The 144,179-nt window shown below is 40.2% G+C and overlaps 1 protein-coding gene across 3 annotated transcripts; it reads right to left on the bottom strand.

The window, feature by feature from the left end:
- Nucleotides 1–18,505: 18,505 nt before the first annotated feature.
- LOC104235975 (isoamylase 3, chloroplastic) lies at nucleotides 18,506–103,710 on the bottom strand. Of its 3 annotated transcripts, none has more exons than XM_070162290.1 (24): nucleotides 103,184–103,683; nucleotides 103,036–103,093; nucleotides 102,837–102,908; nucleotides 101,295–101,452; nucleotides 82,178–82,250; nucleotides 74,499–74,735; nucleotides 74,115–74,219; nucleotides 73,363–73,467; nucleotides 72,426–72,560; nucleotides 72,215–72,301; nucleotides 63,195–63,252; nucleotides 61,438–61,501; nucleotides 60,338–60,437; nucleotides 58,885–58,985; nucleotides 57,581–57,632; nucleotides 48,320–48,382; nucleotides 46,363–46,452; nucleotides 44,798–44,870; nucleotides 34,546–34,625; nucleotides 33,804–33,908; nucleotides 33,601–33,699; nucleotides 21,862–21,923; nucleotides 21,339–21,447; nucleotides 18,506–19,177 (listed from the first exon to the last, which is right to left on the bottom strand). In XM_070162290.1, exons 1-24 carry the CDS (start codon nucleotides 103,285–103,287, stop codon nucleotides 19,064–19,066), a joined length of 2,304 nt encoding a protein of 767 aa, XP_070018391.1. In that variant the 5' UTR covers nucleotides 103,288–103,683; the 3' UTR covers nucleotides 18,506–19,063. The 3 variants fall into 3 exon arrangements, 2 of the variants coding, with proteins under 2 accessions (XP_070018391.1, XP_070018392.1); XM_070162291.1 differs by having other exon boundaries at nucleotides 18,509–19,182; nucleotides 103,184–103,702; XR_011403427.1 differs by lacking the exon at nucleotides 18,506–19,177 and adding an exon at nucleotides 33,399–33,484 and having other exon boundaries at nucleotides 21,377–21,447; nucleotides 103,184–103,710.
- Between the last annotated feature and the right edge of the window lie 40,469 nt (nucleotides 103,711–144,179).

Genomic DNA, 144,179 nt, shown 5'->3' on the forward strand with positions numbered 1-144,179 from the left:
CTAGCGATCACGTAGGAGGTTTTGTAGTAGGGGTTGTTTTATGCAATGCGATCACATAGTTGGTGTTCAATTATGTAGAAGGACTGGCCGGGGGTGGATTGTGATTCCCGATCACGTGGTCACTCTTGATATCATGTAACTGTGAGTCTGACAGTGCTTTGTGATTGTAGGAGTAGTTTCGCAATCCCCAATAGTATTTTGGCTCTAGGGGTATTTTAAGTCCATAATTTTGGGATTCACACATTTTAACAGTTTTGAGTATTGGAGAATGAGAGGAGGAGATTTTGAAGAGGAACTTCACTACGATCTTGAGGGTAAGTAATTCCTACTTGATTTTGATCATATATCTTGATTCCTCATGGATTTCTACACCTAAAACTTAGAATTTTAAAGTGAAATTTGGGGTTTTGTCTACGACTTAAGAGAGTATTTTGAAGTTTTTAGTACCAATTTTGACTCGAATTTGGAATCGTGTGATTATGATTTAATGGGATCTAGTCCTAGACTCGGTTTAACTTTTGTTGACTTTTTGAAAATTGATTAAAGACTGAAGCTTTACTATTTGGAATTGGTTTTTATGACTTTTTTGACCTTTGAGTATTATTTTGCTGGATTTGAGCCATTTGGACGTGAATCCCAAAGGAAAAGCAATAATGAATTGTTGAGGTTGTTCTGAGAAGAGATAAGTATCTTGGTTAACCCCGACTTGAGGAAATTCAATTGTAAATGGTTTTATGTGCTATGTGTTTGGTGTGTTGGGGGTGATGTTTGTGTATGGTAACGCGAGTGTACGTATTCCAAGGTTATAACATGTTGGGGTTGAAATTAGACTATTCATGCTTTGTCTTCTTTAATGTATCTTTCTCTAATGAATTAATTCATCATGATATGGCTTGATTATCTACCTTCTTGTTAAAGATCATTTTGAGGCCTTATAATGATGTTTGACATGTTTATGTCAAATACATACTTATCTTTCACGTACTATAACATTATTTTTCTTTGTCATGCTCACATATATATACTTGTTATTGATATTGATATACTTAGCGAGGAAGAGATATTTTGCATGATTAGGCGTTTCCATGTGGCGAGAATGAGTGATACTAGCATGATCGGTGTTTCTGTGTGACTTGCCTTCATACTTGTACAATGGGTATTTCTGTATGGTGAGGATGAGCAATATTTGCACAATGGTTATGTAACGAGCCGGCCGGTCATTTTGTGTATTTGAGCCTTGTTCCCCTATTTATTATTTTACATATTCTTCTTTGTCGTTTTGTAACTTTCAGGGATGGTTGATTGGCTTAAGGAAGGTTTTGGAATGAATTGGAACACTTAGATCTAAGGTTCCAACTTAAGTTATAATAGTTGACCGAGGTTTCACTTTTGGGTAAACAACCTCGATGGTGTTATTATGGTTTCAATAAGTTTGTATGGTGATTCTGGACTTAGGCGTATGTCCGGATTTGAATTTGGAGATTTCTAGGTGGATTTGGCTATACTTGGCAAAAGTTAAAAATTTAAAGGTTTGGAAGGTTCATAGGTTTGACCAGAGGTTGACTTTGAGGCTATTAGTGTTGTATTCTTTTTTTGGGAGTTAGAATAGGTTCGTAATGTCATTTGGGACTTGTATGCAAAAATTTGGGTTAATTACAAGTTGGTTAGACGTGGTTCAACATGAGTTTTGAATGTTGGAAGTGGATTAGCTCATTAAGCTTGAATTGAGGTGCAATTGTGATTTTGATATTATTTTGTGTGATTTGAGGCCTCGAGTAGGTCCGCGATATGTTTTAGGAGTGGTTGGTATTATTGGACGATGTCCTGGGGTGATCGAGGGTGTTTCAGACGAGTCTCAAATCATTTTTGAGGTGTGAAGGCAGTCTGGTTCTATTGTCTTTGCAACTATGGTTTGGACTGGAAGTGAGAGTCTACAGAAGTGAATATGAGGATGTAGAAGCGAAGGATGGCCGGCCAGGAGAGGTTTTTAGAAGTGGCGCTGTTTGCACATCTGCAGGATCGCAGATGCAAAGTGAAGTGCACAGAAGTGCAGTCAAGCATTTTTGGGATTTTGCATAAGCGGAGCTTTAGCTGCATGCGCGAGGGTACGGGAGTTTAAGTGAAACTTGCAGAAGCAATTATTTTTTGCAGAAGCGGCTGGCATATCACAGGTTGGCAATAAATATTTTGTCGAGGGTTAGCTTAATTTTATCATATTTTGAGATTGGGAGATCGGATTGGGGTGATTTTGAGGCAATTTTTACCACTTGGATTGGGATAAGGCTTCTTGACTTGGATTTGATTTTTATTTCACAATTCCATCTTTGATTTTTTGTCTTTTGGTTAATGAAATCTAAGAGGAGAAATGGGGGGTTTTATACACAAGGTGATGGGTGGGTACACGGGTTGTTTGTAGTATTTGACCGATTTAGGCTACTTAGACTCTTTCCTTGCTTTAATTGAATTGTCTTATCATGTTCTAAATTTTCACAGTTAATCTATTCTTACTAGTGTTAGTCTATCCTTACATGCCTTAAAGGACTTTATTAACACTTGTTCTACATCCTACTTGATAATTTGCTCTTATACATTAGTTGAACTTGATGCCTATTTTATTGTTACATGTTGTCTCTATTGTTGATTATCATTATTGAAGTCATTGTATATGTTATCTCATTCATTGCTGCTGATCATTATTTGAAGTCATTGTTACATGTTATCTCTTTCATTGTTATTATTCTTATTTGAAGTCATCGGTATATGTTACTTCTTCCATTGTGAGTTATTGTTATTTAGTATTGTGGTTACACATTATATTTCTCATTACTTAGTTATTGGTGTTTAAGTTATGAAAGTCGTTATCACATTGAGGCGAAGATTTTAATTGTTGAAATATTTTTCTTATTAAGAAAATTTACATTCATTGTTATTGTTGATATTCTTGAACACATTGTGGCTGAGCCATGAGCTATTGTTGTGGGAACATTGATATTATTGATTATTGGCAAGTTGTAACATATGGGCACTTGTGGTGTGAGTTGCTATTGTGATGTGATATTGATACGCATGCAGCAATATGAGGATATGGGTTAATGTACATGTGGCAGCATAAGGTGGGACTTATTTGCATGTTGCTTGTAAGAAAATTACGTGAAGCCATACGGCGTCATAAGGTGTGTTAAATTGCATGTATCTATTTCGGGAAATATATTTTCAAAACTATTTAAATGTAAGGCTCACGCGGTGGTATAAGGAAAGGTTGTGATTGAAATTGAGAAATGTGAATACGAGGCGGTACCTCGGTTGTGATTCTTGTAATGTACGAGGCGGTACCTTGGTTGCGATTCTTATTGTAAATGAGGCGGTACCTCATTGTGATTCTTTTGTTTATCTCAAGTTGCAAAGAGTTATTTGGTGGGAACACTTCTTTTTTTTCCTTTCTCTATCAATTATTGTCCGTATATGATCATTGTGGTTCTTTTCAATTGCTTCCTTTATGTTATCTCTATGATTTCAATCCTTTCATTAGTCTATGTTATTAACTTGTTTCATATTACTTATTTCTCTGTTTTCCATTACTTCTTGTTATTACATTTTCATTCTATTTATTTTGTCCTAGTAGGTGTCTTGACCTGGCTTCGTCACTACTCTACCGAGGATAGGCTTGATACTTATAGGGTAAGAGTAAAATCACAAAGGGTGATGACATTCCATTTATTTTATGGTATTACATGGTGAGGACGAGAGTAAAAGCATGAAGGGTGATGCTATTCCATCTTTTTGATTCTCGGATTGATGTTTTACTTGGTTACATTGTGTCTTATTTCGAAAGATGTTAGTTGGTAACTTCGTTCTTGTCGTTCTTATGATATTTCCCCTTTTGTCATAGCCTTGTCACTACCTCGTCGAGGTTAGGCTCGACACTTACGGAGTATATTGGATCAGTTGTACTCATGCTACATTTCAGCAATTCTTCTACAGATACTAGTGTTGGTCCCAGCAGCGTCTAGTGGTGTTGTGCTCGGATCCAGCAACATTCGGACACTTGAGGTATAGTTGCACAACGTTTGCATCCCTAAATCCCCCTTTTTCTCCATCTTACAATTTACCTAGTCTCAGAAGTGTACTTTGTTTCAAACCATATGTGTAGTACTCTAGTTGCTCATGTCAATGTGACTCCAAATTTTCAGAGATGTTTGGATATCGTCATATGTATTTATTTATTCCACTTTAGACTATTTCGGCTTATCTTCATTAATGTTTTATTTGGAACTAGTAAAAATTGGTTAAATAATCTAGCTAATGTTGGATTGTTTAGCAAGTGAAATGTTAGGCGCCATCACAATCCCGAGGGTGGGATTACGGGTCATGAGAAGTTGGTATCGGAGCACTAGGTTGCTTAGGTCTCACGAGTCATGAGCAAGTTTAGTTGAGTCTAGAGGATTGGTAGAGAGAAGTTTGTACTTATATATCTTCTAGAGGCTATGGGGGTTTAGGAAAATTTCACTTCTTTCTTTCCCTATAATGCAATTTTATTCTATCATTGATGTTTGAATTATTCCATTCTTATTATCTCGCAGATGGTGAGAACACACACAGCATCTACAGCAGCTCCTGCCCCTTGCTCCAGCTACTAGGGGTAGAGGTCGGGGCCAAGGTTGAGCCAGAGGCCAAGGTAGGGGTAGAGCTCAAACTAGAGCTCGTGCAACAACACCCACTATGGAGCCTCAGATTGATCATGAGGAGGATATCCCAGCTCAAATTGCACTAGTCGAACCCGCTCATGTCTTGGAGGGATTTATAGCCACTTCTATGCTTCAGGATGCTCTAGTTTGCTTGGTGAACCTTATGGAGAGTGTGGCCCAGACCGGTGCATTTTTGGTAACACCAATCGTTTCTCAGGATGGAGAAGGAGCACATACTCTTTCTACTAACACTCTGGAGCTGATGGCTCCCATATATTAGACTCCGGCAGTTCTACCAGTTGGGATAGTTTTGCCAATTTATGCTACACATACTGTGGAGAGGCCCATGATGTCTTATGAGGGATTGATGAGGTTGGATAAGTTTATAAAGCTCTTCCCTATTCACTTCAGTGGTGCACCTTCTAAGGACCCATAGAATTATTTGGATCGTTGCTACGAGGTGTTGTGCAACATGGATATTGTTGTGTCCAATAGAGTAGACTTTTGTAGTGTTTTAGATGACCGATTATGCCAAGCGGTGGTGGTAGGATTATGGGCGGCTAGATCAGCAGGTTCGCCACCACTCACTTTGGATCAGTTTACGCAGCTTTTTCTAGAGAAGTTTATTCCTTTCACTCCGAGAGAGGAGTACCGTAGGCAGTTCGAGTGCCTTCATGAGGGTATCATCAGTGTTACCTAGTATGAGACCCGATTTGTGGAGCTAGCTTGCCATAAAATTATCTTAATCCCTACTGGGAGGGAGAGAGTGAGGAGATTCATTAATGGACTTACATTCAGCATCATGCTACACAAACTTAGTAGCAACCTCTCCTGAGAGTATCTTTTCTTTGACAAAGTCTTAGTCAATATCAATATGTTTAATCTCTCATGGAACACCAGATTTGATGCAAATGAAGGGCGGCTTAATTATCTCACACAAGTTCCATCTGGTTGATTTTAACTCCTTGAGCAATTGTTTGATCCAAACTAGCTCACACATTTCCATAGTCATTGCTCGATGTGCTACTAATGCGCTAGACCGAGTAACTACATTCTATTTCTTGATCTTCCAAGACACCAAATTGCATCATATAAAATACAATATCCAAACATATAATGTCTAATAGAAGGTGATCCTGTCCAATCAGCATCTAAGTATCCAATGATTTGTTCATGACCTCGATCCCCAAACAATAACCCTTTGCATAGAGCCGATTGTTTAGACCGAAGTATGTGGACAACTGTATCCCAATGACTATCACAAGGAGAATCTATAAACTAACTTACGACACTCATAGGAAAAGAAATGTCGGGCCTATTCACTGTGAGATAATTTAATTTACCATCTAGCTACCTATATCTTGCAGGATCTCTATGCGGCTCCCCTTGTCCTGGCAGAAGTTTAGAATTCGGATCCATTGGAGTGTCAACAAGTCTGCTACCCATCATTCTTGTCTCCTCAAGAATGTCTAAAGTTAATTTTCTTTATGAAATAACAATACCTAAGCTAGACTAAGCAACCTCAATACCTAGAAAGTACTTCAATCTGCCTAGATCCTTAGTTTGGAAGTGCTGGAAGAGATGGTGCTTCAGATTGATAATACCATCCTGATCATTACCATTAATAAAAATATCGTGAACATGGACCACTAGATAAATACAGAGACCTGAAGCAGGATACTAATAAAGCACAGAGTGATCAGCTTCATTACGAGTCATGCCAAACTCTTGGATAACTATGCTGAACTTACCAAACCAGGCTGGATGAGACTGCTTTAGACCATAAAGTGAACGGCGCAAGCGACATATAAGGCCATAAGACTCCCCCCGAGCAAAAAAACTAGGTGGTTGCTCTATATAAACTTCATTCTCAAGGTCACCATGAAGAAAAGCATTTTTAATATCGAGCTGATAGAGAGGCCAATGGCGAACAACAACCATGGATAGAAAAAGGTGGACTGATACTATTTTAGCCACAGGAGAGAAAGTATCACTCTAATCGAGCCCAAATATCTCAGTATATCTTTTGGCAACAAGATGGGCCTTAAGTCGATCAGCCTGGTCATCCAGACTAACTTTGAGTTCATAAAACCAATGACAACCAATAATAGATTTACTAGAAATAAGAGAAATATGCTCCCAAGTACCACTCATATGTAAATCATGCATCTCGTCAATCATAGCCTATCGCCATCCTGGGTGAGACAACGCTTCATCTATAGACTTAGGGATGGAAATAGAGGACAAAGTAGATATAAAAGCATAAGGGGGATGACATACGATGATAACTTAAACCAACATAATGGAGATTAGGATTAAGTGTGGTCCGTATACCTTTCCGAAGTGCTATCAGTGTACTAGGAAGAGACAAGTTCGCAGTAAGAGCATGGTCAGGTGCAGGACAAGAGTCAACTAGGCCTGATGCTTGGTGCTGACGACGATGATAAGTCAAGAGTGATGTTCCTTTAGCTGGGGACCTAGGAGGAGCAACACTAGACTTCTCAATGGTTGGTATGGGTAAGACTTTTGTGACTGAAGATGGAGGAGGAGCTATAGTAAACTCCTCAAAGATTGGTATAGGTAAGACCTCAGATATATCATGGTGGTCAGAAGAGGTAAAGAAAGTTTTAGACTCAAAAATTTGACGTCAGCTGACATAAGGTACCTACGAAGATTAGATAAGTAACAATGATATCCCTTCTAAACACAAGAATAACCAAGGAATAAATGCTTGAGAGCACGAGGAGCTAACTTATCTTTAATAAGGGCTAAGTTATGAATGAAACATGTGCTCCCAAAAACACTAAAGGTGACTGGGAAAACAATAATGAATACGGAATCTGATTCTAGATAGGAGATGAAGGCTTCTGATTAATCAAATAACATGCTGTGAGAATTGCATCGCCCCAAAAACTTAATGAAACATAAGATTCAATGAGAAGTGTGTGATCAGTCTTAGTAAGGTGCATATTCTTTCTCTCTGCAACACCATTTTACTAAGGGGTATAAGGACAAGATGTTTAACGAATAATTCCTTGAGAAGTCATAAATTGCTGAAACTGAGAGGATAAATATTCTAAGGCATTATCACTGGGAAAAGTGGGAATAGAAACACCAAATTGATTTTTGATTTTAGCACAAAAATTCTGGAACATAGAAAACAACTCAGAGCAGTCTTTCATTAAAACAATCCAAGTACATTTTGAATAATCATCAATAAAACTAAAAAAATAATAAATCCCAAGGTTGAAATGACTCTACTAGATCCTATATATCAGAATAAACTAAAGAGAAAATAGACTCTGCATGACTCTCAACACTATGCGGAAAGGAGGCTCGGGTATGTTTTCTAAGCTGACACGACGCACAATCTAATGTAGACAAATTAGGCAAACTAGGCACCATCTTCTGAAACTTAGATAAACTCGGATGTCCTAAACGTCTATAAATTAGGTATGTAAGATTTGTAACTAGACATGTTGTTGAGGTATTGAGTGAGTTAAGATAGTAAATACCTTTTGATTCACTCTATGTGCCAATTGTCTGTCCTGTACAACGATCCTACATAATAAAAGAATTATTAATAAAATATATACTACAATGGAGGGTACGATTCAAATGACTAACATATACAAGATAAAAAGGACAGCCAGGGACATAAAGAATGGAATCTAGAGTGGCATAATATAGGGGATTATCTTGTCCAACTCCTTTTTGCTCTATTTTGATACCCATAAGCTAAAGTAACAGTGGGAAGAGTGTGAATATACAATATTCGATAAAAGTGATTTATTATCAGAGATATGATCAGAAACGCCTGAGTCCATGACCCATGGTCAAGAGTACTAGACTGGGAAACACAAGCAAAAGAATTATCAGCAACAGAAGTATCAGTCTGAGCAACCGAGGCTACTCGTGGAGATGTTTGCTTACTTGCTCAATACTGAACAAACTCATTATATTTCCCTTCAGATAAAGAAAATCCCTAGTTACATGTAGTCTCGGTCTGGACAACATAAGCATTTTTGGGTGGATAACCATGTTAAGAATGGCATACTTCACGAGTATGTCCAAGTTTATGAAAATAAGAACACTTGGGTCTAGATCTACCAAAACGACCTCCTCCTCGTCTATTCCCTATAGAATGAGATGATTGATTGTCCTCTGTCTAGGATGCGAGAGTAGAGGAGTCAAGTGTCTGTGATAAGATCACTTGATTACTTGGTGCTGTAGCAAGGGGAAGTAATCGAGAGAATAATTCATCAATTGTGGAGACAGTCGGACTAGCCAAAATCTGGTCGCGTACTAAATCAAGATCATTAGGAATTCCAGCGATAGTATGAACTAGAAACATCTTCTGTTGCAGCTTTTGTTGATTTTCAACACTAGCAGAAATTGGCATCAACTTCTCAAATTCCTTCATGACTGCATGTACTTGTCCCAAGTAAGTAGACATATTTAATTCTTGTTTATTTAAAATTGTCATCTGCAATATCATATCATAGAAACGAGCTATGTCATTAGTCTATAAAGTGCGAGCCTTTTCCCAAACAAAATAACATGTCTGGAAAGGACGAAACAAGGGCATCAACTTGAAATCAACATATCGCCACGGAATACTACATAACCAAGCATCGAACTTCTCCCAAAATACTTTGGCCTTTTCATATCCTTCACTAGTTTTAATTAAATGATATTGAACACCTTGACCTTTACACCACAACTCGACAAACAAAAGCCAAGCTAAGTAGTTTGAATTCCCCATTAAAGGTTCTGAGGTAATCATAACACCGAAACTGCCAAAACCCGTATTTTTAGACCCAAAAACATCAACTCCCATAGACATCATTGGATTGAAGAGAGGTCTATAAAATTATCACCAAACAACAGAAAGAATCAATTGAAACTCACTGAACTAGACGGAGGAGACACTGGACTTGCTAGAAAAAATTACTGCAGCAACCGAAAATTCAGTGTAGTCGTCGAAGAAATCTCCAAGTGCTCAGAATAAAAAGAAAATAGTATGGGCATGGTCGGAATTACTAGATGATAAGACTGTCCTAAAGAAACTTTTCAAAAAATGGTCGGAATAATGGTCACGTGCCCACGACATCAGAAGTTCTGGAGGCGCGTGAGAGCACGTGGTTAGGGTCCCGTCGATGTAGTTTTCTGGGGTTTGGTCGCTTGAAAATTTTGCACCTGTTGGTGGTGTTATTTTTTGTAAAAAATCCACCGGAGAAGGGATGACGCAAAAAAACAACCTGAAATTCACCAAAAAAAAAGGCATGGTGACTGTCACAGACTCGTTGGTTACCGCACAAGGGGGATTTCTCACTAGTTGCTCTGATACCATGTGACAAAGTACAGAAAAATATATTACTCATGTATGTTAACTATAATACAAGTATCTCTATGTATAACTACACTACTCCTACACTACTCCTATTTCATGTAGGACTATGGTCATTTACATAAATAAGGGTGGCAAATAGGCACGTCGGGTCAGATATTGGGGGGTCAAAAATAGGTAATGCAAAAAATGGATAAAATATCTGTCCTAACCCATATTTAATACGAATAGAAAATGGGTTAACCGGCGGATAATACAGATGTCCATATTATCCATGACTTCTTGAATATGATCAATTTTGAGAAAATTCCTAGTCTCTCAAACTTGAGGAACCCCTAATTTGAGGTTTTACAAATATAAAAGTTAAACTCATTAGTTGTCCACTGGTTATCTATTTCTAAATAGATAATATGGTTCTTATCCATATTTGACCTGTTTTTAAAAAATTCATTATCCAATCCATTTTTTAAAGGATAATATGGGTGGATAACTATTTTCTTTTAAGCATTTTACCACCAATATACATAACAAAAAACTAACTAACAATAATAATGTTGTTGTGTGCGACCAGATCCAATTATATTATTATTGCGGCATGCAACCCGATTCACACATAATACCATTGCGGCGTGCAGCCCAATTCATACTATATCATCAATAATTAATATATGTTCACAAGGACCTTTATGCCCAAATTCCCAACTTTTCACGATATTCAACTCTATAACTAAGGACGATGCTTGTGATATAATAAGGGCGCACTAGGATACAATAATAAAACAAGTGGATAAATGTTAATACGAATAAGAGATGGTTATGGCTAGACACATATTCCAACTTTCATAATAGTTCAATTTGCTTATTTAACATTTTAAGTTTGATCATGACATCAATACGAGAAAAGAAGCAAAACCCAATAAATAATACATCAAGTAGGACAATTATATGACTATGGCTAAATAGAAAGCCCAACACCGTGAAAGAAATCTTGAGGAGCTAAATGGAACTTTTAGCCTATGATCAACTCTAGCATGGCTTCTAGTCATGACTAAAATTCATCACTTAGTAATAGAATCAAAGAAACATGAATAAACAATTTATAAAGTCCAAATAAGGCATATCATAAGCCTAACTTTGTCCGTAGTGTCATAACCCAGCTATGGATATACGCTCGTCACCTTGCATATACATGACACCTAAATCATGCAACAAATAGAAAGTAGATCACATATGGTGACAATTCCTTCTTACAAGGATAGACAAGAGACTTACCTCCAGTTCGTAACAACCTCAACCTTCCAAATAGCTTTTCCTCTCAATCGACTTCCAAACGACTTGAACCTAGTCAAATACAACTAAATAACATCGAACAAAGACATAGGAATCAATTACAACCAATAAAGCTTCAATCTTTAATCAAATCCCTAAAGTCAACAAAAGTCAACCGGGGCCCACATGGTGAAACCTTGAGTCAAGGGGTAGACCCCGATTACCCTAACCCCACAAGTCCGAATATATTATTAGATTCAAAAATAGGGACTAAATCAACCCTCAAATCTCCAAATTACTCTCTCTTAAATTTTAGACAAAAACCCCAAATTTCTCTTCAAACTTCCATGATTCAAGTGTATGAATCTATGGGGAATCAAGATATATAATCAAAATCAAGTGAAAATCACTTGCCCTCAAAGTAGTAGTGAGGGTCTCTTCCAAAACCGCCTTTTCTCAAGCTCTAAAACTCAACATATTGAAAAATGAGCAAAACCCTAGAAATATAACTCCCATCATGAATCTTGGTACATGCGCTTACTAAGCCGTAGATGCGATGTCGCTTCCGCGACAAAACAGGCGCTTCTGCGCAACTCCAGCCCAAAGGTAAACCTCACATCTTCGATGGAACCTCTGCAGAAGCAAACACGCAGGTGCATCAATAACCTCACATCTACAACCTTCCTCCAGCCTAGCCAACAAGCGCATATTTGACCTTTCTCTCGCAAATGCGGTTTCCCAAGTGTGATCATTTCTCTGCATGTGTGATCTATCAGGTATTAGCAATGCCAAATCATCCTAAAATTGTCTGAAACCATCCTAGAACACATCCACGCCCCCATATAGCCATACCAAAAATTCCTATAACCTTATCCAAATGCGAAAATTCCATAAATAATATCAAAACCAAGAATCGACGATCAAAATCCATCTCTTAACTTCCAAACTCTCCAACTTTGCCAAACACGTCTGAATCACACTTAGACATTTCATATTATAACCAAACTTTAAACACAAGTTCCATTCAACCAAACGAACCTATCCAAGGTCTCGGAACACCAATGGGAGCCTAATAACACCAAAGTCAACTATTAGTCAAACCTACAAACTCTCCAATTCTTCAAATTGTAAGTTTTCGAAAATAGATCCAAAACCTTCTAGGAACATCCAAAACCAAATATGAACATAAATCCAAGTCCAAAATCACCATAAAAATATGTTGAAACCATCAAATTACCAATCCAAGGTCTTTTTCTCAAAATTCAAACATCGATCAATTTTTACAACTTAAGCTTCCAAAGATGAAACTAAGAGTTTCAGCTCACTCTCAAGCCTTTACAAGACAAATTACAAAACATCACAAGAAACTTCGGGGAGAATAAAATAGGAGAACGGGACTCAAATACACAAAATGACTGATTGGGTCATTACAGACGTGCAACCCGATCCAACGTAATATTGTTGTGGCATACAACCCCATCTAAACGTATCAATCCACATGGGAACACCCATTGAGCAAGAATTATCTTACTCATCAAACACATGGGTATCAACAATAAGCATGTAAAGTGCATAAACATAACCATGGGGAGACGGATAACATAAAATACCGCAGAAAAGGTAAGCAAGACTAAGGTGCAATAAACAAATTCAAGAGTCATCTTCTCATATATCACCATAAGACCTAAACAGGGCCACAACATGCATGAGTATCACAACTCATCATATTATAAGAGAGCAACACACAAAACAAATCAGGGCATGAATAAGACCAACTCTACCCAATGACAAACCCATAGAAAATGTTGCATTGTGTAAGAAAATCCAGTTCAGTGTAAAATACACATTCTTATTAGGTGTACGAATAGTCCCCCAAACCAATTCAAACTATTCCGAAATACGTAAATAGTCTTCCAAAGGTCCAAAGTGACCCATTCTAACTCTCACTCATGAATACACAAGAGATCACTAAACCACTGGCCTCAACTGCGAATATATACATGAAACCTGTTATCAACCTGATTATCAACTACACCACTCATGATCAACTATAACCTTGCGGAACCTAATACATAGAATACACAAATACTTGAGCCTTTGAGTTGTTACTCAACTTGTTCATCATTCCAGCACATAAAATAGTTCGAACAACCTATCGAACCATACTCCTCAAACCAACAATTCCTAGAAAGATACATCACTACACCTAAGCAGATCACAACACCCCAAATACCATAATCCTCATGCTCGAACAAGCACACATCTTCTCATTTCACCCATCGAGGACACATGCAATCTGACCATAACAAAGAAGATAGTATCACCTCTAGAAAGGCAATCTGTAAACTCCAAAAGTACAAGACTCCTCATCCCAATGAAAATGCCTACTCAAAAACAACTCTAAAGTCATACCTGCAAGCATCTCCAAAACGTGCATTATCCACAGGTCCTCCAGAGCAACTAAAATCTAAACCTCGATTGCTGACCATCACCCAATTGCCATAGCGCTTAGTCAAAGTATTCACAGACCTCATATGTAGGTACCCTTTACAACACATTCCCTTTCTTTTTGATGCAAAAATCTGTACTACCATGTCCCATAAGCAACTCAAAGCAAATACGCTATATCTGATCCAATCCGTCTACTTGAAGACAAATCGTTACTTTGCAAGGCAATCCAAACCTTACACGACTCACTACATCCTTCGTGATAGTCCTCAAACTTTTAGAATCTGCTTACACAATAATTCACAATCGAAAATGAATCTCTCCAAGCTAAACAAGTCACGCAGACTGCCAAACACAGATTTCCTACCACAAAAGTGACTACAATGGCCCATCATACCAAAGAAATTGATTATTTCTATTACCATGTTGATCCAATGTTGATCTAACTTCTTTAGATTACCTTTGATCTGCCTTCATAGGGTCTCTCTTCTTTCGAATGTACTGTGGTATTTAAGAAAAACTTATACCAATTGATCCCAAAATGAAACTACAACATCCTAAGATCCGTAAGCCACTATATTCCCTTTCATGTACCCATAAGTACATCAAATCCAAATGTCTGATTTAAAGAGCCCTTCAATGAATCTGAAGTTGTTCCTGTCATCTCTATAATGCTACAACGTAGAACCAATAATGATGTAAAAATACTCCAAGCACAATCCAAGGCAAATTTCAAATCTTTAGCCATACAACGGAATCTGGCAAATACTTAAGTATCACATCCCGAAACATAACCCACTAGAACCGTTCTCGGGAGTCATACATTCTACGCTAGAACCTTATGCATAGCCAATACATGCCGAACGACTTGTGCTGTATTAGCACATAAATATATCGAAGAAGCAACCTTATCCTTAGGCAACCGAGTAAATCTTTACCTTTGCATAATATATCCACAAAGAATATCAAACCTGAGTCATTCCATAATCTCCATATATCAATAGTGTATAGTACATCATGTATCCAGCAAATTCCTTGCCTAAAATCATCCTCGATGTCACCCTTCTCAAATCATAGGTAATGCACAAGCGTATAGTCAAGGAATCACAACAACGCAAGCCTATATGACCCGATCATCGATGGTAGTCTCGCCCACTTGGATCGAAGCCATAATCACATCATCCAATAATCCATTATACTTTTCCTCCATAACTATCACGATCTCATACTGTTACTCAGTTGAATTCCTCATAAACTCATGTAGCATTAATCATAACACTTCCCCAGTTATTTGTCCAAATGCATACTCGTCTATGTGGAAGTTGTGCCAACTCCCTCGAGCGATTTGAACTCTCGTTGTAGTACATACATTCCATCGGGTGGAAGTAAAACTCTTAATAGGAACCTCATAAGAAATGATACAACCTCAAGTTTTCTCACATGAGAAAACCCACTTGTAGCCTCCATTCAATATCTTCTATAACCTTACCATGGTTACAACCTCTAAGTGACCAATTCATCTTCCCGATTCTACACTAGTCAATAAGATATAAAAATTCATTTCATTCCACTAATGAACAACTGAAAGGTCCATCAACACACACCAAATCTCAAGACTGTATTGCAGATCAAGATTATAATCAAATATTCATATTCACTTTGCATCTCAAGCAAATCTTTCCCATCACATCCAAACTATCTAAAGTCACATAATACTCATCACATAGCTATCCTGCCACTCACCGAGCCATCAATCCCACCACTAGGGATGCTACCGAATGTAAGAGTCCCAAAATAACATACTCACACAATGAATCTGTGAAGCCAAAGCTGCAGCCTAAACCTGGCGTAAAGTCCTTTAGATTGCCCTACCTTCACAACACAAAAAACTATCTCGCACCTCATCCATGACATCACAAGCCATCGATGCACAACTGATATCAAGTACTCAACAATGAATACAATCGAATAGAGAGAAATCAATGATTAGACTTCAAGCTGAGTCAAGGTCACACGATAAAAAAAGAAAAAAAAATTGAAGTTTCCTAGATGTCATGTAGCCTCTAGAAGAGAAGTATAGACGTTATCATACTAATCCGCACGACTCTACTAGACATTTCATCATGACTTGTATAACTTATGAACCTATAGTTTTGATACCTACTTGTCACGACCCAATATGCCACCAAGTTGTGACGGCACCTAACCCAACCTACTAGGTAAACCATTCTAACATATACACAATTGAAATCGAGAATCATCAAATATATTAATATAAGAACACGAAAATCAATACACCTATTCCAAGAACTGGCAAAACAAGTTGTGTGCCACTAAGATTTTAGATTTACAACGCTAGTAGGAAGAAAATACAACATCAATTTGAATATACATAAACAAAAGTACAATCCTAATCTACCATGAACAAAAGGGTAGCTTGCCACTGGAACGCTGGAACATCTCCAATGCTAGCCTCCGTCATCCACAACAACTCAACTCTAAAATCTGCACACAAGGTGCAAAGGTATAGTATGAGTACAACTGACCCCATGTACTTGTAACGATCGGCCTTTGACCCTCGTTTCCCTATTTGATACTTTGCGTATATGTGTTTGTTGTTTTGTGACTTAAAAAAATGGTTGGTTTGATTTTGGGAAGGTTTGAGAGTAATTTGGAACACTTGATTCCAATTTAGAAGGTTAAGTTGCTAGCGTTAACCTGAGTTTGACTCCGAACGCCCTCGAGCTGGTGATTTTATGGGTCCAACATGTTCTTATGGCGATTTCGAAATTAGGGATATGTTCGAATTTGGATTTGGAGGTTCCTAGAAGGTTTTGGCTCTTTTTGCCGAAAATTAGCAATTTGAAGATTTGGAGAGTTCATAAATTTGACCAGGAGTTGACTTTGATGTTATCGGCTTCCTATTGGTGTTCCGAGACTTGGTTAGGTTCGTTTTAGGGGTGTTCATCGGTCGGTATGGTACTGTATTTAGATATTTCGATTCGGTATTTTTGGTATTCGATTTCTTAAAATCCTATACCAATACCGTACCTAACTAAATTCGTTATGGTTTGGTTTTACTCCTTTCGATTTCGGTTTATTCGGTTCGGTAACTTCAGTTTATTCGGTTTGAATACTAACTAGTGTATTCTTAATTAAAGTACTCAAAAATATAAAACTGCAAATGTTTGTTGACAAAAAATTTGTCCAAAACTAGCAAATATCGACCCAAATAGAGAAAATTGTACATAAAAGAATATTTGTTCATTAGAAATGTCTTGTTACATGTTTAGAGTTAATTGATGCACTTAGAGAATAAAGGAAAGTAAAATTTTAGATTTTTTATATTTATGTTATAATTGATAATATGTGTTTTTGTAATATAATATATATTTCGGTACGGTATCGGTATTTCGGTAATTTATTTTAAAATACCAAATACCATACCTAATACCAATTTTTAAAAAACCATAAACCAAATACCATACCAAATACCAAAATACAATATACGAAATACAAAAATTTTCGGTTTCAGTACGGTAATTCGGTATTTACCAAATTATGCATAGCCCTAGTTCGTTTAGTGGATTGGAACTTGCGTGCGAAGTTTGGTTGGCATCCGGAATGCTTAAGCATGATTCAAATATGTTTGGCGAATTTAGAAAGTTTGAAAGTTAAGAGATGAATTTCAATCGTTAATTCTTGGTTTTGATGTTAATTGTGTTGTTTTGATCACTTGGATAAGTTAAGATAAGGTATTAGGATTCATTTTGTATGGTTAGATGGGGGCTCGAGGGCTCATGTGTGTTTCAAGATGATTTAGCATCACTTTGGATGTTGTTGGCATTGCTAGTGCTGGTGTGCCGCACCTGCGATTCCTGGTGCACAGGTGCGATGTCTCACATGCGAAGATTCTATGCAGAGAAGTGAAGGAAGGCTTGGTCCTGTAGTTGGTTGCATCTGCGAGGTGGTTTGCGTAGCTGCGTAAATTTATCGTGCACTTACAAAGAGTGGGCTGCCTAAGAGTGTACACATCTGCGAAAGGTGTGAAGGTAGGACACACCTGCATCTCTGCAGATGCAATGATGTATCATAGGTGCGAGGGAAGGCTGATAGGGGTAGCTCGCAAAAACAAGGATTTTTCGCAAATACGATCTCGCTAGTACAAGATTTTTAGCCACAAATGCGAAGATGCTTGGGCAGACCACTGAAGAGATTTATTTCCGAAATTGACCTATTCTCTCATGTTTTGATCCCTAGACTTCGAGCGGTGGAGATTTTGAAGAGCAAATGCACTATCACATTGGAGGTAAAGAATTCACTTGGATTTGGCTTGATATTGTGATTCCTTATTAAATTCAACTCCTAAAACTTGAAATTTCAATGTGAAAATTGGAGTTTGTCTACAATTTAAGAGGTTGAATTTTGGAGATTTGATGGTCGATTTGAACTTGATTTTGAAATCTAATTACATATTTAGAGTCGTAAGGATATGGGTAGTCAAAATCTACTCTGACTCGTGTTTTGACCATGTGAACCAAAATTAATTTTTGTGACTTATGGAGATTTGATTAAAGATTGAAGCTTTATATTTTTCAATTTTCTTTGAACACCCCTAGAAGCTACAATCTGGTAACGTGAAACCAACTGTAATGTCATGTTTTACCTTATTTCCAGAGTTTTAGATAGGCCTTAGACTAAGTATTCCTGATACATAAAAATAATGAAATGGAAAGGGAGAAAAGGATGCACATACCCAAGTTCTCTTTTTATCCTCCAAATTCTCTTTTTATCCTCTCTGGAATAAGCTTGCTGGGTTAATAGAAATGAACTTTCTAAGGAAACATTTACATATAAATTTGTCTCCTTTAAAGAGAAAACATGATGAAGGCACTTTACAGAACCTTTGCCTATTTAAAAATTCCTTGCGACCCACCAGTATGTTACCGCCTCTCAGAGACAGGGATGGCCAAAGCATGTGTCAGCAGATGAATATGTTGATTCTGCAAGCCAAAACAACAGCCTGCCTTAATATGTTACGTCCTGCGCATTCCTCATAACCAAGATCCGTCTCTAACAACCTGGACAAATGGTCCCCATTTATCTGGTTACTGCGGGTTGTTTATACATGTTAATAACAGCCTGAACAAACTGGTCGCTTATCGCAACTTTCTTCATGAATTTCTGCTTCTAACAGATTACATCTATAGGCTAACTGTATGCTTATATTAGCGCCTGAATTCCGATTTAACCACCCAATCAAGAAAGTGATAACCCAGGGCAGAATATCTTAAGCAGCATAATCTAATAATTATTGCTTTGCTTCCAGAAGAATAGCAGAATATGGTGCAACATTATAAGTTCCACTGATACCAGCAATGCCTTCAGTAACGAAATCATCAGGGGATTTCAGATTAGTGTCCACCTGCACTAAAAACCTTATCAGTTTGTACGAAATTTGAAGAGGTAACACCTTTAGTTTCCGTGCTACTTGAGAAAGTAAAGATCAAGACAACACCACCAAAACAAATACTAGCTACATTGAACAGACATGCAAATGAACCTTCCTTCTCATAAAAAATTGGAACTTACAACAGAGCGAACAAAATAATGTAAAATAAATGGAAGATTGTCTGGAGATAGTTCCAAATGGCTGTTGTTTCGCAGATTCGGCAGAATGAAACTTTACGAAGAAAGGATATCATGTCATAGATCGTTTATTAGTTTCCGATTCATCCAAGGTAAAATATGCCTGGGATGCAGTATCTACTGCGTATTTTCCTTTTCATGCTTTTATATCTTCTGAAGTGAAATATCCTGTATTTTAGCGTGCATATTCTGAAAAGGATATGGTAGTGTCAAAATAAGTTTTCAGAAAAAGGAACACAATCTTTGTATGATTGACAGGAGCCTGAAAATTTTAGGGAGGAAAAAGAATAAGATGGTAAGTTTACTTATTTAACTATTATAGTGAATCAGGCATCGCGTTACGCCCATGCCCACGCCCTGTACTGTAGCACAAGTTTGGAAACACTCCGTGAGCCAGTAAGCCCTTTATTTGTTATAGTTGTGATTGTTTCTTGCTGTATTCTTCAGATAACAAAATAGGATGGTTAGTATTTTTATTTATTTAGTATAATAATGCAAGGGGAAGGCGACATGGTATATTCGCCGGTGCCCTCTACCCCAGCACTAGTTTAGGAACACTTCGTGAATGGGATAAGCCCTTTATTTATTATAACAACAATTGCTACTTGTATTCTTCTGATGACACAACTAACACAAGCAATACTATAATGTAGTAACCAAATGGTAGTTTTCCCCTAATTTTCATATCTTCATATCGTTTTAACAAACTGCAAGACATTATCTCATATTAGCATAACCACTGGTATTGTATCCCTATTCAACATAGTATTACATCTGTATTCAACATCATACTGGTACCGCAGCCATGCTACGTATATGACTGCTATTATTTCACATGCTATACAGTGTATTTCATATATGACATTGTATATGACTGTATGCCGTACAGTGTTTGTGTTTTCTTCTATACAAAGAAGTAGCTTGTTATATTCCATTGACAGGCTTCAATGAGATTGTAATACTGAAAAATATGGATTAAAATCATTTTGTTGGGCTAAACCAGCCCAAAGATACTTTAATATGGTGTGATACTATCCACTTTGGGTCAAGCCCGCACAATTTTCCCCAAAAGACTCCCCTACACCTTATATATAGATTACCAATCTTTTCAACTACTAATGTGGGACTTTGCTTGCACACCCAACAATCTCCCCCTCAAACTAAGTTCCACGTGGTCAATACCATGATCCATCAATTTCCAAGATTCACTATGTGTCACCCACATTATTAGAGTGTTTATGGCAATCAAAGCCCGCTACTAGTTTCTTCTTGTCTGTGTGTTTCTCTAAGCTCGTTATTGGAAGTAAATCAAGCCCCACACGATTACTCTGCCACAGGCATACTCGTCCCGCCGAACCGGGACTCTGATACCAATTGTTGGGTCAAAGCTCACACGGTTTCCTCCAAAAGACCTCACATCACACAATTAAAAGATTCTACACATTATATGTAGGCTTCCAATCTTTTCAGCTACAAATGTCGGACTTTGTTTGCACACCCAACACTTTTTATAAATTAGAGAATAGTTAGTCTGTTCTACTTGCAATCCCCCCCCCCCCCAAAATGAAGTTCCACTTAAAGTTACATAGAAAAGGAAATCAGTGTATCCATACTCCACTACTCTAATCACAAACTAAGGACATAACTATATCCAATTCAGTGGCACAATCATGATGGATTGTTCACATTCTGGAAAGAGCAAGATGTTAAACTTCAATTCGGACAAAACGAAGCGTTCAATGGGAAATGAGATAGGAAAATGGGGAAGTAATACAACGCTTGCCAGCTTGGACCCATAAATTGCAAATTGGTAGGTACAATTCTATATTCCAAAAGAATAAACAAATATAGAGCAGTAGCAGAATTCAGAGGCTGTCTCGTATTTTGTTTTGGATGTATATGCAAAAAGCGTTCCTTAACTAACAGGAATAGCTTACCACTCGGTGCCAGCGTCTATTTTGTGGAGGTGAAGGTATTTCTGCTTTGACAAAAAAGTGGTGCGCATTAAATGCTAAGTAAATATCTCCTCCATTCCCATCGTGGAGCCTACATTGTACAAAGAGAACCCACGATGCCAATTCAGTTGTGCGAAAACAATAGATCATAAATTTTTTATATTGACAAACTAAATCCTGGTTGAAAAACTGAAATCAGCTGCAAGTGAAAACTGAGAGAAGAAAAACTAGAGAAAAATCAGTGCTAAAGAAATAGAGTTCATGAAAGCAGTTTAAAAAGGACTGGTCATCATTGTCATACATCATCAGCATGTGAGTGAATTCAAAATGCAGAAACAGAGAGGTGATTGGCTACAATCCAACTGTCTTACTGAGAAGAAGAGCTCAAAGCATGAGAAAAACCAACGGAACAATCTACATTTTAAATAAAGAACTATATTTGAGCCCATCCATCATCTAAATATGGAGATTATTGTCAGTTTGTCAATAGGGATTAGTTTCTTACGTAAATGCAAGGAATCTACTCTCTTCATTGTACCAGTTGTCCTCAAGCCAGGTAATCTCGTTCTGCAAAGGAATTTTTGCTGAGCCATCAGAATAGTCGAATTGAGACGGCAACAATGAAGAGTTAATTTCAGAAAACACTATGTACTACAATGGAACTGCACCTATCTTTATTTAGTGATTTCAAGCTAATTTCATTATTTCACCCGGGAAAAAAAAGAATGATAACAGGCACCAAAAGATTCAAATAGCTAGAAATATCTCAAACACCTTGAAGAGAACCATCAGTACTTGAGGGGTCCAACATTGATTAATTCTTCCGAACATGTGAAAAGGGAACAGCCTATAAAAGGACTTGTGGATCATAGATGCGATAACCTAAACTAACTATATGTCATGTGAGGAAACACCATGTAAGTATGTTCCTCAGAGAGGACCCAAAAAGACTGACCTTTAGATTAGTTTCAGTACCCTCAGGTTATGTCCCACCAACTCCAACCACGAATCAGAAGGTCTAAATAGACATTTGTATCATTTTGATCACATACACGTGATCATTACTTCACAGGCACTCTTTCTGTGATGACCCAAAAAGTCATCACTTGCTTTTAAATTGAATTCTGTGTTCCGAGGCCTTGAAAACCTCATTTAGCGTCACCTCGATTTGCGTGCTCAGTCCAGGCGCGTAGCCGGAAAGCCTAAATATGAAAATCTATGAAAAATGATAAGTTTTGACTATAAAATGAGTTAAATTGACTTCGGTCAACGTTTTGGGTAAACGGGCCCGGACCCGTGATGTGACGGTCCCGGAGGGTCCGTAGGAAAATATGGGACTTGGGCGTATGCCTGGAATAGAATTCCGAGGTCCCAAGCTCGAGAAATGAATTTTTAAAAAAAATTATTTTCTAAAATTGTTTAAAGGAATTTGAAATGAATTTTGATTAGAACATGTTGGTATCGGGCCCGTATTTTGGTTCCGACGCCCGGCACAAGTCTTACATGTGATTTAAGATAACTCTGTGAAGTTTGGTAAGAAATGGATGTCATTTGACGTGATTCGGACCTAAATTGCAAAATTTGATGTTTTAAGAAGTTTGAAATAATTCGTTGATTTTGAGGTTTAATTCGATGTTAATGATGTTAATTTGGCGATTTAATTGCACGGATAAGTTCATATGGTGTTTTCGAGTTAGTACATATGTTTGGTTTGGAGCCCCGAGGGCTCGGGTGAGTTTCGGAAGGTTTTAAACTCTTAAAAAGTTGTAGGTTTTCAGCTGTTGGTATTCTGATATTTCCTTCTTCGCGTTCGCGGGAGGACACTCGCGAACGCGATATGTTAATTATGCTAAAGGAAATTCATTCTACGCGAACGCATAACCCAGGTCGCGAACGCGAGGCGTTAGGGGGTTTTCCCTTCGCGAATGCGGGCCTGGTAACGCGAACGCGAAGGCTAATTGAGCCTGGGCAGGGGTAGGGGATTAAACCTACGCGAACGCGACCACATGGACGCGAACGCGAAGGCTCGAGGGGTCATTTCTCCGCGAACGCGAGCCGTATTCTGCGAACGCGAAAGCCTAGCAGGCCTAACCCATCGCGAACGCGATGGACCTGTCGCGAACGCGATAAGTAATTTCGCCCAGTTATTTTAAGTTCCAAAAACAAAACACATTACGGGATTTTCATTATTTTTCACAAACTTCATCTTCTCCACACCTCTTGGGCGATTTTTGAAGAACTTCTTCACCATAACCTCTTGGGTAAGTAATCTTTAACTTGTTTTCTTCCATTTTTATCAACACCCACTAGATTTCTAGGCCTAAAACATGTAATTAAGGGTAGAAAATTAGGGATTTGGGTAGAGTTAGGGCTTTTTGATTATTTGGGAATTTGACCTCGTTTCGGGGTCGGATTTGAAAACAAATTATATATTCGGGCTCGTGACTGAATGGGTAATCGAGTTTTGGTCCGAACCTCGTGTTTTAACCAAGCGGGCCCGGGGTCAATTTTTGACTTTTTGGGAAGAATGATTAGAAAGCTATAATTAAGCATTAAAATTGAATTGTTTCGCGTTTATTGATGTTATGAAGTCGATTATGTATAGATACAATTTATTTGGAGCCGAATTCGAAAGGAAAGGAGGTGTTTGAGGCTTGAGTTGGCCGTGGAAGTTCGAGGTAAGTGTTTGGTCTAACCTTAGCTTGAGGGATTAGGAGTTGAGTCTTATTTGCTATGTGGTAATTGTTGAGTACGACGTATAGGCATGGTGACGAATATATATACGTTGGTGTCTAGCATGCCCGTGAGTCTTTACATTGTGATTATCATGACTTTGTTGTATCTTTCATGCCTTAGTGGTGGTTTCTAATTGTTGTATAAAGTTTGTGGAAGGATTTGTGACCTATGAACATTGAGGAGCGTTGGCTCAAGTTGTATAACGAATTGTGAAAGTATAAGTGATAATTGAATCTCTAGAGCATTGGCTCGAGTTGTGAAGTGAATTGTGAAGTAAAAGTTAGAGAGAGAAGAGATCATTATGTTGTCACCCTTTCCGGGCTATTGTTGATTTATTTGTTATCTCCCTTGCCGGGATGTTGATGTTATTGATGTTGTTCCTTTGCTGGGATTCTTACTGCAAATTTCATTTATTCCCTTGCCCTATTGTTTGTGATTGTTGTTTGGGTGAGGAAGAGAGTTAAAGCACGAAGGATGATGCCGTGCATTGTTTTTGTGAGGAAAGAGTGTAAAGCACGAAGAATGATGTCGTACCGCACGATGTACCATTCCGTGCCTATTATATTGATTTCATGGTGAGAAAAGAGTGTAAAGCACGAAGGGTGATGCTGTGCCGCACGATGTACCATTCCGTGCCTATTGTATTGATTCTTATGGTGAGGACGAGAGTAAAAACACGAAGGGTGATGTCGTGCACTGGTCCTTGATTTTCCCTGATTCTTGCTGATAATTGAGTTATGTTGTCCTTTATGTTTACTTACTAATTTTCTGTTGTTACTTGATTTTATTTCGAGGTTATAGATTCCCTTACCCTATTTGCCTTGTGATTGTTGTTTGGGTGAGGAAGAGCGTAAAACACGAAGGGTGATGCAGTGTATTGTTTTGGTGAGAGAGAGTAAAAGCACGAATGGTGATGCCGTGCACTTGTTTTTGATTTCCTAATTTTTATTGATAACTGTGTTACGGTTTCTCTACACTAAATTGTTGGTTTCCTGTTGATACTTGTTGTACCCCGCAGCATGATTTCCCCTTCTTATTTTCAATTGAACTATGGTGGACCTCATACTTATTGGTTGCTCTTCTGTTACTATTCGATGTTTCCCCGCAGCATGTTTTCCCCCTCCCATACTTGACTGTATATGACCGTTTCTTTCTGTACTTCTTTTCTGCTGTATATAGTTAAATTGCACTTGGTAGTCTGGTCCTAGCCTCGTCACTACTTCGCCGAGGTTAGGCTAGGCACGTACCAGCACATGGGGTCGGTTGTGCCGATACTACACTCTGCACTCTTTTGTGCAGACCCCAATGTTGTAGACTTCGGACCGCAGTGAGATTGCTGATTCTTGCTGATCAGGCGACTCGAGGTAGTCCTGCAGGCCTTCGCGTCTCCTTCTATTTACTATTCCTGTTTCTTTCATGTATTTCCAGAGAGAGTGTTGTATTTATTTCTTTCAGACTTTTAATTGTAGTATTCTTAGACCGCTTGTGAAACTGTGACACCAGTTCTGGGTAACCGATACTCAAACAGTTGTATTGGATTCATGTTCAGCTAGCTTATTGCTTTTTCTTCCGGTTATGTTAAATTCCGCTGTTTGAATGTTATTACTTCGTAATTGTTAATGAATATAAAATGGGTAAAAAAAGGTTAATTGTTCACATAATTGGCTTACTTAGCTCACATTAGTAGGCGTCATCACGACTCTCGAGGATGGGAAATCCGGGTGGTGACAAGTTGGCATCAGAGCTCTAGGTTACATAGGTCTCACAATTCACAGACAAACTTAGTAAAGTCTGAGGGATCGGTACGGAGACGTCTGTATTTATCCCCCAGAGGCTACAGAGTTAGGAAAAACTTCACATCTATTATTTCCTGTCGTGTGATTTTGTTCTCTCAATGCTAAATTGAAACCTCTACTATTGTCCTTTCGCGAATGGCGAGGTCACGTACCGCCTCATCAGCCGAACAGCAGCACAGACCGGTGGTAGATCAGCTACGTCTTCGGAGGCTTTGTGGAGATTGGATAAGTTTCACCAAGCTCTTCACTACTACTTTCAGCGATGCATCTTCTGAGGATCCCCAAGATTATCTAGGCCGCTATCATGAGGCTCTCAGGAACATGGGGGTTGTGGAGACCAATGGGGTTGAATTTTGCTACTTTTTGCTTGTCTGGATCCGCCAAGACCTGTTGGAGGGATTATTGATTGGCTATACCAGTTAGGTCATCAGCTTTGACTTGAGAACAGTTCACGCAGCTATTTCTGGAGGAGTTTCTCCACATCACTCAGAGAGAGGTCTATCGGAGGCAGTTTGAGCGTCTCCAGCAAGGTTCTATGACTGTTACTTAGTACGAGATCAGATTCATCGACTTGGCTCGTCATGCTCTTATCATACTTCCCATTGTGAGAGATAGTGAGAAGGTTCATTGAGGGACTCGTCCAGCCCGCTCAGTTAGCTGGAGGTGGAGGTAGAGGTATTAGAGGTGGAGGTAGAGATGCTAGAGGTGGAGGTAAAGGTATTAGAGGTGGAGGTAAAGGTACTGCTCTGGTTTGTGGTAGAGAAGCTTCGGTTTTATTTTGCACCGTATCTGGTCATGCCTAATGATTCATTGAGTGCTCCTATTTATGTGTCTACACCGGTGGGTGATTCTATTGTGGTAGATCGAGTCCATCGCTCTTGTATAGTTGTGATTGGGGGTCTTGAGACTCGTGTAGATTTGTTGCTTCTGGATATGGTCGATTTCGATGTTATATTGGGGATGGACTGGTTATCACCTTACCACGCGATCTTGGACTGTCATGCCAAGACTGTGACCTTAGCTTTACCGGGTTTGCCTCGTTTAGAGTGGAGAGGGGCTCCTGGTCATTCTACCCGTAGTGTTATCTCTTATGTGAAGGCTCGACGTATGGTCAAGAAGGGGTGTTTGGCCTATTTGGCATATGTTCGTGATTCTAGTGCTGAGGTTCCTTTTATTGATTCTATGCCCGTTGTTCGTGAGTTTCCTGAGGTATTCCCTCCAGACTTGCCAGGTATGCCACCCGACAGGGATATTGATTTCTGCATTGATTTGGCTCCGGGCACTCAGCCCATTTCTATTCTGCTGTATCGTATGGCCCCGCCTGAGTTGAAAGAGTGGAAGGAGCAGTTGCAGGACTTGCTTGAGAAGGGTTTTGTTAGGCCGAGTGTCTCGCCTTGGGGTGCGCCGGTGTTGTTTGTTAAGAAGGACGAATCGATGAGAATGTGTATTGATTACCGGCAGTTGAACAAGGTTACAATCCATTGCCGAGGATTGATGATTTGTTTGATCAGCTTCAGGGTGCCAAGGTATTTTCGAAGATTGACTTGAGATCTGGCTACCATCAGTTGAGGATTAGGGCATCCGATGTCCCTAAGACAGCTTTCCGCACTCGGTACGAGCATTATGAGTTCTTGGTGATGTCATCCGGGTTGACAAATGCCCCAGCAACTTTTATGGATTTGATGAACCGAGTGTTCATGCCTTACTTGAATTCGTTCGTGATAGTCTTCATTGATGATATTTTGATCTACTCCCGCAACTGGGAGGAGCACGAGCAACATCTTAGAGTGGTTCTTGAGACTCTGAGGGACAGTCAGTTGTATGCCAAGTTTTCGAAGTGTGAGTTCTTGTTGAGTTCAGTTGCATTCCTGGGTCATGTTGTATTAGTAAAGGTATTCAGGTTGATCTGAAGAAGATCGAGACAGTCAAGAACAGGCCTAGACCAGCATCAGCTACAAAGATTCGGAGTTTCTTGGGATTGGCAGGCTACTATCGTCGGTTCGTGGAGGGGTTTTCATCTATCGCAGCCCCGATGACCAGGTTGACCCAGAAGGGTACCCAGTTAAGATGGTCGGATGAGTGTGAGGCGAGCTTTCAGAAGCTCAAGACAGCTCTGACTATGGCACCGGTGTTGGTATTGCCCACAAGTTCAGGGCCTTATACAGTCTATTGTGATGCATCTCATATTGGACTTGGTGCAGTGTTGATATAGGATGGCAAGGTCATTGCCTATGCTTCGCGGCAATTGAAGATTCATGAGAAGAACTATCCGGTTCATGATTTGGAGTTGGCAGCCATTGTTCACGCGTTGAAGATTCGGAGGCATTATCTGTACGACGTGGAATGTGAGGTGTTCACGGATCACAAGAGTCTGCAGTATTTGTTCAAGCAAAAAGAGTTGAATTTGAGGCAGAGAAGGTGGTTGGAGTTGTTCAAAGACTATGATATCACCATCTTATATCATCTGGGAAAGGCCAATGTGGTGGCCGATGCTTTGAGTAGGAAGTCAGCCAGTATGGGCAGTCTTGCTTATATTCCGGTCGGTGAAAGACCGCTTGCTTTGGATGTTCAGGCCTTGACCAATCAGTTCGTGAGGTTGGATGTTTCTGAGCCTAGTCGTGTGTTAGCTTGCACGGTCGCTCGTTCTTCTTTATTGGAGCGTATCCGTGATCGGCAGTATGATGATCCCCATTTGTGTGTCCTTAGAGACACGGTGCAGCGCGGAGGTGCCAAGCAGGTTACCTTAGATGATGATAGAGTTTTGAGATTGCAGGGTCGAGTTTGTGTGCCAAATGTGGATGGGCTTCGGGAGTTGATTTTAGAGGAGGCCCTTAGCTCCCGGTACTCTATTCATCCGGGCGCCGCGAAGATGTATCAGGATTTGCGTTAGCATTATTGGTGGCGGAGAATGAAGAAGGATATTGTTGCATATGTGGCTTGGTGTTTGAATTGTCAGCAGGTTAAGTACGAGCATCAGAGGCCCGGTGGTTTATTTCAGCAGATTGAGATTCCTGAGTGGTAGTGGGAGCGTATCACTATGGACTTCGTTGTTGGACTCCCACGGACTCAAAGGAAGTTCGATGCAGTGTGAGTTTTTGTTGATAGGCTGACCAAGTCAGTGCATTTCATTCATGTGACAGTCTCCTATTCTTCCGAGAGGCTAGCTGAGATCTATATCCGGGAGATTGTTCGCCTTCATGGTGTGCCCGTATCTATCATTTCGGATCGAGGTACGCAGTTTACCTCATATTTCTAGAAAGTAGTTCAGCAAGAGTTGGGCACGCGGGTTGAGTTGAGCACAGCGTTTCATCCTCAGACGGACGGGCAGTCCAAGCGGACTATTCAGATTTTGGAGGATATGCTCCGAGCTTGTGTCATTGACTTTGGAGGCTCGTGAGATCAGTTTTTGCCTTTAGCAGAGTTTGCCTACAACAACAGCTACCAGTCGAGTATTCAGATGGCTCTTTATGAGGCTTTGTATGGTAGGCGGTGTCGGTCTCCGGTTGGATGGTTTGAGCGGGGAGAGGCTCATTTATTAGGTACGGATGTAGTTTAGGATGTATTGGACAAGGTTAGGATTATTCGGGATAGGCTTCGTACAGCTCAGTCCAGGCAAAAGAGTTATGCCGACCACAGGGTTCGAGATTTGGCTTTCATGGTCGATGAGCGGGTATTGCTTCGAGTGTCGCCTATGAAGGGCGTGATGAGATTGGGGAAGAAGGGCAAGCTTAGCCCTAGGTTCATTGGCCTGTTTGAGATTCTTGATCGAGTGGGAGAGGTAGCTTATAGACTTGCATTGCCGCCGAGCTTATCAGCCGTGCGTCCAGTGTTTCATGTGTCCATGCTTCGAAACTATCACGGCGATCCATCCCACGTGTTAGATTTCAGCATTGTCCAGTTGGACAAGGACTTGTCTTATGAGGAGGAGCCGGTAGCCATTCTAGACCGACAGGTTCGTCAGTTGAGATCGAAGAGTTTTCCTTCTGTTTGTGTTCAGTGAAGAAGTCAGCCCCCCTGAGGCATCGACCTGGGAGTCCGAGTCCGATATGCGGAGCTGTTATCCCCATCTTTTCCCTGACTCAAGTACTTCCTTCTTATGTCCGTTCGAGGACGAACGGTTGTTTTAGAGGTGGAGAATGTGATGACCAAAAAGGTCATCACTTGCTTTTAAATTGAATTCTGTGTTCCGAGGCCTTGAAAACCTCATTTAGCGTCACCTCGATTTGAGTGCGCAGTCCGGGCGTGTAGCTGGAAAGCCTAAATATGAAAATCTATGAAAAATAATAAGTTTTGACTATAAAATGAGTTAATTTAATTTCGGTCAACGTTTTGGGTAAACGAACCCAGACTCGTGATGTGACGGTCCCGGAGGGTCCGTAGGAAAATATGGGACTTGGTTGTATGCCCGGAATCGAATTCCGAGGTCTCAATCCCGAGAAATAAATTTTTAAAGAAAATTATTTTCTGAAATTGTTTAAAGGAATTTGAAATGAATTTTGATTAGAACATGTTGGTATCGGGCCCATATTTTGGTTTCGGCGCCCCGTACAGGTCTTATATGTGATTTAAGATAACTCTGTGAAGTTTGGTAAGAAATGGATGTCATTTGACGTGAATCGGACCTAAATTGCAAAATTTGATGTTTTAAGAAGTTTGAAATAATTCATTGATTTTGAGGTTTAATTCGATGTAAATGATGTTAATTTGGCGATTTGATCGCACGGATAAGTTCATATGGTGTTTTCGAGTTAGTACGTATTTTGGTTTGGAGCCCCGAGGGCTCGGGTGAGTTTCGGAAGGTTTTAAACTCTTAAAGAGTTGTAGGTTTTCAGCTGTTGGTATTCTGATATTTCCTTCTTCGCGTTCGCGGGAGGACCCTCGCGAACGCGATGTGTTAATTATGCTTAAGGAAATTCCTTCTACGCGAACGCGTAACCCAGGTCGCGAACGCGAGGCGTTGGGGGGTCTTCCCTTCGCGAAGGCGGGCCTGGTAACGCGAACGCAAAGGCTAATTGAGCCTTGGCAGGAGGTGGGGCATTAAACCTACGCGAACGCGACCACATGGACGCGAACGCGAAGGCTCGAGGGGTCATTTCTCTGCGAACGCGAGCCATCTTCCGCGAACGCGAAGGCTTAGCAGGCCTAACCCATCGCGAACGCGATGGACCTGTCGCGAACGCGATGAGTAATTTCACCCAGTTATTTTAAGTTCCAAAAACAGAACACATTACGGGATTTTCATTATTTTTCACAAACTTCATCTTCTCCACACCTCTTGGGCGATTTTTGAAGAACTTCTTCACCATAACCTCATGGGTATGTAATTTTAAACTTGTTTTCTTCCATTTTTATCAACACCCACTAGATTTCTAGGCCTAAAACATGTGATTAAGGGTAGAAAATTAGGGATTTAGGTAGAGTTAGGGCTTTTTGATTATTTGGGTATTTGACCTCGTTTTGGGGTTGGATTTGAAAACAAACTATATATTCGGGCTCGTGGCTGAATGGGTGATCGAATTTTGGTCCGAACCTCGTGTTTTGACCAAGCGGGCCCGGGGTCAATTTTTGACTTTTTGGGAAGAATGATTAGAAAGCTATAATTAAGCATTAGAATTGAATTGTTTCGCGTTTATTGATGTTATGAAGTCGATTATGTATAGATACAATTTATTTGGAGCCGAATTCGAAAGGAAAGGAGGTGTTTGAGGCTTGAGTTGGCCGTGGAAGTTCGAGGTAAGTGTTTGGTCTAACCTTAGCTTGAGGGATTAGGAGTTGAGTCTTATTTGCTATGTGATAATTGTTGAGTACGACGTATAGGCATGGTGACGAATATATATACGTTGGTGTCTAGCATGCCCGTGAGTCTTTACATTGTGATTATCATGACTTCGTTGTATCTTTCATGCCTTAGTGGTGGTTTCTAATTGTTGTATAAAGTTTGTGGAAGGATTTGTGACCTATGAACATTGAGGAGCGTTGGCTCAAGTTGTATAACGAATTGGGAAAGTATAAGTGATAATTGAACCTCTAGAGCATTGGCTCGAGTTGTGAAGTGAATTGTGAAGTATAAGTGAGAAAGAGAAGAGATCATTATGTTGTCACCCTTTCCGGGCTATTGTTGATTTATTTGTTATCTCCCTTGCCGGGATGTTGATGTTACTGATGTTGTTCCTTTGCCGGGATTCTTACTGCAAATTTCATTTATTCCCTTGCCCTATTGTTTGTGATTGTTGTTTGGGTGAGGAAGAGAGTTAAAGCACGAAGGGTGATGCCGTGCATTGTTTTGTGAGGAAAGAGTGTAAAGCACGAAGAGTGATGTCGTACCGCACGATGTACCATTCCGTGCCTATTATATTGATTTCATGGTGAGGAAAGAGTGTAAAGCACGAAGGGTGATGCTGTGTCGTACGATGTACCATCCGTGCCTATTGTATTGATTCTTATGGTGAGGACGAGAGTAAAAGCACGAAGGGTGATGCCGTGTACTTGTCCTTGATTTTCGCTGATTCTTGCTGATAATTGAGTTATGTTGTCCTTTACGTTTATTTACTGATTTTCTGTTGTTACTTGATTTTATTTCAAGGTTATAGATTCTCTTACCCTATTTGCCTTGTGATTGTTGTTTGGGTGAGGAAGAGCGTAAAGCACGAAGGGTGATGCCGTGTATTGTTTTAGCGAGAGAGTGTTAAAGCACGAAGGGTGATGCCGTGTATTGTTTTGGTGAGAGAGAGTAAAAGCACGAAGGGTGATGCCGTGCACTTGTCTTTGAATTCCTAATTTTTATTGATAATTGTGTTACGGTTTCTCTACACTAAATTGCTAGTTTCCTGTTGATACTTGTTGTACCCCACAACATGATTTCCCCTTCCTATTTTCAATTGAACTGTGGTGGATCTCATACTTATTGGTTGCTCTTCTGTTACTATTCGATGTTTTCCCCCTCCCATACTTGACTGTATATGATTGTTTCTTTCTGTACTTCGTTTCTGTTGTATATAGTTAAATTGCACATGTTTATTTGGTAGTCTGGTCCTAGCCTCCTACTTCGCCGAGTTTAGTCTAGGCACTTACCAGCACATGGGGTCGGTTGTGCTGATACTACACTCTGCACTCTTTTGGGCAGACCCCAGTGTTGTAGACTTCGGACCGCAGTGGGATTGCTGATTCTTGCTCATCAGGCGACTCGAGGTAGTCCTGCAGGCGTCCGCAGGCCTTGGCGTATCCTTCTATCTACTATTCCTGTTTCTTTCATGCATTTCCAGAGACAGTGTTGTATTTATTTCTTTCAGACCTTTAATTGTAGTATTCTTAGACTGTCTGTGAAACTGTGACACCAGTTCTGGGTAGTCGAGACTCAAACAGTTGTATTGGATTCATGTTCAGCTAGCTTATTGCTTTTTCATCCGCTTATGTTAAATTCCGCTATTTAAATGTTATTACTTCGCAATTGTTAATGAATATAAAATGGGTAAAAAAAAAAGTTAATTGTTCACATAATTGGCTTGCCTACCTCACATTAGTAGGCGCCATTACGACTCTCGAGGGTGGGAAATCCGGGCCGTGACACTTTCATTAGCTTTTTCTGTTGCATTCATACTTAAAAACAAAGAATATTGCCACAAATGAAATTACACATAGAATTAATTTTAATTCTCTCAGTAGTACAATTGCCATTAAAGTTAAATCGGACACCAGGTAGACAACATTATTACCTTGTCAAGGAAATTTTCTTTTTCAAAAACACTGTGTGACTGTCGAAACTTTATCATCTTGGAGAAGAACCTGAAGTGATCATTCTTCTTTGCTTCCAACTGGATTGACAAAGTTCATTGGGTTACATTCAATAAAGGAAAGAAGTTATTACTTGCAATAACAGGAAAGAAGTAACAGCGATGGAGATAACATAATATCATACTTGCCCCCACTGGAAACTGTTGATAGCTGTATCATGTCCATAACTGTTATTATTTCCACGGCGGGTATGCCCATATTCATCCCCCATTAGCATCATTGGTGTTCCCTTTATAGCAAGTACAAGAATTTAGAAAGGTAAACTTGCAAAAACATAATAAGGTTAGGACATCTAATACATATATAACACTATTAACAAGAAAACTACTGAATCTAGGGAATAATTAAGGAAAGGTAAGAGTAGGTAATAGATTAAGGAATTTAAACGCCCCATACAATCTCCGAAGCCTCAAAAACAAAAAATGCAACCAAAATTAGAACAGCAATAAAGTAAATTGAAATATTAGATTTGGAATCATAGTCTGTCAAAATAACCCTTTTTATGAGGATTTGAGAAACCAATACTTCAACCAAAACTAGCCGAAACAAACATCGAAACATGACATTTGCTATCGCACTATGTCAAAAGTGTGGCCCTAAAATTATATGGCAGTGTTTTATTTCTTGTTGAACAATGTAGGACAAATTCTGTAACAAATAAACTCAATAGTAACAAAAAAAATAATAAACACTACGCCTTAATCCCAAACAAGTTGGGGTCGGCTTTACGAATCCTTATTTCTCCATTTAACATCAACTCATGTAAAAAGAAATTGTGGAACCAATGGAAAGCTACTGACTCATTCACAATATCTGCAAGAAAAGAAATGCACATGCTGTTAACTGAGCAGATGAGCATCACACACCTGTGAAATCATCAGTGCCAAATGAAAATTTTTCATTTGCCGCGAACGCAATGCGAAAATATTATCATCTGAAGTTTCACCTGGAAGACGATACAACAAGATGATAGCCTTTGTGATAGGATTTGAAACAATAACATCAATTACGAAAGAAATCTCCGTTTGGGAACTGTTCCAATTAGTAGGTGTAAGTTGCAATCAGATTAAATCTTGTACTTGCCTCAGTTTCAGAAATCTAGTACATACTGTCCACCAATAATACCCAGTCGTAAAAAGGGGGAAAGGGGGGGGGGGAATAAATCAAGGGCTCCTGATATGAGTCTGTCAAAGAAGTCTGAAGACAATAACAGTCAAGTAAATCCTAAAAGGAATACACTACACAAATAAATATCAAAGGCAAGTAATGGCTCGGTATACAAGTGGACAAAGCTAGTTTTACTAAAGCCAAAAATTAGTATGCTTCGCTGTCAAGGCATTATTATCTATTTTTAAGGATTGAATTCTTCACTTCATCATATTATACCATTCTATTTTTTGAGTCGACACTCTTTTTTGCTGCTGTATCCAGCTAGGTTGTTCCCACAAGCATCTACCTTAGATACAGTATTCACTTCATTCTTGGAGGACAGGGATAACAATTTGGTAGATTTAAAACTCATCATTTTACTAGTGTGAGCAAAAACGTCATATTCATGCTCTCACTTATTTTTTGCCACATCACTGCTGGCTACTACATAATAATCCGTTGTCTTTTTTCTAACTTGAACCAATAGAAGAAAGAAAAAGTGGAAGCCAAGATACAACAAATGATATCTCATTGCAATGTAATTTGGATTAGTTTCCAAACAACAAAAAACTCCGCAGACCTTTATTACTCCCTCTATCCCAATTTATGTGACACATTTTTCTTTTTAGTCAGTCCCAAAAAGAATGGCAACTTTTTGTATTTAGTAACAATTTAACTTTAAAATGTTAATTTCACTCTTAATGAGATAATTTTTAGCCACACAAATATCTATGAATTATTTTTTTTTTTTGATAAGGTCACAAATATCTATGTTATTTTAGACCACAAGTTTTAAAAGTCTTTATTTGTTTCTTAAACTTTGTGCCCAGTCAAACAACAACAACAACAATAACATACCCAGTGTAATCCCACAAAGTGGGGTCGGGGAGAGTAGTATATACGCAGAGCTTACCCCTACCTTTGTGGGATAGAGAGGCTGTTTCCAATTGACCCTCGGCTCAAGGAAAGCACCAGTATCAAAATAATGAAAAGAAATACGATAACATAGAAGTTATAGAAGAAGCAGTAGCACCAACAAAGTAATAGGATGACCGAAGCGAAAGAAACATCACGTAGTACTCCCTCTGTTTCAATTTAAATGAGGTAGTTTGATTTAGCACGGAGTTTAAGGAAAAAAAATACTTTTGAAACTTGTGGTCTTAAAAGCTTAAGGGGTAAAAGCTTTGTGGGATCATGACATTTATATGCTTAAAAAAGCTTCTCATTAAGGGTAAAATGGGTAAAATGAAGAGTTTAAAGTTAAATTATTTCCAATTGAAGATATGTGTCATTCTTTTTGGAACCAACTAATAAGGAAAGTGTGACATTTAAATTGAAACAGGGGGAGTAATAAAAATCTAAGAGTACAAAATACGGGAATACATACTAGTACTACCGGTATAGGAAGGAAGACGCTCGGGGTACCTACTAACCTCTTACCCTAATACTCGACCTTAACACCCTCTTATCAAGGGTCATAAAACTCCGCCACATAAATTGGGACGGAGGGAGTAATATTTAATATGCAATAGCCCACAAGTCTAAGATTCCATATAAAATTTAATTACATAATTAATAATGACAATGTGAAAATAAATTTAGAAAAACAAAACATGTAGGGTGTAATAGCTTGAGGATGGAATAAACTTTACATTTTCAGCATCTATCATTGGAAGAAAAATATTGCTAAAATCTTGGACTCCAGAGTATATGATTCCTTAAGGAAAGACTAAAAGTTTAACGCATGGTCATATTTTTGTGATTGTACCAAACAAGATAAAAGAAAATAACTCTCCATCCGTCCAAAAAAGGATGATACTTTTTGGAATTAGAGATTCAAATGAGTTGTTCTTTGACCACAATTTTTTCATATACCTTTTAAATATTTTGAATTGATAATTATTGTGACTTATAGTACTTTTTATGTAGTTTTCAAATATATAAATCTTATTTTAAAAAAAATCAGAGATTCTACGTCCGAATTCATGGTCAAAGTTAAGAAGTTTGACTCTCGAAATCGAAAAGTATCATTTTTTTGGGGACAAAGGGAGTAGCCTGATATGATAATATAAATGTGAAAAAACAAAAAGTTTTATGGTCAATTTGAATAGCCATATCTAATTACCAGGCTATGTAATGACTTGTTTGCTTGTTAGAACGTAATTACAGTATAATTCTCACTGTCATGTTTTGTTGGACAAGTGTAATTACAAAGTTAATTAATTCTTTTTTCAAATTAACATGTGGATAAGTTTTATTGTGTGAAAAACATATATATTAATAAGGAATATCTAATATTAATTTATTATATGTGGTATTAAAAATAGGGAATATGAGAGATAATAGTCTTTTACTTTCTTTTTTTTTTTTAAGGAAGAGAGATAATTTATATTAAAGTATGTGAGAAGGCACGGAAGAAAATATGATATATTGATGTTGTGTGTTCAATACAATACAAGAGGTCCTTATTTATAGCTATACTATACAAGGACATACTACTCTCATTCCAATGTGGGACAAAACTATATTATGTACATATCTAACACTCCCCCTCAAGCCGGTGCATACACATCATATGTACCGAGCTTGTTACACATGTAACTACTACGAGAACCGGTAAGAGACTTAGTGAAAATATCTGCTAGTTGATCATTCGACTTTACAAACTTTGTAATAATATCTCCTGAAAGTATTTTTTCTCTGACAAAGTGACAGTCGATCTCAATGTGTTTAGTCCTCTCATGGAACGCCGGATTTGATGTAATATGAAGAGCAGCTTGGTTATCACACACTAGTTCCATCCTACTGATTTCTCCGAACTTTAACTTCTTGAGCAACTTCTTGACCCAAACTAACTCACACGTTGCCATAGCCATGGCCCGATATTCCGCTTCGGCACTAGATCGAGCAACTACATTTTGTTTCTTGCTCTTCCACGAGACCAAATTACCTCCTACTAGAACACAATATCCAGATATAGATCGTCTATCAGAAGGTGATCCTACCCAATCAGCATCTGTGTACCCAACAATCTGCTCGTGGCCTCGATCCTCAAATAGTAATCCTTTGCCTGGAGCTGACTTTATATACCGAAGAATACGAACAACTGCATCCCAGTGACTATCACATGGAGAATCCATAAACTGACTTACAACACTCACCGGAAAAGAAATGTCAGGTCTAGTCACTTTGAGGTAATTCAATTTTCCAACCAACCTCCTATATCTCGTAGGGTCTTTAAGAGGCTCCCCTATCCAGGCAGAAGCTTAGCATTCGGATCCATAGGAGAGTCAATAGGTCTGCAACCCATCATTCCAGTCTCCTCAAGAATGTCTAAGGCATACTTCCGCTGTGAAATAACAATACCTAAGCTAGACTGAGCGACCTCAATACCTAGAAAATACTTCAGTCTGTCCAGATCCTTAGTTTGGAAGTGTTGAAAGAGATGTTGCTTCAGATTAGTAATATCATCCTGATCGTTGCCAGTAATAACAATATCATCAACATAAACCACCAGATAAATACATAGATTCGGAGCAGAATGCTGATAAAACACAGAGTGATCAGCCTCACTACGAGTCATGCCGAATTCCTGAATAATTGTGCTGAACTTACCAAACCAGGCTCGAGGGGACTGTTTCAAACCATATAGTGACCTGCGCAATCTGCATACACAACCACTAAACTCCCCTTGAGCAACAAAACCAGGTGGTTGCTCCATATAAACTTCCTCGTCAAGATCACCGTGGAGAAAAGCATTCTTAATGTCTAACTGATAAAGAGGCCAATGACGTACAGCAGCCATGGACAAAAAAAGACGAACAGATGCTACTTTAGCCACGAGAGAGAAAGTATCACTATAATCAAGCCCAAAAATCTGAGTATATCCTTTTGCAACAAGACGAGCCATAAGCCGATCAACCTGGCCATCCGGGCCGACCTTGACTGCATAAACTCAACGACAACCAACAGTAGACTTACCTACAAGAAGAGGAGCAAGCTCCCAAGTGCCACTCGCATGTAAAGCAGACATCTCCTCAATCATAGTCTGTCGCCATCCAGGATGAGATAGTGCCTCACCTGTAGACTTAGGAATAGAAACAGTGGACAAAGAAGATATAAAAGCATAATGAGGTGACGACAGACGATGATAACTTAGACCAACATAGTGGGGATTAGGATTAAGTATGGACCGTACACCTTTGCGGAGTGCAATTGGTTGACTAAGAGGAGACAAGTCCGCAGTAGGTGCAGAACCTGATGCAGGACGTGAATCACCTGGGCCTGATGCTGGATGTGGACGACGATGATAAGTCAAGAGTGGCGGAGCTGTAGAAGGTTGAACTGGATTATGTGGAGGAATTGGACCTATAGGTGGTGGAACTAGAGCTATAGATGGTGGAACGAGAGCTATAGGTGGTGGAGCTGGAGATGTAGAGGAAGATGGATGGGAGATAGTGACTGAATCTCCAAAAGAAGAGAATGGTAGTACCTCAGAAATATCTAAGTGATTACCTGGACCTGTGAAGTATGATTGGGTTTCAAAGAAGGTAACATTAGCGGACATAAGGTACCGCTGGAGGTCAGGAGAATAGCATCAATACCCCTTTTGCGTTCTCGAGAAACCAAGAATGCGCACTTAAGAGCACGGGGAGCTAACTTATCTGTTCCTGGAGCAAGGTTATGGATAAAACAAGTGCTTCCAAAGACACGGGGTGGAAGAGAGAACAAAGATAAGTGGGGAAACATAACAGAGAATGGAACTTGGTTCTGGATAGCTGAAGATGGCATGCGATTAGTAAGATAGCAAGATGTAAGAACTGCATCCCCCAAAAACGCAACGGAGCATGAGATTGTATGAGTAGGGTACGAGCAGTTTCAATAAGATGTCAATTCTTTCTTTCAGCTACCCCATTTTGTTGAGATGTGTACGGACAAGATGTTTGATAAATAATCCCATGAGATTTCATAAACTGCTGAAATGCGAAAGACAAATACTCTCGGGCATTATCACTACGAAAAGAACTGAATCTAAAGGTAAGGAAGGAATTGGGCTTGCTTGGCCTATTGCAGTTGCCATGGTTTGAGACTCATTGGCCATTGTGACTCTTGGAAGAGATTGAGAATACGAAATAGTAGTGAAAAGAGATTTGTTACCAGAAATATGATTCGATGCACCTGAATCAATGACCCAAGACTCAGAGGATGAAGATTGAGAGACACAAGTCACGCTATTACTTGTTTGAACAACGGAAGCTATCTCAGAAGATGTTTGCTTACCTGCTTTGTACTGAAGAAACTCAAAATAATCCACTAAATAAACCATCCGACTATTCGAAGTATCGGTTCCCATGTCGCTACAATTAATAGTAGTAGGGTTAACTTGAAATAGTGAAAATTAGTAACTCCTTTAGGAAAACTGAAGAAATCGTTGAGAAAACACTATTTACAGTAGGAAAACAGAACACTGTTCTGCGCCGGAAACACTGTTCATGCCAGAAATACTGTAGCTCTCGGAATATTACTGTAGCAGCCGGAAAAATTCAAAGTGGTCGGAATGAAATAAAAACAGTAGGGGTAGGATCGAAATTACCAGACGACACAACTATTTTGAAGAAACTTTTTCAAAAAATGGCCGGAAGTCCACTTCTGAAATCACTGTTCACGCCGGAAAAATATAAAAGCGGTCGGAATTTGGTGTAACCTGGATGGGTAGGCTCGGAATTGCAAGGGGAACAATCTGTCCCGAAGAATCGTCGCCAAAAAATGGCCGCAAGGTGGCCCACGCGACGTCAGAATTTCGCCGGAAAATTTTCTTCCGACCGCTACACTACCGCCGGAGATTTTCACTGGGTTTTGGTCGCCAGACAGTGACTACTCTTGTGGTAGTGTTGGATTTTGCACAACACTAACCGAGACAAAGCAGACGCAAAACAACTTTGAAAAGTCGCCGGAAAAAAAGGTTCCAGTGACTGATTTCACTTCCCGGAATCGCTGGAATTTATGCACAGTGATAAATCTCTCATGATAGCTCTGATACCATGTGAGAAGGCACAGAAGAAAATATGATATATTGATATTGTGTGTTCAATACAATACAGGAGGTCCTTATTTATAGCTATACTATACAAGAACATACTACTCTCATTCCAATATGGGACAAAACTACATTATGTACATATCTAACAAAGTACAAAGTAGTAGGTCTTTTAACCACCACATCCAATGAGAATAAGTAGATGATAAATTTTTGTGAAAGGAGTAATAATGCAAGAACTGGTTTTGTTCAGTAAATAAAAGGTCCTAATTTTGGATAAGGATGTCTACTGTAAAAAAAATCATATTTTGCAAAATCAAATCAATTAATATAACTAATGATACTCTAAGATAATATATGTGATGACCCAAAGGGCCATCACCTGTTTTTAATTGAATTTTGTGCCTCCGAGGCCCTAGAAACCTCATTCAGAGTAGCCTCGATTTGCGTGCGCAGTCCGGGCGCATAGCCGGAAAGCTTAAATATGAAATTCTGTGAAAAATGTTAAGTCTTGACTTTAAAATGAGTTAATTTGACTTCGGTCAACCTTTTGGGTAAACGGACCCAGATCCTAAAATCAACGGTCCCGGAGGGTCCGTAGGAAAATATGGGTCTTGGGCTATGCCCGGAATCGAATTCCGAGGTCCCAAGCCTGAGAAATGAATTTTTGAAGTGAAATTGTTTTTTTCTAAATTGTTTAAGGAAATTTGAAATGAAAACTGATTAGAAAGCAATGGTATCGGGCCCGTATTTTGGTTCCGACGCCCGGTACAGGTATTATATATGACTTGAGTCATTCCTGTGAAATTTGGTTGAAAAACGGACGTCGTTTGACATGATCCGGACTTTAATTGAGAAATTTGATGTTTAAAAGAGTTTTGAGAAATTTTATTGATCTCGAGGTTTAATTCAATGCTCGTGATGTTATTTCCGTAATTTGATTACACGAATGTGTCCGTAGGATGTTTTTGAGGTTGTGTGTATACTCGGGTGAGTTTCGGGTAGGTTCGGGATGTTTTAGACTTAAAACCAGAAGTTGCAAGTCTCTGAACCCGCCAGTGCGGTCCGCACAAAAACATGTGCGACCGCGGAAGGGGGCCAGTGCGGTCCACGGTCGATTTCGTGCGGTGCGCGGTGGAGGCCTGTGCGGTCCGCGGTGGAGGCCTGTGTGGTCCGCCGTCGGTTTCATGCGGTGCGCGGTGGAGGCCTGTGCGGCCGCAGTCCATTTCGTGCGGTTCGCACAGGGCACTGGACCGCAGTACCTTAGGAAGGCTTGTGCGGCCGCAGTCCATTTTGTGCGGTCCGCACAGGGGGTCTGAGAGGGGTATAAATAGACGGGATTTTCAGTCATTTTTTATTTTTCAAAACCCCAAAAACATAAGAGGCTATTTTTCAAACAACTTTTCTACTCCAAATCAATTGTAAGTCATTTTTAACTAGTTTTCTTCAATCATTAACATCTTTTAACATGATTTCAACTTCAAATCAATGATTTTCATGGGGGAAATTAGGTGTTTTAGGTAGAACCTAAGTTTTTAATTAGGGATTTGGACCTCGATTTGAGATCCGATTTCAAAACAAATTATATATTTGAGTTCGTGGGGGAATGGGTAATCGGGTTTTGATTCGAACCTCGGGTTTTGACCACGTGGGCCCGGGGGCGATTTTAACTTTTTGGGTAAAACTTTGGAAAACTCATTTTCATGCATTCAAAAATTGATTCATTTAGCGTTTATTGATGTAATTAAGTAAATTGTGGCTACATACGAGCGAATTGGCGGTGGAATCAAAGGGTAAAGCTATAATTGAACCTTGAGTTGTGTTCGTGGCATTGAGGTAAGTGTTTGATCTAACCTTAGCTTGAGGGATTAGGAGTTGTGTCCTATTTGCTATTTGCTTCTTGTCGAGTACGACGTATAGGCATGGTGACGAGTATCTATACGTTGGTGTCAAGCATGACCGTGAGTCTTATATTGTGATTTTCATGATTTCGTTGTATTATTCATGCCTTGGTGAAGATTTCTAATTGTTGTATAAAGTTTGTGGAAAGAATTGTGACCTATGCACATTGAGGAGCGTTGGCTCATGTTGTATAGCAAAATTGTGAAATGAGTTGTGAAAGTGTAAGTGATAATCGAACCTCTAGAGCATTGGCTCGAGTTGTGAAGTGAATTGTGAAGTAAAATTGAGAAAGAGAAGAGATCATTATGTTGCCACCCTTGCCGGGCTATTGTTGATTTATTTGTTGTTCCCTTGCCAGGATTTAATTGTTTAAGTGTTGTTCCCTTGCCGAGATTTAATTGTTTAACTGTTGTTCCCTTGCCGGAATCTCCATTACTATTTTGTTTATTCCCTTGCCCCTTTGCTTGTGATTGTTGTTTGGGCGAGGAAGAGTGTTAAAGCACGAAGGGTGATGCCGTGCATTGTTTGTTATTGTAAGGAAAGAGTGTAAAGCACGAAGGGTGATGACATGCCGCACGACGTACCATTCCGTGCCGATTCTATTGATTATATGGTAAGGAAAGAGAGTAAAAGCACGAAGGGTGATGCCGTGCACATTTTGATTATATGATTGTTTTGGGAGGACGAGAATAAAAGCACGAAGGGTGATGTCGTGCACATTTTATTATATAACTGCTTTGGTGAGGCTGAGAGTAAAAGCACGAAGGGTGATGCCGTGCAATTGTTGATTTCTGCTTCCTTGTTGATATTCTAGCTATGTTGTTTCTTTCCTTACTTGATGCCTTTTTATTCTGAACTATTATCTTCCCCACAGCATGTTTCCCCCTCCCACATTGACTGGTTATTTTGCTGTACTTCTTTTCCGCTGTACATATATTTGAACTGCACAGGTTTATTTGGTAGTCTGGTCCTAGCCTCGCCACTACTTCGCCGAGGTTAGGCTAGACACTTACCAGCACATGGGGTCGGTTGTGTTGATACTACACTCTGCACTGTGTGCAGATCCAGGAGCAGCTTTCGGACAGTAGTTGGAGGGCTTCCTTCAGTCCACTCGGAGACCCAAGGTAGACCTGCAGGCGTCCGCAGGCCCTGGCGTCTCCCTTTATCTCTATTTCCAGTTTCATTTCCTTTTGTTCAGAAACAGTGTACTGTATTTCTTCAGACCTTGTATGTAGTAACTCTTAGACAGTCTGTGACACTGTGACACCAGGGTTTGGGGTGTTTGAGGTTTTTAAGAGTTGTAATAGACGTAGTCTTAAGATATATAATTGTTGACTTCCGCTTATTTATTAAAAATTTCGCTTTTATCATATTATCGACTTGTGTTTGTTAAAAAGAAGCAAAAATGAAAGTGTAGCAAGTAGTTAAGGTTTGGCTTGCCTAGCTCCCATTAGTAGGTGCCATCACGACTTCCGAGGGTGGGAAATTCGGGCCGTGACAATATAATACATATTAAGCAGTTATTATTTAACATAATAATGTATATCAATAATACTTGTCAGAGTAGCTATTTAACCACTTTCAATAACCTGAGTCACTATAGTGAAAGTGCCACGAGCATGGGGCTAGAGACAGGACTGGTCAATTTTGCTAATTAGAACAAAGTTTCTGAATGAGAAAAATGCAGTGAAAGGTGGAGGACAGTTAAAAATGAAAGAGGTATGAGTTTTAAGACAAAAATATTTGAAAAGAAGGGGAAGAGTTTGGAACCTTGTAATTACATCATGTAATTACACTCAATTTTTTACCCCTCCTTGAGAATTGGAGAGTGTAATCACTCCCTCTCAGTTACACCAAATTTCCTACTAACCAAGTATTTACTAGGCCAAACAAACAGGTCAAACTGTGTAATTATACCCAATTACACTCAAATCCAATTCCCTTGTGGCTTTCCATACAGGTTCTTAGTTTACACAAACAAAACAGGAAGAAAGGAAAGAATAAATAAGTGGGTTCAACCTCATCTTTACCTTCAACTCCACAATTCCAACTGAAATTATCATTGCATCCGTCATTGCCACCTTCGCCATTAGCATCATTATGCTGTAATTTTAACCATCCGAATCCATATGATGTACTAGTTTTCATATTTTCAACAGACTAGGGTCATATATACCCCTCTATTTTCAAATTTGTTTATATTTTTTCTCTGTTAAACTATTCGACTATATATACCCCTACCATTATACTTTTGAACAAAAATACCCTTAATCCGTCAAACGATCCGGACCCAGCCCTAAAATAGACATGTGGAGAGTTAAAACACGCAATTAATTTGCCCAAAACCCACCCGACCCATCCTAGAATCCTGTTCTAAACTCTCACCTTTCTAGAGAACTCCTAATGAAAATTTGAGAAGCCTCGCATCATATCCTTATTGACTTCTGAAGTACATGTATTTCTCGTTTGACCATTAATAAGAAACTTCAATTACTTATATCATTCTCTACCTTAATCATGGTGGATAAAGAACTGTTCACCCTTTAGAAATTGCCAAATGAATCCCTTCGTTCAAAGTTGCCACGGAAGGTTGTCAATGAAGAGGTTTTTTTTTTGATAGAAACCTTTGAGTCGGCGAGGTTTATGTTGGCAGAAAAATTTTCTGGGTTTTGTTTGAGCTTAGCTTCCATTAATTTTTAGAAATTCTGATGGAGTAAAACAATTCACAAACTTAATTAAAAGGATAATTTTTGCTCAATTTGATAAAAGATGCGACAATGCGAAGTCCAATTTTTGCATACTTTCCACGAAGGAAATGCTTTGGCAAATCATCTTGCTAATAGAGTTTTTGAGATTGGAAGGGGATTCTATGCACTAATTTACTGAACTTACATCAAAGGGAAGAGCTTAATTTAGAAAAGAGCCAATGTCGATATTTGCAAATTAAACCTATGAAATCGAGAAGATGAAGATAATGGTGGTAACTATACTGGTTACTGTGATGGCAATGGCATTGGTCTCATGGTGCCTGTTGGGACTACAGATGGTAGTGCTATTAGCATTGGAGACATGGTGTTTCATGAAGGAAAATTCCAGATTAGGTGAGCTTTGGTAGGAGGACAAGTTTGATGATCACGGTCCAACGAGTGTTTGAGATTAGATGAGCTTTGGTTAGTGCAATTCCAAGGGGTCGTAATGTGGTAAAACTGCCTCCTTTTTGTATTCTTGGAGGTAGTTTTGGAATTTTTGCAGCGAGTTCTACAGGGGAAAATGGAGGACATTGGGGCTTGAAAGAGGAGATGGTTTAGAATAGGATTCTAGGATGGGTCGGGTAATGGGTTTGGGCAAATTAATCGGGTATTTTAAAATGTGTAACAGCTCTCCACCTGTGTATTTTAGGGCTGGGACTGGATCCTTTAACAGATGAAGGGTATTTTTTGTTCAACAGTATAATAGTAGGGGTATATATAGTCGAATAGTATGACGAAAGACAAATACAAACAATATTTGAAAGTAGAGCGATATATATATGACCTTTCCGTTTCAACAATAAAAGCCATTAAAGAAGAATAAAAATATCAAACTAAACATATACCTTACTATTGTATGAAACAAGATCATACAAGGTAAAGCCATCATGTGCAATCACGAAGTTGACACTGTGATACGGCTTTCGCTTGTTCACCTATGTAAAGCAAAAACATAATATATCAACTCAGTGAAGTTGAGGCAGCATAAAAAGAATTCCAAAAGTTAGGTTGGCATAGAAATTTGCTCAAGTTTTTTGATGAAAAATTCAAATGATCTACATGAAAGATATACCTAGCAAACCTTACAATAGAATTGTTTGCATGACAGATGCATAAGCCAAATATAAGGCATTCCTTTGTTACAATTTTCTTTTTATTTTTCATTTTATTTTGAGAGAGAAGTCACTCCTAGTTCTAGGTGTCAAACGGGCTGGGCTGGCCCGGTTCCGGACCGGCCCTGACCGGTTTTAGACCGGACCGGACCGGCCTGGTGGTAAGGGGGTCGGGCTGGGTTGGGACGGAAACCGGCCTGTGCCGGGGAAAATTTCTCTACCCTATAGGCTCTGATACTATATCAAACATCAGAGAATTAGCTAGAAATGAGCTCAAGCTGAGCTCCAATGGAGATTCCCTAGAAGCTTCTAGATGCGTTCGCAGCAGTTGAACAAGAGAGATGAAGGAGATGGGAAAATGACTTCATCTATTAACGTTCTCAGATAGAGCAATATATACACAAGCCAAAGAAAAATAATAAGAATGAGGTAGAGTGAGCTGGCAGGTAACTGCCACTAACGACCTATACAGCTGGCAACTACCAAACGTACTAACTAACTAACTAATAATTAATTCATCTCTTACCAGCCCCTAGGGCTTGGTTTCACGACTATTTGCCCAAGTTTTGTGAACATAATTCGGGCTAGAATGGTGTTAGAAAAGTAGGCAAGGGTGATGACTTAGAGCTCAAAAAAGCAAGCTAACAAAGTAATATAAGAGGCTGTTAACAGTGAATTAAATAGTAACTTAGACGTGAAAGAAAGATAAATGGTCCAAGATCCCGCGTTACAATTCCATAGGAATAACCACCCGCCTTGGCACTGTAGAGAAACAAAAGCTTCAATAAAAGTCATAGAAGAACAAATCCTGATACTCCAGTGTCAAACTAAAAAGCAAATAGCTATTTCTAGGATGCCTGCAACCTATTTTTATTACAGTTATGACCAAATGATACAGACACAAATGTTGCCTCCATCGCAAAACAACTAGGGATCCATCAAAAAAGGGGGACCATTACATAAAGATCACTACACAATTCCTGCAAAGTCCATTGCAGAATGAGGAAAAAAAACATAGTACAGTGCCTTGACAACAAAATTTAATTTTTAAAAAAAACTAAAACTTGATTTAGATTATAGAGTTAAATAGATATCACAAATCCAAATCTAAAACTTCTGAACATGATTCAGTCTTTTATTTCATGAACGGGAAGTTATCTTCTTTTTCCACTTACTTCCGGTAAAAGACAATCTTTTCTTAAACAAACATGGTTAGAATTAGCAAGATTTCTTCTAAACTATGGAAGAAAAAGATACATATAAACTTGGTACTTTTTTCCCAATGAAATCAGCTTAAATGAGATTGGTAATAAATTAAGACAAACTGTGATACTACTGATACATTCTGTTACTAACGGCAATTTCATGTATTATGAAATGATCATGTTAATATCGAGGAGATGAAAAAGAACAGAAACATAAATTATACTTTTAGAATGGCTCAATAGACCAAAAGGATCAAATAGAATCTAGCCATCTGCACTTGACCGATCAGATACTTTACTAAACCAATCCATTCAAATAGGAATCTACTGGTGAAAGCTACTTGCTACTGCATAGAATTGAAAGTTGCTCAAATATAATGAATCAAGTAAAAGAAGAAACATAACTAAGGAGGCAGAGGAAACGGAATAGTGTGATAAATATTCTCTAGCTGTCAAAGCATGATTCTGGAAGCTGTAGCTCTTACTCTGTATAGATCCGCTGAACCAGCGACACGGGTTGCGAAATTTCCTTTCATGCCAGCATCGCCCTGTTTAATTTTATCAGGATAACGTATATTCAAGGAAATTTTCAATTAAACATAAACATTATAATCAAAGAAAATACTTGTACAGAACCAAAAGGCTGAAACAGCTAAATGAGGTATGGAAATAACACACTTCCTCTCTTAATTTTCGGTTAATCCGATAATATCTACATTCTCACAACTTCTTGGGGACAGCTTCACATAATAAATAAACATCATCTCAGAATTGAGTCATTAGATATTGAAAATGCTAGTGTAATTCAAAAATCGAAGTGAATATATGCCAAAGCTAGAACTTGGTGAATAAAACTCTTTAACTTTTTTTAAACACTTAAGATATGTTAGGAGTCAGATGTCCAACCACATGGAGAAAAAAGCCTTTATTTTAAGGGAAAACATGGCAAATCCAATTACCCTTATCCTTTTATACAACGACACCATTTGGACTAGAAGATATCAATTACTAATGTGACGGGAAGTGCCTCATATTCAAATATACATCTCTGGAAATTCCATAAGTGCCCCAGACTATGCATAGGCACGTACTTGTTGAGGACCTGAGCATTACAGTGTAAATGTACCAAATGTTGTTTTTCCAGCTGCTTTCTTTGGATAGGGGGCACAATAGGATGGCACAAACAGTGCGAATTGGTATCATTGTAAAATCCTATATGGTGCTTTTAACAATTGAAAACTCGAAAAGAAATAGATACACCAATTAACTAAAGTTCCAGTTAACTATGAAAAATTGAACAGGGATTAAATAAAAGATGATATCTCCAGTAGAGTGAATTTGCTCTCATTACTACTTCTTGCCACCATCTGTTTACAACATCATTACAAAATTTAACAAGCAAATTGTAAATTTTGAGAAGAAGAAAAGCTTCTTATATTTCTGTGTATGTTTACATCCCATAAGTAAGGGAATTTATACAAAACTCCTAATGATAATAACGGAAATAAAATAAATCTATACAATCAATCCAGCTATCAAATCAAATCGAATAAAATCAGATCTCCTAAATATAACCAAATCTCCTGAAATCATGCTAATCAACACTCCTAACTAAGAAGTGGAATGTCATCAATTGACTATGAAGATTACTGAGAGAACTAGAGCCTATTCTGCTAAGAATCTATCTTATGCAAGAAAATTACAAGTTATAAACTCTCTATTATTTTCACTAAACAATTTCTTGGGGGCAGTATTCATCCTCCCACAGAGTGTGTAAAATGAAGTCGACAGAAAATGCAGGGAGTTTCTATGGTGAAGTACAGCAGAACAGAAGAAGATTTCTCTAGTTGCCTAGGAGAAAATTTGTAAACGAAAAGCACAAGGGGGTTTGAATGTTAAAGGATGTAGGAACTGGAATATAGTAGCTGTGGGGAAATTGGTATGGATGGAGAAAGCAGATAACCTATGGGTGAAGTGGGTGCATGGTATATATATGAACAATGGTATAAATTTTTGAGAGCATCACGCACCAGTAGACAGTAGCTGGTACTGGAGAAGGCTCAACAAGCTATAGCTGGGGATGACAAGTTGGTACCACAATGGGAAGTATTGCCTAACGGCTACTGGGCACTACTCTATTACAAAAGGGTATTTGAAACTAATAGGAGATGCTCCTAAGTTACAAGCAACTGGTTTAGTATGGAGCAGGGTAATGCTCCCAAAACACAGGTTCATAGTGTGGCTTGCTATGCAGGGGAGGCTTATGACAAAAGATAGACTACGAGATATGGGAATTCACTGCGACAATACAACATGTGGGATGTGCGATGATGGCAGTATTGAAACTGCAGTGCGCTTATACCATGATTGTACCTGGTATGTGCAGCTATGGACAATGGTAATGCAATGGATTGGACTCAACATACAACTTCCGAAGGTGGCAGCTACCATGCATAACATCAATAGGAAACATTGGAGAATCTTTAAGAAGAAGATCATTGCAGCGATATATTAAGCGGGAATCTATCAACTATGGAAAGCACGAAACTGGAGACGATTCAGAGGACATAATGTAAATAATAGTTTAGTTTGGCAGCAAATACAAAGTTAATAAGGGAAAGAATTGATATGTTGAGGGAAACTAAGGAAGCAAGGAAAACTAGAGTTCTAATGGATAGGATATGTAGCTAGTAGTTGAGTTTTGTTTTGTTTGAGAGAGTGATCGAGGCTCAATTACTGGTTCTATAACAATATTGAGTGCTCTTTATGTGTAAACTGATGGTTAGTTGTCGGGTAATATATTCACATCTTATTGCCAAAAAAAACACTCCTAAATCAAATCTCCTTGAATCCTGCTAATCGACACTACCCCTCAAGTTGATGCAAAGATGTCGCACATGCCCAACTTGCAACTCAAAGTATGGAAAGTTCGCTTGTTGGACCTTTGGTAAACACATCAGCTAGCTGTTCTTTCGATGGCTCATGAAACAAACTCAAGACACCAACTGTAACTTTTTCTTTGATGAAGTGTCGATCAATTTCCACATGCTTTGTTCGGTCATGCTAGACTGGATTATGAGCTATACTGATGACAGCCTTATTGTCACAGTATAAAGAAAGTTTTCCTTTTTCAAACAGTCCCAATTCCTGTAGTAGTTTTTGTAGCCAAAGCAACTCGCAAACACCCCGGGCCATAGCTCTATATTCTGCCTCCGTACTTGATCTAGCAACTACACTTTGCTTATTGCTTCTCCAACTAACCAAGTTTCCTCCTACGAGCGTACAATAACCGGATGTTGATCTTCTGAATCTAGAGATCCAGCCCAATCCGTGTCTGTAAAGGCTTCTATTTGGAGGTGATCATGTTTGGAGACAAGTAGACCTTTCCCTGGAGCACACTTCAGATACCACAAAATGTGAAAAACAACTTGCATATGAGGATCTCGGGATCATGCATGAACTCACTTACCAGGCTAACTGAATAGGCTATGTCTGGCCTAGTGTGGGAGAGATAAATGAGTCTTCCAACCAACCTCTGATAACTCTCCTTATCAACCAACTCTCCAACTCCGATTTGTAACTTGTGATTGCTTTCAATGGTCGATTCTGCACGTTTGCGACCTGTCATACCGATTTCTTTCAAGAGATCCAAAATATACTTCCTTTGAGAAATAAAGATTCCTCTTTTGGATCTAACAACCTCAATTCCCAAGAAGTACTGCAATTTTCCTAGATCCTTGATCTCAAATTTATGTGCCAACAATTTCTTCAATCGGTCCATCTCCTATTTGTCATCTCCTATCATTACTATGTCATCAACATAAACTATGAAAAGAGTGAGTTTACCCATTTGAGCGACCCCATTTTGTGCACTAGTGTACGGACAACTAATCTGATGGACTATCCCATTGGACTCCAAATAAGCACCAAATCTCTTATCCATGTATTCTGTTAAGTCCCACATCGACAATGAAGGGGATGGGTGGTTTCCTTATATGGAGTTGGGCAATCCTCAACTCTTGAGCTAGCTTTTGGGGTTGAGTTAGGCCCAAGGTCCATTTAACATGGTATTAGAGCAGGACCCATCCCAATTTTCCGATGTTGGGCCCCATGATTGTCCACACTCCAGATGTCCAATCATGGGCGTGAAAAGGGGGTGTTGAGTCCAACATCGACAATGAAGGAGATAGGTGGTCTACTTATATGGAGTTAGGCAATCCTCACCTCTTGACCTAGCTTTTGGGGTTGAGTTAGGCCCAAGGTCCATTTAACATATTCGCTGCCATTATCAGTTATCAAGATTTTTATTTTGGTATCAGACTGAGTACAAATCATCTTATGAAATGATTGAAAACAAGAGAAAACTTCATTTTTGGCTTGTAACAAAAATATACCCAAGTCATCCATGCGCAACAATCAATGAGAGTAACAAACCATCGACTACCAGGCAAAGAAACGCGGTGGTTAGGACCCCATACATCATAATGAATATTCATAAACGGAGTTGTGCTTCTATTATCACTCACATGATACGAGTTTCTAGTATGCTTGGCATATTCACACGCATCATAGAACAAAGATTCAAATCGAGTCCTTGAAATCAAATCGGGATATAACTTCTTCAAAACAAAGAATGATGGGTGTCCTAACCGTCTATGCCGTTGTATTATTTCTTGGTTGACATCCTTACTTTCCCCAAAAAAGGCTTGATAAGAGTTTTGGATTTCATCTAATATATACAAGTCATCACGCAATCTACCACTGCCAGTCTTTTTCCCTGTTTGAAGATTCTGAAAAATACAATGATCGGGAAAGAACTCGATTTTACAATTTAGAGCTTTAGTGATGGCACTAACAGGTAAAAGATTGGCAGGGAACTCGGGGACATGGAGCACGAATGATAGTTTAATATTAGGAGTACAAACGACATACTGTTCCAGAGATAGGTGTTAAAGAACCATTGGCTATTTTAACATTATCTCCTTTGGGACACGGAGAATAGTTTTGAATGCCTTTAGAAGAGCCTGTCATGTGTCTATTTGCGCCAGAATTAACAATCCAAGAATTAAGGTGAGCAGCAAAGGCGGTATATGATTGCACATGATTGGATGTGGCAACATTAGCGGAGCCAAGTTTGGCTAGGAGGCGACGGAGAACCTGAATTTCATCCCAAGACAAGATTTCTCAAGAAACCGTCTCCTTGAATGTCTCCATATTTCTGCCCAATCAAAAGGAAATCTGAAAAAAATTGCTCAAAAATAATCTGCCTCGGTGGAAACTAAATCTGTCTCGGTATAACAGATAGTGGAATCCCCACCCACAGCTGCGATGAACAGTAGTAACGCAACAGTTCACCGGCCATAACTCCATATTCCGGCAGTGGAAATTCACCAAATTGGTCGCAAAAGAACCCCCTTCTCATTGCGAACAATCCCCAGTTAGCTTCATCCCCAAATCAATAGCCAATTTTTCCAGTTTTCATTTCACGTTTACTGTAGAACGCAGAAATTTTTATTAAATTCATCTGCTTTTTCACGTCAATGGAGTTTTGAAGAACTTCATGGCTGTTGCGACCTCTCCCCAGCCTTTGGCTGTGGGAGAGGCAATCCAAAACAATCAAGAATCAGATCTTAATCATAATACCAAGCAGTCTTATGCCTCGCATCTACTGTCAAAACAATCTGCCGCAAAATCGTCAAAACTGGAGCTCCAGTAACGTTTGAACATGGTGAACCTACTGTGGAATTCACCATTGAAGAGGTGAATGCTTTCACAATGGAAGAAGGTTTACATCAAGCTGTAATCCTCAAATTTTCGTATGGGAAACCTGATCTACAGGAACTACGACAGATTATTTCCAAACAATTTGATGTCAAAGGCTACTATAATATTGGACAACTGGAATATCGACATATACTGATTAGGTTTGATTTGTTTGAAGATTTTGTTCAAGCTCTGTCAAGATCGACAGGTTATATTAAGGCGAAGGGTGACGAGTTCTTTTTTAGAACATTCCCATGGACAATAGGCTTTAATCCGCGTGAAGAAACATCGAGGGCAGTCGTATGGATCTCTTTACCTGACTTGCCTGCAAATTTCTTTGCAAAAAAGGTCGTTAATGTCCATCGCTTCAGCAGTTGGAAAGCCTTTAGCAGTGGACAAAGCAACGCAAGATCGAACGTGACCAAGTACGGCAAGGGTTAAGGTCGTGCTCGATTTACTGGACAAGCATCCAAAGAGAATTAAGATTCATATTGTGGATAAGAATTCTGGGAAAGTTGTTGAGCATTATCAGGAGATAGTATATGATAATCTTCCAAAATATTGTACCTGTTGTAAGCATCAAGGGCACGATGAAAGATCATGCCGTTGGAAGACTGTGAAAAATAAGGAAGATGTAGTTGTTGCGACTGAAAATGAAGGTCTGGGCAATCTGGACAAATTGCAAGGTGATGCCAGGGATTTTCGTAATGCAAAAAGGGCTGGGCAGCTGGAAGATGAAGCAGCAAAAGCAAGTTTGGTTGAGCAACAGATTTCACAAATTGAAGGAAGAAAACAAATTGTGAACAAAAACAATGAAGTGGTAATGAATCGAGCAGCGGTGGATAACAATGCAGGTGAAGTCTCAAAGCTTGATAAGGGTCCACATCCTCCCTCTCGAGATGTGCCTGCTAGGATATCTTTGGCAAGGATTTCCAATGCTGTTAATCCAATTGTGCAAGCGTATGACGAGCTTGCTAGTGCTGCAGCTATTTTGTCAACTGGTGTAAGTTTAAAGGGTGTTGTTGCTCGGGCTGAGGAAGATGCTACAGGTTCAAAAAGTGATCATGCTGTGATTGATACACAAGTAGTTGATCGAGATGCTGATGTCCCTGATGCTACAGCTTTTCATAAGGAGTAGGGATTTGAGCAGGGGACTCAGGCTCAGGCAACTGGTGTAGCTGAAGTTGCTTCAAAACCTACTGATGCTGTACAAGATACAAAGGAAGCTGGGCAGCATATTATTAAGGATAACTGGACAGCGGTTTCCAGCAAAAAAGGCACTCCAAACAGCAAAATAATGATGCAGGTTGAGCAGAATTCCACAAAATTTTCATATCCTTTCAATGCTCTAGCCAACGTGAATGACTATCATGAGAAGATTGATAACACAACAACCTTAATTGATGGTTCTTTTAACCAGCAAATAATACCAATTTCAAGCAGTAAAAAGGGAGGCCGAACCAGCAATATTTTGGCTAAGTTTTCCGGAGATCGACAAAATGCTATAAATAGCAACGTGGCAGAAGTGTCAAAGGGCGAGCTACTACCCAGGTCCACCACTCCCACGATTCTTGTTTCCAGTCCACAAGTGCAGAAAATTATCAAAGAATCACAAAAGAATCACAGATTGAAATGATGATGTATGCCAATCCTATATTCAAGCAACCGTTGGTAACCTTGAATACATCGGCATATGACATTCCATCTCAATCAGTGGAGTCGTTTGGGGATGTTGAAGGTGAATCTGGGCAGCTCATGTTGTCAACGGGGAATAATAACGAGGTGATACAGTCAAATCTGAGGTTGATGGCTATCAAATCCAAGCTTTGGCAAGAGCAGCGTGAGGATGACAATGAAGAGGATTAGGGCGATGGTTTCGCTGGTTATTCATCAGAAGAAGCTGATAAGGAGGTTGATCATAATAGTGCTGGGGAAGATAGTGATTCAATGGCTATGAAAAAACATGGTCAAGTACGAGCAGCAAGTGCCAAGAGTAATCTGAACCTCAATGCTCCTGCATTTGTTCCCAAAAGTTACTCAAATTCTGGTATGCAAAATGCAGCTACAGGAGCACCTACAGTTACTGTGCAGCAGCAGAAAATTGATCCCAACTCCTCAAATACTAATCCTACAGGTGATCGAACTACAACAGTGCAACCAAAAAATGGGCAGCTCCAAGGTGTGATAACCAGTACACACGCAACAACACCTACAACGAAGGTTAGTCCAGCAGCTAGTCCTAAAGGTGATCGAGAAGTCACAGCAGTGCAATCTGGACAGAATCAAATTGTTACAACTATCCCAGTTATTTCAGAGGAGGAGAGAAAGCTTTTGGATGCAATGGTGAGTTCTACATCGTTAAATCCTGTAAATCCAAATGCCTATAGCACTGGTCCTGTGAGTAAGAGCAGGAATAAGCTAAAAAAAACAGAACAACATCAAAGCAAGGCAATGGTGACAAATACAAAGGGACAATCTGCATTGGTGACACTAGACATCGTCCAAAATGCTCCACAATCTGTGAATGTGGGGAGAAAATTTTTGAAGAAGGAGAGGAAAATGCAATGATACAACAATGCAGAGCAGAGGCCACAAGAAAAGGAGATTTATCACCTATGACTAGCGGCAAAGGTAAGAAGACTCATACAAGGAAAAATAGTTGTGACGACAAGGTTAGTGATTTTTTAAATGTTAGGCAACCTCCAATGAGAGTTGCCAAACAAAAGCAGGCTGCCCCAACTACATCAACGAGGTCCAACCGTTCAAAAAAGAAATGCTGATTTTTGAATACATTTTGAACACGGTTGAGGAAAACAACAAAGAATTACAAATTGAAGATTTTACAAGTTTGGAAAAGAAGGGACAAGAATTTAATTCCTACTACATTCTATTTTATCATTTTATAAGTATACTCATTTGTAATATCATCACAGAGTATGTTATAAACTCTGTGATGATCATTGAATATTTGGTCCGTTCAAGTTCTAATTTTTTACATGCTTGTTAGTAGGTGAGGCCTTTTCTTTGCCTCAATAGGATTAGTAAGGTAAGGTTTAGCCCGGTTTGTGTTGCCTTGGTCCTATGCCTTTGGAAAAATATCGACACGGCTATGAGATTATATGCCCTCGTGAGACTTTGCCGGCAGCTACACCATGAATCCTCTACATGAGGCTGCCATCATAAGGCAATGTGAGGCGCAGAGGAGTGATTATATAGCCAAGGCATATGGGTAACAATACCGGTGCTATTGTCCCCCTTATTTGTACTTTTCCTAATTGTTGTATTTTTCTAAAAAAAAAAAAAAAAAAAAAAAAAATCTCGGTCTCGGGCGAACCTTAGCTCTGGTGAACGGAAAAATTAGAACTGGTAGGGATAGGCTCGGAATGCTCCAGCGACCCTAATATAAAAGAAAATTCCAAAAACAAAACTGACCAGAAGAACTTTGTGTTGCACACAGCCACCAAGAGAGAGAAAACTCGATCTATTTGATAAAAACGAAACCCTAGTGGTGTGACGGAGAAAACTCACCTCAAAAAGACAGCAATGGCTCTGATATCATGTAGATTTTGAGAAGAAGAAAAGACTTCGTATATTTCTTTGTATTTTACATCCCATGAGCAAGGGAATTTATACAAAGCTCTTAATGCTAATAAAGGAAATAAAATAAATCTATACAATCAATCCATCTATCAAATCAGATCTCCTAAATATAATCAAATTTCCTGAAATCATGCTAATCAACACTCCTAAATCAAATCTCCTTGAATCATGCTAATCAACACAAACTGAGCTTCAAAAACTAGAAGCCTATCAATTTATGTGTAATCATGGATATATGCAATTTAAACCTCTTTATATCAGGAGAAAACATTTAGTCACTTTTCTGTTTTTTCCTGGTACTTCACCAGTTATATAATGGAAAAGTTTGCGATGACAAACTTAATTCAATGAAATTTTCAATTCAGATTGTCTCCTAGAGTCACCTTTATAAATCTCCTAATGTCATCACGATACTTCCCGTTCCACTCAGCCCACCTGCATACATGTTTATCAAGATAAGTATCATGCTATGAAACTTCGCCATAGAATGGAACATACATGTTTATCAAAAACTAATTAAGCTGAAACATCTGTTAGCTGCCAAGAATGGAAATTTGCAAGGACAGAATGGCTATCAGAAAAGGAAAGGTAAAGGTACCAGATCCTACTGCAAATAATTGTGACAAGTCAGGCCATATTCGAGACACTTGTTGGAAACTATACGGTTGACCACCATGCAAGAATAACAAATAACAACAACAACCATTATATGTTTCATGTGACTAGTAGAGATACAAAGCACCAACAAACAGACTCTATTACTTTGACCAGAGCAGATTGATTACCTAGAGTATCAAGCTATAGCACAACAATCACTTTTATCCAGCACCTCACAACAATACATATGAGCTACGAACGACCGATGACCTCTATTAGGGGATTCTTTTCTCCTGTTGTTAAAACATTTCACAATTGGGGCACCTTGCTGGCCCTATAAAAAGCTCATCTTAATAAAACAATCATAAAAGGTGTCAAAAGATGATAAAAAGGTGGCATCCTATAAAATATGGAGGGCTATTATTACAATGTAACAGCCTCATTTCATCATCTCTAAAGTAATAATTTTGACAAGTGAGGCTTGCTCAGTTGGTAAAAGCACCTCCACCTACGACCGTTAGGTCCTGGGTTCGAGTCACCATGGAGGGGAAGTGTGGAAACACTATAGATCCTCCTAATTTGGGAGGGGTTAAAAAAGAAAAAAAAAGTAATAATGTTTCACTTACAAAGAATTTGGGATAGGATCAGTCAATTCTACTTAGGTCCAATGAATTGTGATATGACTTCATTTTAAAATTTCAACTATTAGGAGGGGCATCATATTTACTTATTTATTAGCTCTGCAATACGCTTCCTCACGTACAGACTCAATTCTTTTATTACTCCTTTTTTTTCTTTTTGCCAAGCACGTGAAAAGCCTTTCTGATAATAGGTGATGGTATGATGATCTAAAAACCTCTGCCTGCTCTCGCACCCTGTAGATTGTATAACCACTTCAAGGTGTAAGTTGTCAGAGAGCCGACATATTTATTTATTTATTTATTTTAGGCCTTCCACCACCTCAATGACTAAATCCAACCACACTAACCTAGTTTTCACATTCACACAATCTGATGCAATAGATGATTTTTCCTCTTTCTCAACAATAGGATAAATCAATAATATAAAACAATGTTCTTGTAGATGTTACCGGTCCCAGTTTGGAAACTTTCCAACAAGATAAAGGCCTCCACAATCCCATGGCTCAGCAATAATTTTGCACCTCGACAGTACACTATCTTTGGCAATGGCCTGCAGCATTAAAGAAAATTATCTGGGAAGTACAAAAGGTGATGATTATTACTGCTCTACAATCAAGAAAGAGGAAATCGAAAACATCCTCCTCAAGCCAGAACCTATAAACGGGGACTAATATGGCTCTCAATCAACTTAAATCATTTTCGTGTGGAGAGCTTTTTTGTAAAAGTAGTACTCAGGTAAATTCCAAGTTACAAATGAAAATTATCTTTGCATCACAATATTTTTTTTTTCTTGATAGTTGGCATTGCACTAAATTGTTTTATGAACTTTTAATCTTTGAACACTAATGTATACATAAAACTATGGGCATCTAAGAAAAGATGACAGAATTACTGTTCAATGCTATTGTCGGTTCACTTATAGTTTAACTCTTCCAAGTCAAACATTTGTTGACAGAAAGGATATTTATGAACCTTTAACTCTCATAGATTAACAGGAACACGGTGCCATTAGCTTAACATGCCTACACACATGCTAAATCACTCATTAAAATCTGAGGTAAGAATGAGCATAATATCGTGAATGTAGCAAGAAATCCTGCTCAATCAGGAAAAACTCTGTCATGTAATGGCTTTTTAAACAGTCATTTTGGTGTGATTGATCTAACACTCATTTCAAGAATTTCAAGTTCTTTATCTTAAAAAGACCCACAAAATAAGTCTACGATCTCAGTAGCAAATACTCCCTCCATTTCAATTTATGTGATACACTTTTCTTATTAGTCCATTTCAATAAAATAGAATTTAACCTTGAACTTTTATTTTACCCTTAATGAGAAGTTTTTATAGCCACATAAATATTATGACCCCGCAAAGTTTTTACCCTTTAAGCTTTTAAGACCATAAGTACCAAAACTCATTTTTTTCATAAACTCCATGCTGAGTCAAACTACGTTACATAAATGAAGCAGAGGGAGTAAAAAAGATTCATTATTTCAAGAACAAATATCTGCCTGCATTAACGTATTATTATTAATAATTAATATTGCATCACTTCATTCAAGTATGTAGCATCTCGTTCATTCACAAGCAAGAATGCACCATATCATCATATTTCAGCCTTCTCTGCATTTATCAGTCATCCTTTTTTAAACACATGAAAAGTTGGAGCTGAGTGTGTTAAAGATGAAATTCTAAGTCAAATAAAATCAAAGAGACAAGAAAGAAGATAAAACAACAAGGAAAACAATCCTAGGTGATGATAGAGAAGGGTTGAGGTGAACATGAAAATTGCGAACGGCAGTGGAATATTAGTCACTTCACTATCAACTTATTATGTTGCTTTCCGTCGCACAGAATTCCTTTTTGATGCACCATTATGAAAAAGGTATATAAATGCTTCACCTTCACAAGGGGGGGAGCATTAATGGGAGTACCATCTGTCCCTCGGCAAAGAACACTAGCAAGATCAAAGCGAAATCCATCGACATGATACTCGGTGACCCTTTAGTTGTTCCAGCACAAGGTAGAAGTGAATATCCAATGGGAAAAAGGTTAGTTAATTTAATTGAGAATCCAACCAATTCATCCTGGGTAAAATGCAAAAAATGTTCATTCTGTCTGTAATAACTTCAATTAGGTATTCACATTCCAGATATGAACAAGCATATGGAGAGACCGTTGAAAACAGAGGAGGAAAAGAGAAGGATAAGCCTGGACAAAGTATTCCATTCAACAAATCAATCCAATAGGAGCCAACATAGTGAATTTTGTGAACATATCAGCATTCCAAGAAACTTCTAAGCATTTAAGAAAGCATATATTCAACCATGTCAACTGACCAACCTGCAAAACTGCTTACACCATTGTGTGTACATAACCAAGTAAAGAGTTGGTTAAGTGTTCAAGGCTATGTCATAACAGATCCAGAAACTTGCCCCATATCGACTTCCAGATTATAGATGCTCTAGTAAATAACTGAAGAAAAAAGATATATGGGATAGAAGAAAAACAAACCAACCATTGAAATATGTTTCTATCTGACTATCTCTAAGATTCACTAATTATTCGACTGCTAGTGGGTCTCTTTGTATGTGTCATCTGGAAAGAGGTTCCACTGGTTATTATTTTCATCAAAAGAAAAAATAAAAAATAAAAAGAGGACTCAATGAACATAGTTTGCTAGACACTAAGTATTTCACATGGGAACGTACAATTCTTGTGGAACCATCACAAAAACCCTTGGGAATACGGCAAATCGGACAGTAGAGATGTCAGTGACACACTTTATGCACATTGAACAAGTACATAGAATTTTGACATTTGCAAGTACCTTTCATGTGTTGGGCAAAAACCTGAAGACAAAAATCGCATACCTTCGGGAAAAGCTTAGTTTAGTTGTGACTAAAATAATGATATATTGATACCAATTAGTGAGTAATTAACTGTAAAAATACAGCTAACTCCAAAGCAGACAGCCAGAAAGTGAAAGGAAATGAATGTACCAGTGTCTTAAGCTTTCAAGTATAAGTTCCATGACTACAGGGTGGTTGCAGTTAAAAGTATTTCCTGGAAAGACGAAAGTATTGCATCTCAGTGCTCTTATGAAGGCAAAAGAAAGAAAATGCAATAAGAGAATCATGTGCAACTCTATGCATCAGAACTTCAATCACTCTAATAAATCTAGGAATCTCAGAATAGCAACAGATGAGCATGAAGTAAAATGAACATTAGTAGTTAGACCTTTACATCTTTTTCCTTCCTAGGTTCAACTCTATAACTATCCCTTTTGAAAAGGGAAGAACAATGTGAAATCTTAAGAAGAGCTCAACAATGAGAAAACTAAGTTTTTTGGTTGGTGGAATGGGAACAAAACACCACTGTAGCTTAACCCGAAATGCAATTGTCTAAAGGTAGTTTGTACTATAATCTAAGAAGTCTTCATCACGAGAAAAGCCTTCTTAAGTTTAGAGGACTTTCGAGTAAATTATTTATGAGAAATATTTACAATGTTTTTTATGTAGTAAAGTACAACAACAACAAACCCAGTATAATCCCACAAGTGGGGTCTAAGGAGCGAAGATAGTATGCAGACCTTACCCACTGTAGGGAGGTTGTTTTCAATAGACTCTCGGCACAAGGAAAAATGAGAAAAGAGCAGTAACAACAAGAAATAATGAGAATAAAATAAAAGAAAATAAGGCGAACGAAACAACACGAAGATAGAAATCTACAATATTAGAATACAAGACTGCTACTAATAACACTGGAAATGTCCGGAAACCCGCACCACTACCTATTAACCTACAACCTTAATCTTCAACCTTCACACCTTCCTATTAAAAGTCATGTCCTCGGTCAGTTGAAGCAAAACCATATCTTGCCTAATCACCTCTCCCCAACAATTTTTTGGTCTACCTCTACCTCTTCTAAGACCCCCTACTGACAACCTCTCATACCTCCTTACCGGGGCATCTGCACTTCTGTTCTTCACATGCCCAAACCATCCAAGTCTCGCTTACCGCTTTTTGCCCTCCATGCGAGCCACTCCTACCTTGGCCTGAATGTCCTCATTTTTAATCTTATCAATCCTAGTATGCACGCATATCCATCTCAACCTCCTCATTTCTGATACTTTTATTTTCTGGATATTGACTAGCCAACACTCTGCCTCATACAACATAGTCGGTCTCACTACTACTATATAGAACTTACCTTTAAGCTTAGGAGGCACATTCTTATCGCATAAGACACCGGATGCGAGCCTCCATTTTACCTACCTCGCACCAATACGATGGTAACATCCTCATCAATCTCTCCATTACCTTGGATTTAGACCCCAGGTACTTGAAACTATCTTTCTTGGGGATGATTTGTGTATCAAGCCTCACATCGGTTAATTCTTCACTGGTCCCATCACTGAACTTTTTATGCAGTAAAGTAAAGAGTACTAATAGAATTTCTGAAATACATTTTTTTTGTTGACTGATATTTGTCTACACCTAGTTGAGTAAATCAAAAACCACAAAGGGTAATAATCTTGACTACTTTTACCTATCAAATAAATAATTTAGACTACGTTTGTATCATGTTACATTATGACATTCCCAAAATTGATACCTAGGAAACTATGCTTCATGTTAAATTGTTAACAATCACAGATGACCAATGAAAATGCGGAAGACAGGATTATAGAGATATGCTCAAAACAACCCTGCAGACTTTCCTTCTATTTAAGTCGTAAAGTGTATGTTCGAATTACCACATCCAGAGAAGTTCAGCAGCTGACCATTATTGTTCAAATCCACCATGTAATAAACCTGCAAATTGTCAGGGAAAGGAATATCGTTTAAGAGGGTGGGGAGAGAGAAGAAGCTTTTGTAAAAAAGGAAAAAAAGAAACTGATATTCAGGCTATCCGACATAAATAGTTTAATTTAGAACTTAATAAAGTAAACCTGGTCTCATCTGGTTTTGCAGGAGACAATGCATTATAGAGAAAAACACAATGAGTTAAATCCACCTACAATGGGTCTGATGCAACTCTTACTGAGAAGGTTTATAGGAGAGGAAGGGAGAAAAACACAATGAGTTAAATGCATCCCCAAGAAAGATAATATTAAACAATCATCCGTGCTCCAACTCCCTGAGTTCCTTGCCAATCTTTTGTCTGTTAGTGCTATCACCAAAGCTCTAAACTGTAAAATCGGGTTCTTTCCCAATTATTGTATTTTTCAGGATCTTCAAACAGGGAAAAAGACTGGCAGTGGTAGATTGCATGATGACTTGTATATATTAGATAGAATTCAAAACTCTTGTCAAGCCTTTTTTTGGAGACAATAAGGATGTCAACCAAGAAATAATACAACGGCACCGAGGGTTATGACACCCATCATTCTTTGTTTTGAAGAAGTTATATCTCGATTTGTTTTCAAGGACTCAATTTGAATCTTTGTTTTGTGATGCATGTGAATATGCCAAGCATACTAGAAACTTTTATCCTGTGAGTGATAATAGAAGCACAACTCCATTTATGACTATTCATTCTGATGTATGGGGTCCTACCTAAATTGTTTCTTTGTCTGGTAGTCGACTTGTTACTTTCATTGATTGCTACGCTAGGATGACTTGGGTATATTTGTTAAAAACCAAAAGTGACGTTTTCTCTTGTTTTCAGTCATTTCATAAGATGATTGGTACTCAGTTTGATGCCAAAATAAAAATCTTGAGAACTGACAATGGTAGCGAATACATGGATAAAAGATTTGGTGCTTATTTGGAGTCCAATGGGATAGTCCATCAGAGTAGTTGTCCTACCACTGGTGCACAAAACGGGGTTTCTGAAAGAAAAAATAGGCATTTGTTAGAAGTAGCAAAACCTCTTATATTCACCATGCATTTACGAAAACCTTACAGGGGATGCTATTCTAGTGGCTGCCTATCTTATCAATAGAATGCCACTTAAAACCCTCGATTTTCAAAGTCATCTATAAGCTTTAAAGGATAAGAATGAATATGTTGTTCCTCCAAAGGTGTTTGAGTGTGTTTGCTTTGTCCACACTAGGAATTTTGGGAAACTAGATCCTAGAGCTATAAAGTGTGTTTTATTGGGTATTCTCAAACACAGAAAGGTTACAAATGTTATCATCCTCCCTAAAGAAGATCTTTTGTTAGCATAGATGTTACCTTTCGAGAATTTGAGCCCTCAATATTACCTCATCACCTCTTTAAGGGGAGAGCAGTAAGGAGGAAGAGGTGATTCTACCTAGTTACATTATTGGACATCTTGATGATATCATCACAAGATGAGGTGAAATTGGAGAAAGAATTCAAGGGGAGACAATTGGGCATTTGGATAGTCCTGATTTGAAAACTTACTCAAGGAGAAATAAAGCAAAAGAAGCCATCATGCAATCTACCGAAGCTGAACCTTCTTCTACTTGTGAGTTATCTATATTTCTGAATGAGTTAGATGTGCCTATTACTCACAGAGAAGGAGTTGGATCTTGCACCAGCAAACAACCTTTATCTACTTTTGTCTCCTATAATTCTTTGTATCCCTCATATAGAGCCTTTGCCTTGTCTATTTCTTCTGTGTCTATTCCCTAGAATTGGAGGAAAACTTTTGTAGATCCTAAATGGAAGCAAGCTATGATTAAAGAAATGAAGGCCTTGTCAAAAAATGAGACTTGAGAACTTGTCCACTAGACAAAAAGTTGGTTGGCTGCAAATAGGTCTTCATGTGAAGCACAAAACTGATGGCTCGATTGAAAGATTCAAAGCAAGATTGGTGGCTAAGGGATTCACTCGAACTTATGGAGTGGATTATCAAGAGACATTTACCCTTGTTGCAAAAATGAACACTATCAGGATTCTTTCATCTTGTGCAGTTAATCTTGATTGGGACTTACAACAGTTTGATGTGAAGAATACACATTCTTCACAGAGACTTAGAAGAAGAGGTATATATAGAGATTCCTCCTGGATTTGATACTAAACAAAGTCAACGAAAGGTGTGCAGACTGAAGAAAGCCCTGTACGAACTGAAGCAATCCCATAGAGCTTGGTTGACAGATTTTGCAAAGCAATAATCTCCTTCGGCTACCAACAAAGCAATATTGATCATACTCTCTTCATAATACATCAAAAGGGTAAACTCACTCTTCTCATAGTTTGTGTTGATCACATAGTAATGACAGAAGATGATAAAGACAAATGACTCGATTGAACATTGAAGAAGTTATTGGCACAAGAATTTGAGATCAGGGATCTAGGAAAATTGCAGTATTTCCTGGGAATTGAGGTTGCTAGATCAAAAAGAGGAATCTTAATTTCTCAAAGTAAAGTATATTTTGGATCTCTTGAAAGAAACTGGTATGACAGGTTGCAAACTAGCAGAATCGCCCATTGAAAGTAATCACAAGCTACACAGGAGTTGGAAAGCCAGTTGATTAGGAGAGGTATCAGAGGTTGGTTGGTAGACTAATTTATCTCTCATACTAGACCTGACAGCTGACATAGCCTATTCAGTCAGCTTGGTGAGTCAGTTCATACATGATCCCGAGATCCTCATATGCAAGTTGTCTTACACATTTTGCGGTATCTGAAGTCTGCTCCAGGCAAAAGTCTGCTTTTATCCAAGCATGGTCACCTTCAGGTAGAAACCTATACAGATGTGGATTAGGCTGGATCTTTAGATGATAGAAGATCTACATCCGGTTATCGTACACTCGTATGAGGGAATTTGGTGCTTGGAGAAGCAAGAAGCAACGTGTAGTTGCTAGATCAACTGCGGAAGCAGAATATAGAGTTATGGCCCAAGGTGTGTGTGAACTTCTTTGGTTACTAAAGTTACTAGAGGAATTGAGACTCACTTAAAAGTGGAAACTTTCCTTATATTGTGAGAACAAGGCTACCATCAGCATAGCTCATAATCCAGTCTAGCATGACTAAACAAAGCATGTTGAAATTGATCAACACTTCATCAAAGAAAAAGTTATGAGTGGTATCTTGAGCTCGTTTCGTGTGTCACTAGAAAAGCAGCTAGCTGATATGTTTATCAAGGGTCTCAACAAACGAACTTTTCGTACACTGGTTTGCAAGTTGGGCATGTGCGACATCTTTACAGCAACTTGAGGGAGAGTGTTGATTGCCTTAATTATTAGGAAAGATTCGATTATGTTTGCTAGAGATAGCTATGTAATTATCCCACATTGGAATAGGAGTAGTATCCCCTTTGTATAGAGTAGTTATAAATAACACCTCTTGTATTGCATCACATACAAGATATCAATATATATCATATTTTCTCCCGTGCCTTCTCACATGGTATCAGAGCTATCGTGAGAGATTTATCGTTGTGCATAAATTCCAGCGATTCCGGGAAGTAAAATCAGTCACCGGAACCCTTTTTTCCGGCGACTTTCAAAGTTGTTTTGCGTCTGCTTTGTCTCGGTCAGTATTGTGCACAAAATCCAACACTACCACAAGAGCAGTCACTGTCCAGCGACCAAATCCCAGTGAAAATCTCCGGCGGTACTGTAGCTGTCCAAAGAAAATTTTCCGGCGAAGTTCCAACGTTGCGTGGGCCACCTTCCGGCCATTTTTTGGCGACGACTCTTCAGGACAGATTGTTTCCCTTGCAATTCCGAGCCTACCCATCTAGGTTACACCAAATTCCGACCACTTTTTTATTTTTCCGGCGTGAATAGTGATTTCAAAAAAAAGGGTGGACTTCCGGCCATTTTTTGAAAAAGTTCCTTCAGAACAGTTTGGTCTTCTGGTAATTCCGATCCTACCCCTACTGTTTTTATTTCATTCCGACCACTTTGAATATTTTCCGGCTGCAACAGTAACTTTCCAACTGCTACAGTAGTTTCCTATTCTGGTTCAGTATTCCTTACTCTATTTTCAGTGGATTACAGTTGATTATTTCTCTTATTTGGTAATAATTTACAAGATGTCTTTGGGAATTGATGTTTTTGGGTCTAAAAGCATGTGTTCTGGAAACTCTAATGTTATGATTACCTCGGAACCTTTAATGGGAGGTTCAAACTACTTAGCTTGGGCTTCATCTGTCGAGTTGTGGTGTAAAGGTCAAGGTGTGCAAGATCATCTGATTAAACAGTCTAGCGAAGGAGATGAAAAGGCGATAGCGCTTTGGGCAAAAATTGATGCTCAATTATGTAGCATCTTGTGGCGTTCTATTGATTCTAAGTTGATGCCTTTGTTTCGGCCATTCCAGACATGTTATTTGGTTTGGGCAAAGGCTCGTACGTTATACACTAATGATATATCTCGCTTCTATGATGTGATATCACGGATGACAAACTTAAAGAAGCAAGAATTAGATATGTCTACTTACTTGGGTCAGGTACAGGCAGTCATGGAGGAATTTGAGACATTGATGCCAGTTTCTGCTAGTGTGTCAAAACAACAAGAGCAGCGACAGAAAATGTTTCTAGTTCTTACACTCGCTGGACTTCCTCATGATCTTGATTCAGTACGAGACCAGATTTTGGCGAGTCCGACTGTCCCTACAGTTGATGAATTATTCTCTCGATTACTTCGCCTTGCTGCAGCACCAAGTCACCCAGTGATTTCATCACAGATACTTGATTCCTTTGTTCTTGCATCTCAGACAGTGGATGTTCGGGCATCTCAAGCTATGGAGAATAGACGAGGAGGCGGTCGTTTTGGGAGATCTAGACCCAAGTGTTCTTATTGTCACAAACTTGAACACACTCGCGAAATGTGTTATTCCTTAAATGGTCGTCCACCCAAAAATGCCTACGTTGCTCAGAGCGAGACTACAGGTAACCAGGGCTTTTCTGTATCTAAAGAAGAATATAATGAGCTCCTTCAGTATCGAGCAAGTAAGCAAACATCTCCACAAGTAGCCTCAGTTGCCCAGACTGACACTCCTATTGCTGGTAATTCTTTTGCTTGTGTTTCCCAGTCTAGTACTCTTGGACCATGGGTCATGGACTCAGGCGCTTCTGATCATATCTCTGGTAATAAATCACTTTTGTCGAATATTGTATATTCACAGTCTCTTCCTACTGTTACTTTAGCCAATGGATGTCAAACTAAGGCACAAGGAGTTGGACAAGCCAACCCATTGTCTTCTATCACCCTAGATTCCGTTCTTTATGTTCCTGGTTGTCCTTTTAGTCTTGCATCTGTTAGTCGTTTGACTCGTGCCCTCAATTGTGGTATATATTTTATTGATGATTCTTTTATTATGCAGGACCGCAGTACGGGACGGACAATTGGTACAGGTCGTGAATCAGAAGGTCTTTACTACCTTAACTCGCTCAGTCCTTCCACAACATGTCTAGTTACAGATCCTCCAGATCTAATCCACAGACGTTTAGGACATCCGAGTTTATCCAAACTTCAAAAGATGGTGCCTAGTTTATCCAGTTTGTCTAGATTAGATTGTGAGTCGTGTCAGCTTGGGAAACATACCCGAGCTTCCTTTACGCGTAGTGTTGAGAGTCATGCAGAGTCTGTTTTCTCCTTGGTTCATTCTGATATATGGGGTCCTAGTAGAGTCAGTTCAACCTTGGGATTTCGTTATTTTGTTAGCTTTATTGATGATTACTCAAGATGTACTTGGCTTTTCTTAATGAAAGATCGTTCTGAGTTATTCTCTATATTCCAGAGTTTTTGTGCTGAAATCAAAAACCAATTTGGTGTCTCTATCCGCATTTTTCGCAGTGATAATGCCTTAGAATATGTATCTTCTCAGTTTCAGCAGTTTATGTCTTCTCATGGAATTATTCATCAGACATCTTGTCCTTATACCCCTCAGCAAAATGGGGTTGCAGAAAGAAAGAATAGGCACCTTATTGAGACTGCTCGCACACTTCTAATTGAGTCTCGTGTTCCGCTGCGTTTTTGGGGCGATGCAGTTCTCACAGCTTGTTATTTGATTAATAGGATGCCTTCATCTCCCATCAAGGGTCAGATTCCACATTCAATATTGTTTCCCCAGTCAGCCTTATACCCTCTTCCACCTCGGGTTTTTGGGAGCACATGTTTTGTTCATAACTTAGCCCCGGGGAAAGATAAGTTAGCTCCTCGTGCTCTCAAGTGTGTCTTCCTTGGTTATTCTCGTGTTCAGAAGGGATATCGTTGTTATTCACCTGATCTTCATAGGTACCTTATGTCAGCTGACGTCACATTTTTCGAGTCTAAACCTTTCTTCACAACTGATGTCACTTCTGCTGACCACCATGACATATCTGAGGTCTTACCTATACCGACTTTTGAGGAGTTTAGTAATCCTCCTCCACCTTCAACCACAGAGGTTTCACCCATACCAACTTTTGAGGAGTCCAGTGTTATCCCTCCTAGTTCCCCAGCCACAGGAACACCACTCTTGACTTATCATCGTCGTTCGCGCCCTACATCAGGCCCATCTGGTTCTCGTCCTGCACCTGACACGGCTCCTACTGCGGATCCTGCTCCTAGTACACCGATTGCACTTCGAAAAGGTATACGGACCACACTAAACCCTAATCCTCATTATGTTGGTTTGAGTTATCATCGTCTGTCATCTCCCCATTATGCTTTTATATCTTCATTGTCCTCGGTTTCCATCCCTAAGTCTACAGGTGAAGCATTGTCTCATCCAGGATGGCGACAGGCTATGAGTGACGAGATGTCTGCTTTACATACAAGTGGTACATGGGAGCTTGTTCCTCTTCCTTCAGGTAAATCTACCGTTGGTTGTCGTTGGGTTTATGCAGTCAAAGTTGGTCCCGATGGCCAGATTGATCGACTTAAGGCACGTCTTGTTGCCAAAGGATACACTCAAATATTTGGGCTAGATTACAGTGATACCTTCTCTCCAGTGGCTAAAGTGGCATCAGTTCGCCTTTTTCTATCCATGGCTGCAGTTCGTCATTGGCCCCTCTATCAGTTGGACATTAAGAATGCCTTTCTTCATGGTGATCTTGAGGATGAGGTTTATATGGAGCAACCACCTGGTTTTATTGCTCAGGGGGAGTCTCGTGGCCTTGTATGTCGCTTGCGTCGGTCACTTTATGGTCTAAAGCAGTCTCCTCGAGCCTGGTTTGGTAAGTTCAGCACGGTTATCCAGGAGTTTGGCATGACTCGTAGTGAAGCTGATCACTCTGTGTTTTATTGCCACTCTGCTTCAAGTCTATGTATTTATCTGGTAGTCTATGTTGATGATATTGTTATTACGGGCAATGATCAGGATGGTATTACTAATCTGAAGCAGCATCTCTTCCAGCACTTTCAAACTAAGGATCTAGGCAGATTGAAGTACTTTCTAGGTATTGAGGTTGCTCAATCTAGCTCAGGTATTGTTATTTCTCAAAGGAAATATGTGTTAGACATTCTTGAGGAAACAGGGATGACAGGTTGCAGACCTGTTGACACGCCGATGGATCCGAATTCTAAACTTCTGCCTGGACAGGGGGAGTCGCTTAGCGATCCTGCAAGCTATAGGCGGCTGGTTGGTAAATTAAATTATCTCACAGTGACTAGGCCCGACATTTCTTATCTTGTGAATGTTGTAAGTCAGTTTATGAATTCTCCCTGTGATAGTCAGTGGGATGCAGTTGTCCGCATTATCCAGTATATAAAATTGGCTCCAGGTAAAGGATTACTCTTTGAGGATCGAGGTCATGAGCAGATCGTTGGGTACTCGGATGCTGATTGGGCAGGATCACCTTCTGATAGACGTTCTACGTCTGGATATTGTGTTTTAGTAGGAGGAAATTTGGTGTCCTGGAAAAGTAAGAAACAGAATGTAGTTGCTCGGTCTAGTGCAGAAGCAGAATACCGAGCAATGGCTATGGCAACATGTGAACTAGTCTGGACCAAACAATTGCTCAAGGAGTTGAAATTTGGTGAAATCAGTCGGATGGAACTTGTGTGCGATAATCAAGCTGCACTTCATATTGCATCAAATCCGGTGTTTCATGAGAGAACTAAACACATTGAGATTGATTGTCACTTCGTCAGAGAAAAGATACTCTCAGGAGATATTACTACGAAGTTTGTGAGATCGAATGACCAACTTGCAGATATTTTCACCAAGTCCCTCACTAGTCCTCGCATTGATTATATATGTAACAAGCTCGGTACATGTGATTTATATGCTCCGGCTTGAGGGGAGTGTTAGAGATAGCTATGTAATTGTCCCACATTGGAATAGGAGTAGTATCCCCTTTGTATAGAGTAGCTATAAATAGCACCTCTTGTATTGCATCACATACAAGATATCAATATATATCATATTTTCTCCCATGCCTTCTCACAATGTTGATTGGCTTAATTATTAGGAAAGATTTGATTCAGATTGAGATTTGATTTTATTCTGATTGATTGTAAATTGATTGTAATTTGTTTCATTTCCTAAGATAGTCGTAGGACCTAGTGTATAAATATCTTTGCTTAGAGATGTAAGAAACATACATAAATACAAGAAGCCTTTTCTTATTCTTAAAATCTACACAAATTCCATAATCCAAGGCTACTCGAGTTGACCAGTTCTGTAAAGTTACAAAAAAAAACTATTCTTGCAAAACAGTTAATGCATCTATCAACACACTTCTCAAACATGATGATGACAATTACTGAAACCGTTATCTATTAACAGACACAATAACCCCATGAACCTACTAGCAAAACGAATGTAGATGTTGCCCTAAGCACAGTAATTTGCTGAGGTACATTACATGCAATGAAAATCTCATTCATAACTTTATTGACCAAGACCTATTACATTGGATAGTTCCTTTACCTTGTTGTCTATTCCACGGAATGAGGTGGTATACGGGTTTTTGTCATCAGCTTCATTAGTGTGATTATAAACAACATCTAAAATGACCTGTAGCATGAAGAGCCGTGAGAAAGAGAAACCAATATCTTTAAATAGACAGTTGAAAAGGTAGAGGAGACATTATGGGTATGTGTAGCAAGCTCTTTAAAGACCAAGCTAATACAAGGCGAACCTCAATTCCAGCATCATGCAAGGCCTTGACCATTTGTTTGAACTCCCGAGAAGCACTGACGGGTCCCCCAGCACAACTTGCATATCGACTCATTGGAGCAAAAAAGTTTATTGTTGAGTAACCCCACGTGTTGATCTAAAGTTAACATGAGTTCAAAAGTATTCAGACAAACCAAGAGCATTCTGCCCCTTTAATTAGCCATAGTAGTCAATGAAGAATTTGAAAACATGCACATCGAATAGATACTCACAGCATCTTTTCATCAAGTTTCCAGCAATGAAGGTAGCATACAACAAAGTAGATGGGAAGAAGAAAAAGGATTATCGAAATAAAGTATTCTTAAGTCAACAATTGAACTTTGCACTTTGACTTGGCACAGTTATTATGGTCTAATCTTGGGCATTATGAGTTTGATGGGGACAGAAAGGGTAAACGGTTGCTCACTTGCTGCTAATACCTCAAATAAATGATAAAATTGATGCAGTTGCTTCTAACATATATAGTAAAAGTTGTTCATCTTATTTCAATCAGCCACTTGAAGAGTCTCTTGGTCACATTTGAAAGAATCTGCATTCTAGTGAATCATTGCTCAATAAAAGAGGAATACTAATTCTCCTTTACCATTCAAAGCATTGGTATTTTACTGATGCGCTATGCCATAACAATGACAGAGTTGTGAACATCAGATCAGAGGAAGCACAACGTGCATGCTCACATACAAAAACAATACGAGGATTTATCATGAATTTTCAAATTTTATACTGGCTGCCAAGCTACCTCAATCCTCCTCCTTTATCCGGGCTTGGGACCAGCAATGTGAGCAAGCTCACACAGGCAACAGGTATGAAAGAATAATCAACATAAAGTAGCTTCAGAATAGAGAAATCACTAGAAAAGAATAAGTCAAGGACAGTTATAAAGCATAAAGTAAGTTTACCAGGTGATCTCTCGGATTAGGTCGCCTTTGAAACTCCAGTTCATCAAACTCAAAGACAGGCATTAATTCTACTGCATTAACACCAAGCTCCAGAAGATGTGGTATCTACACTTATAGATGAATGAATGTCAGATACCCAAAGGAATAAAATAAGTTTAAATTTTCTGTAAGTGACTAGTAGCCTGTTTGGCCAAACCTCTCAAAATCCAAAAGTACTTTTTTTTAAATAAAAAAAATACTTTTTTTTCAAGGTTGAAGTGTTTGGCCAAGCTTTTAGAAGAAAAAAAAAGTGCCTCTGAGGAGAAGCATAAGCAGTTTTGGAGAAGCCAAAACAAGTAGCTTCTCCCCAAAATCGCTTTTTTGAAAAGCACTTTTGTAAAAAAATACATTTAGAACTACTTTTTAAAAGCTTGGTCAAACACTAATTGTTGCTCAGAAGTGCTTTTCAAATTAATTAGCCAAACATAAACTGCTTCTTATCAAAAGTACTTTTGAGAAAAACACTTTTGAAAAAAAACACTTCTCAAGTAAGTTGATTTTTGAAGCTTGGCCAAACAGGCTACAATACATGGTGAAAGAATCAAAGACATCCAACATAAGAAAAAGGACCAAAGAACATAACAACAATTTTAACATTGAAACTTTAACTCGTAGTATAACTTGTGGTACTGCTATTAAGGCAGATAAACCAAACTTTAACAACCAATCAAATGTTTGGTAAAAGTAAACAAACTCGTAGAAATTGAAAGTACCTTTTCAATCACACCAAGGTAGCTTCCCCGTTGATCTGGATCCAAACCACTTGATTCATCAGCAGTAAAAGCACGGACATTCATCTCATATATAACAAGATCTTTCTGCCAAAAGAAAAAGGATATGCATTAAGAGTAAATGTATAGCAGATCTAAAGCATACAGCTCAATCTACCAAAGAAGCAACAACATTACTAAAGGAGAAAAAGCTGAAACTCCTCTTACTAGAAATAACAAGAACAAGTGACAGAAAATCTGAGAACTTAATAATGACAGTTCTGTCATCTTAGTCATAGCTCATAAGTGAATTAGCAAGATACAAGAAAATTATCTTTTGATTTGCACAAGTCAAGAAAGTCATTCAAGTAATTCTTCTCAACCTACCTCGGGTATACATGGAAGCTTGTAACTTTCTCCCCAGTCAAAAGGCAAGGTATTGAAATCGTAAGTTCCAAAAAAACTACATATTTTGTTGCTAACATCTCCAAAAGCTCGCCGGCCTTCAATTAGTTTCGCGTAAGGATCAATCAAAACAATGCTATTGTCAAATCGATGCCCTTCATGCCAACTTTGAGGACCATCAATGCGATAACCATAGAGGACGTCGCCACGAGGCAATTCCTGCAGATAATGGAGAAAAGAAGATACAATGAGAAAAGGTAACAGAAAGGACAATAATAGCATAAGTCAATACTAACGATTAACAACATAGCAGCATAAACTGTGACTAAAATAGAAACCGCGAAAAGGCCGGCTGATATATCCCCTCAGTACAAGGTTCCTATAGTACAAAAACCTGTGAGACTATTGATTCATTCAAGTTCATTGAGAATATGAAATTGATAGGAAGACATTTGAGAACATGAAATTGATAGAAACTAGTGAATTTTAAACTTGAAGATACTTAAGGATTTGAACGAGTTCGAAGTCCAATATAAGCAAAAATACTAGTGAAGTAATTGGAAAAGAAAAATAGAAAGATCATAACTGAGGAGATTTATGTGGTAAGGAGCAAAGTTGTGTATAAAAAAGGCGCAAGAGAAATGGATGAGATGGTGACACGAGTAGATAACTTTGCAGTTATCCTGATAGTTTACATTACTTCTCTTTCACCCTCATTTGTTCCCTTCAATTTAATTCTTTCATATTAGCAAGATCTGTAACTCCTTTTCATCTATCTGAAGTGAACTTTCCTCCAGCATGGAATGAAAGTTTGAGTTGTGTCCGTGATTTCCTAAGCTGGGATCTTCTCAGTAAAAGTTGGAATGGTCGACAAAGAATATAATACGTGGAAAACATGCCAGGTCAAGGTCAAAGCACAGTACCATTCACCCTCCAAATATATGCGAGGCTATTTGACTTTCTAGGACAACATAAAAACTCTTCAGATAAGATTTGACATTGACTTAATTTGAAAGTTAATCTAAGAGAATAAAAGAACTACAGGATGTTAGATAGTTATGTATAAATAGTCCTAGTCCTACATGTAGTAGGAGTAGAATGTCCTAGTCCCATATGTAGTAGGAGTAAAATATGTTTTAGTCTCATATGTAGTAGGAGTATAATATGTATATATATAAGGCTCATTGTATCATTGTTAAAAAATAGATTTTTCTCTCATGCATTCTCACATGGTATCAGAGCTTCAGTGAGAAAATTATCGATGTGCGTCATTCCAGCGACATCCGAGAAGAAAGATCTCATCGCCATGCAATTTTCCGACAACTTCGTCTTGTTCTCAGGGTTCATCACTACTACAGTGGTACTGTGCATATACTAGTACTACCATCAAATTCGAAAACCTTGTGCGACCAAATCCCACAAATCCCAGTCCCTTCAGAACAAAAAAGTCAGTCACCGTGCGTCTTTTCGGTTGACAACTCAAGATTGATTTGCATTATCTCTTCATCGGTAAGTCTTGTGCGAAAACCAACACTACTATCTTGTTCGAAAAAGTCGGGCGACAAAACCCCAGTCAATCGCTCCAGCAGAAAGTACCTCACGTGCCTCCAGGACTAGGTTTCTGGTGAGCGCGTCTAACACACGCGCTGGTGCGTGGAGCACTTTCCAGCCAAAAATTTCAAAAATTTCTTTAGGACAGTTGTTTCATGTGGTGATTCTAAGTCCCTAGTACAATTTCCTACAAATTCCAAGAATTTGGAATTTTCCGGCGAGCTACATTAACTTTTCCGGCGCGTGTAAGCCAATCCTGCCACATTTTGACAAAACTTTTTCAGGACAACTTACTCGTCCAGTGATTCCAAGCCTACCCATATAAATTATAACAAATTCTCACAACTTTTATTTTTTCCAGCATGAATAGCAATCGTGAACAGTAATTTCCAAAAAAGTTTCTGATTTCTAGTAGTATTTTAGAACCTATTTTGTAGTGTGGAATTTGGCTTAGTCTCACTATTTTCAAATTTTTCCGATGACTTTTCGGTCAACTTCTGCTTATCAGCAACCACCTGGTTTTGTTGTTCGGGGAAAGGGGGGGTCTAGTGGCCTTGTATGATCAGCTTGCAGATATTTTCACCAAGTCCCTTACTAGTCCTCGTATTAGTTACATAAGTAACAAGCTCGGTACATATGATTTGCATGCACTGGCTTAAGGGGGAGTGTTAGATAGTTATGCGTAAATACTCCTAGTCACATATGTAGTAGGAGTAGAATGTCCTAGTCCCATATGTAGTAGGAGTAGAATGTCCTAGTAGGAATAGAATATGTCCTAGTCTCATATGTAACAGGCGTATAATATGTATTATATATAGGCAACATTGTATCATTATTAAAATAGATTTTTCTCTCATGCATTCTCACACAGGAAAATAAAATCATACTCAAATTATCATGGCCAAATATTTGGTGAAAGTTCAGAAGTCTAAACTCAATATGTTTATGAAGGTGTTGGTTTATGTTTAGTCAACAATGGCATGCCAATTGGAAGAGTTGGTGGAAAGAGTTGGTGTGGATGCTAGGAGGAAGCTTCCTCTTTGATGTCACCCATGACATCAAGAGGAGGTAGTTTGATGTCACCAATGACATCAAGAGGAGGTATTTACCTCTATAAATAGATGCACTCCTTCATTTGTAGAAAGCATCCCAAAAATAATGCAACACATTGTAGTGAGTAGAGAGTTAAAGAGAGAAATTCTCTTAAGTGTAATTGGGAACTCTCCCCTTCCTTTGTTAATATTAAAAAGGCAACTGTTCTCTGGTGGACGTAGGATTATTTTGATCCGAACCACGTTAAATCTTGTGTTCTTTCTTTTACGTTTCCGCTAACAATTGGTATCAGAGCAACAGGATTCTTTAACGATCCAAGGAGGAAGAACAAGCAAAGATGAGTTCCATGAAGTTTGAAATTGATAGATTCAGTGGACGCAACAACTTCAATATCTGGAAGATCCAGATGATGGCGTTACTGCGGAGGGAAGGTTCAATCCATGCTATTGACGGAAAGTATCCTAAGGATATATCAACTCCCGACAAGGAGAAGATTGAAGGGGATGCATTGAGTGCAATCCAACTATCCCTTGCACCTAACGTGCTTTGTGAAGTGAGTACGGGTACCGAAGAGACGGCCAAACAGTTATGGGAAAAGCTAGAAGGGCTATACCAAGACCGATCAGTGACAACAAGGATGTTGTTACAACGGCGTCTTCACACATTTAAGATGGGGTCAGGTACTTCGTTACAAGATCATTTAGATGCGTTCAATAAACTTGTCATGGACTTACAGATTGCAGGAATTAAAAAGGAGGAGGAGACGCTTGCATGTGCTTTGCTATTTTCATTGACTTCAGGATATCGTGATATTGAGAATTCAATGATGTATAGCAAGGAGCCTATCAAGCTTGAGCAAGTGCGGCAGGCACTTAACTCTAGTGATGTGCGGAGGCACATTGAAGGAGATAGAGATGACCAGGCAAGTGGGCTCTTTTGTAAGAGGCCGGACTAGCCAACAGGGAAAGAGCAAATCAAAGCACAGATCAAAGTCTCGTGTGAACAAGAAGAATACAGAGTGTTGGGGTTGTGGCAAGAAGGGGCACTTTGAACGAGACTGCCCAATGTCAAAGTCCAAGGAAAAGGCGAGTGCATCCACAGTTGAACAGGTACATGATTTTGATAATGATTATGTACTAACAACATCGTGTAATAATAATAGTAGTTATGGAAACAAATGGGTGTTAGACTCTGCTTGCACTCTGCATATGACGTTCCGAAAAGACTGGTTTAGCAGCTATGAGAAAAGTGGAGGAACCGTAGTAATGGGCAATAATGCAACTTGTGCAATAGTTGGCATTGGCTCAGTTCGGGTTCGCTGCCATGATGGAGTCGTGAGGACTATTACACAAGTCCGTCATGTTCCTGATCTGAAGAAGAATTTGATCTCCCTGAGTACTCTGGATGAACAAGGCTACAGGTACATGAGCGAAGCAGGAACTATAAAGGTGACTAAAGGTTCTTTAGTCATGCTGAAAGGCAAGCTGGAGAACGGCCTTTACACATTGGCCGGAAGCACCATTGTTGGCTCTGCAAATGCATCTACAGTGCAGTTATCTAATGATGACAAGGCAAGACTATGGCACATGAGACTGGGTCATATGAGCGCACGTGGACTGGAGATGTTGAGCAATCGTAAACTTTTGGAAGGTGAGAAGATCAGCACGCTTGACTTCTGTGAGCACTGCGTTCTAGGTAAGCAAAAGAAGGTCAGCTTCAGCACTGGCAAACACAAGACAAGAGGAGTGCTAGACTACATCCATTCAGATTTATGGGGTCCCTCTAAACTTCCATCGAAGGGCAAAAAGAGGTATCTTCTCACTTTTATTGATGATTTCTCACGAAAGGTTTGGGTGCATTTTTTGAAGGCAAAAAGTGATGCTTTTGAAGCATTTAAAGAGTGGAAGATTTTGGTTGAAAATCAAATGGAGCGGAAAATCAAGTATCTTCGCACAGACAATGGCTTGGAGTTTTGCAATGAAGAGTTTAATGAATTCTGCAAGGTTCATGGGATCTCAAGACATAGGACTGTCAGGCATACCCCACAGCAGAATGGAGTTGCCGAGAGAATGAACAGAACTCTTCTTGAAAAGGCTCGTTGTATGCTCTTACAAGCCAAAATGTCCAAAGTATTTTGGGCTGAAGCAGTTCACACTGCTGCTCATATTGTCAATCGATCTCCAGCATCGGCAATTGACTTTAAGACTCCGAATGAGGTATGGTCAGGTGAACCCTCTAACTATTCATACTTACGAGTATTTGGGTGTCCAGCTTATTATCACGTTAATGAAGGAAAGCTTGAACCAAGGGCTAAGAAGGCCATATTCGTAGGGTATGTGGATGGAGTAAAAGGGTACAAACTTTGGTGTTTGTCTTTACTCAAATTTATAGTTAGTAGAGATGTCACCTTTGATGAATCCTCTATACTTGATCCCCGTAAAGTTTCCGTGGAGTTTTCAGGAAACAAGAACGACGAGCAGGTAGAGCTTCCGGTGGAGCTTGCCAAGGAAAAGGATCAAGAGACTCAGGTTAAAGATGAGTCAGAAGATGTAGACCTTGAAGAACTTGTTGTCAATGAACCATACACAATTGCAAAGGGGAGGGAGAAGAGGCAGACACGAGAACCGGAACGCCTTATAGATCAAGCAAACTTGATTGCATATGCGTTCGTAGCTGCACAAGAAGAGATTAAGGATCTGGAGCCCTCCTCGTATATTGAAGCAACTTCTTGCAAGGATGTTGTACAATGGCGGTTAGCCATGACTGAAGAGATGGAGTCTCTTCACAAGAATCAGACATGGGTCTTAGTGAAAAGACAAAAGGGGAAGAGGACAGTTGGATGCAAGTGGGTCTACCGAAAGAAAGAGGGAATTCCTGAAGTGGAAGATGCTAGGTTCAAGGCGAGATTGGTTGCAAAAGGATTCAGTCAGAAGGAGGGAATTGACTACAATGAGATTTTCTCTCCAGTCGTGAAGCATAGCTCAATTCGCGTGCTACTAGCATTGGTTGCCCAATTTGACTTGGAGCTTCAACAGCTTGATGTCAAAACTGCTTTCTTACACGGTGATCTAGAAGAGACAATCTATATGGATCAGCCTGAAGGTTTCCTAGCTGAGGGAAAAGAAGATCACGTATGCCAACTAAAGAAGTCTTTGTATGGTTTGAAGCAATCCCCTAGACAGTGGTACAAGAGGTTTGATGCATTCATGACTACACATGAATTCTCAAGGAGTGCATTTGATAGCTGTGTGTATCACAAGAAGATGTCTGGTAACTCAATGATTTATTTACTGTTGTATGTTGATGATATGCTTATTGCTGCTAACAACATTACAGAGATAAATGCTTTGAAGAAACTGTTGAGTAAGGAATTTGACATGAAGGATTTAGGAGCTGCAAAGAAAATCCTTGGTATGGAGATTTCAAGAGAAGACGGTGTTGTACATCTTTCTCAGAAGAGGTATATTGAAAGGGTTCTCAAGAGATTCAATATGCATACGTGCAAGCCTGTAAGTACACCATTAGCTCCTCATTTTAAACTTTCAGAGTTACAAATGCCTCAGTCCGAGGATGAGGTGGAGCATATGTCAAAGATTCCTTATGCCAGTGCAGTTGGTAGCATTATGTATGCTATGGTATGCACACGTCCAGATATTGCTCAATCTGTAAGTGTGGTAAGTAGATACATGTCCAGCCCAGGAAAGAGGCATTGGGAAGCTGTCAAGTGGATATTGAGATATCTCAAAGGAGCTTCTGGTGTTGGTCTGACCTTTCGAAAAAGTGGTGGAGGTATTTCAATTCTCGGTTATGTAGATTCTGACTATGCAGGAGATCTTGACAGAAGAAGGTCCACAACTGGATACATCTTTACCCTCGTTGGCAGTGCCGTTAGTTGGAAGTCGACTCTGCAGTCGATTGCCGCTTTGTCTACGACAGAAGCAGAATACATGGCAGCAGCGGAGGCGGTGAAGGAAGCTATCTGGTTGAAAGGTTTAGTAGCGGAATTGAGTTTGGTTCAGCTGGAATCAACTCTTAGATGTGATAGTCAGAGTGCTATTCATCTAATGAAAAATCAGAGATTTCATGAGCGCACTAAACACATTGATGTCAGATTTCATTTTATTCGAGATGTTGTTGAAGAGGGAACTATCAAGGTCGTGAAGGTTATCACAGACGATAATGCTGCAGATATGTTGACCAAGATAGTCCCACTCGCTAAGTTTGCACACTGCAAGGACTTGGCGGGGGTGTGCATCAACTGATGCAACTCCGAAGAGAACAGTTGTTAGGTGGAGGTGGTATGTTCAACAATGGTTTGATTCTTCTTGTTTCTTACAACGGGGTTGCCCAGTAAGCTTAGAAGTTTTGGCCAGAGTTGTTCACACGCACGCTCGAAACGCAAACCAAGGTGGAGATTGAAGGTGTTGGTTTATGTTTAGTCAACAATGGCATGCCAATTGGAAGAGTTGGTGGAAAGAGTTGGTGTGGATGCTAGGAGGAAGCTTCCTCCTTTGATGTCACCCATGACATCAAGAGGAGGTAGTTTGATGTCACCAATGACATCAAGAGGAGGTCTTTACCTCTATAAATAGATGCACTCCTTCATTTGTAGAAACCATCCCAAAAATAATACAACACATTGTAGTGAGTAGAGAGTTAAGAGAGAAATTCTCTTAAGTGTAATTGGGAACTCTCCCCTTCCTTTGTTAATATTAAAAAGGCAACTGTTCTCTGGTGGACGTAGGATTATTTTGATCCGAACCACGTTAAATCTTGTGTTCTTTCTTTTACGTTTCCGCTAACAGTTTACTTTACATTGAAACTATGGACCCATTAGAATACTAATCAAACAACAAGATCAATCATTTGACACTGCCCAAAATAGGGAGCAGGTTACTAAGGTGACTAAACTAGCGCAGGTTACCAGGTTACAAGGGAGTAGAAAGTGGACAACCAACATGATGTGACTAAACTACGCTATTACAGGCCAGAATGTAATCTTCGATGGTGACTGAGTGAATATGTAATGAAGGTACATAAAACAGTTAAGTTACTACCTTAATGCATATGTGCCATATGTTCACCGTGCGATTCTTCTGTGGGTCCAGCGCTAATTCAATCATTCCATCACTGTCAGGCATTCCAAAGAAGTACATTGGCTCAGCATGCTTTAAGCAGATATACATATGAGAAGAGAAAATCTGAGTATGACTCCACCAGGGCATATTGTTTTGGCCTTGGCAAGATGCTTGAATGGGTAGTTTCAAACTAGTTCACTGTCTTTGTAAGTGTAGATACTTTATCCTAAGTGTAACACGTCATTTGGACATTTATTACACAGTAAATGTATAATGGAATCTCAAGGTGATACGATGTCAACTACAACATAAGAAAATATCACGCTGGCTTCACCAGAAAACACAACAGCACTTCATTAACATGCTTCTAAGTTGAGACTCGTGCAGGAATATCCACTTTGGATTTTAAAGAGAAGGTCCAAAAACATATTTATTCTGATACACACGGTCCTCCATCTCTAAGATGGAAGTGCTGTACATATTGTTTACAATGTCTATAAGTTGCTTCACACTTGCTGTAATGCCCCACCCCCACCCCCCCTGTTGGTATAATTACAAGGGGAAAATAGTAAAAGGAAACATTTATTTTTCTCTAGTGATATATGTAGATGACAGAGTCATTATTCATTCAGTTAAAGAAACATGGTCACTTTCAGATTAAGTATTCAAGTATCTAAAATCAAGAGATGATACTGTAATTTCACAAATGAAGTATGCACTAGATATTTTAAATTGGATGGTAGGCTAGAAATATGAGTTTTTGGCTACTTTGCACCTATTATTTGCTACACTTTAATTGTGGTTGAGCTAAAATATGGATAATTTTATACTCATTACGTGTTTTATGTTGTGTAGGCCGTGATTCTGAGCTAAGACAAGTCTTTGGAGCAAAACTAAGTAAAATAGGACTTTGAAGTCTGAGTAGGAGTTCAAGGATTAAGCCGGGATCGAGTTCGAGCGCCAAGGACCGAGCATAGGCATACATAAGAAAAAATGAAAAAACAAATTCAAAAAAATGAAATAAGGCTGTCACATCGTGCTAGCCAAAATGTGGCACCTAGTGGCTATGCAATTTTGCAGCAGAAGGCAAAAAAACTTAAGTTTTTGAAGTTGGCCATTGACACAAAGTGAGGGATGACGTGAGCTATGAGGTGGCTGCCAATTCCTTTGTTGTCAGGCAGCAAATTTTCACTTTAATTGAACCTTATGGATAAGTCCCAATAACGCGACGCGCACTGCATCGCGCTAGGCAGCGAAGAAGTGCATTATTTCGCTCAGTTATCCTAATTCGGCTCAGAGAGGTTATTTTGGTTCAGAGCCGCTCATACTCGGTATAAATACACTTTAAACACGATTTTTTAAAGGGATTCAACCTAGGAGAGTTTTTGAGAGCTACTATGGCTCGAATACACAAGATTTCATCACTTTACTTGCAAACAATAAATGCAAAACCGGAGCTTGTATTGTAAAGTTGTCTTTGATATTTTCTATGTTCTTAAACTTCTTTAGGATGAATTTCTCCATATCTATGGAGTAGTTCTTCCCTAGAGTTTTGACGGATATGGAGTTTTGATTGATATTTGAGGATTCAACTCTTGTTTAATTGCATGAATTCGTTAATAGAGCTTTGAATTGTTTGCAACTTTATTTACCGGCTTATTTATTGGAAAAAGGAATATTTTGATGATTATCTTTGCATTATTTTATTTGGTTTGATTTAGTGATTCTTGTATGTAATCGAGAGAGCTTTTTGAATTGTTGATTAAACCAAGTTAGGAGAATATTCGAGAGACGTTTTCCTAAAGATTAGTCCATTAATGTGTTCCTGTATATCTTCATAGTGCTTCATATTAGTTTATCTCGTAGAGTTCAGATTTAATCGAGAGAGGAATCTTGACCTTACGTTTAAACTAATCATCGAGTTAATTCGTGAGAATCATTAGAACATTAGAAGTGAATTTAAACAGAGTTAAATCTCGAATGACTATCTTGCACCTATCCTGTCATAGCCCTTATTTCTCATATTGATAGCAACCCGTTAAGAGCAACTCTCTCATTCTCTATGATCAAGTCTACTTAGTCGTAATCTAGTTTAGTTCATTAATCATAGTTGTTAATCACTCCAAATCAAAGTGTTACTCATCTTGAATAGCAAATAAGCCAGAACTTACTCGAACATTGTTTAAATCCAATCCTTGTAGAGACGATATTTTACTATACTATTTTTGACTAGCGAGCTTCAGTTTTACACGTCGGTTTTGTGCTCGTCAAATTTTGGCACCACTGCCGAGGATTGGCAATCAATAGTGTTCTAAATAGTTTTTGGTAGTTTTTATTTTTTTATTTTTTTTAGCCAACTTGTCTTCAAGATTTCTTTTGTATTACTTGACAAATGCTAGGGAGAAAGCTTGAAGAAAATATTTCTAATATTAACTCTTATTATTATGAAGATGGAGTACAACCAACCTAAGAAACGGTTGCAGCGTTAGCAGTTGAACATTATCATAAGTCTGCTATTTGTTTTAAATATAGTGAAAATCATTTATGGGTTGATTGTCAAACAGGTAAGTATTCCTTATATTGTTCATCTTTTGAAAAGTCTCGCTCTGTTTCTAGTCCTTACAAGTATGAGGTTTCATATGGGCACAATCTTTAACTCTGGATGGAATGGGTAGCCTGGTTATGACTCGAATGAAAGTGAAGTGAGACAACCACCTCTAGAGGAAAATGGCCGTTTAGAAGAGCTTGTGTATAAGTTTATGAATAGTGTGGAAAAGAGACTTATACAAAATGATGAAGCCATTAAGAACCTAAAGCAACAATTGAGTCAAATAGCAAGTATACTTTCAGAAAGCTCATTGTATTGTGAAGGTGAATATATGGAGGAGATACCCCGTGAGAATGAGCCTACCCAAGAGGGTGATCATTTACATAGATAACTTTCCACTCTGCAAGAAGACTCTAATTGAATTAAGATGATTGAAGATAAGGTTTTGGTTGATTGTAAAGCAATAAAAGAAGAGTTCAAACCCCCATCCATCTCATTTACAGGTTGTACTAGAAGAGAATGAGAAACAAATGGTCTTGGACATCCCGGAGGAATATTCTCATGAAATTTTTTCTTTGTTTTCTTATTCTAAGATTGAAAATGTGGATTTTATTTTCGGGAATTTACCGACAGACGCATAGAGTTCCTGTAAAAGAATGCAGGAATAAGTTGAGGATCATCATGAAAGAACAAATCACCGCTCAAAATGAGACCAAGAAAGAAAGAAAAAAGTGGGTCTTGCAGATTTCCTCAGAGGAATTGGGCCTAATGAGCTCGATAAAGAATCCCAAGAAGCGAAAACGAGGAATAAATTAAGAATTAGGGGTTAAGTTCATAAGTTCTCAAAAACGAAAAAAATTCAGGGGAGTTTCCTTTACTTCTTATTTGTGTGTCATGTAGACATTCCACAATTTATAGTGTGGGATGGGGGTGTAAATATGTGTAGTGTATTTTTTCCCCCTTATCTTTGTGTGTTTTTCGTCATTCTTTAAAAAAAAAGATTTACGCTTTTTCCAATGATGGATCTCCTAGACGGTTTTCTTGAAGGATTAAAGTAAAAATAAGAAGAAAAAAATCAAACAAATATAAAAATCCAAAAATGTCTTATGTTTTTTTACAGGCAGTATAACAATTCCTCCTTGATTTTTCTTTGTGTCGCGGTTCTTTTCTAAGGTATTTGCTTGAACCGGCTTTAGTTATTTTTTTTTTGTAGGAATAAAGAATCTTGTGTTTTAGTGCTAATTGGAGAGAATCTTTCTTGACTTTGTTGTGCCTTAATACGGTAAGTGCCTCAGTTGTGACACCTAGGCTCATGTTAAGATATGTAACAATTCCTAAACTTTCTTTTTTAACTCTTATTGCTGTGAAGATGGAGTACAACCAGCCTAAGAAACGGTTGCAAAGTTAGCATTTGAACATTATTATGTCTGCTATTTGTTTAAAATATAGTGGAAATCCTATGGGTTGACTGTCAAGCAAGTAAGTATTCCTCCTATTGTTCATATTTTTAAAAGTCTCACTCTATCCTTACAAGTATGAGGTTTCATATGGGCACAATCTTAACCGTAGTATTAGGGCTATTTTTGTATTTTTTTATTCATGGTTCTTTATTATTACATGATGTGTCATTCGCGCGAACAGAGAAAGTTATAAGGAAGCTAAGAAGGTGGCGGAGTTAGCGGTCACGGAAGCTAAGAATGCAGTATTTGGTCGCCTGTACGAAGAACTGGGGGACAAAGGCGGGGACAAGAAGTTGTTCCGGCTGGCCAAGGGGAGAGAGAGGACGGCTCGTGATCTAGACCAAGTGAGGTGCATCAAGGGCGAGGAAGGTCGTGTGTTGATGGAAGACGCTCAGATAAACCGGAGGTGGCAGAGGTACTTTCATAAGCTGCTGAATGACGAAGGGGACAGAGACATTGTGTTTGAAGAATTGGAACACTCTAAGAGTCACCGAGATTTTAGCTGTTCTAGGCACATTAAGGTCGGGGAGGTTGTAGGGCTATGCGTAAGATGAGCGGGGCAAAGCGACCGGACCAGACAAAATTCCGGTAAACTTTTGAAGGTATGTGGATAGAGCAGGATTGGAGTGGCTAATTGGGTTGTTTAATGTTATTTTCAGGACGAAGGAGATGCCAGAAGAACGGAGGTGGAGTATGATGATACCGCTATACAAGAACAAAGGCGATATCCAGAACTGTAACAATTATAGGAGCATCAAGTTACTAAGTCATACCATGAAAGTATGGGAGAGGGTAGTGGAAGCGAGGGTAAGGAGGTTGGTGTCGATATCTGATAACCAGTTTGGGTTCATGCCTGGTCTTTCTACCACGGAAGCTATCCATCTTATTCAGAGATTGGTTGAACCGTACAGGGAGAGGAAGAAGGATTTGCACATAGTGTTTATTGACCTAGAAAAAGCATATGACAAGGTCCCTAGGGAAGTTCTTTGGAGATTCCTGAAGGTGAAAGGTGTTCTGGTGGCTTATATTAGGGTGATTAAGGACATGTATGATAGAGCTAAGACTCGGTTTAGGACAGTGGGGGGCGACTCGGAGCATTTTCCTGTTGTTATAGGGTTACACCAAGGATCTGCGCTCAACCCATTCTTATTTGCTCTGGCGATACACGCACTGACACACCATATTCAAGGGGAGGTGCCATGGTGTATGTTATTCGCTAGATGATATAGTTCTGATTGATGAGACGCGAGGCGTAGTTAACGAGAGGTTGAAGGTTTGGAGACGGACCCTTGAGTCTAAAGGTTTCAAGCTGAGCAGGACAAAGACAAAATACGTGGAGTACAAGTTTGGCATGTCGGGAGAAGCAGACATGGACGTGAGGCTTGCCTTTCAAGTCATCCCTAAGAAAGGGAGCTTCAAGTACTTGGGGTCGATTATCCGGGGGATGGGGAGATTGACGAGAATGTCACGTACCGTACAGGGGTGGGGTGGATGAAATGGAGGCTAGCATCTGCATCTTGTGTGACAGGAAGGCACCTCTGAAACTGAAAGGAAAGTTCTATAGAGTGGTGGTTAGGCCGTCCATGTTGTATGGTGCAGAGTGTTGGCCAGTAAAGAATTCTCACATCCAGAAGATTAAAGTTGCAGAGATGAGGATGCTGAGATGGATGTGCAGGCACACTAGGCTGAATAAGATTAGGAATGAAGATATCCGGGTGAAGTTGGGTGTGGCTCCCATGGAGGACAAGATGCGGGATAGTTAATAACCAACACTCCCCTTCTCAAGTTGGAGCATATAAATCATATGCGTCAAGTTGTTACAAATGTATTGTCTTTGCCGTCTTTTGAGAGCCTTTGCAAAGATGTCTTGTTAATTGTTCATTTGAGCTAACTGATTCTGTAACACTTTATCGGAAAGAACTATTCTGAAACAAAGTGAAAATCCATTTTAAATGACTAGTTCTTTTGAGAAAATGGCTTATTACAACGTAGTCCATTTCTTTAACGTCCACAAACTTCAATTCTCTAAATAATTGTTTTACCCATATGAGATCACACATTGCTACTGTCAGGGCTGGATATTCAACTAATACACTGGATCGAATAACAATGTTCTGCTTCTCACTTTAACATGATACAGGATTCCCACCAACAAAAGCAATATCCAAATTTAGATCATCCATCAATTGGTGAACAGACCTAGGCCCACTCTGCATCATCTGATAGTTTCATTTGTCTTCATACAACAATCCCTACAAACTTGGTGCTTTCTTTGATATATCTTAAAATTCGTAGAATTACATCCCAATGGCGTATATATCGAGCCCACGAATCGACTTACTACATCCAGTAACAGAAATATTTGGTCTAGTAGTACTAGATAGTTTAATTTTCCAACTAGCATTTGGTACCTTTTAGGATCTGAACATGGCTAGCCTAATCCAGTACCAATCTACAAAGACCTGTGGGACCAACATATTGCAGTCCATCAATACCAATTCTTTTGAGAATATCTACTGCATACTTCCAAAAAACAATACTGTCTTGCAACTGCGCGACCTCAATGCATTTAATTTACATTCCCTTCTTGTATCTTTAGAACTACATGCTACGTGCATAACTTATTTTTCTCTACGAAGATATGTTTCGCCCATTTACATTCTGTAAACTGATGTGACCTTTTATAACCACACTCATTTAACCCCCTCTACATCATCGCATCTCAACCTTTTAATGATCTGAAGTCTTACCTGAGCAACCTCTTGGCATTCTTATTAGTATCTCCCAGTACAATATTTTCCAACAGCACCACTGCTCTTGCCTTATCACTGACATCAGTTCCACCTGACTAGGTTAAGATGACATTTCCTATGTCAGGCTCTTCACTTGTTATGGACATGTCTCCTCCATATCTCTTTTGATGGCTTTAAGAAAATGTATTTGATCACCTTTCTATCTCGTTCTGTTTATAATTTTTATTTTCATTTATCTTCAGCACACCATGTCATTATCGCCCTTGTCCATTATCTCTATCCCTATATCAACAAGTACCTTCTCCTATCCATCATATCAGATTATGCTAGAAAGGTCTGTTTCACATCCCAGTGGTACTTAAGCTTGCTCCACTAGCTCTCCAACTCTATTGTTGAATTTCATTCGATGTACATGATTAATGTTGGTCCAAACTATTGTAGGTTTAAGGAACATCTAGTCCAAATATATAAGCATATATTTGGCCTTGACTATGATTGTACTTTCTCTTGTACGCGCAATTATCATCCGGCATCTGTTGTCATTTATGGTTGTCATCGTTATTCGCATGTTCATCACTTGAATAGGATGAGGTCTATGTTATCGGATGTCCGGGATCTTGTCTGCCGATTACGTCGATCACAATATATTCTGATACAAAAGTAAGTTTGTTTACCGTGAAAACGGTAACAACATTTAAATTTGTAAATGGGATTCTAAAAATACGTGATCTATTTTTATGCTAATTGTTAGAGCAAATGATGCTAAGGCCGGTCGATGGAGGACCTCGGGGTCGATACCTGGGGTCGATCTCGAGCTATAGGGGGTAGTCGCGAATGGGATAACAGTTAAGATATGATTAACCAAGGCTCCTTATGGCCAATACCAAGCAATAAAGGAAGAACAAGTAAGAAAGCGATAAATGTTAAAGCGGCCTCGAGCTTGAGCGAACGAACAAGTTAGAGAGAAGAGAGAGATATTATTGCACTTGAGTAGAATAGTTGGACCTACATCAGCCCTTTACAAAGTGACATGGATTCCCCTTATATAGGAGAGGGGATACAATATAGTACAGAGTGCATTAAATACAAAGATACGGGGATGAGACGGCTAGGCACGGTGCTAGTGTTTGCTGATTCTAGCTGCTCGCCTCGGGGATCCCGTCCTTCGAACCTTCGTTGGGTCGCGGACAAATTCCCCAGCGATTCCTATAAATGCACCGGTTGCTAGATACTTCCCATTTTCACCCCACTTACAAGCCCGCGAGTCAGAATTTTGTATTTGACACTCTTTCATCTTTTCATAGAAGGATTTTTACCATTGACATGGCTAGGACTTCTAGGACGGTTCCCCGACGGACCGACATTGCATCGCCGTCCCGATCACCTAAGGAAGAAACCAGATTGCTTCCCACTTTGGAACAATGTACCCCGCCTGATCTCGACACGTCAAGGGATTTCGATGTCGATACTACCTCATCTACGCCGGGCAGGTGTGAGCACGTGTCCCGATACGTTAGCGTAGTGACCGATATTAGCAAGGTGAGGGAGGACTGCCGATGGAGCAAGGCAGTGGAGGTGGAGATTCCCGGTCCCAACGATAATATTACTGACTTCAAGGCTGGCTTCCTTTATGTATACTCTTACCCATTTACCCTGGGCCCTGATAAATCCGTCGAGTCTCCTCCCCTGGAGATCGACCCGGTTATTCTTGACTTCTGCGACCGATACCAGGTGACACTTTGTCAGATCTACCCTTCTTTTTGGAGGATAGTGTTGATGCTTAGACATTTCACCGAAGGAGTTGAAGGTGAGGTTTTTACCCTTAATCATATGATCGGAATGTACAGCCCTCGACTGTATCGAGGCCTAATCAAGCTTCGCCATCGGTCTAAAAAATCATTTTTCACGAGCGTCGATAAGGGAAAGGACTGAGGATGGATGAGCAGGTTTATCCAAGTAAGGACCTCGGATATCATCTCAGCCCAAAGGATGCCCTTTCCGGAGAGGTGGAACGCTCGACGTAAGCGATTTTCCCTTTAGCCGCTTTTCGACTACTCTTCCGTTTGACATAATAATCTCTTTGTGCTTTCTTCAGCCGCTGCTTGGCATCCGGAGGTGGTCCCAGATTTGTTGGGATGGATCGGGCGATTGAGCGAGAAATTCCCGTACCGCATTCGGTCTTAGACCGGCCTGGCTAAGAAGCGTTGGGTGGCCAAGAATCATGGTGAGGTTCCTTTACCGCCTATGCTTTGCATTTTGTTTTTCCTTCTAAGCCCTTAGCGAAAGCGTATCGCGGTTATTGTGATGGCGCAGGTCTTGGCGAGAATATGCAGATGAGGCCGCCCCCTAATGGTGAAGTAGGGGCCTTAGAGCCTGGCGCAAGCAAGAAGAGGAAAAGCAGGGCAGTTGTTGTCCGTCCTGCGGCAAAGAAAACCAGGTCACTCGAGCGTCGAGCCACTGTCGGGACTGCTGCTCTACCCTCAGGGTCGAATCTTGATACCGAAGGAGAGGACGATAATGGAAGTCCGTTAAGGAAGAGAACAAGGTCAAGTGCGAGAGACTTGCAGGCGCCCCGGTCGGAGGCTGTTGAGTCCGGAACGGCTGGCTCTGGTCGGGCTCGTGGGCCGGGGGTCCTTGAAGAGGACGTTGATGTAGCTTCGAATCGCGCAGCCGGATTTGATGCGGCTTCTACTAGGGGGACCGTTGGTGTCGATCCTGAGGGATCGGAGCTCGGGGCCTTCCAGGAACGTGGGTTGCCACTTGGAGAAATCGGCGAACTGAACGACTTCATTTCGAACTTTCCGGTTTCATCAGGGGAACTGTGGGATGCCCACGGGATGATCGACACCACTGCTGACTCCTCCCAAGGGGGAGACTTTATTGCCAACATTTTCGATGGCGTTATCGACAGAGCTGATCTCAATATTCCTGGCGTCGTTAAAGCGGCGGAGAAGTCCATGCAGCAGGTGTTAGTCATTCCTTGCGCATTTCTTTCGTCCTCAGGCATCATTCGTCGTGTTTCTAACTTTTTCGTTGTGCCGCAGTGTAAGGAGATGTACAACCATGCCATCCTCCGGCTTCGCGGGGAGCTTTCTTTTCATGAAAAGGAGCGTAAGAAAGTTATTTCGAAGCTGCAGGATTCGGAGGCTCGCGCGGCCTGGGGAGATAAAGAGTTGGGAGAGCTTCAGGCCGCTTTGGAGACGGCGCTCCGGGAGAAGGCCCTTGCATTTCAGGTATTTTGCTTGCTCGTACCCGACTTTTTACCGCGTATTCACACACATTCCGTATTCGTATATTCATTGACTTGCCCTTCTCCCGTAGGTCGAGCAGAGTGGCTCGCAGATTAATCAGTTGAATGCGGAGATCTCCGGGCTGAGACAGTGAAACGAAATAGTGGCCAGGGAATTGGTGACATCCCGGGATCTTCTCACTGATACTCGCAGGGAGATTGTTGTTTTGGCCGCAGCTAAGTCCGAGGCCGAACGAGATGCTGCTACTTATCGAGAGGATGCGGCCACAGCGCATATAATGGCTCGTGACATATCCATGGCAGCTGAGCAGAAACTAATTCGAGCTATCGAGCATGCCAAAGCGGAGGCGCAGAGAGAGATCCTGGAGAAACTCGGGGCCAGAGGCATCGACCTGTCAGCTGATCTTAAGGAGGCCCGTGCAGTGGAGGAAAGATTGGCGCTTTTGATTGCCCCCGATAAGGGCGAAGACAATAGTGACGAGGAGCAGTCTCCGAGTCTCCCTTTTTTTTTGTATGCCTTCCCTTTTGCTTTGTATGTTGCCCCCGGGGAAATGGACAGTGTAAAGATGTTTTTTCTTTTTGTCAATGTATAAAAGGAGCTTTCATTCTGTCAGCCCTTCTCCTTGCCTTTTTGCTTTTGCATTCCGGCATCGGTCCTTCAGGGCCTTCTATATGGACAAACCGGGGCCCTGAAACTGGCCATGTCCCGTGGTTGAGTCGACAGCTCCTCTCGAACCGATGTTTATGACGTCGGGGGTCTCCCGAGGTCCCGCAATTTTCTGAGACATGTGGGAGCCGGAGTGATTCCGCCAGTACGCTTCTCCTACTTCCCTAGGAGAGGGTGACGTTAACGCGGCCAGAATTAATTGGCCTTCTTGGGTAAGCGGGCAGTTGTCGCTTTGCCTCTATATATTTGCTCATCTGTCTCTTAAGTGGCGATTTTGCAGTTCTTGATAAGCCTATCTCCTTTGCAGAGCCTGGCGCTTTGTGCATTGTCCTTCCGCTTCCCTGTTTCAGAGAATTTTTGCCTGGATCCTCATCTTCTCCCCCCTATTCTGTCGTAGTCGTGGCCACTGCTTCGACGCCTGATCATCGGTCGGAGGGGAGTTTTCTCCTGTGCTCCACATTCGGACAGTACCAGCGGCTCACCTCCGATGGCGGGAGAGCGACGCTCGAGGTGCCCTGCCTCGAGGAAGGCTGTCACACCGGGGAAACCTCCCAATGTTCCGAGCCATCAAGAGCATGTGTCGAGGATTATTTCATCGGTGAGGGAGGAAAACCTCGAGATGATCAGAAAAGAATGTGGATGGGGGAAGGCGCGATTTTGCAAGTACCTTCCCCCGAGGAGAGTGTCATGACATATGTTGAGGGATTCTTGAGTGTGTATATTCATGTTCTTGCGCCGGGTTCCCCGGACCGGGTCGTGCTTGATTTCTGTAGAAGATATCAAGTAACGTTGGTGTAGGTTCATCCCTTTCTTGGGAGAATAGTGCAATCAATGAGATATTTTGCTGACAAGGCCGGGATAGAATTTACCCACAGCCACCTCGTGAGGTTGTACCGGCCATTGCGCTATCGGGGCCTGATTGCTCTTCAGCGTAGATCCACCCGAGCTCTTGTAATCGGCAGCGAGGAGGATGAGGACCGTGGATGGATGATTTGGTTCGTTCGAATCCGAATGACCGATGTTATCCCTAGAGAATTTTTGTCGTTTCCTGAGATATTTAGCTAACATGGCCGGGATAGAATTTACCCACAGCCACCTCATGAGGTTGTACCGGCCATTGCGCTATCCGGGCCTGATTGCTCTTCAGCGTAGATCCACCCGAGCTCCTGTAATCGGCAGCAAGGAGAATGAGGACCGTGGATGGATGAATCGGTTCGTTCGAATCCGAATTACCGATGTTATTCCTGGAGAATTTTTGTCGTTTCCTAAGATATTTGGCTGACAAGGCCGGGATAGAATTTACCCACAGCCACCTCGTGAGGTTGTACCGGCCATTGCGCTATCGGGGCCTGATTGCTCTTCAGCGTAGATCCACCCGAGCTCCTGTAATCGACAGCAAGGAGGATGAGGACCATGGATAGATGAATCGGTTCGTTCGAATCCGAATGACCGATGTTATCCCTGGAGAATTTTTGTTGTTTCCTGAGAAATGGAACTTCACACGTAAGTGCTTCGTTTGAACTGCCTTTATCTCAACATGAGGTTGGCCCCGTAACGATATCTTTCTGTTCTTTGTTCATTGCAACTCATTGGTCGCCCGGCGAGGTCCCTGATTTAGCTGAGTGGTCTCGTAAGCTGGCAGCTTGCTCGATTTATGATAGGCGCCAGTGGCGAGATCTATCAAAACGGAGATGGGAGGCGAAGCATCATGGTAGGTGCCTGGCGTTTTGCCCCCTAAGAGATGCTTCCTTCTTGTCGGCTCATCTGATTTATCTGCTGCAGGTGCCGGGAGTCCTTTCGAGGCGAGGCCGAGTCCTCCGGTGGAGGAGGAGAGGTTGCTGGCCCCGGGGTCTAGGAGAGCCGTTAAAAGGAAAGATTCTCTGGGGTGCAAGAAGGCTTATAGTGAGGCTACTTCTTCGCAGTGGTTAAGGGGGGAGCGATTCGGTCGATCGGCAACCTTCCGGGAGTGGCACACTGTCGGACATTGCTTCGGCCTTCGACGAGGCTCAGCGTTTTGGCCTTATGGTGAGTTTCGACTGCTGTAAGAATGTTCTAACCCTGCGCTCCCCTTATTTTTATTTATCTGGCTTCCTTTCTCAGGCCTTTGACGGGCTTAAAACCGAACTGCTTTGTTGCGAGGCTCCGTTGCGAGAGGCTCGGAATAGGGAGAAATCGCTCAAGCTTCTTTGTGCGGCAAAGGAAAGCGAGCTCGTCTCTTTACAGCGTGAGGTGGAACGGAGCCGGGCCCGGGAGGCCCTCTTGGAGAAACAGGTACCCTGCATTTCACGCTAGTCTGCATTCCCTTTTTGTCTTGTCGCCTTGATGTTTTGCTATTTCAGTTGAAGGATAAGGTAGATGAGCTGGAACAACTCTGGGGTGAGGTTGGCAAAGCCAAACGCAAATTCACCGAGCTGCAGGCGCATGTGAATGCCCATTTTGTGGCCAAAGAGAGGGCTCGGATCGGGGCTTCCGCTCTTGAGGCGCAAATCCAGACTGCCCGTGCGAATGATTCGGCTCGGGGGAAGATGATCGCAAGACTCTCATCCGAGCTTTCGAGGGCGAAAACCAAAGTGGTGAATGTTCGGGCCGAGGTTGTGATGAACAATACCAGGGCGGAACAGAAAATGGCGGCTTATTCAAGAAGCGTTGTTGCTGCTAAAGTTGAGCTAAAGAAGACCCTTGATCGTGCAAGCAATAACAAGGAGTATGTGAGGTGCAGATCCCGGAGGGAAATCCTCGAGGATATTCATGCCAGGGGTTTTGATCTCTCAGGGGAGATCGAGCAAGCCAAAGGAGAGGAGTATGATGCCAAGTTCCTTCTGTCCAATGCTGAGGACGATGAGGAGGAGACCAATGGGCCATAGTTGCCGAAAAGGGGAACATCTATTCCCTGCCTCCTTCGTTGTGTATATAGCTTTCATTATATGTCGTAGGTTGAGATTGCACTCCACCGTCAATATGTAAAAATAAGAAGGGATCCCGCAATTTGTATCTTTTGTATTTCCACTCATTAGGGTTTCAATTGAGTCGATTCGACCTTGGATTGGCAGAAACCTCCGAACCTACAATGTATCCCTGATATTTATCAGGCCGGCGATAGTTGCTTTCATTTTTTGCCCTTAGGCTTGCGTGCTTTAACCGTCTTCGGGTTCAGTCTCTGAGTCGGGATTCGACTCGAGCTTAATTTACCCTCGAGTTTTGCGTTTGCATAGGCTGGTGATAGCGGCTCTTACGCCTTGGGTCGGAGCGACCTTCTATATATGTGGCCCTTAGGCATGTGTAGTTAACTATTTTGGATCCGGTCTCCGAATCAGGTTACGATTCGAGCTCATTTTAATCCTCAAGTTTTCAATTTTCAAGTTGGCGACAATGGCTCTTACGCTGTTTGGCCGTTGAGACCTTTTAGTGTGCGGCCAGGAAGCTCGTTTGGCTGGCGACAATGGCTCTTATGCTTTTGCTCGTGGGCGTTTTGTAGGCTTAGTTTCCACTCGTTAAGGTCTTTTTGAAATGATTTTGCCTGACCTGTCGCCAGTTCTGGGAGAACATCGATTTCAAGTCGTTAACGGCAATGTTCGAGCACCTCGGAAGGTTCTTAGCTCGTAGGTTGAGTAGCTCGAAGCCTTGTGATTTGGAGCTGACATGGTCGAAGCTCATTTGACTGTTGAGGGAAGCGAGTTTTAACCGGTTCTTTCCGAAGTATATTCGAAGGAGTGGCCTGCGATTTTTTTAGCGACGGTCAAGCATCCTCGAGTCGCGTTAATTTGGCTGGATCAGCCGTTTTGACCGTAGTCAAATGTGTTTGGCCGGAGCCATTTTGATCCCGAGTGATAGTTTAGGCGTCTACACCGAGGGTATGACCTTTCGGGATTCTGACAAATGCGACGTACAGCCTAAACTTCGGGATTTTGAGTTTCATGCCTATTGAGGTCTTACAGTTTGTCATGCCTGTTGAGGCCTTACAGTTTTATCATGCCTGTTGAGGTCTTACAATTTTATCATGCCTGTTGAGGTCTTACAGTTTGTGTTGCTTTGTAGAATAGATCTGGTTATACCGAGGGTCTTACGGCCTTGGGTTTTCCAGTGTAAGGCGATTGGAAACAGTCTCCGAGTCATCGAGTTTGCTTAGGCTCGAAGGCCGTTATTCGTGAGCTCAGAGTTATCTTGCTGGGGCTTTATGAGCCCGAAGTTCCGATCCTGGGGCCGTGCGGGTGCCAAATCGTTGACGCTAAGTCTCCGAGTATTTCGGGATGCATTCGGTGGAGGGGCCCTTGCCGTGAGCATGTTGAAATCCCCTTTTCTAGAATACGAGATGCTGAAATATATTCTTTATTGCTTGGCGTAAATACATGTTGTTTTGTTGTTGCGAGCTCGGCCAGCGGGGGCGCGGCTCCTTGGACCGTTCGGTCCGGTATATCATTTCCTATTGGGGCTCCATTTGTCATTTCCCGGAGTGGGCTGGTTGTAAAGAAAGTCACGTGGGCTCGCTGAATCCTCCTTGGGAAGTGCGTGGATGTTGCCTCGTTAAAAACCCCTGCTGGTAAAAACCCGTTCTGGGATAAAAAACCGATCAAAGGAAAAGAGTGCAACCGACGCTTTGAAGCCTCAAGATCTTCGAGCCGGAGTGTCGTCCTAATTACTTTGGTCATGGACCTGCACAAGAGTTATCGTGAAGCAAAAGATGGAAAGAGGGATGGGCGATTATACCTTGGTGGCTACGGCCTTCTCGAGTTCTGGCGCTTTATTCGGCGGTTGCTAAGTAGTCCTTTATTTGAATGCGTCTGGGGCGACCATCAAAAAATCGTGTGGATGACATGTTGGGGCTCGTCTGCTTTGTTCCTTTTGGCTATTTCTCCTTCTCGCAATTGATTTTTAGCCCGGTTGCTGAGAAATTCCCGAAGGTGCCCGTTATCGAGCAATCGGGCCACTTCCTCTCGGAGCTGCATGCAATCTTCGGTTCGGTGCCCGTGCGAGTTGTGAAACTCGCAAATCAAATTGTAGTTCCTGTGGGAAGGATCCGAATGTACCAGTCTGGGCCATCTGGCGTATCTGATTTTGAAAATGAGACATGAATTCTTGCAGCATTTCGTTCTCCCTTTGCTTAATCTTGAATACGTCGGACTGCCTTTTTGCTACCTTGATGGCGCCAGCGTACGCCCTTACGAAGGAGTCCGCCAGCATGGCGAACGAATCTATGGAGTTGGGAGCCAAGTTGTGGTACCACATCATGGCCCCCTTCGAGAGCGTTTCTCCAAATTTCTTCAGCAGGACCGACTCGATCTCATCGTTCTTTATGTCGTTGCCCTTCACCGCGCACGTGTAGGCGGTGACGTGTTCGTTGGGATCCGAGGTCCTGTTGTATTTTGGGAGTTCTGGCATTCTGAACTTCTTTGGGATGGGTTTTGGAGCCGCTTCCTCTGGTTACGGCCGTTGCACGAACTTTCTCGAATCTACACCTTTCAGGACCGGGGGTGCTCCCGGGATCTGATCGACCCCAGAGTTGTAGGTCTCGACTTTTTTATCGTTGGCCGCTATCATTTTCTCACCCGATTCGATCTTTCTGGTGAGGTCCTCAAGTGATCTTTCGAGCACTTGCTCGGCAGGGGGAGCTGTTTCCGGTGCTGCTGTGCTGGGAGTCTTCGGATGGCTTTGCAACTGAGCAAAGGCCAACTGTTGTGCCTGCAACATTTCAAAAATAACATGAAGACTAACTTCCTGTTCTTCCCAGGCTGGGGTTTTTTGGGCTTCCTGTCGGTCGTTGTGCCGTATGCTCCTGTCAGTGTGGGAAGTTTAGTCGACTTGTTGTGCGTCCTATGAATCTGCGTCCGCTAGAATCGGTCCGGGCGCGTTATCGAGATTCTGTGGCGGTGCTCCAGCGGCCGGGACAGCCACACCGTTTTCTCCGTGGTTTTCGAGGTTGTCGTTCTCGATTCTGTTTACCGAGCCAGACATTTTGACCTGAAATCAAGAGATCTTGGACAAGAAAAAGTGTGAAAGGTAACTTACGTTTGTGCAATGAAACCAGCAAGAAAATAATCACTATTATTTTTAGCCCCACGGTGGGCGCCAAACTGTTTACCATGAAAACGGTAACAACAATTAAATTTGTAAATGGGACTCTAAAAATACGTGATCTATTTTTATGCTAGTTGTTAATGCATATGATGCTAAGAATATGAAGTTTAACGATGAAATCCGAGCTAAAACGAAGCAATAATTAAACCGAAAGGCTTACTGTCCGAGCTTCGGACCGGTCGATGGAGGACCTCGGGTCGATACCTGGGGTCGATCTCAAGCTATAGAGGGTAGTAACAGTTAAGATATGATTAACCAAGGCTTCTTATGGCTAATACCAAGCAATAAAGGAAGACCAAGTAAGAAAGCGATAAATGTTAAAGCGGCCTCGAGCTAGAGCGAACGAACCAGTTAGAGAGAAGAGAGAGATATATTGCACTTGAGTAGAATAGTTGGAGCTACATCAGCCCTTTACAAAGTGACATGGATTCCCCTTATATAGGAGAGGGGATACAATATAGTACAGAGTGCATTAAATGCAAAGATACGGGGATGGGACGGCTAGGCACGGTGCTAATGTTTGTTGATTCTAGCTGCTCGCCTTGGGGATCCCCATCCTTGGAACCTTCGTTGGGTCGCGGACAAATTCCCCATCCTCGAAACCTTTGCTAGGCCGCGGACGAACCTCGAAGGAAGGAGCTCAATCGTAATCTCGCAGCCTCGAGGTGCTGATATGACTCCCCGAATGCACCTTAGCGGCGAGAAATAGACCCCTCTTATTTCACCGCATACAAAGTTTAGTACCAGCATCCAAGAGTTTGGCATGACTCCAATGAAGTAAACCATTTCATCTTTCTCTTAGTGTTCTCTAAAAATCTTTTTATTTGCTTTGGTGATTTCCATCAATAACAAAATTATCAGTGACAGCGATAGAAAGACGTTGATAACTCGAGATATCCCTTTCAACATTTTCAGGCTAAGGAACTAGATAGATTAGGATACATCTTGGCACTGAGGTGGCCAAATGAATATCATGCATTGTTACTTCACAATGGAAGTATGCACTCAACACCCTTGAGAAGACAAGAACGAAAAGCTATAGTTCTATTTATATACTCCAGGGACCAGAATGACAAGCATCTATTACAAGCCTCTTAGCAATCCCAACAGACATAGACAGTTCGTAACCTCACCAAAAAATAAAAAGACGGTGGTAAATTAAACAATCTCTATGACTCAATCTGATATTTTCTTTTTGGGAAAGCACTGCAAACCTTTCTTTACATTCTTTGTGTCACACTGGGACGTAATGACCCGTACCTTTCATTAAACAAAATTTCTTTGAGATACAAAGATAGAGGACAGGAGAAAATCGTCATTTACGTAAACGCAGAACAGACAGGATCACCATCCAATAAATGTTCCACCTTTGAATATCATTATGTTTTCTTGGAGGCAACCTTATATCTTGGAAGAGCAAGAGGCAAAAGATAATTGCATGATTAAAATACGTTGAACATCAATCCATGATGGTACAAACATCCAAACTCTAATGGATCGAAAAGCTACTCAGATAATTAAAGTTTGGAGAGGTAAGTCAAATAAAACTCTTTTATTTAATAAACTGCTTTTCATATTACACCACAGTTTGTATACCAAGAAAAAATCAAACACGTACAGATTCCAATCACTTCATCAGAGAAATGAAGTTCTGGGAAGATACAGTTACTAGATATGTGAAGTCGAAGAATCAACTTGAAGATATATTTAGCGGGTCCTTTCCAATCTACAAAGCAGTTACATAGCATACTACTGTTTAAGCATCCATTTGAGGGGAAGTGTTAGGTTAATTGATTATATTAGACTAGAGTTAGAGGATACTCAAATATATAAATATGTATTGGTGTCTCAAATCAGATGAATGAACTGTATATACTATACAAAGTATTTACAAATGAGCCCACACCTAAAATAGTTGTCTTCGTGCATTTCTCCAATCTTCTTTTATTCGTTTGTTTTTCCCACATTCTCATTCCAAATGTAGTCATAATTACTAGTTGCAAAAGTGCAAATGATACAGTTGGCTCGAGCTAACTCAGCATTCTCCAAACACACCTCAAAATCATTTCAAGCACCATACTGAACACTTTTGATATGGAACTTACACGGATAAAAATGCATTAAATTAATAATTTGCAATGTGGACAAAATACAAGACTATGAATAACTAGGCAAACCAGTTGCTTGATAGACAATGAAGACAGTAGAACATATTACACCTAAACAAAATTTAATAGGCAGGAATACCGATCGAAGAACAAAACAGCTAGAATATGCAACTCAGACTAGAATTGAATTATCGAAGACAACAAAATACACAATCCAAAAGCATGATTTCAGCCTAACCTCTTCGGAAGAATTACACAAAGTGTAACTGCAGAAGCATGCTGAGAAAAAATTGCAAAATTTATTCCACTTTCAATTTCTGATACTCCAAGTGGATGAGCAAGACCAGGGGTAATTTCAAATGAAGGGAAAGTCTCCAGCATTTGAGGAGCTTCTTCCTAAAATCATGAGCACATTAAAGAAATCAAATCATTAGTTTTCCATAGAACAGTAGCAATAGTTGTTCGCTTTCAAGAACAAAGGTCAGTCAAAACACGAAACAACAAAAGAAAGCAAAATTAGCAGTAGTTTGGTTTACAAAATTAGGATAAGTTAGGATAATCTAATCTGTATCGTATAAGAAGATCATATGTGAGATAAGAAACTCCAGAGCAATTGGCTCCATCAATTCCTATATCACTCTATTAATGTCACCAGAAAAAGTGAACATCACAAAAAAGATAACTTTCACAATATGTCTAGGTAGAATTGTGATTTCAGGTAGTACCTAGTACTGGTCAAATGCCGTAAAGCGTACTATTTCTGACAATGGATATCTTCTGATTTAGTCTGATTTAGAATATGGCATGTTAAAGTAGGTGCTCATACCACTTTCTGAAACAAAGCGCTAGCATAGATCTCGGTGACCCAACTAAATCATTAAACATGTCATCCTAGTTTGCGCATGATGAAACAAAACGGTGAAGACTGTAATTCAGCATATCAGATTCCCAAATAGAAAAACTCAAGGCATTGTACAGCACCCAGAAAACCATGTAATAAGAAGGATTTGCCTACACACTGTTTGTTCAACGGAAAAGAGAAGTGCATGAAAATCAAATCTGTTGACTTCACAGATGGTTAGAAGGGAAGCTGTAGGAATCAAACCTCATATGTTACATCAATACCACATATATTGATCTTTTTTGATGAACTCCTTCTTTTTCTTTTAAACAGCAAGTGTTAATTTTCTTTTACTTCAATTTTAGGAATACATTTTCTCATAACTTTCTTTGCAAACAAACGGAATCTATTTCATGCTTAGCAAGTGTTAATATCTTTTACTTCAATTTTCTAGGAATATATTTTCTCATAACTTTCCTTGCAATCAAATAGTGAAAAATGTGCATTTCATGCTTAGAATTCCAACTTCAGAAGGTTACACGGGATATTTTATGCTAAGCAAGTAAAGAATTTGCAAAAGTTTCTTACGCCTTAAACAAACTTTAATACCAATTCATATTTCATCTCATGAACATTCCTAGTGTATATTCGCTGTTAAGAGGCCATATTGGATAGCCCAATGTACAGAAATCTCATTTCCGCGTCTACGGAGGAACCAAGATCAATTTAGAACATCTAAAACTTGATAGGTGATAAATTGGAGAACCACCATTAGATCTTTCAACATTATTCATTAAGCAAATGACATCTTTAATTACCAACAGCAAAGACACGCGTAAATAAGCACATAAAAGTATTAGTCTTTTAGCAAAGAAGGAATTCAAATTCTCCAAGCAACAATGTACACACATACACATATAAAGAGAGAAATGCAAGTACCTTGATCACACGCTGCTCTTCAGCACGACGAGCATAGACCTTAGCAGGTCTAATCTTGTGATGCTCCCTTGTCTAACTAAAGCCAAGAGACTATGTCACTGACTTTTCAACAATCACCTTTGTCTTTTCCAAAATGTTCAAAAAATTTAAACTTGTGACACCACAATCTTAAATATAACAATAAGAAAGGGTATCCTACCTTACTGAAACTATTCTGCCCGAACAATTCAGCGGGAGGTCTTTTACTCGAGTTCAATCTGCCACCAAAAGGGCAAAAAAGAGTGAATTTATCTACTACTGCACGGAAATAATTGCAACAACTGGAAAATCTCAGGAAAAACAATTACCCTATGATGGAGGACGCACGATATGGAGCAATAAAAATGCGGTTGAAATTATTGGATGAAAGCTGAGGAGCAGGAAGTATCGCCACCACGGTCGATGCCGTCATCTTTATTTTCTAGAAAGAACTAAATTGTGAAATTAAGGAGAGTGAAAGTGTGAAGATTGGATTGCGTGATTCGTCGGATTTTTTGTTGGATATTCGAGAGCGGCATGGTTGGAAGGAAGCGGAGAGAGGGTCATTTTTGGTCTGCCACGTGAAAAGGTCGTACGTGAACGGCCCGTATCTCCCTCTTCATAAATATCTCACGTGGGCCACTGTGGCGCGAGAGCGCGGGTACGCTACACTAACTTTGATTCTCCCCAAAAATATAATTTAACGGTATCACAAGCTGAAAACTAATTCTTCCACACAAAAAACAAAAAAAAAAACTATAGCCGGAGCTTCCCTTTCTTCTCATACCCATCTTCGTCTTTTTTCCATAAGTAGTGAATTTTGGTTTTGATTACTAACAAATATGTCAATTATATTGAATTAGTTGAAGGATCTGGTGAAAGATTTGGTCCTATTGGTTGGTTCTTGTAGAACGTTAGCACTTAATCCTAGTAGGAGTAGGATTCATGAAATACTTTTCACTTCGGATTTTATGACCTAGTAGTCGCCCAAGTTATATAGAATTTCCGAGGATCTTTATAGTTAACTTGGATACCAAATTTGTAAAGATTTGTTTACCCTCAAAATAGAATAACAATTAAATTTGTAAGTGTTTTAAGGATACGTGGATTTATTCAATACAAACAACAAAGATTGCTGGAATAAACAGATAAAAAATATAATAACTTATCAAACCGCTTGAAAAATAAAAGGGGGGAATGATTTTGGACTCGAGGGCAGCCTCAATGACATATCTGTCTTCGATCTTGGGCTTATAATAATGAAACACTTATCGACAATGCAAGAACTTTGAATGGCAGAAAAATAATAGTATAATGCTTTGATATATGTGTTGTTCTTAATGAATAATCAGACCCCCTTTATATAGTAGGGTAATTCTACTCTACGTAGAATTCCATAAAAGGTACAAATCTCTCGTCTAACTAATTACTGGATTCCCGTTAGTACGTGCCGAGATCTGCACCATGATACCCGGTTAGTTACGGATATTACAGCCTTCCGTTACGCGTGTTCGATTGCCCAATAATGCTCTCTGAAGTTTTTTGGAACTTGGACAGGTCCCCAGGGTCATGGCTCCGATATACTCGAGGGTCGGCGTCCTGCCCCCCGGAACCTGTCTCGATGGGTCCCTTACCTCGATTCCGGCTCCTTGTCATCACGTCCCTTACTCGATTTATTTTATTGGGAACCGGGCCGGCTTATGGGTCTGATTTTACTCGTATATAGATAGTCTCCTCATTTCTCAAAGAGTAAGTGTTATGGAAACGACGAGGAACGACATGAATTCTTCGATCTCTTCTTCAACACGCTGCGACACAAAATGACAAAGAAACAAAAACATCCCTTTAGTCGCGTCATAATGACTCCTAACGCGTGTCAGCGGTCGGTAGGTCGTGTCTAAATGCGAAACGATGCCAAGCCCCTATAAATACCCCTTCCTTTATTCATTTTTTACTATTGACCAAGCTTCTACCTTCGATCTTTTGAGATATTATCGTCTTCTTTCATCCCTCAATATTCTTACCTTCGTTTTTCAAGTTACAACCTTTTTTTACCCCCTCACTTAAGCTAGTGTACTTGTTAACTAGTTCTCACCCTTCATCTCCTCATTCTCCCCCATGGTTTCATACCTTTTTATCCAGATAAAGGAAATGGCAAAGACTTCAAAGACCGTTCCCCAAAAAGATGTTCCTTCTGCTTTGCAGTCGACCCCTAAGGTCGAGGAGACCGCCCTAGGCGTGGTAACTGATGAACCGGCAGCCGAGCCCCCCTTGAAAATGTTCGTCCCCGAGGGGTGTTCGGTCAATGATGACTTCAAGGTTGAAAAACCTTCTTCGGTTCAAGGCCGATGTGAGGCGGTGTCACGGTACATATGATCTATTACCGAGACCGTTCTTCCCGTAGTTCAAAAGGACTGCGGCTGGGATGATAAGGATTTGGTGATTCCCGGGCCCGATGATGATATCACAACACACGTTGAGGGATATCTGAGTGTTTACACTTACCCTTCACATTGGGCCCGGTAGACCCGGTCATCTTGGACTTCTACAGAAGGTACAACGTATGCCTTGGCCAAATCCACCCATATGAAGGATCGTTATCCTCATTCGATTCTTTGTGAACAAGATCAATTCGTGCACATTCACCATCGATCATCTACTCCGCTTATACAGTCCCCGAATCTTCCGAGGGGACTGATAAAGCTTACATGCCGGGCTAGCAAATTTTCAAGCATCGGCGAGGATCGGGATCGGGGTTGGCAATGACGCTTTGTCCGGGTAAGGACCGCTGACCTGATACTGTCGAGTGGAGCTCGTTCCCCGAGAAGTGGAACATATCACGTAAGCGTAACTTCCTTTTAAACGTCGATTTTGTGTTTTGTCTTCCTTTTTCTTATCGGTATTTGCTGTGATGCATCCCTTACTTGAGTCCCAAACACCATTCCTCGGCTTAAGGAATGGATTGGGGGCATTTGTTCGCAGATGCCTTATGCCGAGTGCTCGTGGCGCGAGCTCTCGAAGGGCCTCTGAGAGGCCCGATCTCATGGTAAGATTTCTTTCTCTAAATAAGTAACATTAGACTTTATTTTTTCAATACTATGTCTTCATTGCTTCTTTTCCCGTTTTTGCAAGCTTTCCTAAGACCATCGAGCTTAGGCCCTTGGTAGGGGGTGAGGACCTACCTACTGATCTTCCTGCTTCGGGGCAGTCTAGAGCCACAGCCAGAGAGAAGAAAAGGAGGAGGGGCCCGAGTTCCTGGAGCTAGGAGAAAGTTGGCTCGTAAGCCGAAGGAAAGCTCCAGCTCCTGTGTGCCTGACTCGAACTTACTCTACCGGCTCAGGGACGAGCCCGAAGAGGACAAACCTTTTTTGGCCTGCGAGTCATCTGTCCCTGAGGTGCAGGTGATAGCCGAGGTGGAAAGACGGAGGCTAGTCCCCCTCGAGTGCTCAATGCTGGTTTAGGGGCAATGGTCGAGACTCCTCAAGATGTTGGCTCCGCCCCGCCCGGCATTATAGAAATTTCGGGATCACCCTCGATCACAGAGTCCATGTTTGATGAAGCACGAGCGATGAAGGAACGATCCAACGAAGGGATCCATGGAGCGGACGATTCTCTTCAATGCTTCTTTGATAGTGTGGACTCAACCTCCCTGGAAGACGTCACCGGGTCTGGTGACTTAGAGGTGCCGAGGAAAAGTTTATCCTCGGAGGTTAGTGGGTCGAACTTGATCCCAAGGCTGATTAACCGGTTCCCCGCCCCGAGCATGGATCCTAGTTAGAAGTGATCGGTTGTTATCACAATTCAAGAGGATGCCCGGGTTCTTTCCGCCCCTATTGGGATAGCTAGTTACCTTCGGTACCTGGTAACCGAAGTATACCAGGCAAAAATAAACGAGATGGATGCGCCATGCTTGTTCAACAAGGCATAATAGGCGTTGAACTAGGTTAGGTGTTATCACTCTCTTTTATCTTCGGATTCAGTTTTCCTTTCCTCCTTTTGCAAGCCTCAGTGCTTCACCATGAAACCTTTCTCCACTACCAAGATGAGCTTAACCAACTCGAGGCCGAAGTCAAAGAGCTTGCTTAGAAGAGGGACATAAATAAACTTCTCAGCGAGCAACGGGAAGGAGAAGTCAAGAACCTTCAAGCCGAGTTAGACGCGACTCAGAAAGAACATGCCAACCTGGTGGAACATGTAAAGATCTTTGAAGTTAGTGATGATGAGCTAATCATGACGACTAACGGTCAAAACCTGTAGGTCTACCAAAATCTTGATCGGATTGACCAACTTCGAGCCGAGATGGAGGTGGTCAAGGCCGAGGCCGAAGAGTGGAAGGCCAAAATGGATCATTTAGCTTTGGAAATGGAGACTGTCCTGTTACACCCTATATTTGCATACGTAAAAGTGTAATGTAAGCAAACTAATGTAGGACTAAAAATGAGATAATATTTGAAATATATAAAGTAAGTTAATCATGTTACCTCGGAGGTTACAAATATTGAAGATCATGAACAAAAAGTACAAAGAGGGTTGGAAGGTTCAGAAGCTAAAGGAATGGAAGAAAACAATGTTTCATCGAAAGTCAACAAGATGGGAATGTTATAACATGTACTTTTGGGGTCAGACTAGGGTGCTTAACATGATAAGGAGGTTATGTTATGAATTATATTAGTTGTATGATAGTCGTGTGTTATGTTTTGAAGACAAGCAAGTTGTGGAACAAAAGTCGATGAAAGTAATCACAAGTTACATTCATAAGTTTTACTGAAACTTTGGGTCAAATGTAACTGCAATTTTCTCCCAATATACTTAGAGTCATGGGGTGTTCCACCCATCAAATTGAATATCTATGAGTATAGTTCTAACGCATTAAACCATTTATCAATATGACATCTAAATAGAGAGATATATGCATTTTTGCAAGACTGCGCAGGCTGCTAGGTGACAAGTAGGTGTGTCACCTACTTGGTTAAATGAGAGCCCAAAAAGAGGCAATTTCGGGTTAGCTAAAGAGCCCATTTAAGGGCTTATATCCTGCAATATAAACCTCATTATATATTACAAATAAACAGACCTAAACCCCTGCAAACTTCCTCAATTATCCACAAACCCTAATTGAATTTCTATCCCTTTCAAGTTCTAATTGGGGGTAAAACCTAAAGTTTGAAGAACCAAGATAAGGGTTTAGTTATCCAACAAAGAAGGTAAGTTTACTTCTCTCTTTCATCCATTTTTTTGCTGTAAATTCATGGTAAGTCGTTCTATACTTGTAAGAACTCACGAGACGATGATTGGAAGCTGTGAGTTCGAGTTATTCACTTGTAGCGGACTATTTTGTGTTGCTGTTAGGCTGCGTGTTTTACTACTATTTTGTGGAGTTTTAGAGGAGGAAGGGTGTGGAGAAACATCATATAGATGTAGGTTGGTGGTATGTCCATTTGTCGTAACATTTTCGGGTTATTTGACGCTACTACGATGGTCGTTTTATGTATGAAGAGATTGCGGTGTGTTGGGTTGTTTTGTAGTATTTTATGGTGTATATAAGGCTAGAAATTAATGTATATATGTTGTTGTTGTTGTTGTTGTTGTGTTCTTATGTTGTTGGTGTTATCTTTAATTTGGAGCAAGTAAGGATTTTAGGGGAGATGCTGCCCGTTTTTATACAAAATAAGCTTGTCGTTTGTTGTGCGATAGTTGTACCTTTCGCAACTTAATGATATTATTATTATCGTTGTTGTAGATTAAAGTGCGAAGAGGTGATTTAAACTTGGTGATTGGAAAGATTGTGATAAGGTATGTTAAGGCTAAGCCCTTCCTTCATTTTGGCATGATCTCGTAACTACATGTGTTTGATGACGAGACATAAAGAGAAGTTCATACTCCCGAATTTGTATACATTATCCTAGTCTCATAAGTTACATTATTCTCACTTATCGGGAATTGTCTTCTTCCAGTCAAGAGAGCAGAGGGTCTATATATATATATATATATATACTATTACAGTATTTTCACCACCATTGAGCTATAATCGATGGGCAGGCCCCTATTGGGCAACCTCTGATCAGATAGTAAGTTGTATACCGAGCCTAATATGGATGTGCGCCTATGAGCAAGCCCAGAATGGCCGAGATACAGAGCCTAGTATGGCCGAGTGCCTATGAGTGAGCCTACTACGGCAGATCAGTTACACGTTGCGAGCCTTATAGGGCCGAGCATTTATTTTACTTACTATATTGAGAGAGTTGAGTCAGTATCAGCAGGTAAGTATATCTCTAGATCATCTTTGACTTCCAGTTACTTTCAGTTATTATGTTATCAATTCAGTTTCAGCTTTCGATTATTTTATCACCTTACATACTCGATACATTATTTCGTACTGACGTCCCTTTTCTGGGGGCGTTGCATTTCATGCATGCAGGTTCAGACAGACAGACGGGTAGACCTCCTCAGTAGATGTGGCCCGAGTTTTGTGTACATCTTATGTATATATGTATATATATTATGGGTAGGTCGGGGCCCTGTTCCGATCACAGTACATCTATCAACAGAGGCTTGTAAACATATCATGTCAGTTAGTGCAGTATGTTGGGCGTGTAGGCCTTATATGTATATTTTGTTGGTTTGTTAGTTGTAGTAGTTATGACGGCCTTATCGGCCCAGCTTTATATTGATGTTTAGTCAGCATTAGTTTCCGTTCAGTTTTATATTTTGCTTCACAATTTGTCTTGCAATGTGGCACCATGGCCAAATTATGACATTATATGTTTAGAATCCCTTAGTCGCAAGTTGGTATGCAAGGTTAGGTGAGGCACCAGGTGCCGGTATCGCCCCCCAGGTTCGGGGCGTGACATGCATGGGAGCATCTGGCCTCGGCAAAGGCCCATCTTCGAGCGACAAGAGAGAAAGCTAAGGACTGGTCCCATAAAATTAAAGAACTCGAGTCTCAACTGGGCTCGACTATTGCCAAACGGGATACCCTTGCCAAGGAGCTTAAAGGAGCCAAGTCAGTGGCAGAAATAACCAGGGTCGATGCTGAAGAGATGATGGCCCAGTACAAAGCTGATGCTGGGGAAACCCAAGACCACCTGAAAGGCATTATTGAATAAGTGAAGTGGTAGTCTCGAAGGGAGGTTTTAGAGGAAGTTCATGCTCGAGATCTCGACCTATCGGCCGAGATCGAAAATCTTAAGAGGCTCAAGGCCGAGGCCAAGAAGTTGGCATATCCCGAGGATGAGGAAGGCTCCGAGGTTCTGGAGGATCCGAGGGCGGAGAAAATACCAATGGTCCCGGTGATGAGGCGGGCTCCGGCGAAGATCAGGCTTAGGGACCTTGTAGATTTTTCTTCGTTTTTGTACTTTTGTATTTTTTGTTGAGGTCGTTCGTACTTTGTAAAGATCTTTATATGTGTATATATATACAAGGATCTTCCTTTTTCCCTTCGACAATTTTCAGGTTTATTTCTTTTTGCTTTTTCTTTACGATTGCAAAGATTTCGAACGCCTTAGCACGTAATAATAAGGTCTTGTTCAGAGGTTCGAACAAGGATCGTTCTCGATATAATTTTGCTTAAGACTCGTGGGGGCTTGGTATGACCAGAAGCTTTCCCCAAAGTGCTTATTAGAATTTTTTTTAGATTATAATTTTGCTAAGGGTAGCTTTTGAACCGGTTTGCAAATTTTTAAGGCCTTATGTATTGGTTATGGGTTTCGAACATCTCCAAGTCATGTTTAGGATGGCCATAGCCTTTTAAGTTTTGTTACTGCCCAGTAGGCATATTACCCCGGGTTTCGATACCCGAGCCGTCCGTGCTTACCTAGGACGACAGCCCCTAATGGGAGTGGCCATAGCCTTTAAGGTTCAGGCACTGCCTAATAGGTTTTTGTGCCTCTGGGCTTTGACATCCCAAGCCATCCAAATTTGTCTTGGACGATAGTCCCTGAGTGGGGGTGATCTCTTGGATCCGGATAGAGATGGCCCTTGGGCTCGATGTCCTTAAGGAACAAAATATAGTAGTTTTTAGGAGACAAAATATGTATCTACATGGTAGAAACTTTCTTTCATTTCTGTGCACAACATACAAGATTGTAAATGTGTACAAGCTTCGTGTTATGGCTTAAGTGGTCTATGTGGGCACAGTTCATTTGACTGTTTGTCCCTTAAAATAAATCCTATCCATCGAGCCTAGACTGTTCGAGCACAAAGTTTCCTTCCTTGCTAAAATCATTATCTAAGGGTGATGGCCCCCAGTATTTGAGGCCGATCGTAGAGAGGGCTCGGGTACTGTTGATGTGATCTTCGACTCTGGTGCATAACCGGTCTTCAGTTATATGTTTAGCACGATCCACTATTGCCTCGTTAAAAATCTTGCTGGAAAACCCATTTGGGACAAAACCAGTTCAAGTGAAAAAGAGTGCAACGCGTGCTTTCAGGCCTTAGAGTTGCATCATTCCTTAGCCGTTACATACAAGAGTTATTCCAATTTGTAATATATGTAAAGGAAGGTAATGAATGGAGTCATACCTTAGCAGTAGTATCGTTCTAAGTGGGTTATGTTCCAGTTGTTCGGTAGCCGCTCATCGCTCACAGCTTCAAGTTTGTACGATCCTTTGCCAGTGATCTTGATAATTTCATATGGACCTTTCCAATTCGGCCCAAGCTTCCCTTTGTTTGGGTTTCGGGTGTTCAGTGTCACCTTTCTTAATACTAAGTTTCCGACATTGAAGTGTCGGAGATTGTCTCTCCGATTGTGATACCTCTCGATCCGTTATTTTTGGGCGGCCAACTAGACGAGAGTGGCCTCGTGCCTCTCGTCCAACAGTTCGAGGCTTATACTCATGGCCTTGTTATTTGATTCTTCAGCCGCATATCAGAACCTGAGACTCGGTTCTTCTACTTCGACCAGTATTAGTGCTTCGGTGCCGTAGACCAATGAAAATGGGGTGGCTCCGGTACTTGATTTTGAGGTTGTACGGTACACCCATAGGACTTTGAGAAAAATTTCCTTCCATTTTCCCTTGATGTCGATCAACCTCTTCTTAAGATTTTGGAGTATGGTTTTGTTCATAGACTCTGCCTGTCCATTCCCACTAGGATGATAGCGTGTTGATAGGATCATTTTGATCTTATGGTCTTCGAAAAATTTGCTCAGCTTATTGTCGATGAACTGCTTCCCATTGTCGCACACAACCTCGGTCGGCATTCTGAATAGGAATAGTATGTGGTCCCAAATGAAATTAATAACTTCCTTCTCCCTGACTTTCTCAAATGCATGTGCTTCCATCCACTTAGAAAAATAGTCAGTCATAAATAATATTAATTGAGCCTTATAGGGTGCCCATGGTAGGGGACCGATGATGTCCATTCTCCATTTCATGAATGGCCAGGATGACAAGACCGAATGCAGCAGCTCCCCGGGCTGGTAAATCATTGGTGTTTGCCTCTGACATCTGTCACTTTTCCGTAAGATCTCCTTCATGTCTTTTTCCATGTCGATCCAGTAGTAGTCGGCTTTGATTACCTTACGAACTAATGATTCTGCACCTGAATGGTTCCCGCAGGTGCCTTCGTGGACTTCCCTCAAAACATATTCGGTATCTCCCGGTCCTAGACATATGGCGAGTGGGCCATCGAATGTTCTCCTGAATAGGGTGTCTTCGGATAGGTTAAACCTACCTGCCTTTGTGCGTAGAGCTCTCGATTCTTTAGGATCTGAGGGCAATTTCTCGGTCTTCAGGTAGTCTATATACTTGTTTCTCCAATCCCAGGTTAAGCTTGTCGATTTTATTTCAGTGTGGCATTCTTCCACTACCAATTTCGTGAGTTGTATTCCTGAGTTGAATTCATTGTCATCAACCGACGATCCCAAGTTAGCAAGAGAATCGGCTTTGTTGTTTTGATCCCGAGGTACATATTGCAAAGTTCTCTCTCTAAACTAATGCAGCGTTATCTATAGTTTATCCAGGTATCTTCGCATCCGTTCCTCTTCGATTTTGAACGTCCCGTTCACTTGGTTCACCACAAGGAGGGAGTCACACTTGGCTTCACCTCGGCTCCCAGGTTTTTTAGCCAGTTCGAGACCTGCAATCATGACCTCATACTCGGCCTCATTGTTAGTCAACTTTACATTTCTAATAGATTGCCTAACTACATTATGTTGATACCCAAATTTTCCCTATATATTTTCAATATGCAAAATACCCTTCAAAATGGCATATATATATATATATATATATATATATATGCATATGTAAGCATATCCAAATGTTTTATTATTTTTTTCATAATTTTTTAAGGTTTTTAAATCAATTTATTTCCCTCTTTTATCCTTAAAAAAACCAATAATTGTTTCCAAAATTATTATTTTGGTAATTCCTTTATCGGAATTTTATATTCATGCTAAGATATAGCTAAGGGAATTTTTCTCAATTTTTTACAAATTTATTTATTATTTTTTAAAGCTAAATCACATAATTGCAATATTAGCCTCTTTTAGGATTTAATTGCGTTTATATTTATGAAAATTAAGTATAGTATTTTTAAATTGATAATTATATGTCATTAATCATTTTAATACCTTCAATTTATTTCCAAAAATTAATTTTACTATTTTTATAATCTTAAAAGGGGAAAATGACTATTTAAATGATAGCCCAATTTCATTTCAATTATAGCCTTATTTGACTCCAATTTGAACCCAATTTTTCTGGCCAAATTCCCACTCAAACCCGACCCCTAACCCAATTTACACGACCCAACCTGGTCTCCTTCCTAACCCCTTTAATCCTGGCCGTTGATCATTTAAATCAATGGCCACCATCCTCCTTTCCTTTTTTAACCCCAAACGACCCCTAAATCTATCTCATTTCTCACCTACTGCCGCCTTTGAATCTCCCTTCTCTCTCAACTCTCTATTAAACTCTCATGAACCCTAGCCGCCTCCCTCTCACCCCACCCTAATACCTTCCTAATACATGGCTCCTCGTGGTCATTTGAGACATGTATCAGCTTCCCATGGCTCTTGGGTGTTGGTCTCTGTGGTTCATGGCCAGTCCTCGAAGGAATCTAGTCCAGTCCTTGCTCGACTTTTATTCATGGCTTTTCTCCGGCCATCCACGACCTTTCTCCGGCGCTTCATGGCCTTTCAAGGCAGATCTTTGACTTTCCTGGTTAGATCGAAAACTTTCAAGGTCTTTCTCACCTTTTCTCGGTTTTCCAAAACCCTAATCTTTAAGATCTTTGAATTTTTTCTTTTAGATCTACTTTTGATTTGTACTTGCTATGAATGTTTTAAGTGTTTTTCTCGAAAGTTCTTCAACTTTCCTTTCAAAACGACTTTTTGTTAAGGTTTTCCTTTAAGCTTTTCAAAAGATCTCTTTTCCGATTTTTAACGTGCTTGTGATTTTCCTATGTTTTGCTCATGTTGTTCTTCTATCTGAGTCAGCATGTTGAAAACCCTAATTCTTTTTAGTCTCCTTCAAGCTTTGAAACTGTTTGTTTTGTATATTGGTTCGATTAAGTTCCTCGGTTCTTGTTTGACTTATTTGTTTTACCATCTTTTAAACTCGATTATTGTTGAAAACCCTAGGTCTTTGGGTCTGAAATTGTTTGTTTGAATACTTGACTTGATTTAAGGTTCCTTGTTTCAGACTCTCTTTTTCTTTATGTGATTCATCTTATTCTGAGTTTTACTATCTTTTAAACTTGACCATTGTTGAAACCCTGATTTCTCAAAAGGCTTCCTCACTTGTTACTGTGAGACCTTTACTTGTTGTGACTCTCTTCTTCACTTTGGCTATATGTGTGAGCCCTGACTATCTACTGAATCCTATGCTTATTTCTGTTACTATTGTATGCTGTTTCTTTTGCCAATGTTCTTGGCCTCGCATGTCTGATGTTTTTGTTCACTCTATTTATATACTGAAGTACATAAGCATGTTTTTTCCTTGATTGACCTTGATTTTGTGACTGATTTCAAAAGCTTTTCTTATGTGAGCCCTGATTTCACTCGCTTGTTTAAAATTAATTGATTCCTTTCCCTTTACTGTGATACTTTACCTTGCTGAATCCTTTCCAAAATAAGCATATTTTTGTACTCAGACTTGATTACTCACTGCATGCTTTTACTATCCCTTATATGGCAATAATCAAACTGATTTCTTTCCTTATTTGAACCTGTTACTACACGTAAACAGTGACTCCTTAATTAAAGGGAATCACTTGTGTAATTGATTCTGACTGGTAATTGTTTCTATATTTGTGTTAAGACTTTACTTATTACCTTATTCCTCACATGTTTTCAAAACTATAAATACCCACCTTCTTTTCTTTCAAAGACATGAACGAACCATCTGAGTTCAGAACACACACTTCACTCAAAACTCTCTCTCTTTTCTCTATTACTCCTTGTTCTACTGCTTTGCCTAGCAGGCTGAAAGCCAAGGCTATGCTGTGGAAATTTGCTCACTTTTTCTTTCTGCACTTTGCTCCTTACTGGTATGTCCTAGTTAATCTTCAAGCATCAACAACAACATGTTTTGTTTAATTGTCCCAACTTCTCTTATTCTTGTCTACTTTGCTTATGTTTCTGCAATCAAGTTACATTACTAGCATGTGAAATATGTTCCCTGTCCCTTTTAATTAATGCTCCCCTACGTGTATGAATCCCAAACCCCACATCCCCTCTTTGTGTTTGTGTTCTCTGGCTGGTTTGTGGGCATGCCAACATCATCTATTGTTGTGCATGTCCAAACCTGACCCTTCCAGGGGTCATATGCTTCATGCAATGTATCTCTGAAACCCCTGACCCCTTTGTGCAATTACTGATTTTGTGTAATTTAAGTTTTACTACTGCTGTTTCAAATCACCCTTACCCCTTACTACTCTCAATCCAATCTTAAAATAAATCTCCGTTTTTGCACTTCCACTACACTCTTAGAGGTCGTTTGGTAGAGTGTGTTAGAGAAAATAATGCATGCATTAGCTTTGTGTATTAGTAATGCTTTGTTTGGTGCACTTTTTCAACCTATGTATAATTAATACACATATTAGTTATACACTCTATTTGGTATTATCCTATGTACAGCTAATGCATAGAAAACCATGGCATTAGCTATACAAAGGCTATTAATGCATGCATTAGCATGTTTAAAGACAAAATTATTCTTAAAGTCCCTTAAATTAAAGAATATGGAGGGCATTTTTGTAAACAATTAAATTTTTTAAAAATATGCAATGCATTTTAATTTTTAATACACCACACCAAACAATGCATAAGAAATAATCTTTATATAACTAATGCTTGCATTACTAACCCCTGCATTACTAATGCACCTTATTTAGCATTATTCTTATACGCCCTACCAAACGACCCCTTAGAATTTAGGTTCTGCCCCTCTTGTGTGAGCCTTGCCCTGGGACCCATGAGCTCCCTCTGAACTTGGACATATAAGGGCTGGCCCTTCCACACTCCACTCATCTCTATCTGGTTATGCAAACCTCGGTGTAAGCACTGCCCATGGTCCTTTGAGACCCTTAGGGAACTTTGACACACCCAGGTCTGAGAAAGGCTTTGAATCAAATAGTGCTTGAGGTGGTTTATTCCATAACTCAGAGAGGAAGTCAGGAATCAGACTTCCTATGGTTGTAACTTCTTCTTTTTTCACTGTTATAATATAATTCAATATTTGGTCTATAATAATTTGTAACAAATATTAGGGGCTGTTTAGTGAAAAAAGGATGTGTAATTATGCATGTTTAGCTATTAGAAGGGTAGAGAACATGCATATAGGATCTGTTTCTTTAAATTCTGCATGTTTTAATTCTACATCTAGATAACATGCTTATAGGACCTGTTTAAATTCTGCATGTTTTATTACCACACTTAGACATCATGCCTATAGGATCTAAATGGCTATAATCAAACATCATGTTCATAAGGTTAAAAGTCAGTATTTCTCATAGATATCATGCCTATAGGAATTTCAAGTAAATCTTGCCTGCTTCGTTTCACGTTCAACTAGATATCATGTTTATAAGGATTAAAAATCAGCAATAATAGAGATCATGCCTATAAGATCTAAAACCAGTCTAGTTTAAAATCAGTTTGACTCGTACTGTTCTGAATAAGTTTTAGACAACCTACTCCTTTTATTAATACGGTTTAGAAAGCATGCCTATAGAATCCCTAAGTCGCTCATTTAAAATAGTTACTACTTTGCTACATTCTAAATGAGTAATATATATCATGCTTATAGGATATCACCAACACACTTAGGCAAGCCTTAGGTGATAACAACAAAACTAAATCCGCTTTTGTTAATTAGTAACTGCTACAACCAGCAAGCAGGTCTGATTCAGACTTCTAATCTAAGTTATGTAATAAACTGGTCTGCTTCAACAACTAAAATTCTCCTGTCTTAGTATTTTAAATTCTGACCCTAAATGTGTTTGAGTAATGCTACGTATGTGCTTTACTTGAGGAGGTATATATGAGCATTTTGGTTGCTTACAGGTTTTCCCTTAATATGCAGTCCTATGTGTTTTGAATGTCTCCTAAGTCTTTTAAATTTAAAACCTAAGAGTCAGCCTAAAATCCTCCCTCTTTTAGGAATAGTAGTCCTCAATTCCTCCGGGACTGATAGGAATGGGACGGGTAATAGCATGCAATAGAGGCCGAGACCAATCCGCACTTTAATACCTTAACGGGGTGGAAAGGGTAGATATGGATATGATGACGGGTGCGCTAATACCACGTGTATCCCCTCTTCTGAGGAGTGTCATACCGGGTATTGCATTGATGTGATCCATATTATAAATAAACCTAGGACCCCTCTCTCCTTTTATATTTTCAAGTATTTGAAAAAAATGTAACTCCATTTCAAAATTCGCCTTTAATGATTGTTCTTTCAAACCTTTATGTGTTTAAACTCAAATCCCCTACTACTTGAGCCTATACTTGTCTATTTGCTAATTGTACAAATTCACAAAGCTGTCTGGCCGGGAACCACATTAGTGGATCCTAAGGGGTGCCTAACACCTTCCCCTTAGGATAATTTCAAGCCCTTACCCTATCTCTCGTTATCAAACAAACTTAGAAATGAACTTTATAGGTGTCCTAATGCACCTTAACTCATTAGGTGGCAAATCTTCAAATGCAAAACCTAGTTCCCCAAATGGAATGAGTTGTCCTACACCCAAAAATGTCATAAACCCGATTTTTGATGCAAAGAGGGAAAAAGGGGGCGCGATAACGTGGCGACTCTGCTGGGGATATTAGGCTTTTACCACTTTAGATTGTCTTGTGAATTTGTACCTCCTTATGTGCAATTACTTGTTTAATTCCTTTAAGCATTTAATATCCTTTTCAACTGTAAAACTGACATGTCTTACTATTTCTTTCCTTTATTATCGCTTTAAATTATGAAACTGTTGTATTTATCGCTTTCTTAACGTGCAAATACGTGCCAACATGTGTTTAATTATTGCAAAATCATGCTTAACATCATACTCCACTCGTGCCAAACAAATATCATAGCAACACTTATAATGAGTGATTGCGCTCTTCCTATATTATTAACCCCCTAAATTCGGAAAGGCATATTTGCGGTAAAACCAGTCGATCAGTGGTGCAGTCGACGGTTCCGTGCCTTCCCCCCTTGAGTTGTCCGCTCAAGGGTACCAGTCTAAAACACCATTGAAACCTTATTCTGTTCAAATTGTGCATGAATCATGGTCAAACCTAGCCGGGTCAGTTATGTTGTCCACATAATGATCCTTTAAGATAGCCTTGTCCAAAGTCCACTGGGTTTCCCTGAACCCAAACGGACACCACTACGTTCTATGCATTTATTTGGAGAACTAAATACTTTATGCCAATTGTTGATATTAAATAGTCAAGTCTGGTGGGGGTGAGGGCCTAACCCTTTTGTTTTGAAGAAATATGAGGCACAAAGTCCCTAGATTCGGCATGGTCGCCAACCTCCACCCAAGACTGCTAAGTTGGTGGAAAGATCTTCACTTTAGTGATCAAGCCCTCGTCCGAAAATATCTGGGAAATCTACCATCCCTTCTGGAGATCCAACCTAATAACAAGATCATAGAAGCTTCCACACTGTTTTGGGATTGTGAAAGGGCTGTATTCCGCTTTGGGGACATTGAAATGACACCCTTGCTAGAGGAGATAGGAGGATTGGTCGGTCTAGTGTGGGAAAATCTGGGTCTGCTGATGCCTGAGAACCGCAAAGGCAGGGGTTTCCTCAAAATGATGGGTTTAAAGAAGAATCCAGAATTGACATGTCTGAAGGAATCCTACATTCCTTTTGACTATTTGTATGAAAGGTATGGTCACAACAAATCCTACCGTACCTACCCTGACGAGTTGTCATCACATCTTTGGGGCACATCCATTGAAGGGTCTTCATTTTCATATTTTGTTTCCTGGGGCTGATCGTGTTTCTGATAAAGAAAGCAAGAATCGACACCAGGCTGGCTATGGTAACTAAGACCCTAATGGAAGGGATTGGTGGGAAGCCATTCAGCATCGTGCCCATGATCCTTGCAGACATATATCGAGCCTTGGATAAATGCCAACGAGGAGCAAAATACTTCAAAGGCTACAATTTATTACTTCAACTCTGGCTCATGGAGCACCTCCAAAGGGGCGAATACCGACAAGAGATTCAACGAAGGGACTGGGATGATCACATCGCTTTCCATCATACAAAGCGAATGAATTACATCCCCAATATGTTCGCTCAGCCTGAGGATGCCAAAGGATGGGTTGAGCTGTTTGATAATATGACTGAGGAACGGGTCCAATGGATGTTCGAGTGGTTTCCGACCGATGAGTTCATCGCCCGATCCAGAGATGCACCTTTCCTGATACTAATCGGGCTGAGAGGAACATACCCTTACGTCCCTCTCCGAGTTATGATGCAAGCTGGTAGGAAGCAGGTTATGCCTAGGGTCGACAAGATGAGTCATTTCCGGTCTGACTTCCAGAATGATAATAGCCCTTACAAGTGCCAAGCTCAACATATGTGGCACTGCAAGATTATAATAGCAAGAGATACCATCGAACCAGATAGGTATCATGCTGGTTGTGCTCATTTCTACTCATGTTGGCTGGAAGACAATCATGATGGTCTGGGCCAGCCAGGGTTTGCTCGAGGCCACATGATTATAGACGAAAAGGCCAAGGCACAAGTCAAATACAACCAGATGCGCAAAAGGATCTGTAAGTGCGAAAGTGAACACCGCGAAATACAAGAGTCCAACCAGAAGCTAATTGAGGAATGGAAGGACATAGCTGTCAGTGCCAACAAGTGACAAGATACTTAGAGCGAGGCATAGTGGAATTGGAGAGAAAGTTTCTCAAAAGGGTCGAAGATTTTCAAAATGCTGAAGGGACATAAGGCGGACACCTAGCCAGAGCATACCTGTTGCTGGGACTTCGCGAGTTGGGAAAACTATTCAACGGAGCCAAGGATGCCGAATGTGGGGAAGGTCCTTATAGGACCAAATAGATAGGAGTTTATCTTTTCGCTTTATAAATGTAATAAGGCCATGGCCATTAGTGACTTTTACTTCTTGTTTATTTAGTGTCGATTTGGGATTCGTCTATTTCTATCAATAAAATGAGGCATTTAGCATTCTAAGTTCTCTAAAACAATATGTCGCTAGGCCTACCTCAGGCACAAAGAGGTCCCCAAATTAGGACACGATTTAAATTCCCACATTATGTGTTTAAATACTGCAATACTTTTTATGATCCTCACTAACTTGGTTACCTATTTATTTATTCTTTGTTTTGTTTTTTTATTCCCTTCTCCCAAAGGATAGTTCGTGCACTTTGGTAACATCATCCTATTCCATGAGATCCAGGTGCCCTCCACCCACTCCTCCTCTTAGTCCTGTCAAAAACAAGAACAAAGGCAAAATGGAAGATTTGAACAACGTCGGAAAGGAGAATCCGATTGAACGGGTAGAGGCCACTAATATCCACGGTACTCAGGTTCCTAAGGAGAATGTATCCCAACTTGAACAAAAGCTGTTGAAATTCCAAGAAGAGCTCGATCAAGTTCGGAATCTGGAAACCTATCATTTTCCCTCAGCGCCCCAGATATCACCTTTCCCAATACTCAAAACCCTACACCGCCTCAAAACATCTCAAAGCTACAGAATCATCCCTCTCTTCATACTATTCCACTAAAGACCCAATGCAACACCTGCCGTACCCCAAACAACACTCCACTACTCATCCCAGAACTCTAAAACTCCACAAATGACCATTTTCACACGCACCATAACACCCCTATCTACGTGGAGACCATGCCACACTCCACCCAACCTATCTCAAGCACACCCAGGTCTGATGAAAAAGACCTGCTCATTAGGAACTTGGCTGAGGAACTTAAGAAGTTGACTAGCCGGATTCAAGGCGTTGAAGGAAGCAAGGGAATTGATGGGTTGAACTATGAAGATCTTGCATACAGCCCGACGTCGAACTGCCCGAGGTGTATAAACCTCCGAAGTTCAAAATGTTTGATGGTATAGGTGATCCAAGGGTCCATTTAAGGACGTACTACAACAAGCTAGTTGGAGTAGGGAAAGACGGGAGATTTTGCATGAAGCTGTTCATGAGGAGTCTGAAAGGAGATGTGTTGTCCTGGTACATCAGCCAAGATCCAAAGAAGTGGTCAAGCTGGGTAAGCATGGCGTCCAACTTTATGGACAGGTTTAGGTTTAACACAGAGAATGCTCTAGATGTGTTCTATATTCAGAATCTAAAGAAAAAGCCTACAGAAACATTTCGCGAGTGTGCTACTCACTGGAGGTCCGAAGCTGGTTAGGTCAGACCTGCCCTAGAGGAAGAACTGATGAACAAATTCTTTGTCCAGGCTCAGGACCTAAAGTATTATGAACGACTAATGATGATCGAGAGCCACAAATTCTCCGACATTACCAAACTAGGTGAAAGGATTGAAGAGGGTATCAAAAGCGGAATGGTTACAAACTTCGAGGCCTTACAAGCTACAAATAAGGCCTTGCAGTCTGGTGATGTGTCTAAGAAAAGGGACGTAGGGGACCATAATGGTTGCATAGAGAACTAAATCCCCCCTCAAATACCAAACTTACCTAACACCTCCACTCATATATCAGCCAACCCTAAATTACGAAACACCTTCACCCTCATACCAAACTCCACCACCTACTTATCAATCACCTCTACCTCCCACATATCAACCTACTTCACCCAGATACTCCCAACCTTCTCATGTCTACCAAACCTATAACGCTCAACCATCCCACTATCAATCACCTCCTGCACGCCAAAACTTCCCTAGACCCCGACCTAATTTTGATCTCAGACCTCTAAAACAATATACGGCCATTGCTGAACCCATTGATCAGTTGTACGAGAGACTCAAAGCGGCTGGTTATGTCACCCCTATCCCTGTTGCAACTCCTGAGAACCATTCTCAGTAGGTTAACCCAAACAAATCCTATGCATACCACTCCGGCATGAAAGGGCACACCATCGACGAATACCATTCCTTGAAAGACAAGATCCAGCCTTTAATTGATAACAAGATTATTGTGGCAAAGGAACCCGCTCAAAATGTCCGCAACAACCCTCTGCCAGACCACAAAGGAGGAGGTGTCCAAATGATTTAAATAAAGGATGATTGGGATCCCGAGGGGTCTATCAGGTTGATCGCAGAAGGTGATGACCCAAAGAAGCCAATAATTACTCTTAATCCAATCATAGTCCATATTCAACCATTTGGGGACGCTGAAGTAAATATGTCTGTACCACTCGAGTTTGAAGTGACATCGTCTGCAAAGACACCAGCACCAATTGAGGTCGAATTCGTGTTTCCGGCTAATGCACCTACACCGTTTGAAGTTGTAGTTTTACCACCTAAGGCACATGCTCCGTTCGGAGTAAAAGTAGCTATGACAATCCCAGTGGCAATGTCGACCATGACACCATTCCACACAAAGGTTGTACCCTGGGATTATACAGCCGAGGTAAGGAGGAAACGCAAGGTCAGGTCCGAAGAGACTGTTGCAGCACAAGGTATGACAAGAACTGGTAGAGTCTATACCCTTGAACATCTAGCTAAGTCAAGCAAGCAGGCCTCCAACCAGCCACCCATCATTGAGATAGGTCCAGATGATCTTTGGAGAAAGATACCGGCCAAGGAATACTCGGTCATCGACCAGTTGAACAAAACACCAGCGCAAATCTCCATTCTTGCTTTGCTACAAAATTCTGAGGCACACAAGAATGTTTTGCTAAAGGTGTTGAGTGAAGCATACGTACCAAGCAACATCACTGGTGGGGAGATGGCCAACATGGTAGGACAAGTGTTGGAGAGCCATAAGATTACCTTTCATGAGGACGAGCTACCACCTGAAGGTTTGGGGCACAACAAGGCACTGCACATCACTATGCAATGCGAGGACTATTTTATCACCAGAATCCTGATCGATGAAGGTTCTAGTCTCAACATTTGTCCACTGGTAACACTCAAGAAGTTGGGTAAAGGACTGCACGAGATAAAGGATGGAGCAATCAATGTGAAAGCCTTCGATGGTTCTTAGAGGTCCACCATTGGTGAGATTGTCCTATGCTTGCAAATGGGACCAACATGGTTTGATGTCGACTTCTAGGTGATAGACGTGCCGACATCTTACAACCTGCTATTGGGACGGCCGTGGATTCATGCTGCTGGGGCCGTAGCATCAACACTGCATCAGGTAGTAAAATTCGAATGGAATAATCAAGAGGTGATCATTCATGGCGACGGTAACAACCCTATATATAGTCGCCAGACTATTCCGGCAATCGAAGGAAGAAGGAAGTTAGATGGAGAGACTTACCACCACATTGAAAGGGTAAATGCTCTTAACAAAGATAAATGGTGGGATAACAAAATCGAGAGTATACTAAACTGGAGTGGGTATGAACCTGGCAAGGGGCTCAGAAAGAACATCTAAGGAATCGCTAAGTCTATAAAGCTCAAGAAACATGGCACCACTTTCGGTCTGGGATATGAGTACACCTGGGAAGAATTCAAAAATTGGTCGCCACTATGGCTCGGTCCTTACTACCCATTGGAGCAGCCAATACTGCGTTTGGAGCAGACTTTCTAGTAAGCCGACATTGTTTATGGGTCAAAAGAAGAAGCCCTGGCCGCGATGAAGAACTTGTTCCTGGAAGACAATGACATAGACTGTTGTGTTGTTCTCGAGGAGAAGGGGAGGAAGGCCCTTCCATACAGGCTATGATCAGAGGGGCACGCCTCAATAACTAGACTATCAAGACAATAGAGCCCGACGAGCCTCAGGGTAGCAAGGCTAAAACAAGCATCATGCACTGTTTTCATTTACTAAATGATTTTCTTCTCGTATTTTAATTCCCACAATAAGATCTTCAATGTTCAAAACAGTTATGCAATTTGTCAAAGCATTTTGACTTTTCTTATGAATCAACACTCATTGTTATTTTCTCTCATTACTTTACTTATACAACATTATTATTACTTATCTTGATGAGCCAATGACTGTGACGTGCAATGAGACAATGCAACAAACGGATATTGATTCAGAGGAAGATGACATACTAGATGAGATTGTCAAAGAGGTTGAGAACTTTGAGAACAGACCTAAGTCCAACCTGGACGAGACAGAAATTGTTTACTTGGGAGATGTAGAAAACGTCAAAGAAACACGAATCAGCATCCACCTATCGCCGTCAGAAAAGAAGGAATACGCAGAATTTCTAAAGGAATATGAAGACATATTCGCCTGGTCATATGATGACAGACTGGTCCGAGTACGTCTATTGTGGCTCACAAACTGCCGACCGATCCGACATGTCCTCCGATAAAGCAAAAGTTCAGAAAGTTCAAGCTTGATTTGAGTTTGAAAATCAAGGAAGAAGTCACTAAGCAAATCAAAGCTAAGGTTCTCAGGGTAGTAGAATACCCGACATAGCTAGCCAACATCGTGCCAATGCCAAAAAAGGATGGGAAGATCAGAGTCTGTGTCAACTACTGGGATCTCAATCAGGCCAGTCCAAAAGACGACTTCCCTTTACCGAACATACACATCCTGATTGACAATTGCGCCAAGCACTAGCTGTAGTCATTTGTAGATTATTTTGCAGGTTATCATCAGATCTGGATGGATGAAGAAGATGCTGAGAAAACGGCTTTCATTACACCGTAAGGAATGTACTGTTACAAGATGATGTCGTTCGGCTTAAAGAATGTAGGGGCCACCTACATGAGGGCCATGACTACCATTTTTCATGATATGATACATAAGGAGATTGAGGTATATGTAGATGATGTCATTATCAAGTCCAAGAAGGCCACCGATCACATGGAAGATTTGAGGAAGTTCTTCAATAGATTGCGGAGGTACAACCTGAAACTAAACCCCACAAAATGCGCATTTGGGGTTCCTGCTGGGAAATTACTTATGTTTATTGTGAGTCACCGAGGAATAGAACTAGATGCATCAAAAGTCAAAGCTATTCAAGAATTTCCACTGCCAAAGAACAAGAAAGATGTGATGAGCTTCTTGGGAAGGCTCAATTACATTAGCCGATTCATAGCATAGTCTACGGTTATTTGTGAGCCAATCTTTAAGATGTTGAAGAAGGACACCGCTATCAAATGGACTGATGACCGCCAAAGGGCCTTCGACAAAATCAAGGAGTACCTATCAACACCACCAGTCTTGGTCCCGCCTGAGACAGGTAGACCCTTAATACTCTACCTTGCATTATTGGATGGAGCTTTCAGTTGTGTTCTGGGTCAGCATGATGAAACGGGGAAAGAGTAGGCCATTTATTATCTCAGTAAGAAGTTCACCCCGTACGAGGCCTGGTACCCTCTGTTAGAGCGCAACTATTATGCTTTGACCTGGGTAGCTCAGAAGCTGAGGCACTTCTTCTATTCCTATACTACATATCTCATATCAAGGATGGATCCTTTGAAATACATCTTTCAGAAGTCCATGCCCATGGCAATCTAGCCAAGTGGCAAATCCTGTTGAGTGAGTTCAACATTATCTATGTAACTCAAAAAGCGATCAAGGGACAAGAGTTGGCAGACCACCTTGTTGAGAATCCCGTAGAGGGAGAATACGAACCCCTAAAAACGTATTTTCCTGATGAAGAGGTATCATTCATAGGAGAAGCCATTGCAGAATCCTATGATGGTTGGAGAATTTTTTTCGATGGAGTGGCAAACTTCAAAGGAGTTGGCATAGGAGCAGTCCTAGTATCAGAAACCGGTCAACATTATCCGGTGTCCGCCAAACTCAGGTTCCCGTGCACCAACAACATGGCCGAGTATGAAGCTTGCATCTTAGGGCTTAAAATGGCCATTGACATGAATGTTCAAGAGCTACTAGTAATTGGATATTCAGACCTACTTATACATCAGGTACGAGAAGAATGGGCAACCAAGAACTCCAAGATACTCCCGTATTTGCATCATGTACAGGACTTAAGGAAAAGGTTCACAAAGATGGAGTTCCAACATGTTCCCAGAGTCCAGAATGAGTTCGCCGATGCATTGGCTACCCTGTCATCTATGATACAGCATCCAGACAAGAATTTCATTAATCGCATTCCAGTAAAGATCCATGATCAGCCAACATATTGTGCCCATGTCGAAGAAGAAGCAGATGGAAAGCCTTGATATCAAGGAATATTTGGCAAAAGGAGAGTACCCAAAGCTTGCAAACCCTACTCAGAAACGCACACTCCGGAGATTGTCCAACAACTTCTTTCACAGTAGAGGAATCCTGTATAGGAGGACTCCTTATTTGGGATTACTAAGGTGTGTTGACGCAAAGGAAGCATCCAAGATACTAGAGGAGATTCATGCTGGGACCTGCAGTCCGCATATAAATGGTTTTGTCTTAGCAAAGAAGATACTCTGAGCTGGTTACTTTTGGATGACTATGGAAACGGACTGCATCCAGTATGTCCAGAAATGTCACCGCTATCAGATACATGCATACATGATAAAGGTACCTCTAAATGAGCTTAATGTAACAAGCTCACCATGGCCATTCACCGCCTAGGAAATGGATGTTATCGGACCAAGCCGCTTCCAATGGGCACAGGTTTATCCTAGTAGCAATCGATTATTTCACCAAATGGGTCGAAGCAGCATCTTATAGAGTAGTAACTAATAAAGTCGTGGCATACTTTGTATGCGACCGCATTGTTTGTCGATTCGGGGTTCCAGAGTCGATCATTACTGATAATGGCTCCAACCTCAACAGTGACTTGATGAAAGTTATGTGTGAAACCTTCAATATCAAACACAAGAATTCCACAGCCTATAGGCCGCAAATGAATGGAGCTATAGAGGCCACCAACAAGAATATCAAGAAGATATTGAGGAAAATGGTAGAGAAGCATAAATAGTGGCACGAGAAGTTATCATTTGCTCTATTGGGGTATCGCACCACAGTTCGCACATCAACCGGAGCAACCTCTATATGTTGGTTTATGGTACAGAGGCTATTATTCCCGTTGAGGTAGAAATTCCTTCTCTAAGGGTCATACAAGAAGCTGAGCTCGACGACGCAGAATGGGTGAAAAGCCGTTGTGAGCAACTAACCCTTATTGACGGAAAGAGAATGAATGCAGTCTGCCATGGTCAACTCTATCAGAACAGAATGTCCAGAGCCTTCAACAAAAGAGTCAAGCCGAGATAGTTCACACCGAGGCAGCTGGTGTTAAAGAAAATTTTTCCACATCAAGATGAAGCCAAAGGGAATTTCTCTCCCAACTAGCAGGGTCCATACATGGTTCACCGGGTTCTGACAAAAGGAGCCCTCATACTTGCAGAAATGGACGGAGAAGTTTGGCCAAAGTCGATTAATTCAGATGTAGTTAAGCGTTACTATGTGTAATCTTTATTCTTCCTTTATATGATGTAAATTAAACTACGCCTGACCTGATTCCCGTTTAAGAGGGGATACGTAGGCAGCCCTATGGGTTTGGTCACAATTCAATAAAATTCTCATTTCCCCTCAACTGGAAACTGGGGCAGAATTTTGAGGGGAACCCTCAAATTTCCGAAGTAATTTCAGTTGATCATCTCAAGCAACAGTCAGAAGCATCAACCCATCAAACTGGGGCAGAATTTTGAGGAGGACCCTCAAAATTTCGTGGCAAGAGAGGTTGCAATGTCTTGAACCACGTCACAGTCGTCGGTTCATCTAAAAGTTTTTTTTAATTATACATTTATGTCATATTTTTTACAAAATCATGCATGTTTATTATTGAAACTGTCTTGTTTAGCAACGTTACCCCAATGATACGTATAGTATCACCAGATCAAAGCCGAGCAGGTCAAGCAAAGCCAGCTGGGATATGAACTAACCTCCCCCTTTTACAAAACTCACGATTTTTCTTTGGATGCAGGCACTTGGATTACGAAATCATCAAACATACGATACACCCATGGAACAAACATTATTCAGGAATACAACTCTCAAAATCATTGCACTTACCAATATTTGCTATCCGCACACACCAGTGATATTCCGCATATCACAATGTCCCCAGCAATCACAATGTTGCGATCTGCTATCAGCTAAGAAATCTCTACTACCATTTGCCATTTTATTTTGTTGCATAAGGCTTCTATTCTGCCTTACGAGACTAAACGCTATCTCCATCTGCATTTTGCATGGCATAAGGCTACCATTCTACCTTCCGAGACTAAACACTGTCTCCATTTGCATTTTTTGCATTGCATAAGGCTACTATTATGCCTTCCGAGGTTAAGCTCTACCTCCATCTGCATTTTGCATTGCATAAGGCTACCAATCTGCCTTCCAAGACTAAACGTTGTCTCCATCTATATTCTTGCATAAGACTACCATTCTGCCTTCCGAGACTAAACGTTGTCTCCATCTGCATTCTTGCATTGCATAAGGCTATCATTCTACCTTCAGAGGTTAAGCTCTACCTCCATTTGCCTTCATCCTTCCATAGGGCTAAGCACTACCTCATACTGCATCTGTATGGTTGAAAGATCACCTCATATTGAATCTCATAGGCTGAAAGATCACCTCATACTACATTTGCATGGCTAAAAGATCACCTCATACTGCATCTCATAAGCTGAAAGATCGCCTCATACTGCATCTGCATGGCTGAAAGATCACCCCATACTGCACCTGTATGGCTGAAAGATCGCCTCATACTACATCTCATAGGCTGAAAGATCGTCTCAAACTACATCTCATAGGCTGAAAGATTGCCACATACTGCATCTGCATGGCTGAAAGATCGCCTCATACTGCATCTCATAGGTTGAAAGATCGCCTCATACTGCATCTGCATGGCTGAAAGATTGCCCACATACTGCACCTGCATGGCGGAAAGATCGCCTCATACTGCACCTGCATGGCTGAAATATCACCTCATACTGCATCTCATAGGCTGAAAGATCGCCTCATACTGCATCTCATAGGCTGAAAGATCGCCTCATACTGCATCTACACGGCTAAAAGATTGCCTCATACTGTATCTCACGTCTAAAAGATCGCCTCATACTACATCTCATAGGCTGAAAGATTGCCTCATACTGCATCTGCATGGCTGAAAGATCGCTTCATACTACATCTCATAGGCTGAAAGATTGCCTCATACTATATCTCATAGGTTGAAAGATCGCCTCATACTGCATCTGCATGGCTGAAAGATCGCTTCATACTACATCTCATAGGCTGAAAGATTGCCTCATACTGCATCTGCATGGCTGAAAGATCGCCTCATACTGCACTTGCATGGCTGAAAGATCTCCTAATACTGCATCTCATAGGCTAAAAAATCGCCTCATACTGCATCTCATAGGCTAATAGATCGGCTCATACTGCATCTTGGCTGAAAGATCGCCTCATACTGCATCTCACGGCTGAAAGATCGCCTCATACTGCATCTCACGGCTAAAAGATCGCCTCATACTATATCTGCATGGCTGAAGGATCGCTACATACTGCATCTCACAGCTGAAAGATCGCCTTATACTACATCTGTGTGGCTGAAAGATCACCACATACTACATCTCATGGGCTGAAAGATCGCCAAACTATCCAAAGGCGTCATAGTTCGGAGGCACCATCTTCATAGCCTGAGAACACCATGTCATGGCCTGAGGACCCCTTTTAATCTTTTGCGTATCATTATTCAAAGGCATCATGTTTCAGAGGCATAATCCTCATAGTCCGAGAGCATCATTTCATGGCATGCAAATCCTTTATTGTACGCTTCATGGCCCAGGACGTCATGGTCTAAAGGACGTCATCCTAACCGTCCAAAGACAACATTCATGGTCCGACGGGAATTTGCATCATGTTTAAATTTATGCACAATATACGCTTGTATTGTTTCTAAGTGCAGGTAAACCGGCAAGCAATGGCCATCCCGGAAAGAGCGATCCTGCTCCAGTTCCCGCAGCCATATCAAACCTTAACCATTCTCACAAGCCGCCCACTCACCCCATCCTGGATATTGCATCCATTCTTGGAAAGTCTCCATCGGCATACCCCGCCGACGGATCCTGAACTACATATGGCCTAATTCCTGTAAAACCAGGGATATGTAGGCAGCTCAAAAGCCAGGGTGCGGCCTATTTTTTTCAAACCGTTTCGTTCGGTCAAAATTGGCCATCATATCTTTACCTGACAACTCTTTCATCCTTCCCGGGTCAAGAGGGGCAGCTGTTGATACCCAATTTTTCCCTATATATTTTCAATATGCAAAATACCCTTCAAAATGGCATATATATATATATATATATAAGCATATCCAAATGTTTTATTAGTTTTTTCATAATTTTTAAAGGTTTTTAAATCAATTTATTTCCCTCTTTTATCCTTAAAAAAACCAATAATTGTTTCCAAAATTATTATTTTGGTAATTACTTTATTGGACTTTTATATTCATGCTAAGATATAGCTAAATTTTTTTGCATATTTTTATAAATTTATTTAGTATTTTTTAAAGCTAAATCGCATAATTGCAATATTAGCCTCTTTTAGGATTTAATTGCGTTTATATTCATCAAAATTAAGTCCAGTATTTTTAAACTGATAATTATATGTCATAAATCATTTTAGTACCTTCAATTTATTCCCAAAAATTAATTTTACTATTTTTATAATTTTAAAAGGGGAAAAATGGTTACTTAAATGATAACCCAATTTCATTTCAATTTTAGCCTAATTTGACCGCAATTTGAACCCAATTTTTCTGGCCCAATTCCCACTCAAATCCGACCACCTAACCCAATTTACACGACCCAATCCGGTCTCCCACCTAACCCCTTTAATCCTGGTCGTTGATCATTTAGATCAACGGCCACCATTCCTCCTTTCCTTTTTTAACCCCAAACGACCCCTAATCCTATCGCATTTCTCACCTACCACCACCCTTGAATCCCCACCCTCTCTCAAATCTCTCTGAAACTCTCATGAACCCTAGCCACCGCCCTCTCACCCCACCATAATACCTTCCTAATCCATGGCCCCTCGTGGTCATTTGAGATATGTATCAACCCCCATGGCTCTTGGGTATTGGTCTCTGTGGTTTTATGGCCAGTCCTCGAAGGAATCTGGTCTAGTCCTTGCTCGACTTTTGTTCATGGTTTTTCTCCGGCCATCCACGACCTTTCTCCGGCCATTCATGGCCTTTCAAGGCAGATCCTTGACTTTTCTGGTTAGATCGAAAACTTTCAAGGTCTTTCTTACCTTTTCTCGGTTTTATGAAACCCTAATCTTTAAAATCTTTTGATTTTTTATTTCAGATTTAATTTAGATCTGTACTTGCTATGAATGTTTTAAGTGTTTTACTCTAAAGTTCTTTAACTTTCCTTTCAAAATGACTTTTCGTTAAGGTTTTCCTTTAAGCTTTTCAAAATATCTCTTCTCTGATTTTTAACTTGTTTGTGATTTTGCTAAGTTTTGCTCATGTTGTTCTTCTATCTGAGTGAGCATGTTGAAAACCCTAATTCTTTTTGGTCTCCTTCGAGCTTTGAAACTGTTTGTTTTGTATACTGGTTCGATTGAGTTCCTCGTTCTTGTTTGACTTATTTGTTTTACCATCTTTTAAACTCGATTATTGTTGAAAACCCTAGGTCTTTGGGTTTGAAATTGTTTGTTTGAATACTTGACTCGATTTAAGGTTCCTTGTTTCAGACTCTCTTTTTCTTTATGTGATTCATCTGATTCCGAGTTTTACTATCTTTTAAACTCGACCATTGTTGAAACCTGATTTCTCAAAAGGTTTCCTCACTTGTTATTGTGAGACCTTTACTTGTTGTGACTCTCTTCTTCACTTTCGCTATATGTGTGAGCCCTGACTATCTACTGAATCCTATGCTTATTTCTGTTACTATTGTATGCTGTTTCTTTTGCCAATGTGCTTGGCCTCACACGTCTGATGTTTCTGTTCACTCTATTTATATACTGAACTACAGAAGCATGTTTCTTCCTTGATTGACCTTGATTTTGTGACTGATTTCAAAAGCTTTTCTTATGTGAGCCTTGATTTCACTCGCCTGTTTAAAATTAATCGATTCTTTTCCCCTTACTGTGATATTTTACCTTGCTGAATCTTTTCCAAAATAAGCATATTTTTGTACTCAGACTTGATTACTCACTGCATGCTTTTTCTATCCCTTATATGGCAATAATCAAACTGATTTCTTTCCTTATTTTAACCTGTTACTACCCGTTAAACAATGATTCCTTAATTAAAGGGTCACTTGTGTAATTGATTCTAACTGGTGATTGTTTCTATATTTTGTGTTAAAACATTACTTATTACCTTATTCCTCACCTGTTTTCAAAACTATAAATACCCACCTCCTTTTCTTTCAAAGGCACGAATAAACCATTTGAGTTCAGAACATACACTTCACTCAAAACTCTCTCTCTTTTCTCTATTACTCCTTGTGCTACTGCTTTGCCTAGCAGGCTGAAAGCCAAGGCTAGGCTGTGGAAATTTGCTCACCTTTTCTTTCTGCACTTTGCTCCTTACTGGTATGTCCTAATGAATCTTCAAGCATCAACAACAACATGTTTCTTTAATTGTCCCAACTTCTCTTATTCTTGTCTACTTTGCTTATGTTTCTGCAATCAAGTTACATTACTAGCATGTGAAATATTTTCCCTTCTCCTTTTAATTAATGCTCCCCTATGTGTATGAATCTCAAACCCCATATCCCCTCTTTGTGTTTGTGTTCTCTGGCTGGTTTGTGGGCATGGCAACATCATCTATTACTGTGCATGTCCATACCTGACCCTTCCTATGGTCATATGCTTCATGCAATGTATCCCTGAAACCCCTGAACCCTTTGTGTAATTACTGGTTATGTGTAATTTATGTTTTACTACTACTGTACAAATTACCCTTATCCCTTACTACTCTCAATCCAGTCTTAAAATAAATCTATGTTTTTGCACTTCCACTACACTCTTAGAATTAAGGTTCTGCCTCTCTTGTGTGAGCCTTGCCTTGGGACCCATGAGCTCCCTCTGAACATGGACACATAAGGGCTGGCCCTTCCACACTGTACTCATCTCTATTTTGTTATGCAAACCTGGGTGTAAGTACTGCCCGTGGTCATTTGAGACCCTTAGGGAACTTTGACACACCCAGGTCTGAGAAAAGCTTTGAAACATGTGGTGCTTGAGGTGGTTTATTCCATAACTTAGAGAGAAAATCAAGAATCAGGCTTCCTATGGTTGTAACTTCTTGTTTTACACTATTCTGATGTAATTCAGTATTTGGTCTGTAATAATTTGTAACAATATTGGGGGCTATTTTGTGAAAAAGGGATGGGTAATTATGCATGTTTAGCTATTAGAAGGGTAGAGAACAAGTCTATAGGATCTGTTTCTTTAAATTCTGCATGTTTTAATTCTACATCTAGATAACATGCCTATATGACCTATTTAAATTCTGCATGTTTTATTACCACACTTAGACACTATGCCTATAGGATCTAAACGGCTATAATCAAATATCATGTTCATAAGGTTAAAAGTCAGTATTTCTCATAGAAATCATGCCTATAGGAATTTCAAGTAAATACTGCCTGCTTCTTTTAACGTTCAACTAGATATCATGTCTATAGGGATTAAAAATCAGCAATAATAGAGATCATGCCTATAAGATCTGAAACCAGTCTAGTTTAAAATTAGTATGACTCGTACTGTTTTGAAACAAGTCTAGTTTAAAATTAGTTTGACTCGTACTGTTTTGAATTAGTTTTAGACAACCTACTCCTTTTATTAATACGGTTTAGAATGCATGCCTATAGAATCCCTAAATCGTTCATTTAAAACTGTTACTACTTTGCTACATTCTGAATCAGTAATAGATCTCATGCTTATAGGATATCACCAACACATTTAGGCAAGCCTTAGGTGATAACAACAAAACTGAATCCGTTTTTGTCAATTAGTAACTGCTACAACCAGCAGGCATGCCTGATTCGGACTTCTTATCTGAGTTATGTAATAAATTGGTTTGTTTCAACAACTAAAATTCTCCTGTCTTAGTATTTTAAATTCTGACCCTAAATGTATTTGAGTCATGCTACTTATGCGCTTTACTTGAGGAGGTGTATATGAGCCTTTTGGTTGCTTACATAATTTCTCCTAATATGCAGTCCTATGTATTTTAAATGTCGCCTTAGTCTTTTACCTTTAAAACCTAAGAGTTAGCCTAAAATCCTCCCTCTTATAGGAATAGTAGTCTCAATTCCTCCGGGACTGATAGGAATGGGACGGGTAATAACATGCAATAGAGGTCGAGACCAATCCGCGCTTTAATACCTTAACGGGGTGGGAAGGGTAGATATGGATATAATGACGGGTGTGCTAATACCACGTGTATCCCCTCTTCTGAGGAGTGTCATACCGGGTATCGCATTGATGTGATCCATATTATAAATAAACCTAGGACCCCTCTCTCCTTTTATATTTTCAAGTATTTGTAAAAAATGTAACTCCATTTCAAAATTCGCCTTTAATGATTGTTCTTTTAAACCCTTATGTGTATAAACTCAAATACCCTACTACTTGAGCCTATACTTGTCTATTTGCTAATTATATAAATTCACAAAGCTGTTTGGCCGGGAACCACATTAGTGGATCCTAAGGGGTGCCTAACACCTTCCCCTTAGGATAATTTCAAGCCCTTACCCTATCTCTGGTTATCAAACAAACTTAGAAATGAGCTTTATAGGTGTCCTAATGCACCTTAACTAATTAGGTGGCGAATCTTCAAATGCAAAACCCAGTTCCCAAATGGAATGAGTTGTCCTACACCCAAAAATGTCATAAACCCGATTTTTCGATGCAAAGAAGGAAAAAGGGGGCGCGACACATTACCCATCAGTGGCTTCAGCACGATGCAAAGTTCGGACCCCTTTGTGTTTGAGGCATCGTCCGTAAAGAGGGTCCAAATCCCCAAAGAAGTCCCTGAGTTCAACAACAATTCCCTTTCGATCTTGGGTATTAGGGCCAGTGTGAAGTCGACCACGAAGTCCGCCAAATTTTTTGATTTGATAGCGGTTCAGGGTCGATATTTGATGTCGTACCAACTGATTTCGACGGCCCATTTGGCCAACCGTCTTGAGAGCTCGGGTTTATGAATTATGTTTCTCAATGTTTAAGTAGTTAAGACACATATGGGATGGCATTGAAAATACAGTTTTAGCTTTCTAGAGGCGCTTAGCAAAGCGAGTGCCAATTTTTCTAGGTGAGGGTACCTAGTTTCGACTTTGCCAAGACTTCTACTAACATAATAGTTAGGAAATTGTGTACCTTCCTCTTCCCAGACCAGGACCCCACTTACTGCTATCTCGGATACCGCTATATATAGGTACAACTGTTCATCTACCTTCGGATTATGGAGCAAAGGTGGGATCGAGATGTACCACTTGAGTTCTTCCAAGGCTTGTTGGCACTCAGGGTTCCATGAGAAGTTATTCTTATTTTTCAATAGCGAGAAGAATCAATGTCTCTTGTTGGAGGACCTCGAGCTTAATCGACCCAAGGCGTCTATGCACCTGGTTAACCTTTGAACGGCCTTGACATTGTCCACCACGGTGATGTCCTCTATAGCCTTGATTTTATCAAGACTGATCTCGATTCCCCGGTTAGACACCATGAATCCAAGAAATTTTCCAAACCCGACTTTGAATGCACATTTCTCCGGGTTTAGCTTCATATTGTATTTCTTCAATATGTTGAAGGTTTTCTGCAAATATTTGAAATGGTCCTCTACTCGCATGGGCTTAACTAGCATATCGTCAATGTAAACCTCCATTGATGTTCATATTTACTCTTTGAACATCCGATTTACTAGGCGTTGGTAAGTGGCACCAGTATTTTTTTATTTCGAATGGCATTATGTTATAGCAGCAGGTGCCATACTTAGTGATGAAGGATGTTTTTTCCTGGTCGCCCGGGTCCATCCGAGTTTGGTTGTACAACCGACCCCATGTACTCAGCAAATATCATAACTAACCTTGGCGAGGTAATAGTAGCAAGGAATATTAATGATACTCGCTAATAGCCTGTTCAATTCCTAAATTTCACAAGTACACTATAGTGGTGCCATCTGATCATATAACACAGATAAAACCACATCTGTGTGAAGGACGAACACCAAAGACCCGGTGGGTTGGCACAAAACATAGAAATCCCAATGTGGAAGTGGGAGATGATCAATATGGACTTTATGGTGGGACTGCCTCGCGCGCCTCATAAGTTTGACTGGATTTGGGTAATTATGGATCAACTCATAAAATCAACACACTTCTTACCCGTTAAGGCTACTGACACTGGAGAATAGTATGCTATATTGTATATCAAGGAAATAGTCAGGTTGCATGGAACTCCGGTTTCTATTATCTCAGATCGAGGGGCACAATTCACAACTAATTTTTGGAGGAAATTTCAACAAGACTTGGGTACGCAGGTGAATCTTAGTACATCCTTCCATCCATAGACCGACGGGTAGGTAGAGCGGACTATTCAGATGCCCGAGAATATGTTGTGCGCTTGTGTTCTTGACTTCAAGGGTAGTTGGGATGATCATTTGCTACTCATAGAATTTCTTACAACAATACCTTCCATGCCCGCATTCAGATGGCATCGTTCAAGGCTCTATATGGTAGGCGATGTAGATCTCATATTAGGTGGTTCGAAATTGGAAAAGAAGAGTTGATAGGGCCAGACCTCATGCATCAGGCTATGGAGAAGGTGAAGATCATTAAGGAATGATTGAAGACTGCTCAGAGTCGCCAAAAGTCATATTCAGATGTGCATCATATGGATTTGGAGTTCAAAGAGGATGATTGGGTATTCTTGAAGGTTTCCCTCATGAAGCGTATAATGTGGTTTGGAAGAAAGGGAAATTGAGTCAGAGGTATGTCAAACCGTACAGAATCATTCAAAGGATTGGTCAGGTGGCTTACAGGCTTGAGCTATCACCAGAGATCTCGTTGGTGCACCTAGTGTTTCATATATCTATGTTGAAGAAGGTAGTTGGAGACCCGACACTCATTGTCTCGGTTAAGTCTATTGAGGTTAATGAAGAATTGACTTATGAGGAGATTCCGATTGCAATTCTTGATAGGCAAGTCCGAAAGCCTAGGAATAAAAAGATTGCCTCCGTGAAAGTGCTATGGCAAATCAATATGTGGAAGAGGCCACCTGGGAGGCCGAGGAAGGGATGAAGAATAAGTATCCTCAATTGTTTGAATAACTATATAGTTGTGTTCTGTGAAAATGTTAAGAGCTTACTTTCTATAAATTGTGTTCCACTTGTACAATTTATGTTAAAGATGCTCCTTTTTGGTAATATAATGTTTATGACGTTATGGTCGATGTTACTTTCATATTGTGATACATCATTATGTTATGGTAATGTTGTTAGGACTGATATCTGGGATTCTCTAACAGGAGGATATGCCTAATTACAGGGGAAACTCTGCCAAATTTTTTGAAAATATTAGAAGTTAGCCAAAATTTGAGGGCTGGAGATGTGTGAAAGAAGAGATGAATATATTAGATGTTTTTAGGCAGAATCTACTTCTCATTCGAGGATGAATGATCCTAAGCAAGGGAGGATGTAAGGCCCCGTAATTTTTTTTATCTGCAAACAAACCAAAGTTAGTCGGTTACCATTAAAACTTAATGTAAAATTATTTTCCTGCACCGACCGATGTCAGTCTGTCCTGTATTTACGAAAAATTTAAAGTTTCTCATTTAACCAACCAATTTTGGTTGGCTTCTCAAAAAATATCTTCAAATTTGGTTTCAGTCGGTTTGTTGATCGAACATGGTTAAGCTTGCATATTACATTGAAATCTATAACCTAAATAATATAATTAATATCTTAAATAAAAATATAGTACTTTTCTTTTCTATATAAATTGTTAATGTGCAAGAGGAACCATTTATTCTTTAAATAATGCAAAATAAAATGCGTGATGTCTTGGAGACGTATATTCACTTAGACATTGGCTTCACGATTTTTTAATAAATGCAATACCTTGGAGCTTCTAGTCACTTCCATGACCTAAATAAAATAAAATAAAATAAATAATTAGTATCCCTATACATACACACACTTTATATATATATATATATATATGTATGTATACAACTCCAGGGTCGATCAAATTTCGGGAGCACTGCCGATATTGAAGGACTTCTAGAATAATATATATATATATATATATATATATATATATATATATATATATATATATATGTATACAACTCCAGGGTCGATCAAATTCCGGGAGCACCGCCGATATTGAAGGGCCTAGAATAAAAAAAGTTTGTACAAAAACCTTTTCCCCGAGCGCAGCCTCCAAGCCGATCTCCAAAAAGTTCCGCATGCCCGAGATTCCTAAGTACAATGGAACGACCGATCCGAACGAGCATGTCGCCTCTTGACCATAAGCTATCAAAGGGAATGATCTAGAGGATGACGAGATCGAATCTATCTTGCTAAACAAATTCGAAGAGACCCTGTCAAAGGGAGCTATGATATGGTACCACAATTTTCCACCTAACTCTATTGACGCATTTGCTATGCTTGCAGATTCTGTGTAAAGGCACATGCCGGGGCCATCAAGGTCGAGACCAGGAAGTCAAACCTTTTCATGGTAAGGCAGAAGGACAACGAAATGCTCAAAGAATTCGTATCTGATTCCAAATGGAACGGATAGACCTGCCACTGGTCACTGATGATTGGGCAGTTCAAGATTTCACCCAAGGACTCAATGTAAGCTCGGTGGCTTCGCAGTAGTTAAAGCAGAATTTGATAGAATACACAGTTGTTATACGGGCCGATGTGCATAGTCGGTACCAGTCAAAGATCAGGGTCGAAGACGATCAACTTGGGGCTCCTTCCGGACCCGTCGATAGAATCAAGAGAGATATTGACCGTGAATTGAGGTTGGGTAGAGATCGTTACCAACCATATAATGGAGATCATAGGAGCAACAGATCAGGGAGAAATTCTATATGAAATAAAAGGAGAAGTGATCGAGGCCAAATCTCTTGAGGGCTCATGAGCAAGAACAGCTTCGACAAGTCATCAGACCTAAAGAAGCACCATGATTATCAGAATACAGCTTTAATGTTGATGCAGCTGCCATCGTATCGGCTATCGGACGAATAAAAGATACCAAATGGCCTCGACCTTTACAAACCGATCCATCCCAAAGAGATCGCAACCAAATGTGCAAATATCATGGCACTCATGGCCACAGAATGAGGAATTGTCGACAATTGAGAGAAAAAGTAGCCTGGTTATTCAACAACGGGAACCTTCGGGAATTTCTGAGGGAGCGAGCCAAGAACCATTTCAGAAATGGGGATTCCAATAAACAAAATGAGCAATAAGAAACTCAGCACATCAATCATATGATCATTAGAGGGGTCGATGTTCCTCAGGGTCCGATGTTAAAGCGCGCCAAAGTATCAATTACGAGGGAGAAACAGACTCGAGATTACATACCATAAGGAACTTTATCTTTCAGCGATGAGGATGCAGAAGGAATCATGCAGCCCCATAATGATGCACTGGTAATATTTGTCCTCATGAATAAAACTCGAGTTAAATGTCTATTAACTGATCCAGGCAGCTCGGCCAACATCATTCGATCGAGGGTCGTAGAGCAACTCGGCCTACAGGACCAAATCATGCCTGCAGCCAGAGTGCTAAACGGATTCAACATGGCCTGTGAAACTACTAAGGGAGAAATAACGTTACCGGTAAACATAGCCAAAACCACCCACGAGACCAAGTTTTATGTGATCGAAGGGGACATGAGGTACAACGCCCTGTTCGGGAAACCATGGATCCACAATATGAGGGCTGTGCCCTTGGCCCTTCACCAGGCATTAAAATTCCCAACGCCATAGGGGATTAACACTCTCATCGACAAAAGAGCCAAGTTCGAAAGCAAAACAGGAAGCTAAATAACAATCACCGATGCCGGCCTCAACCCAATTGGACAAGTAGGGGACTGACAAAGACGATGATTGCGGGGTTCCTTGATCTTTTATAGTCTGATAATTCTGACGCTACCAAATCAATGGTCGAAGAGCTAGAGCAGGTCATATAGATTGAACGTCTGCTTGATCGGAAGGTATACCTGGGCACGGGGTTAACTCCCAAGCTCAAGAAAAAACTCATTCAATTTTTCACCGCTAACATGGATTGTTTTGCTTGATCTCATCTTGATATGACAAAAATCCCATCGAAAATCACCACTCACAAGCTGAGTCTGGACTCGAAATTTCATCTAGTCAAGCAGAAAAAGTGACCCCAGTCCGAGATCAAGCATGCTTTCATCAAGGACAAGGTAACTAAACTCCTTAAAATAGGGTCCATCCGGGAGGTCAAATACCCGGAATGGTTAGCAAACGTAGTAGTAGTCCCCAAAAAAGGAGCAAACTGAGAATGTGTGTGGATTATAAAGATTTAAATAAGGCATGCCCCAAAGACTCTTTCCCTTTGCCTAACATCGATTGCATGATCGATGCCACGCCCGTCCATGAGATCCTAAGTTTTCGATGCCTACTCTGGGTACAATCAAATATGAATGAACCCAGATGATCAAGAAAAGACCTCCTTCATCACAAGTATGGCACATACTGCTATAACATAATGCCATTTGGATTATAAAATGCCAGTGCCATTTACCAATGCCTAGTAAATTGAATGTTCGAAGAACAAATAGCAAAATCCATGGAAGTTTACATTGGTGATATGTTAATTAAGTTCCTGCAAGCAGAGGACCATTTAAAACATTTGCAGGAAACCTTCAGTATATTGAAGAAGTACAACATGAAGTTGAATCCAAAAAAATGCACGTTTAGAGTCGGATTAGGTAAATTTCTCGGGTTTATGGTATCCAACCGAGGAATCGAGATCAATCCTGACACGATCAAAGCTATTGAGGATATCACGGTAGTGGAAAATGTGAAGGCCATACAAAGGCTAACCGGGCGCATTGTCATCCTCGGGCGATTCATCTCGAGGTCCTCTAATATGAGCCATCGATTTTTCTCGTTACTGAAAAAGAAAAACTTCATATAGACGCCCAGAATGCCAACAGGCCTTGGAAGAACTTAAGCGATATTTATCGAGCCCGCCACTACTTCACATGCCGAGGGAGGACGAACAACTATACTTGTATCTCACAGTATCAGAAATAGAGATTAGTGGAGTCTTAGTTAGGGAAAAACAAGGTACGAAATTTCCAATCTATTATGTTAGTCGGACCTTAGGTAAGGCCGAAACTAGGTATCCTCACCAAGAAAAATTGGCGCTCGCTTTACTAAGTGCCTCTAGGAAACTAAAAGCATATTTTCAGTGCCATCCTATATGTGTTGTAACAACTTACCCATTACAAAATATAATGCATAAACCCAAACTCTCGGGACGATTGGCCAAATGGGTCGTAGAAATCAGCGGGTATGATATTGAATATCGACCCCGGACAGCTATTAAATGTCAAATTTTGGTAGATTTCATGGCCGACTTTACGCTGGCCCTAATACCCGAAGTTGAAAATGAGTTGTTGGTAAACTCGGGGATGTCTTCAGGAATCTGGGCCCTCTTTACGAACGGTGCCTTGAACGCAAAGGGGTCCGGACTTGGCATCGTATTGAAGCCACACACAAGCAATGTAGTTAGACAATCTATTAGAACTGTGAAATTGACTAACAAGAAAGCCGAGTATGAGACCATGATTGCAGGGCTCAAACTGGCCAAAAACTTGGGGGAGGAGGTGATCGAAGCTAATTGCGACTCCTTCATTGTGGTGAACCAAGTTAATGGAACGTTCGAAGTCAGAGAAGAACGAATGCAAAGGTACCTAGATAAGTTACAGGTAAGATTACATCAGTTGAAAGAGTGGACTTTGCAGCACGTACCTCGAGATCAAAATAGCGAGGTTGATGCACTTGCAAACTTAGGCTCGTCGGTCGAGGACGGCGATCTCAACTCGAGGGCAGTCATACAACTCATAAGATCGGTAGTGGAAGAAGTTCATGCCAAAATAAATGCCACAAGCTTAACTTAGGATTGGAGAAATAAATACGTAAAGTATTTGAAGACCGGGAAACTACCCTCAGATCCAAAAGAATCGAGGACCTTGCGCACAAAAGAAGCCCAATTCAGTTTGTCCGAGGACAGAACCTTGTTCAGAAGAATGATTGATGGTCTACTAGCAATATGTCTGGGATCGGGAGATACTGATTATGTTCTGAGGGAGGTCCACAAGGGCACCTGTGGAAACCAGTCAGACGCTGAATCATTGGTTCGAAAGGTAATCAGAGTCGGCTATTACTAGATCGACATGGAAAAATATGCGAAGGAGTTTGTACAAAAATATGGCAAATGCCAAAGACATGATCCAATGATTCGCCAACCCAGGGAACTACTGCATTTGGTCTTGTCACCATGGCCATTCATGAAATGGGGAATGAATATCGTCTGCCCTTTTCTATGGGCACTAGGTAAGGCTCAATTTATCTTAATTATGACTGACTATTTTTTTAAATGGGTTGAATCCCAGGTATACTAGAAGGTCAGGGAGAAGGAAGTCATCGACTTCATTTGGGATCACGCCATATGTCGATTCGGGATGCCATCCGAAATTGTATATGACAATGGGAAATAATTTATCGGCAGCAAAGTGACCAAGTTTCTCGAAGATCATAAGATCAAAAGAATATTATCAACAACTTATCACCCTGGAGGGAAAGGACAAGCTGAATCAACAAACAAAGCAATAATCAAAAACCTTAAGAAAAGGTTAACCGACGCTAAAGGAAAATGGAAAGAGATCCTGCCCGAAGTCTTTTGGGCATATCGCACGACCTCGAAGTCTAGTACCGGGGCTACTCCGTTCTCATTGGTTTATGGTATCGAAGCTCTAATATCGGTCAAAGTCGGGGAGACAAGTATCATATTCTGATATACAACAAAGGAATCAAATGATGAGGCCATGAATATGAGCATGGAGCTATTGGATGAAAGGCGTGAGGCTGCCTTTGTTCGATTGGCTACTCAAAAGCAACAGATCGAGAGGTATTATAATCAAAGGGCCAACCTTCGATTCTTCAATATTGGGGACTTAGTACTAAGGAAGGTCACACTAATCACCCGAAACCCGAACGAAGGGAAGTTGGGTCCGAACTGGGAAGGACCGTACCAAATTCTCGAGGTCACTAGGAAAGGATCTTATAAGCTCTTAACGATGAACGGGGAACAACTATCAAGAAATTGGAATGTAACTCACCTAAAAAATATTACTGCTAAGGTACGACCCCATTCATTTTCTTTTATTTGTATTTCGGACTAACATTTGCAGGTGATCAACAAGAAGTAGCACGAATGGCCTCAATACAAAAATCTACAATGGCCAAAATGGCCTTAAAAAGATGCAAAAAAGCAAAAAATAAAAACATATAAATGTCTAAGTAGCCTGGTCCTCATCGGAGGCAGCATCACCCTCAGGATCTTCCCCGCCTTCGGACTCGCTTAAGCCCTCAGAGTCATTATCATCATCGGGATAAGCCAACCTTTTAGCCTCAGCGCTTCTTGGTGTTCTTGATCTCAGCTGATAGGTTGAAACCTTGAGCATGGATTTCCTCAAGGGCCTCCCTTCGAGATTGCCATTTAGCATGCTCGGTGATGTATTTTTCTCAAACTTGAGCCGCCTCGATATC

The sequence above is a fragment of the Nicotiana sylvestris genome, chromosome 11 (assembly GCF_000393655.2).
Source record: "Nicotiana sylvestris chromosome 11, ASM39365v2, whole genome shotgun sequence".
NCBI lineage: Eukaryota > Viridiplantae > Streptophyta > Magnoliopsida > Solanales > Solanaceae > Nicotiana > Nicotiana sylvestris.

Excerpts from the sequence above, each read along its gene's own strand:
- LOC104235975 (XM_070162290.1), bottom strand. The coding sequence starts at position 103,287 with ATGACGGCATCGACCGTGGTGGCGATACTTCCTGCTCCTCAGCTTTCA. Across the intron at positions 74,220-74,498 it reads AGCTTCCATGTATACCCGAG|AAAGATCTTGTTATATATGA; the intron begins GTAGGTTGAGAA and ends TTCTTTTGGCAG. Across the intron at positions 60,438-61,437 it reads CTTGAAAGCTTAAGACACTG|GGTCACCGAGTATCATGTCG; the intron begins GTACATTCATTT and ends GAACAACTAAAG.